The sequence below is a fragment of the Jaculus jaculus genome, chromosome 23, assembly GCF_020740685.1.
Source record: "Jaculus jaculus isolate mJacJac1 chromosome 23, mJacJac1.mat.Y.cur, whole genome shotgun sequence".
NCBI lineage: Eukaryota > Metazoa > Chordata > Mammalia > Rodentia > Dipodidae > Jaculus > Jaculus jaculus.
In genome coordinates, this window is record NC_059124.1 from 6370683 (window position 1) to 6513558 (window position 142876).

The 142876-nt window shown below is 50.0% G+C and overlaps 1 protein-coding gene and 1 long non-coding RNA gene across 2 annotated transcripts; both read right to left on the minus strand.

Moving 5' to 3' along the window:
- Window positions 1-2743: 2743 nt before the first annotated feature.
- Window positions 2744-88888, minus strand: Cracr2a (calcium release activated channel regulator 2A). Its single transcript, XM_045139799.1, has 17 exons — window positions 88673-88888; window positions 74204-74315; window positions 72785-72968; window positions 66704-66850; window positions 53548-53638; window positions 49083-49178; window positions 46140-46327; window positions 41247-41318; window positions 37247-37292; window positions 34563-34669; window positions 31188-31530; window positions 27335-27467; window positions 23102-23183; window positions 22914-23028; window positions 10497-10598; window positions 5989-6065; window positions 2744-3130 (listed from the first exon to the last, which is right to left on the minus strand). The coding sequence occupies exons 1-17, from the start codon at window positions 88886-88888 to the stop codon at window positions 3049-3051; spliced, it is 2193 nt and encodes a 730-aa protein (XP_044995734.1). The 3' UTR covers window positions 2744-3048.
- Window positions 78246-82642, minus strand: LOC123456456. Its single transcript, XR_006634553.1, has 2 exons — window positions 82460-82642; window positions 78246-78293 (listed from the first exon to the last, which is right to left on the minus strand). It is a non-coding gene; the product is annotated as an uncharacterized LOC123456456 (long non-coding RNA).
- Window positions 88889-142876: the final 53988 nt, after the last annotated feature.

Below are 142876 nucleotides of genomic sequence, written 5' to 3' on the forward strand. Positions count from 1 at the left end.
GAGGACAGAGGGGAGTGTAGGGTTGAGGAAAGGATTAAGAACAGACAGAGTGCAGGAGGGGAGAGGGACGGCCAGAGCATCACAGAAGAACAGAAAAGACCAAGGGATTCAAACGCAGCTCCTGCCAAGGCTGAGGGCAGTGGATGACCCGGAAGCACGTGGAGTTAGCAAGAGGAGCTAGGCTGTGAGGTAAATAGGACTGTCTTAGTCTGAAGCTACAGGCCCTGCTGGGGAATGGATCCTGGCGGGAATCCTGAGATTTCATAGGAATGGAGGGCATTATGGCCAAGAGCAAAACCATAGCTGAGATTGGAACTCAGCCAGTGGGCTGGGGAGGGAGATGCTCAGACGAGGCAGAGCTGGACCAGTGGGCCGGGGAGGGAGATGCTCAGACGAGGCAGAGCTGGACCAGTGGGCCGGGGAGGGAGATGCTCAGACGAGGCAGAGCTGGACCAGTGGGCCGGGGAGGGAGATGCTCAGACGAGGCAGAGCTGGACCAGTGGGCCGGGGAGAGAGATGCTCAAATAAGGTGATGCTGGAGAATGTGTCTGGTCCACAGGACGAAATTGGTTAGTAGGCTGGGCATGTTCCAATGATGAAAAACAAGCCCTGATTACCACCACCGGTGTGGTGCTGCGGGCTTCCTGTCCACTGCCTCTGAAACATCTGAACACCACACGAGGGAGACACTGAAACCTCCAGTCCAGCCTCCACAGTGAGATGAATGGGAATGCTGGGGAAATGTCAAGGGCAGCAAATGGGCTGGAGCCAGGACAAGAGACTTCTCAGGATTCTTCCAAAGCCCCCATCCGTGTCGTTTATGGTGGGCCTGGAGAGCGAGCCGGCAAGCAGGGGCCTCCCTACCTCTACCCATGCCTCTGAGGAGTCATGGGGTTTGGCACATGCCAGAAGGCATGGGCAGCATTGTCTCCCCTTCCTCTGACCCTCGGAGAGCACTTTTCCCGAATGAGGACTGTATAGCCCCCAGGAGGGCAAGCTACCGGGGAGGAAGTCCTCTGTGGCCCAGGAGACCCCAGTGGAGCTTGCTTGCTCCCACATGCCAGTCCCATCTCCATTTGGTCAGAATTAGGGGAGCTGCCCACTCTCCTCACAGCCACCCCTCCTTCTACCCGTACCCCTCCTTCACAGACACCACGCATCATTTCTAGGAGGCCCCAATGCAACCCCTCTGCCTTTACATGCGGAGCCGCCACCGTCACCCTTCCCCAAAGGGCGTTTCGTAGTTTTCTCTACTCATCAGATTGAGGTCTGGGCCACGCTCGGAGGGCAAATGTGTCTGTCATCAAAATCATGATATTCGGAACAGCAAGCAGCTCCTCTTCCTGAGAGGTGGAGGCCCGGCGCTGCCCAGTGAGATCACTAGTACATCCGGGCACTCAGGAAAGGATCTGGTTCAATACCTTCCATGGGCTCCAGTCCTGCAAGTGGTGAATCAGACAGATGCCCACAGAAAGCATGTGGGCACGTGCCTGGTGACCTGTGGGGCTCTCATTCTTTGGGAGGGGTCAGAGGAGGAGGCTACAGGAACCAGCTAGTGGCTTCCCATTGTCCATTCAGCTCTGTGGGGGCTCCCCTCTCAGTGGACCACCTCCCCTCCATGAAGCGGTGCCTGGCTCTGCAGCTGTAGACTTGGGCAGAAGTGGCGGTGGGCACTTGTAAAAGTGATCATTTCTATCCGGCCTCCCACCCACCTAGGGCAAGAATGCGCTTGCCAGTGCCCAGACCGCCAGACAGGGATGCCACGGCATGGCCAGCAATGGGGACTGGCTACTACAGGGCCTGCGTGGTCCCTTGAGGTCATGGAGCCTGGGCTGAGGCCAGCAGCCAGCCACGCATGCCCTGTTCGCTTCTCGGCTACCAGCAGAACGTCAACGTCATCAGCACGTTGAAACAGAGAGACCATGAGCCGGGCGTGGTGGCGCACGCCTTTAATCCCAGCACTCGGGAGGCAGAGGTAGGAGGATCGCCGCGAGTTCGAGGCCACCCTGAGAATACAGAGTGAATTCCAGGTCAGCCTGGGCTAGAGTGAAACCCTACTTCAAAAAAAAAAAAAGAAAGAAAGAAAAAAGAGAAAAAAATTTAAAAAGAAAAAAGAGACTATGATCTCTTGGCATAAAGAGAAAGGAAATCAAAGTCAGTAACTACGGACCTAGTGTTGAGCTTCTGCCAATTATCCAGTATGGTTTTCCGAAGACCTACTTGGAGAAATGTTCGGAAAATGGCTTATACACCGTGACAGCCACCTCAGTGAGACCCTGAGACAGTGGTCACTTGTCTTCAGCAGCAGATGGCTTTCTCCCTTGCTTTCCTTTCATAGCTCAGTCCAAGTACTAAGTCAGCCTGCTCTCTTGGCATGGCCTTGTCACCCGCTGTCCTTGCTCTGAAGCCTGGGTCGCGGGCTCTTTGTGAGTCTGTGGGCACAAACCCAGAAGACACGGTGGCTGCTGGGAGAGGCTCAGAAGTCCACACCGAGGAAGGACGGGAGCTCCGGGCAGCTGGGGGGCATCCGCTCGGGGATCTCAAGATCCATGACACATAGTCCAGAGGGCAGTTCTTCAGGCCTCAGATGAACAGGTGCCAAAGCAAGACAGGCCACCCTGGCGTCACCCAACTTGTACCATCTCGGGCCTGCAGGAAGCACCAAGCCATCTTGTGGTTGTCATAGCAACCGCAATACAGAGGCTGCTAAGGGGAAGGGAAGAGGAGAAAGGCACAAGGTGGCTTTTTTTTTTTTTTTTTTTTTTTTTTTTTTCTGGAGAGACCCATTTGCTTCTTCTCTTTAGGGAATAAAGCTGGAGGTGAAGGAAAAGAGAAGTGAGTATTTGGGTTGTAGGAGAGGAAAGGGAGGACCAGATTCCAAGCTCCTGGAAGACCATCCTTCCTGACTAAATGCTTCCTTCTGCTGGGGGGCGGGGGGGGGGTGTCGAGTCACCAACAAGGGGCCAGGTTGAGGGGGAGCTTGACCTCTTGAGCAGAATAATCCCGTGACCCTGGGTTTGGGCACAGCCAGTGGCTGAAGGTGTCCCGTCAGCCACAGCAGGACTTCTTGGAGGGGGGCGCAATCTGGACGGTGTCCACCCTTGCTGTGTCTTCCTGCTCCTTGAGGAACCTGGGGGAGGGAAGGGATGGTGATTGCGGTGGAGGAACTTTGTTTGTTTTGTCAAGGTAGGGTCTCACCGTAGCCCAGGCTGACCTGGAATTCACTATGGAGTCTCAGCGTGGCCTCGAACTCATGGTGATCCTCCCACCTCTGCCTCCCAAGTGCTGGGATTAAAGGCGTGCGCCACCACTCCTGGCTTGGAGAGGCTTCTAGGCTGGAGGCTGGAGGCCACGGATGAGCAGCCCTAACCCAAGCGTCCGTCAGTATCTAGTCTCTCCTCAGTTACGATGGACCTTTGCAGACGTCTCCACCCGAAAGCTGCCCCTGACCCTCTGGGGGTCACCAACGGCACTTTGCCTCCCTCTCTATTGCGACGCCCCCCCCCCCACATCACTTGGGGTCACATAAAGGTGGCCTTTATTTGGGGACTCTGCTGCTATCACAGTAAGTGGCGCACGCCTAAAGTCAGAAAAGAGACTCACCACTTGTTAGCTCTGCGGAGGGAAGGTGTCCAGCCGCCACAGCTCCGGGTTCAAAGCAGGAGGGGAAAGCTTAGAGGAACAGGAAGGACCTTGACCCTGCTCTACGCTCCCAGGGACCTTCACCTCGTGTGTCTCTTTTTGACACTCACAACAGCCTGTGAGTGGGCAGGGAAGGGTATGACTGATGTTCCCACACTCTCAGTGTGAGTCAGTGGCAGAGAAAGGTCTAGAACTCTAGTAAGTGTCCTATATAACCCCAAACCCTTCTAATATATAGAAGGCTTGTTCTGGATTCTTTTTTTAAATTTTTTTGGTTTATTTTTATTTATTTATTTGAGAGCGACAGACAGAGAGAGAAAGACGCAGAGAGAGAGAGAGAGAGAGAGAGAGAATGGGCATGCCAGGGCCTCCAGCCACTGCAAACGAACTCCAGACACGTGCGCCCCCTTGTGCATCTGGCTAACGTGGGTCCTGGGGAATCGAGCCTCGAACTGGGGTCCTTAGGCTTCACAGGCAAGCGCTTAACCACTAAGCCATCTCTCTGGCCCTTGTTCTGGATTCTTAATTACTCAGATTCACATGTTTTCAAACGCCCCAGTATGAGTGCTGAGCGGACAGGGATGTTATTCAGTGTTATTTAGTGTTTGTTCACTGGGTGGACGGATGGAAACCCTAGCAGAAAACAACTTCCAGTGTAGTTTTGCTGTCTTGGTTTTCGGTGTAGGCAGACTCTGTCTGTGTGAGCAGACCTTTCAGCCCTGCATGTTGCCTGGCAAACTCCTCTGCGATGGAAGCAGAACTGCTGACAGCTTTATCAAAAGCAGCTGTGACAACTCTTGACACTTGGCGAGACCGTGCCTGTTACCAGTCCCCTGTGGAAGGGGGGGCGTAGGGGGGCGGTCAGACCCCTACCTGGGATCTCAGGCACCCCTTGTGTCCGCTGTTAGCGATGACACATGAGGTCTTGTGGCCTCAGGGGGAAACTGAATAGATCCACAGCAAAAGATCAAGGGACAGGGCTGGAGGGATGGCTTAGCGGTTCAGGCACTTGCCTGCAAAGCCTAAGGACCGAGGTTCGATCCCCCAGGACCCGCGTAAGCCAGTTGCACAAGGGGGCACACACGTCCGGAGTTCATGTGCAGTGGCTGGAGGCCCTGGCGTGCCCATTCTCTCTCTCTCAAATAAATCTTAAAAATTTTTTTTTTTTAAAAGATCAAGGGACGGTGGCAGCCCCATTGAAACCGCTGCTCCGGGGGCTCCAGGCTCTGTAACTAAGGCCTCACCCGAAGGCTTTGGGAAGAGCATCCACAGGGGTCATCCCGACACAGTGGACTCCTTGGCATAGCCACGGGGAGGTTGCCAACTGTGCCATGATGAGACTTTTTGGTAGTAGGGCTGCTTTGGGGCCCCATGCTCTGAGTAAGCCCTCCGCCTTCAGTTCATTGGCTCACCAAACCTGATTCTGGTGTAAACTGCACTTTGGCTTGCTGTCTGTGTTTTCTGCGTGGTGACTAGACGTGGGTTCACGTCTCGTTGGGGTATGTGTGGGGATGGGGGGGGATAAACTTCCACAACATTGCATTACCGTGGGTTCTTCAACCCAGCCCTGCCTCTCTGTGCCCCCCCCCCACTATAGGAACCCACCGGAACCCACGCTAGCTGCCAAGTAATCCTGTAGAGTATCTGCGTTTACAAGGAACACCCGAGGCTGGATGGCTCAGTGGCCAAAGACACTTGCTTGCAAAGCCTGATGGCCCGGGTCAGAGCTCCCCAGTACCCGCATAAAGAAAGCTAAGTGTACAAACTGGCACATCCATCTGGAGTTCATCTGCAGTGGCTGGAAGCCCTGGCATATTCACATTCTTTCTGTCTCTTTCTCTCACTCTCTCTGTCTGTCTCCCCCCACCCCCGTCAGAAAAGTTTTAAAATATTTTATTTATTTGCAAGGAGAGAGAGAGAATGAGCATGCCAGGACCTCCAGCCACTGCAAACGAACTCCAAACACATGTGCCATCTTGTGCACCTGGATTACGTGGGTCCTGGGGAATCAAACCTGTGTCCTTTGGCTTTGCCAGCAAGCAGTTTAACTACTAAATCATGTCTTCAGCCCCATTTTTTTTTAATTTTAAAGAGGACTTGGGCTGAGGGCAGCCTCTATGGTTTGGAACAGGACTCTGGCAGGAGTGACACGCTGCTCCACCATTCTGTTGTCACTACCGTTTGAGAAGGCTGGCCCTCACCTCTGACCTCCTCCACGAAGGCCTGTGCTTCCGAGCCGGGGCAGGCATTAAAAGGGAGGCCTGGGTGGAGGGGAGCAGGGGATCCCACCCGGCCAAGTGCAACGGGGCTCAACGGTCTCCTTCACCCGCTCAGCGCTCCTCTTACCTGGCCAGGTGAAGGAGGGACTCTTTCGTGTTGTGACCGGAGTGAGCACTGCATTCATAGAAGATGAGACTGTTCTCCTGGAATCACAAAGCAGAGGGAATCTGTGGAGGTTTCCAGAATAGGTAGCTCTGGCTGGCTAGACAGCATGGCCCTTAGGGGAGAAATCTTAGGTCATGCCCTCGCCACATCTGCCCATCCCAGCTGGCACGGCCTATCTCCCCTTGCCCCACCTGCTTTCAGGCACGTGATTTAGCACTTGCCCATCTCACCCAGTTAGATCTCTTTTGAGCACACACCTTGCCCAGGTATGGGTGGCTTTCTCCTGCAAGCCCAGGCCGGTTGCCTGGGAAACCTGGGGCAGGTGTGCTCAGGTGTGCTGGCACGAATTTTAAAATAGATCTTCTCTAACCCACGGAGAGGTGAGGGCTCTCTCTCTCCAGAACTGCGGCAGCAATGCTCTTGGGCCTTTTTTTTTCTTTTTTCCTTAAATCCCTTTTTGTGTTTTCTTTTAACCTAAGATCCATGTTTGTTTTCGTGTGCTCTTGGACTCCACATGGCATGTCTCCCTTCTCCCCACTTTCCCTTCCCTGCCTCAGCCCTTTCCCTGTGATAGCTGAATAAACTATGGTGTTTTAAAAAATATTTTATTTTTATTTATTTATTTGACAGAGAAAGAGGGAAGGAAAGACAGAGAGAGATAATGGGCGCGCCAGGGCCCCCAACCTCTGCAAACGAACTCCATATGCGTGCGTCCCCTTGTGCATCTGGCTTTACGTGGGACCCGGAGACTCGAACCTGGGTCCTTTGGCTTTGCAGGTAAACGCCTTAACTGCTAAGCCATCCCCCCAGCCCAAGTGTGGTATTTTAAAAATCATTCCCTTGAATATGGAATTGCCAATTTGTTGGTTAGTCTGCAGAAATGAACTCAGGACTTAGGGTTCCAGGAATCACCCCAGAACCGCAGAGCTCCCCTTTACAAAAACCAGGAGGGCACTGAAGCAGCTCACCAAGGGAGGCGGGGGAGGGTGCCAGCTCACTGGCCCTTTGAACTCCTCGGGCACCCTCCTCAGTGTGGGACAAAGGGTCTCCTGGGGACCCTGACCGATGGTCACATGAGTGGGTGAGTTCCAGCAGAAGCGAAGCGACAGCCGCACGTTTCCTTGACTCTTTCTCGAAGCCCTGTGAAGAACTTGCTCGCCTGTTTCATTTTCGCACCAGCCTCCGCCGCAGACAGAAAGGCCGTGGCCGGGGACGATCCTCCCACTTCCCAGGCAGAGAAGCTGAGGCCAGAGAGGTTTCACGAATGACAGGGATCCCGGAAGCTGCTCTCAGCATCCTGGCCTTCTGCCGACCGGCCTTGTCGTGGGGCGCTCCAGGCTCATCGTCCCTCACACCAGTTAGATAGTGCCCGGCTGCCCGGCTGTCAGTGCTGGCACGCGGGAAAACTAACCCTCCCTCGTCAGATGGGCACCACGCCGCGCGCACATCAGCCTTGGCCAAGGTCCCCTGCAGTCCACGTGTCACTTCTGTCCGTAGGTTGCTTGAATCCTGGAAACAGTGGCATCATCACGGAGCTCTGGCTTGGAATGCTCTGCCCTTGAAGGCTGATATCCGTGGCCATGTGGAGCGGACCGAGTGAGGATGCTCGGAGGACTATAGCTCACGAGGGTTCGCCGTTTAGCTCTCTCCAGCCACACCAGTGGGTCCAGCAATAGCCTCCACCCTTGTCTTCCAGCTTTATCTCTCATTGTTCACTTTCTGTAAGACCCAACTGTGGGGCAGGCTGTCAGAGGAGCCCCTTCATGGGTGGAGGTGCAGGTAGAAAGATCTAGACGTGCAAGGCATGACTTCCAGCCTCAAATGCGGATCCCACGACTATGATACTTTGTGTGTTGCTTTTTGTTGTTGTTTTGATTTGATTTTTTTTGAGGTAGGGTCTCACTCTAGCCCAGGCTGACCTGGAATTCACTATGGAGTCTCAGGGCGGCCTTGAACTCACGGAGATACTCCTACCTCTGCCTCCTGAGTGCTGGGATTAAAGGCGTGCACCACCATGCTGGGCCACTATGATACTTTATTTATTTATTTATTTATTTGAGAGCGACAGACAGAGAGAAAGACAGATAGAGGGAGAGAGAGAGAATGGGCGCGCCAGTGCTTCGGGCCTCTGCAAACGAACTCCAGACGCGTGCGTCCCCTGGTGCATCTGGCTAACGTGGGACCTGGGGAACCGAGCCTCGAACCGGGGTCCTTAGGCTTCACAGGCAAGCGCTTAACCACTAAGCCATCACTCCAGCCCCACTATGATACTTTTAATGACTCACTCAACTCCTATCTCGATGGCTTTTCACCAATTGAAACAAGAAACAGGATAATAATAATTTAGGTCTACAATTCCTTAGCCAAAAACTCCTTTGATGTAGATGTGTTTTAGAATCCAGAATTTATTTTTTTTTTAATTTTAGAAAGTCAATGCATGCATATCTATCTACCCCTTACATAAGCCCCTCAACGGGCCTGGAACAACACTCTACAATCAGGTGTATTAATTCTTCAGTGAGACATTTGAATATTCATTCACAGAGATAAAGACCAGAAATAGGCTCATGTCAGTTCCGGTCAGATTTTTCTGCCAGATGGAATTGCAAAAGAAACTGTTGTTCAGAGCATTTGGACGTTAGAATCGCGGACATGTGACTGCCTGGTGGCCCTCCGCAACGACAGCAGACAGGCTTCCTCTTTGTCCTTCCCATCTGAATCTTCCTCCGCTTGTGCTTGTTTCCCAGGCTTGGAGCATTAGCCCCGCTCTGAGCAAGAGTCACTTCCTTCCCTCGGACGCACAGCCTCATGAAAACCCAGGCGAGAGAAGGAGCCATGGAGCACACCCAGGCCGGTTGCCTACTTTTCCCTTGGGCCCCGCTGGTCCCATTCACAGGCTCAAGGACCAGTGCTTTTTATTTTTACTTATTTATTTATTTATTTTGGATTTCCCAGGTAGGGTCTCACTCTATCCCAGGCTGACCTGGAATTCACTATGGAGTCTCAGGGCGGCCTCGAACTCATGGTGATCCTCCTACCTCTGCCTCCCGAGTGCTGGTATTACAGGCGTGCGCCACCATGCCCGGCCACTTTTTATTTTTTATAAACTTTTTTTTAGTAGATATGGACATATTTAGTATATAAACAACACATGTTGGTACCATCATTTCCCTCATCCCTGCCCCTTTTCTGAAGAGGCCTTCCTCATTGGGGATACGGGTCAACCCCATGGGGAATGTGGGTTGTGCATTGTGGGGGCAGCCGTCAGTTATGGGGGAGAGGCAATGTCTCTGTGCAAAATGTCCCAACTTGTGACTCTAACAATCTTTCCACCCCCCTCTGCCACAAAAGTCCCTGAGCCATGTTGGGTGCATTTTAAGTCTACTTCAGTGAGGGGCTCATAGGAGCCTCTGGATCTCTGATTTGGTAGGTGTTGAGTGTCCTCAGTGTCTGTCTCCTTCACCCCTGTGCTGATGTCAGATTCACTGAGAAAAGCAGCTCTCTTGCTCATTTTTCCCGTTCCTCTGTGGTTTCAGCTGGGGCTGCGCTGGGTCCTTTATCTCCTCAGGTCTGGGAGGTGGGAGGAGCCCGGAAATCCTGATACTTCTTTTGATGGCTGAAATCCCAGGGCCTCCCCTGAGTTAACCCTGAGCTTGGGCGGGGGCGGAGAGTGTGTGGTGGTTTGATTCAGGTGTCCCCCATAAACTTAGGTGTTGTGAATGCTAGATCCCCAGCTGCTGATGGATATTTGGGAATTAATGCCTCCTGGAGGGAGTGTATTGTTGGGGGTGGGCTTATGGGCTTTATAGCCAATTTCCCCATGTCAGTGTTGGGCACACCCTCCTGTTGCTGTGGTCCACCTTCTGTTGGCCAGGGGGTGATGCCCACCCTCTGCTCATGCCATTGTTTTCCCCTGCCATCGTGGAGCTTCCCCTTAAGCCTGTAAGCCAAAATAAATCTCTTTTTCCCAGAAGCTGCTCTTGGTTGGGTGATTTCTACCAGCAATGCGAACCGGACTGCAACGGGGGGGAGCTCCATCTTCCTAGAAAGGGTGCCCTTTAGCAGAGTGGCCCACGGGAGGGCAGCCTGCCTTGGCAGATGGTGGAGCCTTCATCCTTGGAGGTGACCAATGGAGATGTGCCTGGTGGGCTTCAAGGATCAGAGCAAGGCTTGGAAGGCGCCATCTCTTACTTGCTTAGAATCTGTAATTCTGTGCTTTAGGGAAGGGAGTTTAGGATAAGTCCCCATACCCAGGGTTTCCCCAGCCAACTCCATCTTGTGATCTCTACCTTTCTTAGGAGAGTTCTACGTGCTCAGAACCCAGACAGGCTGCGATGCCAAGGCACCCGTTTCCCTAACTGCTTCTTCCCCACGGGGTTTCCAGAACTCGCCTCCAAGGCCCCGGGCTCGTGACTGCACGTTAAGGATCCTCACCCTGTCCGGAGAAAGGCAAAATGCTGGCTTTGTACCTTGGCAAGCTGCTCCCCGAGACCCCGCGGGACTTCCCGCTCCTGCTCCTTGTCAAGTTTATTGCCCAGCAGAAGCACAGGAACGCGGTCTCCCACAGCTTCCTGCAAAACAGAACATCCCTCCGCTGAGAGAAGAAGCCTCTCTCGGGAGAAGCAGGCTCCAAACACTGGCTGGAAGCCCGCAGCCTGATGTGTGAGCCCCTCCGCTGTCTCAGACGCCCAACAGCTGAGAAGGACAGTCGCCTTGTCTGAGAGCAAGTCGCCTAGGCGCCCATTTGCTCCCACCCGGTGTCCATCTGTTCAATGACCGCTTCCCCTCTCACCCTCTATGGATCTCAGATGGAGCATGAAACCTGGCGATGTGTGCGGGGCAGGGGACAGAAGACAGTGGGTGCTGGGTGAGCAAGGACCCTTTCCTGTGGCTTACAGTGCCAGGGCGCTGCTAAGGGGCCAGGCCACGTCTAATGAACCACGGAAACAAGTCAGTGTGCCCTGCAGCTGTTCGGGCTTAGAAGAGGTATAGCTAGGGGATGGGGAGGTGGCTATAAACAGGAGTCTGGGGCTGGAGACATGGCTTAGCGGTTCAGGCACTTGCCTGCAAAGCCTGAGGAACTCGGTTTGATTCCCCAGGACCCACGTAAGCCAGATGCACAAGGGGGCACAAGTATCTGCAGTCTGTTTGCAGTGGCTGGAAGCCCTGCCATGCCTATTCTCTCTCTCTCTCTCTTCCTCTTTCCCTTTCTCAAATAAATAAATAAAAATATATGTAAACCAGGAGTCTATTTTCCCAGAACCCTAATGACTTAGCTAACGACTGAGTTTGGGCATCCAGAATCCAGGGCCAGCTAGCTTGACGAACACAGTAGGAAATTATGCGAGACCCTCCCTCGAACAAGGTGGGAAGCGAGGACTGCAGACATTGCCCGTCCTCTACCCTCACTCTGTGGCAAGGCACACCTGCACTTACAAGACGTTACGTGTGCGCGTGCGTGCACAAACAGTGCACACGAAATGACAGCTCTAAAGGCCTCCAGTTGGATCCTGAGGAATGGGTCCAAATATAGGTCATGTCACCGAGCCACTGGGTCACTGAGCACCAGAACTGGCAGACGCAGAGCTACACAGTGGGTAAATACATACAGCTCACATTTATAGTTGTTGTTTTATTTAAATTTTTTATTTATTTTATTTTATTTCAGAGAGAGACAGGGAGTGAGAAAGAATTGGCTCACCAGGGCCTCAGCCACTGCGATCAAACTCCTGGTGCTTGGCGCCACCTAGTGGGCATATGCCACCTTGCGCTTGCCTCACCTTGGTGGCATCTGGCCAACGTGGGCTCTGGAGAGTCAAACATGGGTCCTTAGGCTTCACAGGCAAGCGCCCTCACTGCTAAGCCATCTCCCCAGCCCTGTTACTTTATTTCGTAAAATAATTAGTGAGGGCCTTTTAATGCCTTTCGTTTGGTAACAAATACTTATTGTGGCTCCATGTTTTGCTGTGGTTAATAGAAGCTCGTAAGCCTACGTAACGGCTTTGCCAATGCTCTCACCGCTTGGCCTCAGCGTTCCATATAAATGGCTCAATTCCACATGATCGGAACACCTACTTTAAAGTTTAGATTCAATTACATCTGAAATTAAAGCCTGAATGTTTCCTTAAGCTGCACATTTGTTTGTCTTGCATGCAGTTCAGCAGCAAGAAGTTAAGTCTCGTTTACTAAATGAGCACACCAGGCCCAGAGAGCCACAGAACACTCCACAACAAAGTCAGTTATGAGGACCCCTTGTGCAAGGGTCCATAATTCTCTGGCCTTTCTGTCTAGATTCTTGAAACAATTTTTTAAAAATACTATTTTAAAGAAAGCGAGTAAGTGATGAGAGACAGTGACAGAGAGAAAAAGAGAATTGTTGTGCCAGGGCCTCAGCCACTGCAATTGCACTTTGGATGCCTGCGCCACCTAGTGGGCATGTGCAACCCTGAGCTTGCCTCACCTTTGTGCGTCTGGCTTATGTGGGATCTGGAGAGTCGAACACAGGTCCTTAGGCTTCACAGGCAAGCGCCTTAACCGCTAAGCCATCTCTCCAGCCCTCTGTCTAGATTCTTAATCCTACTGAATGGTCTGCTACTTAGTGTCTTACTAAACAGGACTCTGAACACAATACCCACTGGGAAGAGAGTAATTATTGCCCACAGCGACGACTCCTGTCATCTGACCTGTCAAGAGCAGCTAAATCACAGATGTCGCTGATGCGCTAGGTAAATCTTACAATTGTGTCCCTGTGAGAAAGCTAGTCATGGGCCTATAGAGACTGTTAAGGTTCCCCATCGAAGCCAAGTGTTGGTTAATGACAGTGTCCCCATTCTGTGGGACCACAGCGTGCCTCCAAATACACATGCAAACAGTTGCTGCAGATTAGGAAGAAAAGAGAGGATTCAGGGAACTGGGCCAAGAGACTTGCTGTTTAGAGCCCACGAGAAAGATACGTGTGTAGTTTATGCGTGAGGAACGAGTAAATTTTTCTGAGGTTTCTTGACGCAGGATGGGCCTGAGACCTGAAAGCTCAGGGGTGGATTCTAACCCTGGTTTTACTATTCCATAGAGCAGACAGTGGCTGTGGCTTCCTTCCTTAGCAAAGGAATGGTGACGAAGTACAATGAATGAATGAATGAATGATGAATGAATGAATGGAGAGGGTGGGGTGGGGCCTGAGCAGAAGCCTGACGTCGGGGTCCTGTGTAGTGCAAACACCACCCCTGCTCTGGGGTGGAGTGGGGGGAGGAGAAGAGGGCAGTTTTTCTTCTTAAAGCAATTCCTAGATGTAAAAGGCAAAGAAGGAACAGAAAGCAAGCCGAGCAGCCTGCCAGAGCTGCAGTTTCTGTCCCCCCCACAATTTTTCTCCTCCTTTCTTATGCCACCACTCTGGACCAACTCATTTTCCCTTGGTGGACCCCTGCCTGACCCTGATAGAGAGAATGAGGCGGGTCTTCGCAGTAAATGGGAATGCTCACAAGGCCAGAGAGTGTGTGCCAACGGTGGCAAGCAGTGTGTCGTCCCTGGCGCGGTCATGGGGGGTCAGGGCTTGGTATGGCTGTCTCACGGTACTCCCTAACCCTCGCCGCAACCCCCTCCCCCAGGGCTTGCCTTTCTTGTTCATAATTAGGTTTCAGCCTTGCCTGTCTATAGCTCTGGGCACAAGCAGGTACATCAGTATCCATTAGATGATGCAAAACTTTCCAGTCTGTCAGTGCCGGAACCCAGGTCCTTAAGCATACTAGGCAAATTCTCTACCACTCCCAAGCCTGATAGATACGTCCTTTAGAAAGTTCAAAGTGAATCTTGTTTTAGCCTTGACTTTGGTGAACAAACCTGTGCTGTCTACATTTTTCTAGACGTTGGTCAAATGCTGTATGTGCCACAGACCACGCCAAGAGCTTACCATCTTTCTTCTGACCTGCTCAGCTCCTTGGCCAACACACAATCTCTCCTTAGGAGACTGGGCACTGTCCCCTCTCTGTTGGTGACTCCTCAAATGGCTCCTTTCTCTCTCTCTCTCTCGAGTCTCTGATTTCTAAATCAGACTTTCAGGATGTATTTCTGTTTCAGAACTTTCAGACGCAGAAAGAAGGCCCTCTCTAATGCTGGCTGCCTTTCTCTGAACTCGCGATTATTAGAAGACAGATGTGTTGAGATTCAAGATCACTCATCTCTGACTTTAGAGAACAGGAGCTGTCAACCCAGAGCAGAAGACTGGCGTTCAGCTCACGGCGCGCAGCTGCTGGGTTGAGCCTGCAGGAGTGTGTGTGAGTGTGTGTGTGTGTGTGTGTGTGTGTGTGATCTATTTGCTGGGAGGCAGGAAAAAGCACTTAGATGGAAGAGTGCCGCTATTTCTCTGGAGCCAGAAAACAACAACAACAAAAATCTCAGCACATTAAGGCATACTGACTGTTATGCTAAGAAAAAAAAAAATGACTGCAAAATTATATCTTGGGGGTTTCCATATTTATCCACTCCCCTGGACTATGAGTCAAAACAAGATTTATTTGTGTAACTCGTTTTAGACTGCCAACACTTCACGCTCAACTTGGAATGTGGAGGGGAAAAAAGAAAAAAAAATCAAACTGCTATTTTTTGCTCCATGCTGTGTGCCTTGTCACCAAGACCAGAGATCACAGAATGAGGCTTGAGCTCGCGGCCCGGCACAGAGAGGGGAGTGGGCCGGAACCACTGGCTAAAGCCTGCTCTGTGTTGAGATGGAAAAACCTGAGCAGATATGAGCACCCGGGCTCTGGTAGCAGGGCATGGCATGGGCCCCGTGACCGGAGCAAAGCCCAGTCCCTTGGCAGAGCCTTGGGTCCCCCGACCTGGCCCTTCTACAGACAAGCCGTGGGCTCACTTCCTCTCTCACGCACAAACCATGCTTGCATTAAATCATGCTCCAAGGCATTTGCCTTGCTAACCCACAGCCACATTCTACTACCTTGACACATAGGTCTCACAATATGGTGCTATCAAAGTGAGAAAAGAAAAGACTTAAATGTGGGCTGGAGAGGTGGTCTCCTGGTTAAGACATTTGCCTGCAAAGCCTAAGGACCCGGTTTCGATTCCCCGCTCCCCACGGAAAGCCAGCCGCACAAGATGACACATGCGTCTGGAATTTGTTTGCAGTGGCTAAGAGGCCCTGGAGCCCCCACTCTTTCTTTCTCTCTGCCTCTTTATCTCTCATAAATAAATATCTTTTAAGAAGTCTAAATGAGAGACCCAGTACCCAGGGCAGCAGACACCACGGGTTAATAGTCTGAACTTGGGTAAATGCCAAAACACACAGGTTGTAAGCTATTCTGCTTCCTCGGCTGAATGCAGGCCCCAGTCTGAAGATGTCTAGTTGGCCTGTGGACTTAAATGTGCTCTTGAATTTTTAAATTTTTTAAATATTTTATTTATTTACTTGAGAGAGAGAGAGAGAGAGACAGATAGAGAGAGAAAATGGGCATGCCAGGGTCTTCATCCACTGCAAAAAAACTCCAGATACATGTGCCACCTTGTGCAGCTGGCTTACATGGGTCCTGAGGAATCAAACCTGGGTCCTTTGGCTTTGCAGGCAAGGGCCTTAATCACTAAACCGTCTCTCCAGCTCCTTACAAGTTCTCTCTAAGCTCAACTACTTTCCTCTCCAAATTGGGATGGTTGGAGCAGTTCTGCCAATGGAGATGAGAGGGCACAGGAGTGGACTGAGAATGCAGAGCTGGTGGGAAAAGACTCAGGGTTTTGACTTCCTATAAGGTTCACAGGAAAGTCAGCACGGGCTGTGGCCAGGCCCAGCTCTTGTGCCCAAGGCCTGCAGGGAAGGGAAGGCTGCTTAAAGGGAGGATGGGGCGGGGGGAGGCAGAGCAGGGAAGTTGCTGTGATACGGATGAGCTGAGCTGGTCTCTGTTCTCGGCGTGACTGTGTTAAGAAGTGGGTGGACCTAGTGGGGAGGTCGCTTAGGTCATTAGGGGTACCTCTCTTGTAGTTCTCATTAGGGGTACCTCTCTTGTAGTTCTCATTAGGGGTACCTCTCTTGTAGTTCTCATGGTCTCTGGTTAGCTCTTTTTTTTTTAATTTTTTGTTCATTTTTATTTATTTATTTGAGAGTGACAGAGAGAGAAAGAGGCAGAGAGAGAGAGAGAGAATGGGCGCACCAGGGCCTCCAGCCACTGCAAACGAACTCCAGACGCGTGCGCCCCCTTGTGCGTCTGGCTAACGTGGGTCCTGGAGAATTGTTATGAGCATGTAAGGACCAGCATATGGTCCAGGGACAGTTTAGATAAATAAGTTTTTTTTCTTTGTGTGTGAGAGTAAAAATGCAAAGTCAAACTTTGTAAGCAAAAACTAAGAGTAAGCTGAGTACAATGACATAGTAAGAGATTAGCAGAAGGTGTGTGTGGAACCCTAGATAAGTAGTGGAAAATACAAAAACCCCAGCTGCTCAGCAGCCGTTGTCCCAGTCCTCCCGACACTATGACTGACTGAACGGCTGCTCAGCAGTCCGGACTGAGACCTCCGCGAGACGCATCACGATCCGAATTCATCTGCCCGACACGCTGTCCGAACGACCGAGACTCGCCTTGAAACACCGCGAACCGAGAGAAAAGTCGGAGCACGGACCCGCGCCACCAGGTTGTAAAGCGTCAGAAATCTCGCAGACCGAGTCTCGCGGTGCGACCGAGTCTCGCGATACTGCGTCCCAAGTCTCGCGATATCAGGTTGTATACATGTTAGACTCGTTAGAAATATTCTTGTGTTAGTAGTGATGAATATAGTTTGGTTATATATTATATTAGCTATAATATTAGTTGTGATAGTTTGGACTTGCTTGTGTGTGACTTTCATCCCAGTAAACTCCTTTGCGAGTACACCAGTGTCTCCGTATCATTGACCTTCATGGGCGGAATCCTCTCAACCAATCATCTTTGAGAGTGCTCGCGACAAGAAGCAAGCCTCGAACCGCGGTCCTTAGGCCTCACAGGCAAGTGCTTAACCACTAAGCCATCTCTCCAGCCCTCTGGTTAGCTCTTATGTGAATGCTGTCGTAAACGGAGCAAGCCTGGCTCCTCCTCCTCTCTGTATCTTCCTTTTTGGTGATACGATCTCTCTCTCTCTCTCTCTCTCTCTCACACACACACACACACTGCCATGATGAGCTTTGACATGATGTGATACAGTCAATGGGGCCCATGCCAGTGCAAGCGTCATACCCTTGATCCCCCCCTAAACTGTGAGCTAAGTCAACCTCTGTTGTTTTTTTGTTTTTGTTTTTAAGTTATTTATTAGAGATGGAGACAGGGATAGAGGGAGAGTGGAAATGGGCACACCAGAGCTTCTCGCCCACTGTAAATGAACTCCAGACACATGCGCCACCATGTGCCTCTGGCTTCCGTGGGACCCAGAGAACCAAACCTGGGTCCTTAGGCTTCGCAGGCATGCGCCTTAGCCGCTAAGCCATCTCTCCAGCCCAACCTCTGCTTTTCCATATAACGTCTCTGAGGTATTTTGTCATGGTAGGAAAATAGACTAACCCTCTTACATGAAAGGCTTCTGGATGCCTGCAGGATGGAAGAACTCTGAACGTTCTTCCCATTCCCCCCCAACCCAGTCCCCACAACCAGTGGCTCCATGCCACATGGCGCAGAATTTGGGAGACTGACAGAGGAGTCTTTCAGGGGCCTTGATTTCCCCTCCCACTGAACGCTCAACCAAAATGTCAGGGCCAGGAAGTGGCTAAGTTGGGGTGATAAGATCTTCCTTTTCAGGGACCTGCACAGCTTCCCCAGGCAACTGCTCCCTTCCCACGCTACCTTGTCCTTCCCATGTGTGGCCCTTTACGGCCTCTTTGCTTGGGCTGCTCCTCAGGTGGAGGGAGGAAGGGGGACCTGACAGGGAACAGCTGGCCACCATTCAGTTCATAACAAGGCTTCAGCACCCCGAAGACAGTTATTACAGCTCCCCCTCCCCCTCCTTCTCCGGGGTGAGGGGGTTGGCAAAGTGCTCTGAGCTCTTTGAAAGAATAAGGTTCTCCACAAATATAAAGTACTTATTATTTTCAGTTCCCCTCAGATCAAATTAGATGTCAAGTTTTAATCTATCACCTGACATCTCTGATTGCTGGTTGCCAAGGCAGAATGACTTAGCTTTTGAAGAACCGGGAGAATAATTGCATTTATGATACTTCTGCTCCACACCTCAACACAGTCAACCATTCGGAACAGCCTCCTACACTCGCTCCGGAAACCCCGTGCCACCGAGTCCTCAAAAGTGTCCAGTGAGTGCTGGGCATGTGACCCACGTCCAGCGAATTCTTGGTGTGGGGTTGCAGGCGTCTTTGGACATGACTCAGAGACTTGCTACCGTGCACAGTTCCCGGGAGAGCAAAGACTGGCTTTCCATGCCAACTTGTTGGAAACGGGAAAGCTCGGTTCCCATTTCGGGTCTGTGGAGTCAAGTCTCCCAGGAGGCTCCCAGGGGGAGACTGAGGAGTGCTTGCTGGGGCAGACAACCACAGCCACCTGAGCAGCTGCTGCATTATTGTCTAATTTCCAAGCTCTGGATCATTCCATGAGGAGGGAAGGCCTTGCCGTCAGTGCTGTTCTAGAACTCCGCAGCTGGTTCTCATGGTCATCTAGGCCCAGAGTCATCCTTTACAAGTCTATCACCTGCCAAGCATGTTTAAAAAAGTAAAAGTCGGGGCTGGAGAGATGGCTGAGTGGTTAAGGTGCTTGCCTACAAAGCCTAAGGACCCAGGTTCGATTCCCCAGCACCCAAGTAAGCCAGATGCAGCGTGGCGCGTAAGTTTGGAATTCCTTTGCAGTGCTAAGAAGCCCTGGTGTGCCCATTCTCTCTCTCTCTCCCCACCTGACAATAAATAAATAAATAAATAAAATGAAATAAAAAATAATTTAAAACTTTTATTTTTTATTTATTTATTTATTTATTTACTTGAGAAAGAGAGAGAGAGAGAGAGAGAGAGAGGGAGGGAGAGAATGGGCATGCCCGGGCCTCTAGCCACTGCAAACAAACTCCAGATGCATGCACCCCCTGTGCATCTGGCTTATGTTGGCATTGTAGAAACAAACCTTGGTCCTTCAGCTTTGCAGACAAGTGCCTTGACAGCTAAGCCATCTCTTCCATCCCCAAATAAAGGATACCTTAAAAGAAAAAGCTCAAACTACAAATTATCTGCACTTAGATTATTCCAACTTGGTCATATATTGATATTTTTTTTAATATTTATTTATTTATTTGAGAGTGACAGACACAGAGAGAAAGACAGATAGAGGGAGAGAGAGAGATTGGGCGCGCCAGGGCTTCCAGCCTCTGCAAACGAACTCCAGACGCGTGCGCCCCCTTGTGCATCTGGCTAACGTGGGACCTGGGGAACCGAGCCTCGAACCGGGGTCCTTAGGCTTCACAGGCAAGCGCTTAACCGCTAAGCCATCTCTCCAGCCCATATATTGATATTTATAGGCGCAGTCTGGTATACAAGTGCATTGGTGCTCCAAGGCTTCCATGGGTACTTCAACAGGCTCCTGTTTGTGGTGCTGAGAAACCCCTTCCTCCTGGGAGCACTGAATTCACATTCCAGTCTGTCGGACATAGGCAGGGCCCTGGGTTAATGCAAACATAAACTGACAAAAAGCTCCAGGCTAGGGAGAGGAGAGGTCTCAGCAGCCTGGACCACTGCTGGGAATATCTGGATGGGCAGGGGAGCTCCTCCCTCCATCCTCAGGGGTTGCAGTGAGCCTGGACCCCCCAGACAAAATCTTGGACCCTGAGATCAGCAGGAAGTAAGGCCACTCCCTCTCCAAGCACGGGATACCTGGGCTGGAGGGATGGCTTAGTGGTGAAGGTGTTTGCCTGCAAAGCCAAAGGACCCAGGTTCGATTCCTCAGGACCCACGTTAGCCAGATGCACAACGGGGTGCATGCAGTGTTTGCAGTGGCTGGAAGCGCTTGTATGCTCATTCTCCCTCCCTCTCTCTCTTCCTCTCCCCCCATTTTTCTGTCAAATAAATAAAAATAAAATACTTTTAAAAAAAGACCTAGGCTTTGCCTACAACCCTGTGGCCTTTGGCCAGTTGCCTAGGAAACTCCATATCAGCCAGCAGCCTTCATACAGCCCTGCGACCCTCTGCAGATCACCTGACTCTCTCCCTATGTGCTGGAGTGAACGTTCCTAGGCACAAGCTAGCAACCTTTAAACCCACCGATCCCCTTAGGATCCTTGTCTCGCCTACAACTGCTTATAAACCCATGTCCCTGACAATAAACCGAGAGCTGCTCATGGAAACTGTCTCGGGAAAGTCTTTACTTTCACGCGCTCACCATCCCAGTTGCCTGGGTGCCTTTAGGGGGGACTGCGGCCGGCCCTGGAGGGAGACCCAGGAACCCGCACCAGTCAGCCATGACATCTTCTAAGATCACTTTTTCTTTTTAAACTTTATTTTTATTTATTTGAGAGCAACAGACAGAGAGAGGAAGAGGCAAAGAGAGAAAGAGAGAGAGAGAATGGGCGCGCCAGGGCTTTCAGCCACTGCAAATGAACTCCAGACGCGTGCGCCCCCTTGTGCATCTGGCTAACGTGGGTCCTGGGGAGTCGAGCCTTGAACCGGGGTCCTTAGGCTTCACAAACAAGCGCTTAACCGCTAAGCCATCTCTCCAGCCCCTTCTAAGATCACTTTTAACGGCCAGTCTTAACAAGTGCACGAACAAGCGAAGCTGCTGCTGGAGGAGGGGTTGGGATGCCCCTACATGACGATTTTGTGCCAGCAAAAAGCAGCTGGTCCACGCCATCTCTGTCCAGTCCTACGAGACCCTAGACATTTGGATTGCAGCTGCCTGGCTCATATCACACTTCAGATGTTGTGTGTGGGGGGCGGGGGGGAACAATTAAATGTTCATGGCTAGGCACAGAATGGGTGGTCTTAGAGAAGTTGTGGCCTCATTTTTTTTTTTCACCTCAGAATGAGGCAGTGATACCAGGTTATTCTACACGGACAATTCTCCAATGGAAGCCTTTTGTTTAACAGAACTGTATGTAGACCTACAATATATAGAACTGACAGAAGCCGAGTGGGTACGAATGAGCCGGGCACGTAGAGCCAAGATCTGGAGCCACTTAGCCTTTCTCTGGCCTGTCGCTCTTTCTGGAGAATGTCAGCTTGATTCCGAGACCCCAAGGACAACGATCTACCAACTACTGGATTAGATGATCCCTAATGTTTATCTTGGAGCTGCCAACAATAAAGCAGGAAGAGGAAGAGAAGAGAAAGAAGGAGGAGGGGAAAAGAAGAAGAAAAACCATAATTTTTTAAAAATTTTTTCAATATGTCATGTATGACCTTACAGCCAAACAGTCTTTCCTGTCAACCATTTACTGATCTCATTAGCTTGGTGAATAGACCGTCCATGACATTTCAAAACTTGCAATTTAATTTTTTTATGTTAGAGAGAGCGGAGGGGGGGGAGAGAGAATTGGTGGGCCAGTGCCTGAGCCACTGAAATCAAACTCCAGACACTTGCGCCACCTAGCGGGCATGTGCGACCTTGCACTTGCCTCACCTGTGTACATCTGGTATGCCTGGTCTGAGAGGTGAACATGAGTCCTTAGGCTTCACAAGCAAGCTCCTTAACCACGAAGCTATCTATCCAGCCTAAAACGTGTGATTTAAATATATATATATATGTAATTTATTTTTAGACAGAGAGAACAGGCATGCCAGGGTCTTCAGCTCTTCAGCTACTACAAACGGACTCCAGACGCGTGCGCCCCCTTGTGCACATGTGCACCATTGCATGCTTGTGTCACTGTGCGTCTGGCTTACAGGGGACCTGGAGATTCGAACATGAGTTCTTTAGGCTTTGCAGGCAAGTGCCTTGACCACTAAGCCATCTCTCCAGCCCTCAACTTGTGGTTTTTAAAAAATTCGTGTTCTAGGCACAGTGATTTTGATAAATGGTTTGTATCTTAAGCAACTTTCTCAGACGCCCTGGGATCTGTCTTGCATTCTGTTCCTTCATTTTCTCGGTAATGAGGAATGAAACTCAGCAGCAAACAGAGCGTGGGGTCCAGGCAGCGACGCCACCGGGGGAGTCAGGGTGTCAGGCCAGAGCCAAGGAAGAAACCAACCAGAGAGTGGCCATTCGTTCACCCAATGCCTGTTACACACCACTGACATGGGACCCCGCGCCAAGCACCTGGGTTACAAGGACAAGGATTTGGATCGGGTTTTCAGGAGGCATGGGGATGACAGGAGGCATGGATGAGTAAGCATGTCATTTGCAACACGGTAAGCCAGAGGCACAAAGGTGACGCAAGCGTGCAAGGTGGCACGCGTGCACTAGGTGGCACTCACGCCTGGGGTTCGATTCAGGGGCTGAGGCCCTGGTGTGCCAATTCTCTCTCTCCTTGTACAAAAAAAAAAAAAGATCTGGAAAACTTATCTGTTGGCAAGGGCGGGGGTGCAAATCTGCAGGACCTGGATGCTGAGACAGAGGTCAAGCTTATAAAGCCACAGTCTTGCCCTTTGGGCTTCGTTTAACCTGAAATACTACCTAAAGATGCCCACGTCCAATTAGTATCATCACATGAAGCTTCTATGGCCCACAGTTCCAACGTGAGCTTTGGCAGGGACACGCAGACCAAGGCAGGAGTGTGACCTGAAGTTCTCACGTCCCCTGTCCCCATGAAGGCAGGCACCATCTCTGCCCCGCCCACTTCTGAGCCCCAGTACATAACCCGGTGTGGCAACCTGAATGAACGGGTAACCAGTGCCCGGTAGGTAGGTGAGCTCAGGATGAGGCCGGGAACCAGCCAGGAGGAAAGGCAGGGAGGCAAGGGGAGCCTGTGTAAGTCTGGGGGCTCCCGGGAGGGTGGCTGCTCACCTCCACGCTGCTCAGCCACTGCCGGATTGACAGGAAAGACTGTTTGGCTGTAAGGTCGTACATGACGACCACACCGTCGGCCTTCCTGAAGAACTGCTGGGTGACACAGCGGTACCTGGGTGGGGGAAGCCGCCATCAGGTTGCAGGTCTTCCCGCAGAAGCCCCGGCCTGAGGGGGCAGCTCCTCACCTCTCCTGTCCAGCTGTGTCCCACAGCTGCAAGGCCACCCGGGAGCCATCCACGGTGATGGTCTTCACGCGGTAATCGATGCCTGCAAGGGGAATGGGCCTATGAGGGTGGCCCCCAGTCACAGGGGCCTTAAGTTCCAAGTTAGGAACTGACGCACCCGCGTCTGGCTTGGTGGCGTTCCCTGTTGCACAGCAACTGGGAGACGGTGTGGGGAAACGGACCAAGACAGGGAGGCCAAGAGACCTGAGTTCTGGTCCCACGTGAGACCGTAGGAGCATGAGAACCTCACGGAACATCTCTCAGCTTCACACTGCCTCCTCGATGCACTGTATGTAGTCCACGCCTCTTCCAAGGCAGAGCATGTAACCTGTCAGTCACATGTGCACACGCAACATGCCATGATTCAGGACTTTACTTCTTCACCAAGGAGGAGGAATGACTTTCTCCAAATTAGCTCCATCCTCCTCTCCTTCCTTATGTCCCTTCCTTTTTCTCTCTCCTTTGTCTAAAATCCTTTCAAAGTTTCTCCAATAGCCGGGCATGGTGGTGCACGCCTTTAATCCCAGCACTCTGGGAGGCAGAGGTGGGAGGATCGCCGTGAGTTCAAGGCTACCCTGAGACTCCACAGTGACCTCCAGGTCAGCCTGAGCTAGAGTGAGACCGTACCTCAAAAAAAAAAAAAAAAATCCTCTATTAAATTCAATTATCCTGGGAAGGTGAACTATCAGTCCTTGCAAAGGTGCGTGCGGGAGAGGAAGGGGATCGGGAGGAGGAGGGGAGGAGTTGGCAGGTGGAGACAAGAGGTGGGGAAGGGAAGCCAAAGGGTATCACTTGCCCTTGAAAAGGGCTTAGAACCCTCAACCCAACCCACCCCCAGGCCATGTGTGATCATCTCTCCTGGGTTGTTGCCCACCACTGTCAACCCAGAGCTTTCATTCTCAGTGCCCACTCTTGTCTACAGACAGTCCTGAGATCTGTGAGATTATGCACAAATATGCAAGGTACTCTAAAAAGTTGAACGTGGAAAACAACACTAAATCAGATCCCTATCTTACCCACCAAGGCTCAGGGAATACTGTGGAAGAGAGGGTGCAAAGACGGCAGGAGCCTCAGGGTGAGTGGGAAGAGCCTGAGGCACCGGGTCCCCCCCCCCTCCGCAGAGACGGACCGAGGCCTCTTGATGCCATAAGGAACACCAATAACCCTGCCAAAGAAGACCCTCAGCAGAATTGGGGTGGGCAATAGGAAGCCTAAGAGTATAACTTTTTAATAAAAGATCAATAACTAATATACATATATTTTAATTTTTTGTTCAGTTTTATTTATTTGAGAGCGACAGAGAAAGAGGCAGAGAGAGAGAGAAAAAGAAAGAGAAAAAGGGAATGGGAGTGCCAGGGCCTCCAGCCACTGCAAACAAGCTCCACACACATGCGCCCCCTTGTGCATCTGGCTAATGTGGGTCCTGGGGAATCGAGCCTCAAACCACGGTCCTTATGCTTCACAGGCAAGTGCCTAACCGCTAAGCCACCTCTCCAGCCCCCCTCCCCCAATAAATAATATATATTTCTGAATGCTGAACTTGAAGGCATCCTCTCCCACCTTCAAAAAGGTGCTTGAGGCTGGGTGTGGTGGCACACGCCTTTAATGCCAGCACTTGGGAGTGTGAGCTAGGAGGGTTGCTGTGACTTCGAGGCCATCCTGAGACTGCACAGTGAATTCCAGGTCAAAATGGGCCACAATGAGACCCTACCTTGAAAGGGGGGATCAAGGGGAGGTCCTTGGAGAGCTCAGGGGCAGGTAGGCAACAGCACCCTGGACAGAGAGCGACAGAAGAGATCCAGAAGCTCTGGGAGAGGTCAGCAATGGAAAAAAAGGTCACTCCAGGCCCTTTGCTGCACAGACATGGTCAGAGACAAGAATGGATGTGTCTGGGTTGAGAACAAAAAATAGAACACTTTATATTCCCAGCGCTTCCATTTATGTCCGTCTTTCACAGTGTTCCTGAGACATCCACATGAGAGTCATTCTCTGCAAGCCCACGTCCACACACAAACGCACGTGCCAGGGACAGGCGAAGTGGCCGAAATTCGGGCGCTCTGCCTTGCCTAGCCTGGTAGCGGCTGGGGTGCGCTATGGGCCCGGTGTGAGACTCCCCACTCTGCTTATGACACCCTCACCTGCCAGCACAGGCTGCCCAGAACTTCCTTCGCCTAGGCATCCCAGGGCCACGTGCTCCTAACCAAACAAATGCTGGCTGGTGCTGAATCCAAGGGTGAGTTTTGTCCTTGGTTAAAAGTGTGTGCGTGTGTGTGTGTGTGTTGGGGGATGCTCTCTACAGTCTGTGTGCTGAGGGGGTGATCTACATACAGTGTGTATGGGGGGAGGAGTTGACAGTCTCTGTGTTGGGTGGGGGAATCTAAAGTTGGTGCCACCCCAGAGAAGCCAGCCGTGGGCTCTGCACCTACAGGGCCAGGACCTGAACCCAAACAGCTGGGCGCAAAGTCCGAGAACCGAGCCGTCTGCTGGCGGCAAGGCACCCTGGGAAGGGCAGGTGCGTGCGGCCGCAGGCGGTTGTCCTCGACGCCAGCCAACGTGTCCGCGCTAGGCGGCTGGCTCTTTGCTTTGTGTTGCAGGGAAAGAGGAAGACAGAGGGTCGGACAGAGGCGTCCCCCGTGCCGCGGTCAACTCGGTAGGAGTCCCTGCTGGCCCCACAGTGCTTTTGCACCTCCCCGCAGCTAGCACCTCGCAGGAAAGCCAGCCTGCCTCCCCAGGGAGCGCCTCCCCCTGCTCAGTGCGTTTGGCTCCTCTCGAGGCCAGACTCCCCTGGCTGGGACTCCCACCTTGCCCTGGTAGCAGTCAGGTCCACTGCTTTGCCCTGGCATTTTCGCGGTCCCTGTGTAGAGTACAGCGGAGGACCAGAGACTGTTCCAGATGTGGAAACAGCATAGGAAACGGACCAGCCATCAGGAGACACTGAGGCACCCACAGCAAGGACACGCTGGTCAAAGAGGTGCTGGGAAAACCAGCTCAGGGTGCCAGGGAGAAACCACCTCTCCCTACGTGGGGTTCTAGGGCTCAGGAAGTTTGCCTCAAAGAACCAGCTAAAGGTGGAGGATAGTCTGGCCAGACACCTAGGGTTTATGGCAGTCTCGGGATGCCCAGATCAAGCCCCTCATTTGTTTTTTTCAGACGAAGAAAAGCAAAAGGCCAAAGGAAGGCTGTGTCCCTTTTGAGGTCACGGAACTAGTTGGCAAGTCGGTGGCAGAGCTGGAATGAGGTCCCAGGGTTTCTGATATCCCACTGGACCTCCACAGCCTTTCCTGCCCCCCAGTCACCACTCCGTTCCTGAGGGAGAAAGGAGTAGCTACCTAACTCACTGGGTGCTGCGGAAGGAGCTAGAAGGAGTGTTTGGGGTGCACGTGTTAGCGCTGATCAATGGGAATGTCACTAAGACCCTTAACCTCAGGGGGTCTCCGTTTCCAGGTCTATTCTTCAGGCTGATCACAATGTGAAGACAGATTGAAACGATGGGTGGATCAGCGCACGGTCAAGGCTCAGACTGCACAAATACTTCGTGAAGCAGGCGACTCATCGGCTCATTTTATAGGACACAACAGGCGTTTTTAACATACTTACCTTTCATTGAGTCGCTCAGCTGGTGGAAGGCCAAAGTCAATCTGCGCCCGGTCTCACCACAAGTTCGAATGCAATGTGGGATTTTTGGGTGAAGTAATTAAAAGCCTCTACTTAAGTCAAACATTCTCCAAGAATGGGAACATGTTCAGCCGCGACGGCGGCGCCCACTGCCCCGAACCTAATGAGTGGGTGTAGTGTTGGGTGCCCAAGTGCCACAGGCCTAGGGACAAGGCCAGCGGGCAGGCTCAGCAGAAAGGCAGGGGTGTGGGACTGGGCTCAGCTGCGATGGAGTCCCTGCCAGCTGGCGGAGTACTGAAGTTCAGGACCCTTTTGAACATACAGGTCAGGGGTACCAGAAGGGGGATGGGAGCTCGATTGGGGGGAATGAAAGGCCCCCAATCCATCTTTGTCAATGTTAACTCCCTAAATCCAAGGCTGCGTTATGAAGCGCTCGGACATTCCCCCCCCCCCACACACACACAGTAAGCTTAGTGGCCGATGGTGTCAGGGGAGACGGGTTTCTCCTTGACCCTGCCAGCCCAGGGCTGAACCCCAACCCCCGTGAACCCCACACCCTTGCCTAAGCCAAGAACTCACCCACAGTGGCTGCCATGCTTGTAGAGAAGCGATCCTCGCAGAGCCTCTGCAGAAAGGACGTCTTTCCCACCGCGGAGTCGCCCACAAACACAACCTTGAAGAGTCTGTCTGGGGTCGCCAGAGGGCTCTCCTCCTGCGTGCACACACACACAGTCCGGCCACCAGCCTGGCGTGGAGACATGCCTCTCCTGCTACCTTTTTTTTTTTCCTTTTCTTGGTGGTTTATTTTTAATTTATTTGACAGCGACAGAGAGAGAGAGCGACAGAGAGAGAGTGAGGGAGAGAGAGAGAGAGAATGGGCACGCCAGGGCTTCCAGCCACTGCAAACGAACCCCAGACGCATGCGCCCCCTTGTGCATCTGGCTAACGTGGGTCCTGGGGAATCGGACCTCAAACCGGGGTCCTTAGGCTTCATAGGCAAGCGCTTAACCGCTAAGCCATCTCTCCAGCCCTTCTGCTACCGTTTTTACCCTTTATTGTCGCTGCAGTGCGTTGGACATTGCTAAACACCACGTGCTGGGACCGTGAGAAAGCTGGCCTGGGCTGCTGGACATGGCTGGGGGAACCTTGGGCTGCGGGGGCTGCAGCCGGCCTTGGCGTCGGGAACCCACTCTGGCGCCAGAACTGCCCCCCACTTCTTGTGAGGTCGTAGTGTGCCTCGTCTTCACCCAGAGGAAACGGGACCCATGGCCCCCCATCCCAAAGCACCTGAGCATTCCATAGCCTGAGGTTCTGCCCCCCACAGTTCCTGACCTTGTGGCCAGCTGCCCAAGAGACCTTTGGTTGGCAGTAAACAGTCTTCCTGCTGCTGAAGCCATCCAATATGTGGCTGAAACCACGTCGCTTTTCTCCCTTGCAGCTTCTCCCTCACAACTTCTGCCTTCTAACACCAGCCGGTTAAATAGCAACCCATAAACCTACGTATGCAATCACCGTATAGCCTGCAGGTCCCTTCTCAGCCTTTCCCAAGTGTTCATAAACCCACTCCCCCTTTGAATAAACGAGACAAAGCAGACTGTCTGGTTCACTCCATCACACTCACCCTGCTCCTCCCAACTCCTCCTGCACCCGGGACGTCGGTGACCAATGGCCCCCAGGGACAGCGAGGACCCTCAGCAGTGGTCCACTGGGATCCCAGAACCAGAGTGTTCCAGTGTCCCAGAATGCATTTAGTCCTGGGCTGGGAACACACCCCTATAAGCACTAGCAAGAGGGAGGAAACCCAGATGCTACCAACAGCTGTTGCATGGTCAGCTGGGACCCCGGGCCGAGGGGGCACGTCCTGGTGGATGACGTGGTAGAGGCAGGCGGGAAAACATGTGTGGAGAGAGTTATGTCCTCAGTGCTATGGGAGCAAGATAGAGCAGGGATTGAGGGTCCAGAGAGAAGAGGCATATAAGGAAGGGAGAATTCTCTCTCTCTCTCTGTTTTTTTTTTTTTTTTCCTTTTGCTTTTTCAAGGTAGGGTCTCACTCTAGCTCAGGCTGACTCTGTAGTCTTAGGGTGGCCTTGAACTCACGGCACTCCTCCTACCTCTGCCTCGCAAGTGCTGGGATTAAAGGCGTGTGCCACCACCCCCAGAGAATTCTCATTTGTTTTTGTAACTTATTTTATTTTATTTTTGTTTGAGAGAGAGAGAGACAGAATGGGTGCACCAGGGCCTTCAGCCATTGAAACTGAAATCCAGACACATGTGCCACCATGTGCATCTGGCTTATGTGGGTCCTGGGGAACCGAGCCTGTGTCCCTTGGCTTTGCAGGCAAGCACCTTAACCACTAAGCCATCTCTCCCAGCCTAGAATTCTTATTTTTAAATTTTATTTATTTATTTTCTGATTCATTTATTTATTAGAGACAGCAAGAGGGACACACAGAGACAGAGAGAGAGAGAGAGAGAGAGAGAGAGAGACAGAGACAGAGACAGAGACAGAGACAGAGAGAGAATGGGAGCTTCGGGGCCTCTAGCCACTGCAAACAAACTCCAGATGCATGTGCCACCATGGGCATCCGGCACGTGGAGAATTGAACCTTAGTCTTTAGGCTTCGCAGACAAGTGCCTTAACTCCTAAGCCATGTCTCCAGCCCAATTCTCATTTTAAAAAGTATTTATTTATTTATTTGCAAGCAAAGCAGAAAATAAGAGAGAGAGAAACAAACAGAGAAAGTGGGAAGGGAGAGAGAGAGAGAGAGACAGAAAAACAGAGAGATGTCAGCATGCCAGGGCCTCCAGCCACTGCAAACGAACTACAGATGCATGCGCCACTTTGCGCATCTGGCTTTATGTGGGTCCTTGAGGAATGAAACCCAGGTCACTTGCCTTTGCAGACAAGCGCCTTAAGTGCTGAGCCATCTGTCTAGCCCAAGGAGTATAATTCTCTGTGGGGAAAGGACAAGATGGACGGTGGCAGAGAGAAGAGAGAATGAAGGCCCCTGTGGGGTTGTATACTGTTGGGAGAAGAGACGTTCACAAGGGCTGAGAAAACCGAGGCAGCTCAGGAAGCCCAGGAAGTTCCAAGATTCATGAGCGCCCTCTCTCTCCAAGGTTCCAAAAGCAGCGAGCAATTGGTAGAGGAAAGAGACTCTTCCCTGGAACTGCCTGCTACTTGAGCAGGGAGCTCCAGGGACATAGCTTCTGTGAGCCAGGGTAGGCTTTTCAGTAAGCCCAGTAAACTCACTGGTTCACCAGGCTACACTGGGCTGGAACAGTTTTTATTTTGGGTCTGTTCTTCCGTGCCCTATCTGGGATGAATAGATGTGTGTTCAAGTCTCCTCAGGAGAAAAGGCACACAAGCGTGCAGGCTCCGGTGAGACTGTCCCACGTCCTCCGCTCCCACCTAAGCTTTGCTATTTGCTTGGCCAGCCGGGTGGTAGAGCGCCACTCAGGAAGGTGAGAAGGTGCCCGGCGGTGACAGTCACTCCTTGCTCTGCTCGCCTAGCCACAGATGGCAGGGCCTCGGTGGCCTGTGGCTGCGAAGTCCAGAAGGGCTGACCTCACTTGAGGGCACAAAGGGAGCAGGAGATGGAAGGAGATGTCTCCTGCTGGCTGGGTGGGCAGCCATCCTTTCGGGGAGGGTTGCCAGCTTCAAGTCCCGCCTTCAGGCTCTGCTCAGTGAAGGTGGATTTGGAGGAATCGGATCCTCTTGAGAAGCAAATACCCTAATGAAGTGGCAGCTAATGGGAGCAGGGCTTGGCTTTCAGAATAAAGCCGTCCACAGCCTCTTTTGTGGGGAGAGATTAAGTCCCTGCAGTACTAAAGAGGGTCAACTACAGGAGTTTAAAATAAAATATAAACATTCAAGTGGCAGCGCATGCCTTTAATCCCGGGGAGAGAGAGAGAAAAAGAGAGAGGGAGAGGGGGAGAGAGAGAGAGGGAGGGAGAGAGAGAGCGAGCAGCGTGGGGAACAGAAGCAAGTAAGAATAATTTATGAAGACCACTGAGTTTTGTTTGTTTGTTTGTTTTTTAATTTGAGAGTGACAGACAGAGAGAAAGACAGATAGAGGGAGAGAGAGAGAATGGGCATGCCAGGGCTTCCAGCCTCTGCAAACGAACTCCAGACGCGTGCGCCCCCTTGTGCATCTGGCTAACGTGGGACCTGGGGAACCGAGCCTCGAACCGGGGTCCTTAGGCTTCACAGGCAAGTGCTTAACCACTAAGCCAACTCTCCAGCCCGACCACTGAGTTTTGACGGTGCTCAGCTACACAGAAGGTGGACTTTGGGAGTCACGGAGGTGGTGGATTCCCAAACTGCAGCTGACCTCTCAAGTGCCCCTTGGGTCTCCTAGGCTCAGAAACGAATAAGCAAGACGAGGTATGTGGACATCTACAAGCCAAACTGGCTTGGGCCTGACCTTACCTTACCAAAGGCTTCTTTGCCAACGGGCTGCCCCCGGGGAGACGTGGGGGTGACTTCCAAGGTGGCTGCGGCTTCTGGGCTTTGCCCTTGTGTCCCCCGGTCAGAGACCTCCTCCTCTTCTTCTTCTGGGCACCTGCTCAGCGGCTGGCCCGAGCTACTGTCCAGGAGCTGGGGGAGGGGGTCCTCCTCGATGGAGATGATTCTACGGAGCGCCCGCCGGGGTGGGCCCCCAGCCCCTGGCTCTACAGTGCCCAGTTCCTCTTCGCTCGGGGGATACCCGCTCAGGCCGAGGGAGCTTCTTCTCCTCTGGACACCAAACACATCTTCCTCCTCCTCTGACTGGCTGCTGGGATGGGGAGGGGGACACAGAAGGAGAGGATCCTGAGGTAGATCGATGTGGAACCGAACCTGAGAGTCACTTTGATGGCTTTGTGATGGGTGACTGAGGAGCACCGCACGTCTGGAGAACAGAGCTCCGAGGAAGGGAAGAAAGAGTGGCAGAACTGGCATTTGGCTCATGCGTTCAGTACCCACCACTCAAGCCTGCTGCGGCAGCCACCAATGATGGAGATGCCAATGGGGACTCTCACCGGGGATCGAGTAGAGATCAGCAATGACCAGCGTGTCTACATTGCAAACTGAAATCGTTCTATAAAGGAGAGGGTGGCGAAGAAAGGAATATATAGGCTTTGAAATACAGCCCCCCCTGGATGAATAATCATGTAGCCAAGCTCTGCTCTCAGCACCAGCTCTTACTAACATTCTTCTAAGAAATATCACCCCGTCAGGGCTGGAGAGATGGCTTAGCAGTTAGAGGCGTCTGCTTGCAAAGCCAAAGGACCCAGGTTTGAGTCCCCAGGACCCACCTAAGCCTGATGCACAAGGTGGCACATGCGTCAGGAGTTTGTTTGCAGAGGCTGAAGGCCCTGGCGCACACATCTCTCTCCCTCTCTGTCTCTCTTCCTCTCTCTCTCTCTCTCTCTCCCTTCATCCCTCTCTCTTAAGTAGATAAATAAATGAATAAAAAGATTTATAAAAAAGAACGTCAACTAGTCAAACATCAGTTCCTTTACCATCAAACGCCGCCCATCTGCATGGCCTCGGTACAGATGAGACAAAACATAAAAAAAAGAAAGTTGAACGGCAAACTAACTTACAGTTTGCTTACAACTGTGGCAGTGGTTTGGTTTGGCTCCTGATGGAAAACAAAAACACCTTTCCTCCCATGTACGACATCACAGTCCCAAACGAAAACCCAGCTAGCTTCTTCCCAACGCACTTCCTACCTAAGCTGCCCAAGCCCGTTATCTGGTTATCCGATTTAGAAACAATTAGCATTCCCGTCCATCCTCAATCCATGTTTATACACAGGGTGGACATTCCTGCGGACGTGGGAAGAAGAGGAAACACGCACACAATGTGTTTTTCAAAGGCTTTGCAAGCAGTGAAGAAACAGCCATTTAAGTCGATCCTAAAATGAAACATTTCTTGGGGGGGGGGGCAGGGAAGCTTCTTAGGAAGTTTTCAAGCACTGTTGACATTGTGTAATGGCTTCATCTTAGCATGTCTAAGTTCTTTTTTTTTTTTTGGTTTGGCCATCAAATGTTATCTGCCAGCTATAGACAGAGTAGCTACTTTTTTTGCCAAAATCTATATTGCAGCCGGGCATGGTGGCACATGCCTTTAATCCCAGCACCCGGGAGGCAGAGGTAGGAGGATTGCTGTGAGTTCGAGGCCACCCTGAGACTTCATAGTGAATTCCAGGTCAGCCTGGACTAGAGTGAGAACCTACCTCGAAAAACCAAAAAAAAAAAAAAAAAATCTATATTGGAATTTAGAGTACACAATTTGTCATTTAGTGGATCATCTCTGTTCCCTCTGTTTAGCCATAAGCCCGGGAGAGGTGTGCCTCAGCTGCACACCGCCCCACCTCCAGCACATGGCACGGTTGGCACCTCACACACCACCCACTCAGTAAGTATCTACTTGGTGAACATTCGGCAATGGATGTTTATGGTGGGGTCCATGTCGCATTTAGCTCTGGGCCCTTCACAGAACTGGAAAGAATGTCTCCTGCAGAGAAGGCAATCAGTACATGCCTGTTGGATCGATCAACCGATGAACCCATTGAGTTCCGAGAAACCAACAGGCCAAGTGTGATTGTGGAAATCTGGCTTCTAAACTACATCCCATTATTCAGCTACTTAGAAAATTCACGGTGATCAGACAAGGGCTTCCCCTGAAGAGCTGACTTACATCTTCTCCAAAGTCACTTTCCCTTTACATCTCTTTTTGTTGTGTTTGATTTTTTTTCAAGGTAGGGTCTCACGATAGCCCAGGCTGACCTGGAATTCACTACGTAGTCTCAAGGTGGCCCTGAACTCACGGCGACCCTCCTACCTCTGCCTCCCAAGTGCTGGGATTAAAGGTGTGCACTTTATGTATCTTTTTACTTCACGCTTGCGGCCTTTAAGGGTCTTCCATGTGTGCAAGTTTGCACACTTTCTACCCAGACCTGATCCTCATGGGTTTAGCTGCCTCTGTTGGTCTGCGGCCATCCATGTGCATGGAGTATCTACCCACAAGAGGAGTGAGGAGGGGAGCGGCTGGTCCATATGAGTGAGCAACAAAGTAACCCTGTGGGTACTTAGATCCATCATAACCCTCCACCAGCAGTAAGACATGCCGTCTTTGGGTCAGTTAAATATGGATCACTGGGGCAGCCTGACAAGCAAAAGCCTCAATGTGCTTTGTAAAAGTCTTAAACTAATGGAGACTTCATGGGACATTTAAAAAAATATTATTTATTTATTTATTTATTGGTGAGAGAGAGAATGGACGCACCAGGGCCTCCAGCCACCGTAAACAAACCCCAAATGCATGCGCCACCTTGGGCATCTGACTAACGTGGGTCCTGGGGAATCGAGCCACGAACCAGGGTCCTTAGGCTTCACAGGCAAGCACTTAACCGCCAAGCCATCTCTCCAGCCCTTCGTGGGACGTTTTAATTAAGCCTACAGTCAATATAATCATGTTCCAGGAAAACCAAGCACATCCTTTTAGCAGAAACAGCATACCATTGCAGCCCCGTCCTCGATGGCTGCCGCCTTTCCCTCTCCTCTCCCTCCCCTCCGTCCATCTACAGCGCCCCTTAGGGCTCCCCAGGCTCACAGCAGGGTGGGACAGCTGTAGAAGCTCTACTGAGTTTGCTCTCCATGGTGTCCCTCCAGCTCAGATGCCCCAAGCAAGAGTGTCACGACCTCCAAGATCCAAGGGGAGAAAATGTGGCTGACCTCAAGCTTCCCCAGTCAGTGTGTGGGGGCCCAGAGCGGGCTTCCCGAGGGCACTGGACGAGAGTGGAAGAGAATGACTCACCTTCCCAGAACCCCTCTGCCGTCCACGTATTTGCCGATCACCGAGCCAGATCTCTGCTTCCAGCTCGCCTTGGAGGCCGCTGTGCTTGCCTTGGCCGCTCTATCTTTCTGCAGAAACACAAAAGGCCCCGAGATCCATGCCTGTGCGTGCGTCTCAGTGTTTGAGCAGAAACAGGCTCCTCCATCCCGAGGTTTAGGCTCTAGGCGGACACTGAAGGGAGCAAACAGGTTCTGGTTTCCCTGGTAGTGGCCACCGCGCTCCCCTTCTGCCATCACCCCCAGCCAGAATTCCTCCATCTCTTTTTCCAACAGTCCAGTCGGGGGCTGGAGAGATGGCTTAGCGGTTAAGCCATTTGCCTGCGAAGGCAAAGGACCCAGGTTCGATTCCCCAGGACCCATGTAAGCCAGATGCACAAAGGGGCGCATGCATCTGCAGTTCGTTTGCAGTGGCAACAGGCCCTGGCATGCCTGTTCTCTCTCTGTCTCTCTCTCTCTCTTCTCTCTAACTGTCTCACTTTCTGCTTGCAAGTAAATAAATAAAAAATTTTAAAGAGATAGTCCAATCAGAGGAACAGACACGAGGCATCAGCTTGTGGCAAGGGGATAAACAAGAAGCCATGATGCTTGCTTGATGCAGAGGGAAGCATTTGTGGGCATGAAAAGCTGTGTGTGTGTGTGTGTGTGTGTGTGTGTGTGTGTGTGTGTGTGTGTGTGTGTGTAAATCATGCTTTCCTGTGGTTCTAATCCCCATATCTCCAAAGCCCCAGAGTTAACCATAGAGGGACAGGCTCAGGGGGTCAGTTAGTCCAGAGCAGTGTCCATCACCCCTTAAGACTTCTCAGACTATGTCTGGAAGCAGGTTGGGTATGACTAAATTGCTCAGACATCTGTAATACAGAGCCTGGGAGGAGCGGAGCTTAGAACCCGTTCCCCCAGGCTCTGGAGTTACAGATGTCTTCTAGGGGAAGGTGCATTACAGGGAGAGCGGCTCATTTTTCAGCCATCCCACGCTTCCTGATCCACGAGAAGAGGGGTAGCTGTCCCTGTGGACCCTTCCCCAAAGTATGGCTCTAATGATTCCAGATGAATCTTTAATTATTATTTAATTATTATGAACAAGACTTTCTCGCTCTCCTTTCAATTCCCCACCTGAGTTCTTCATTCTCCCACTTCAAAGCAGAATGGGTTTGTTAGGTGGCAGGAAACAATTTGATGGAATTAAAATTACATTTAGTTGGAAGTTTTTGTTTAAAGAAAAAAAAAACAACAGTGTTACAACTAAAACAATTATAACCATTACCCTCATCAAGCAAACATGCGTGGGCTTAAGTCTTGCTCTGAAAGTATACAGAGGCGGTGGCTGAGATGTTTGCTGTCAGCTGGCGGTATTGGAGAAATGGCAGTGCAACTCGCTAGGCTGGGCTTACATACACAGCATGCTAGCTGTCTGCGGCCGTGTGTAGGTTACTGTTCAGCCAAGAGTACAGCACACAAGATTTATATTTATATTTACTGCAAGGGTTTTTTTTTTTTTGCCTGTAATATGGAGGAGAAGGGACAAGTATTCCCTTTATCTCTAGTGACAACTGGGATCATGGTGGCTAATGTCTCTCTCATGGACACAAAATAATAACCCTAAGTCTCATCTGTCAATCCTGCCCCCCACTTTTTTTTTTTCTTTCCTTCAGAAAATCTTCCTGCTCCTGTCTAACAGAGAATCCTAGAATTCTAGACTTTCTCTAGTGTGCCCCACAGCAAAGCCCTGCTATTTAGAAAGTCCACAGCATGGCTCTCAGGTGTGGGCGGAGGGACCCCCCCTATAGAGTAGGAAAATATGTTCATAACATCAACTATGCTAATAGCATCGTGCATGCTTCTGAAAATTCATTCTCTGACAGTGTAAAGATGTGAACTCTTCACCCAGAGACAAAAAGTGAAATGAAAGAAGAAGAAAAAAAAAAAAAAACAACCCTGAACATTTTGACTCGAAATGGCAATGGCATTTCCACTGCACCATCACATGGGTAGAACTATCACTCCTGGATGCAAAAGGAAAACATGTCCAGCCCTCCAAAATATTTTCACGGGGCTGTGGCAAGAGGAAAGTGTCTTACTTCATTAAAAATCCTTACGGCAGCTGGAGAGATGGCTTAGAGGTGAAGGTCCTTGTCCACAAAGCCTAACAACACACGTTTGAATCTCCAGGTCCCATGTAAACCAGACGCACAAGGACACAAGCACTGGAGTTCGTTTGCAGTGGCTGAAGGCCCTGGCTTGCCCATTCTCTCTCTCTCTCTTTCTCTCTCTCTCTCTCTGTCGCAAAAATAAAACAATTTAAAAAATCCTGCAGTGACAAGTGGAACGTAGAGATCCGCACTGCAAAGGACACGGAATTCTGCTAATGTCTTCAGCCTCTCTCCCTCCTTCCCATCTAATAAAATGGCTTGACTGCCAAAAATAAAAATAAAATAAAAATCTATACGCTATTACCTAAGAGGCCACGTTTGTTTGTTTTGTCTTAATTATTTGCAAAAAGTCTGACATCCTGCCCATGCAGAAAGGACCCGAACCCTCCTCAAGCACGAGGAAAACCTTGCTCAGTCCAGGTCATGCCTGGACCTCCAGGTTGTCTCCATTTGCAACCCCCCCCCCCCACAGCCCCAAAGGGGAGCACTGGACCATTACCTGAAAACTTATGTCTCGTTCGTCCCGAAGGTGTTTGTTCCTTTCCCTGCGGGTAGGAAGGAGAGGCTATTCAAATGCGGTCTATGGTGGACAGCTAGATCCCCGTGGGAGCCAAATGACCTGCCAGATGGCAAAGTTCTTACCTTAGGGATATGGTCAGTGACAGAAGAGAGTGCATTATGAAGAATCACTTCAGAGGCAGGGAACACTGCACAGAATGGCTTCTCTTAGCCTTTCCCCTGTGGCTTGCTACCGGGGGCCCCTTCTCTGTATTCGAGTCCTCAATCCATTCACATACCAACAAGGGCGTGATCAGTCACACAATTCCAGCCTCAGGGGCCTTGCATGTTAGTTGGGGGGGGGGGGCGGGCGGGGGGAGGGGGTAAGCGCCACTAAGAAAATCAAGCAGGAAGGTGGCCAATGGTGAGCCAGAGGAGGACAGGCATTTCCACTCGGGAGGTCGGGGAAGGCCTGGCTAAGGAGGCAGCAATTGAGATTTGTAAGGAGGAGGAGAGCTGCGATGGCGCCTGGTGGCCAGCAACAGCTCAAAGGCTTGAGAGGAATCAGCCTGTGGGGGAGGGGAAGGAAACTGAAGGGTGTGCTGAAAGATGAGGCCAGAGGAAATGGTTAAGAACCTCTGTTTTCATTTCAAATGAGATTCAAGATGACCGACTGGCTGGCGGGGTGGGGTGGAGTGGGGTGGATGGCAGAGGGCGTTATGACCTCATTCGGCTTTGAAAGGAGCCCTCTAGGGGCCATCGCTAAAAAAAACAATCACCAGGCCGGGCGCCTTTAATCCCAGCACTCGGGAGGCAGAGGTAGGAGGATCGCCGCGAGTTCAAGGCCACCCTGAGACTACAGAGTTAATCCCAGGTCCGCCTGGACCAGAGAGAGACCCTACCTCAAACAACCCAAAAAATAAAAATAAAAATAAAAATAATAATCGCCAGAATGGGCCAGTATTTTTCTCGAGGTGGAGCCTGGGCAAAAGGTGTTTTAGTGGAACGGCCAGAGCTCTTGGGAGCGTGAAGACGATGGAGGGGTGGGAAAGCCAAGGACGCTCCTAGAACTTTGGTTGAAAGTAGCTGGGGTGGGGGGAGTAAAGATAAGAGAAGTCAGGGAAGACAAAGAAGCAGCAGTGTGAGGAAAATGAGAACAGACGCTAGACTACTCCTAAAGGAGGGAAGAGGGGCAGTCATCAGCTCAAGAGAGCTGGACGGGAACAGGGGTGACTTGATGGTGGCCTTTTTTTTAAAAAAAAAAATAAAAGTTTATTTTACTTATTTACTTTTAGAGAGAGCGCAAGAAAGAGACAGAGAAGAGACGGAGAATTGACGCGCCAGGGCCGCAGCCACTGCCGTCTAACTCCAGACGCTTGTGCCACCTAGTGGGCCTGTGCGACCTTGCGCTTGCCTCACCTTGCTGCGTCTGGCTTACGTGGGATCTGCAGAGTGGAACACGGGCCCTTGGGCTTCCCAGGCAAGTGTCTTAACCGCTAAGGCCATCTCTCCAGCCCGATGGCGGCCTTCTCTAGGGGCCTGGGAGCTCGCCCACATGACAGCGGAGCCACAGCAGCCCAGAGCAAGTGTCCTGGGTGTCTGTCTCTGGGAAAGGGGAGCTGGCCGTGGAGTGAAGTGGAGAAACGGCACACTCAGGGTGTGGCATGACTGCCAGTGCACTGGAGGCTAATGGCTGGGCATTTCTCGCATTAACACCAGAGGGTGGGAAGGGGTGGTGCTTTGGGCTACTGGCCTCTGGAAGGGGCTGGGCAGGCTCCAGAGCTCTAATTTTCACAATGCAGCTTTTTTACTGGGGTGTGTGTTGGGGGGGGGGGACACTGTAAACAGAGCTGACTGCTAAGGGCCCTGTAGGATCCAACGTCAAGCAGGCTTGAGGATCCACAACCAGTGCCCCTGACCTGCCACGCCCTGCCTTGTAGAAAACACTAGCAAAACATGCCTTGTGTGCAGTGACTCACAGGCAGCCACCGAGCTGAGCTGCAGGGCAAGCCTGAGAATGGCTTCCCCATGTCAGAAAGTCCCTCACACGGTAAGGTTATCAAGCGGGCAAGCGCTGTGCCCGGGCAAGGACTTTGAGGGGCCCAGGAGGTCACTTCATGCTGCGCCATCGCTGCAGTGGCAGCGATGAGTGAAGACCATGTGACGTCCTCCGTGGACTCACGTTCAGCCGCGTCACTCCCTGCTGTGACTTCCCCGTACGTATATGTCAGCCTGGGAGTTAGGCGTGACAAAACCATGACCCCAGTAGCATGAGTGGCGCCTATCCAAGATCACCCAAACCAATGCAGGCCAGTGCTGAGGCCGAGCCTCGCTCCAAGCCACAGGTTCCTAAGCGAGCGCTCTGACGTTGTTTCCACTTGTGTCCGTTTGGGGGAGAAGACAGCCTGCCTCCCTCATTGGTCCCATCCCAGCCATGGTCCTGGTCCCACGACCACCCCTACCTCCACATTTGGATGCCCCCTCCTCTCCCCAGGCACTCTGCCTGTCCTGGGTTCCTGGTGAGCTCACTACGATGGGAAGAATGACTGTACCTCCGCCATCACCAGCTTAAGCACCCGTGCTGTGGCGCCAAAGGGCTTCCTGCCTGGCATTCTGCGCAAACACGTTTCCTTGAAAAAGACATACATTCTTGCCTGCAAAGCCAAAGGACCCAGGTTCGATTCTCCAGGACCCACGTAAGCCAGATGCACAAGGTGGTGCACACATCTGGAGTCCATTTTTAACGGCTGGAGGCCACACCCATTGCCTCTCTCTTTCTCTCTCAAATAAACAAACGTAGGATTAAAAACAAAAAGAGGGCTGGAGAGACGGCTTAGCAGTTAAGGTGCTTGCCTGCAAAGCCTGAGGAACCAGGTTCAATTCTCCAGGTCCCACATAAGCCAGACGCATTTGTTTGCAGTGGCTGGAGGCCATGACGCGCCCATTCTCTTTCTATCTCTCTCTCCCTCCTTCTCTCTGTCTCTAATAAATAAATAAATAAATATTTTTTTAAAAGACATGCATTTGTAAAGTGTGGCATTGCCATTCTCTCCTGCTCTTTGGATATGCCCTTCTATTTTCTTTTTCTAAGTATGATAGAAAACAAAGAAACAAAAATAAGCCAAAACCCTGTCCTTATATACCTTGTTTAGTTCCTAAAGCCTTCCTCAGAACGAAAGCTCCAGTAGAGTAGATTAGGCCACATACCAGCCTCTTCCGTGCCCCTCTGTGGGGGCCTGGTCGCTTGTCATTCCAAGCGTACAGCACACCTCAAACACGTCCAGAAGGCGGCTCCCTCCCATTGGTGACAGACCCAGGGAATCTCAAGCTGTCCCTGGAGGTGACTGAAGATCTCACACACTTTCAAGTTCACACTCCGAGACCTCATGCCCTCCCTGTTGCCCACGAGGCCATCAGCAGGGAGCGGGCACCGCCCCGTGGAAAGTCCACAGGGCCATCTTTCCCCTTGTGAGCTTGTTTTGCTTGGTATGTTCCAGAGCAGTGAACTCGGAATTTTGTTTTTTACCCCCCCCCCCCCCAGTGGGTTTTGGAAGGCTGGCAAACTCCTCCCTTGGCCCCTGTTTGTGAGTCCTTTAGTCACTCCATGGCTCAGGAAGCAGAGCCAACCAAAGGAGGATTTCAATCATGGAAAATTCATGGAAAATGATGTCCTTCCTCTAATGCCAACCTCCTCTCAGGTGAATGTCTATGACTCAACATGGGCCTGCAGGGCCAACAGCTCTGTTGCAGGTGAGACTTTACACGTTGCCTACGGCAACGCCCTTCCATGGGGTTTCACTCTGACCTGAGCCAGGATCCTGAACCACACCACGGGGCACACCAAGAACAAGGCCTAATGCGAGGAGGAGGAACGAGCTGGACAGGGAGGTGGGCACATGTGTCAAAGGACCTAACAGCCCACACGCTGGCTATCAGGGTAGCAGGAGGAAGTTCCAGGCTGGTTCTCTCAACCCAAGGCATCTGGGCAACATCTGACCCACCTCAGGAAATCCAGCTGCTTCAACAGGCCGCACTTCTCTCGCTGCAGGCTCTCTGTCACCCGGTACACTTCCCTGAGGAAAAGACACACACAGCCAGGTGAGCAGCAGCCGTGGGGAGCAAACAGGGGAGGAGGCTTCGCAGCTCGGTCATGCCAGGGTTTCAGACGTATTATGAAAGGGAGGGAACGAGAGAGAAGGAGGGAGGAAAAGAAAGGGAGGGAGAAGAAAGGGAAGAGTTAGGCGATCACTTTGGCAAGAAAGGAAAAGAAAAATAGGGGCAGACTTGGGAGGCTCTGACAAACAGTCTTGCTTCACGGCACTGCTTCACCTTTGCCTTTGTGCCCTGAGCCATGGCATGGAATTTAAATAAATAAATATGTGTGTGTGTGTGTGTGTGTGTGTGTGTGTGTGTGTAATTTATTTATTTATTGGAGAGAGAAAAAAAATGTGTGCACCGGGTCTTTAGGCTCTGCAAATGAACTCCAAACGCATGCGCCACCTAGTGCATCTGTCTTATGTGGGTTCTAGGGAGCCAAACCTGGGTCCTAAGGCTTCGCAGGCAAGAGCCTTAACCACTAAGCGATCTGTCCAGACCTTATATGTAATTTTTTTTTGAGCTAAGCCCAACATACTGCTTTTTTTAATGCGTGAGAGTGAGAGAGAGAGAACTGGTGTGCCAGGGCCTCTAACCACTGCAATTGAACTCCAGACATGCGCGCCTCCATGCGTGCATGTGTGGCCTTGTGAGTTTGCGTGACTGTGCGTCTGGCTTACGTGGGACCTGGAGAGTCGAACACGATTCTTTAGACTTCTCAGGCAAGCACCTTAACCGCTAAGCCATCTCTCTCCAGCCCCCGGTGCGGAATTATTTTTTAATTTTATTTTTGTTGTTTATTTATTTGAGAGCGACAGACAGAGAGAGAAAGAGGCAGATAGAGAACGGGAGCCCCAGGGCCTCCAGCCACTGCCAACGAACTCCCGACGCGTGTGCCCCCCTTGTGCATCTGGCTAACGAGGGTCCTGGGGAACCGAGATCCTTAGGCTTCACAGGCAAGCGCTTAACCGCTGAGCCATCTCTCCAGCCCTCCCCCCTGGCGTGGAATTTTTAAGTGGCTCTCCACTTAGGGTCCAGAGTCCCTGCTCCCACGGCTCGGCGTGGCCATCCTATGAGAAGCATTCCACAGCCTCACACTCATGTCACTTCCCGTCCTACTGTGCTCAGTGGGCTGCTAGGACAGTCACCCCTTTGCTACGGCTCAGTGTCATTACTGAGCAGGTGACAACAGCGCCAGCCAGGAGGCCTCCCCACCAAGCACCTAATAAGCTCATTCCTTAAGTGGCGTGTTCTTTCTTCTCTTTCACGGAGGGATTACGAAGCCACTTGATGACCATGACAGACTCAAAAGTCTGAGTTCACCTCAGACGATCCTAATTAAGCAACCTGCCTGGCTCCCGCAGAGCCGTGAATTCCTCACATTTTATTACCAATTATATTTAATTTCAACTTAAGGGAAGGCAATGCATTTCCCAGCATCCAAACGGCGTCCCAGGAGTCCCTGTCCAGGACTCTGCTCAGATTTGCCGTGTGACTCCCTGCTCCTCATTTTTGCCCTGGCTGGCTGCCAAGGCCGGTGCCTGGCTAGATGGCTCTCCTGCCCAGAGTCCGTGCTCCTGCCTACCAGGGACAGCTTGAGCAGAAGATGTCCCCTGCTGAGGACAAACCACCCACGGCGGAGAACAGTCCCCAGGGTTTAACTAAATCACAAGGCATCCGTTGTATTCTCTGGCCCGGTTACAGCCGCGGGAGGCGGATGGGATAGTCCCAAATACAGACGTACATATGTGTAGGGCATACGTATGCAAATCCGTGTGCATCTACTGGTGTAGTGAATCTATCCATGGGGATGTGTGCAGTGCACACGCATGCTCAGGTATACTCGGCTGTTTCGTGTGTGTTCACAGAAAGAAAAGAAAGGCGTCTGTGAAAACAATGGCACTTACTTAGCTGAATTTTCAGGTCCCTCTGATCTAGAGGACCTGTCTCTCTGGGAGACATGAATCTCAGGGGAAAGGGAGACTGCTGGTTTTGCTGTCGCTGTTGGTGGAGGGTTTATTGTTCTCCACGGGGAACCTGTTGGTTTTGGCTGAGCTCTGGAACACTCTACAAAATTCGCTGGCCAGGAAAAAAGGAAATGCCAACAGCAAACGGAAACAGCATGGCTGGCTGGCGGAGCAGTGTTGTGAGGTGTATGTTTCTGCCTGTCTGTGTGTGTTCATGCACGCATGATCGCAAACACAGAGCAGACTCTGGAAGGATCCACAGTGGCCTCTGGGTGACAGGAGACAGGGTCACGGGAGGAAGTCGGCCTTTTATTTATTTTTTTTTAATTTTTTAAAGAGCACATCTTCTTACACCTGTCATAAGCTATGCACTCGAAATGAAAGTTAATTAAAAAGGAAGCAAGGATCTGTCGCTTTGCAGCTGACCTTCATTTTTATTATTACCTCGCTGCTCGGGAGTTTTTTCTCTATCTCATTTTTAAATCTAGTTCTCCTACTTCCAGTGTCCTCAGAGGATGGGGAAAATTAATTTTGCCTGCTCAAAATTCTTGCTGATAAATGACTGAGTCTGTTTACTTTGGATCTCCGCTCTCTCTCCCCCCCTAGCTGCTCTGAAGTGGCATCGTGCGGTAAGTAAGTCAACAAGGGAAGCTCATGAAAAGCCAGTGGAACCAGGCACTGGCTCTCTGTTTTGGTCCTTGTGCGGTTTTGGCTCGGTGACGCCACCTCTCTGAGCCTTGGTTTCTTCCTGCATGAAATGAGGGCGGTGGATCGGAGCCTGACGGCGCTCACGGCAGGCAGCGTTGACCTGGAGAGCAAGCCAGGCCTCTGGCTGCTCATCTCCCTCGGGTCTTACTGGGTGGGAGACCCCTCCCAGGCCTCGCAGAGCTTTCAGACACCCAAGATGCTGCAAGCCCTCCGTGAAGGCTGCGGAAAGCTATGTGTCTCCTCCTCGTGGTCCCCTTCCCCTCGGGCTTTCCAGAAATTGCCTCTCTGGCTTGGTTCATTAAGATAAGGCTTCTGATCTTCAGGCTGAGCTGGGGCAGGGTACCACCGACGGGGAGTTTTGCTCCTGCCCGTCTCTGAGCGCTTCTGCCTGCAGACATCTGCCGCTTGGCTTGGAGAGCGCCGCTGGATTTGAAGAGCCTGTAAACTTAGAGGAGGGGTGTCCTGGCCTGCTTATAATGAAATTCACGGTGGGTGCCTTTCCCCTAGCCAGTCATTCACACGCTTGCGTGAAGGCAACTCTCTGGGAGTTACATCTAGAGAGACCCTAGGAGGGTGGAATGCCCAGGCCAAACACATGTCTTCCTTCTCATCGACTCAGTCCACCCCAAGTTGCATGGGCTCCACATGGGAGTGGGTCTATTGCAACAATGTAACTTAATTGACTGACACTCAGGCAGAGCGAGGGCTTTTGTCCCAAAGCAGGGGACAGGACGCGCAGAGCCATGAGCAGCAGGCAGCTCTCCTGTCCTGTAGCTTCGGGGCTCCGTGGGGTTTTCTAGGCCCAGGCACGCAGTGCCCCGTGCCCGAAGACATGCGGGCCTAAGGGAGGGGGACAGTCTTACGTGTGTGTCAGTGTTTTCTTTCGACTGGCTTATCGTTTTCTGAGCGTGTCAACGAGGTATGTAGAGCTAGCACTTAGCACGTGGGGATATCACTTAAAATCTTGGAACCTCAGCTTCCTCGCCCGTCCATGAGAGTTGACAGTGACAGCCACGTCAAGATTCCGTGTGGCTGAGCGAGGAGATGGGAAAACTTTTACCTAAGTGGGACATGCTGAAGGACTAAGATCTAGCTAACAAACGTCTGTCAACTGAGAAAGGCCATGGGCATGTGGATAAACAGCAAGTGAGGCCCTCTGCCCTGGGCCTCCGAGCCCTTGGCCCTAATGCTCCCAAAGGTGAAAGGAAGCTTCAGTGGTGGTCCTTCTGACTGCAAGTACAGACTCACCCCAGTTTCCCTCCGGCCATGCTTCTTCTGCCTCTGCCAAACTGGCTGAGCCCGGTGGCCGGGCATCAGGAGCAAGTGCATGGGCCTGAGGGATGTGGGGTTCTCCATTCCCACTCACTTTGCTCAGAGGAACTCTGCTGGATAAAAGGGCTGTGGAGCTGGGCGTTGGTGGCGCAGGCCTTTAATCCCAGCACTCGGGAGGTGGAGGTAGGAGGATCGCCGTGAGTTCGAGGCCACCCTGAGACTCCATAGTGAATTCCGGGTCAGCCTGGACCAGAGTGAGACCCTACCTCGAAAAGCCAAAAAATGGGGGGGGGGCTGTGGAGCTAGAGTGATGATACCAGGGTACTGCCACACTCCTATCCCATTATCTGCTGACCCCAGAAGCCTGCCTGCTGTGCTCTGGTCCACCTGAGGCCCCAGGTCTCTAGCCTGCAACGGGCACGAGAAGCCTGTCCACTCAGCCTCTGCACAAGCTGCCTCCTGTGTGTGGGCAGAATGGTGTGCCCACCTGCATAATATAATTCCTGTACCCAGGGTTATTTTCTTGTGACTCCCAGGCAGGACTTGGCATAGCATTAGCCTGTTTAGTAGTCTCAGAATAGCCAAAGAGAGTTAGGCGTCTCAGGGAGCATCAGGCGGGACGGACCTGCAGTCACAGCACTTGGGAGGCCGGGGCAGGAGGGCGTGGAGGATGCAAGGCCAGCCTGGACTACATCGTGAGATCCCGTCAAAGACAGGGAGGGAACCGGGGGGAGGAGGGGTGCCGCGAGCTCCCACTGATTCCTGTTCCACAGGCCAGTCGGGGGGGCGAGTGGCTAAGCAGGGAGAGCCCCGGGCCGCAGCGCGCCGTGGAGGGTCTGGGCAGAGACTCACAGCTCCTTCTCCTGTTGCAACTCGCAGGCCTCCCGCTGCAGACTCTCCAGCTGCCGCTGCGCCTCCTGGAGCTCGCCGCAGGTGCGCTCCAGCTCCCGGGCCAGCTCCTGGTTGGTGACTCGCAGCTTGCTGTTCTCAGCCTTGGTCTCATGCTTGTCGCTGTGCAGGGCTGCGCACTGGCCCTCCAGCTGCAAAAGGGACCGGAGGACGGAAGAGGAAGGGTGAGCGGGACGACGGACACCCGCGCTGCCCCGAAGAAGCCCGAGTCATCCCTGCCCTCCCTCCCGCGCGGACGCTTCTGGAAGCAGGAGGGACTTCCGTTCTGCCCCTGCTGTTCCCTCTCAGGAGCGCTGGACAGGCCAAGAGTGGCCGCATTCGACAGGACCACTAACGATGGGAGCTCCACAGTCCATCTGGTGTCCCGCCTCCTAAATGGATTTGAGATCTCATCTCAAGTGTCTGTACTCCAAGCCAATTTCGTTGTCCTGAGTCATGATGGGGATGGAAAACAGCCACGTGGCCTTCTGCATAAAGCCCCTCTTCCCTATGGCAAATGCTGATAGGAAATTTATTTATTCCCGTTTTCTTCCCTCAGCTATAGAAGCCCAATTCCCTTCTTCTAAATGAAAACTTATTTGGCTACCAGAGGCCTTGGAAATGCTGAGGGAATAGCTAAACCAGGTCAAACAGACCCCTATCTCTTCTTACTTAAAGTACCCAAAGCGACTTAAAGACATACATTTTGATAACTTCAGCTTTTTTTTTTTTTTGGCTGGTAACTATGCTTTGTAGAGCTTGCGGCCCTCACCAGCGACAGAATCACACCGCAGCAAACAGATCATAATAAATTTAGTTTAATGAATGTGGCCAGCGAGGCGAGAAAGAAGCCACAAGGACCGTTGCGAGTCTCTCAAGAGGCTCCGGTGTAATCAGGCAAGCATGCAGTAATTAAATCGAGTGGCAATCATTCAGCGGAGGCATAAATCTAATTGCTAAGAATGTGATGTGGAGCAGCGGGGGCAGCAAAGGAGTGGTGAGGTGATATGCCTGTGGACGGGGAACGGGAGGGCGACGGGCAGTTCCTGAGCTTCCGTCCCCATTCTGTGGAGAGAAAGCGCTTATGGCCCAGACAGGGGCGTCTTCCAGCTTGTTTTCATGTGTTGCTGAAAATAGCTCACTCTGGGGCTGGAGAGATGGCTTAGTGGTTAAGCGCTTCCCTGTGAAGCCTAAGGACCCCAGTTCGAGGCTTGGTTCCCCAGGTCCCACGTTAGCCAGATGCACAAGGGGGTGCATGCGTCTGGAGTTCGTTTGCAGTGGCTGGTAGCCCTGGCACGCCCATTCTCTCTCTATATATGTCTGCATCTTTCTCTCTCTGTCTATCACTCTCAAATAAATAAATAAAAATTAACAAAAGGGCTGGAGAGATGGCTTAGCGGTTAAGCGCTTGCCTGTGAAGCCTAAGGACCCCGGTTCGAGGCTCGGTTCCCCAGGTCCCACGTTAGCCAGATGCACAAGGGGGCGCACGCGTCTGGAGTTCGTTTGCAGAGGCTGGAAGCCCTGGAGCGCCCATTCTCTCTCTCTCCCTCTGTCTGTCGCTCTCAAATAAATAAATAAATAATTTTTAAAAAATTAACAAAAAAAATTTAAAAAAAAGAAAATAGCTCATTCTGGAATAATGAAGACGTGGTACATTTGTATAGTGGAATTCTACTCGGCAATAGAGTAAAAAGAAATGATGAAATTTGCAGGGAAATGGATGGACCTGGCAAGGATTATACTTAGTGAGGTAACCCAGGCCCCACAAGCCAAATGTCACATGTTCTCTCTCATCTCTAGATCCTAGCTACCAATGATTGGACTTCCATGTGAATTGGAATAAAATTCAGTAGCAGAGTCCAGTAAGCTAGGAAGGTGACATAGAGTGAAGAGAAAGGGAGGGAGGGGGGACTTAATAGGATGCTATTGTATATATGTAAGTAAAAGAACAGCTTAATGGGGGTAAAAAGGCCCAAGTGAGGTCAGGGGAAGAGACTGAGTAAAGGAAAGTGGAGGGAGGGCTAATCAAAATCCAAGAGGATATAAATAAATCATATGGAAACCTGCTTTTTTGGACAATGGCCCACCCAGAAGACATAGATTGTTACTAGAATTTTTTCAGTGCCAGGGATGGGATACCTTCCAATGAGTTGCTGGCTAGGGAGGTCCCTGATGTCCCCAGAACATTACAGGCCATTGCCAAGGCTCTTGGTTTCCCACCAGGAATAGATGGTAAGACCCTATTGCTAAAGACTCCACATACTTGGGCTGCAATGTCACTGAGAAATCCTGCCGCAGCTGAGCTGAAAACCTCCTCCCTGTAGACCAGCTGACAGAAAAGCTGGAAAAAGCTACACTGCATGCGGCTCCATGGGACAGAGAGAAGTCATCAGTGGAGAGAAACAACAGTGGACACTGCAAGCCTTATATAGGCCAGCCAGGCCAAATGAGCCAACAGTTGCAATAGGAGCATGTCTATTATGGGGGGAAACCAACTGCTTTTTAATTGGACTGGAGGCCACCTCCACAGGAGGGAACACATGCCTGATACTGAAAACCTATGATGGGGGAAGTCATGAGCCCTAGGGGTGTCTGCTGGTGTCTGGCTAAATGTATACATTATGATCACCAAACTGCCCAGTAAGCACTTCTCTTAATGTTCACACCCACGAAGTAAGAATGAGGATTTATGGAGACGTCTCCAGTGAACACCTGCTGTGGGGCCTCCGTCTCTCCAATGCTCACTACATCCAACTCAGCTAGAACTTTAAATGTGCCGCCACGTGGTTCTTCTCAGGCTAAATTTAAAAGGCCATGAGTGAAAGGAAAGGAGTCAGACAGGAGGCAGGGGTGCGGGGGGGGGGAGGGGAGAACAGCAGAGGCTCTGAGGGCTCTGCCTTGACTGACCCTCCTCTGCTTCTGGTTGAGCCGCTCCAGCTCTTGCTCCTTGGCCATCAGCTTGCTTTCCAGCTCCTGACTGCGGGCCTGGAATCTCTCTGTGTCCTGCCAGAAAAGCAAGGAGGGAGGACAGTGATGCCAATAATGGAATACCTGCCTGGTCCTTTGGTACTTCAAGGCTTTCCCCCCAACACTCAGGCTTTGGTGAGTTTCCTGCCCAGTCAGATAAAGAGACAAAGACAGCGCAAGGCATCAACAAGGTGCCAGCAAATTCCTGCCCCCCCCCCCCACCGCCGCCACCAGACCCATCGTATTCCCTTCATTTAAAAAAAAAAAAAAACACCAAAACCTGACACAGGATCAGTCAATGTTGGAGACAAGCAGGAAGTTCACAGAGGAGGGACCTGGGTTTGACTTGTAGGCTGTAAACTGGGGTGTAAGACCTCTAAGACTGTTTCAAACTCGGAGATCCTGGTGCGCATTGGGCACCGGTATTTGACCCTTTATGCCGTCTGCAAACACGGGGCCTTACTCTGACCTTCTGGTGGTCTGAACGTTCGCTATCTTCCCACCTCAATTGAAGGCTCCCAGGCCGTGTTCCTTGGGATGTCTCTGCCCTGTGCTTAGCACCCCTTTATCTCTCGTCCCAGATTTGACTCCACACAGTGCTGCCAGAGCTGACGGTGCGGGGCCGAGGGGCCTGGCTGTGGGCAAAGAGAGGTGGGGGCTGTCAGAGGCCTGGCATGTCCAACAAAGAGAGGAAGATCTCCGAGCTGGGCGGTAGGGGGGTTGGAGTTGAGCCTCTGCCCATCCAACTAACTTGCTCCCTTCTCGTGGATCATCATCTCTTTGTCCACAAAACAGGGACCCAAAATTATTCATGCCCCCTGCGGCGACCCCACCCGTGAAGAGGCAGATCAGAGGCACAAACTGTGCGAGAAAGACTAACCCACTGTGCCCTTTGGGTGTCTTGCTAGGGGCACCTCTGGGACTCCCCACGGCAGGGAGGCACCTCCCCCCGGGGGGCAGCCGTGGATGCCCAGTGGCATCCTAGCAGCTGTGCATGGGAGCCAACAGGAGGCAAGTGGCAGAGCCTGGCTGTTCTCAGCTGCCAGGCCTTTGGACTTCTCCCCCCGGGGCGAAGGGCACTGCCTTTGATCCTCGTCTGTCAAACCTACTGAATCCTCGTCTGGCCACGTGCAACGGGGCATGCAGCGTCCGATCAGATCGCTCCTGCTGCACCTTGTGTGAAGAGAATTGGCTGCAAGGATCTGTTTTTATTTTAATATTTTTATTTATTTATTTGAGAGAGGGAAAGAGGCAGAGTGAAAGAGAGAGAGAGAGAGAGAGAGAAAATGGGCCCCGCCAGAGCTTCCTGCCACCGCAAATGAACTCCAGATGAGTGCGCCCCCTCGTGCATCTGGCTAACGTGGGTCCTGGGGAATCGAACTGAGGTCCTTTAAGCTTTGCAGGCAAGCGCCTTAACCGCCAAGCCATCTCTCTGCAGCCCAGGGATCTGTTTTGCTCACTAGACTGCTGCATGAATCACAGAGCGGCTGCCTCGTGAAACATGCCGGGGTCAGCGAGCGATGTCCTGCCTGCCCCTGCCATCTCCCCAGGACTTGGTGTGTATGCACTGACCCTGTCCTGACAGAGCTGAGTGCACCTCGCAGCCCGGAGTTGGAGGGCGGAAGCCATCTTGCGCTTTCCAAAGCTTTCCACATGATATCAGAGACTGTTAGCATCCTTACCCCATTCAGCGGCCAGGCAAAACGCTGTGTACGTAAAGCCTTAAGGCATTCTTAAGAGTCTCCATGTTCATAAAAAAAAAAAAAAAAAAAAGCAAACAAACCAAAGCCGAGCTTTCAGGGAATTTGGTATTGACAAAAGAGAAGGACGGAGCAGAAGTGGGGCATGCCATGGTATCTTAGGTGGTATTAATTTGCCCACAACTGTGTTTCTATGACCTCTGCACACTCCCAGCTTCACATCTGGGTCCAATTTTGGCTGCTGCCATCGTGTCTTTGACCTGTGGAGTCACAGGCCAGGCCGAAGGGGCAAAATGCTCCCCAGAGCTTGTCTCCACCGGGCACCATGTCACTTAGGAGGAAGGGGGTGGCTGTCCTATTGCGCGGCTGGGGAAACGGCCATCGCCGGAGGTTGTTTTAGGTCTGCTGGTGCGTGTGTCTGAGTCCCAGTTTCCCTGAACATTGAGACAGCCAGAATGGTTTAAACTCTAAAGGACAATAGGCGTGGTCTGGACATACTGACAAGCCTGCACGGGCTCTGGCTGAAGACCACGGCTACACGTTTCTAAAACGCATTCTGATTCTCTCCTAGTTGAATGGTTTCTGTGGTCATCCATGGAGCAGGGGTGAGTATAGTCGAAGGCAGCATGGAATCAAAATCCGGATCCGGAGAAGAGCCGGAGACAATAGCCCGGCTCAGCTCTGAGAGGCAGCAGCAGAAGCTACCATCTAAGATCAGTAGATTTTGTTTTTTCATTATTTTGATTTTTTTTTTTTTTTACATTGGTTCTGGGGAATCCAACCCAGGTCATTAGGCATTGCAGGCAAGCGCCTTACCCACTGAGCCATCTCTCCAGCCCCTGGTTTTAAAATTTTTTATTTATTTATTTGAGAGCGACAGACACAGAGAGAAAGACAGATAGAGGGAGAGAGAGAGAATGGGCGCGCCAGGGCTTCCAGCCTCTGCAAACGAACTCCAGACGCGTGCGCCCCCTTGTGCATCTGGCTAATGTGGGTCCTGGGGAATCGAGCCTCGAACCAGGGTCCTTAGGCTTCACAGGCAAGTGTTTATCCGTTAAGCCATCTCTCCAGCCCCTGTTTTCTTTTCTTTTTTTTTAAAGTAAAGATATTTCACAATGGACCCTAGCACGGTCGATGAGAGGCTTCAGTAGTTCCGAGCTCTCAAACACAGAGCAGGGGGTGGAAAGAGGTGGAGTGAACGGCCGACTGAGATACAAAGGTGTGGTAAGCTTTCCATTTTTCTCCCGTGGTCCTGAGGATGGCGATCCCCATTTCTGCTTAGTGGTTATATGTTTGAGGTGTTTAGGGGAAAGGTGGGCAGCCTCAGTCTATGATGACTATTCACTTTGGGGGCTGCTGCTTAAGGAGCGAAGCGGTCTGGCATGTTTCTATAGGCCTGCAATATGGGTCTAGAGGTCAAACTCAATGTCCAGGTTGCTTTGGTGAAAAAGTAAAATTTCACTGGAGAGGGATGAGATATAGCCGAATGGCAGAGTGCTTGACCAGCATGTGTAAGACCGTAGGTTCAAGCCCCAGAACACCCCTCTCCTACACACGCACACACGCACACACACACACACACACGCATGCACACACACACGGGACTGTAACCCATCCATCTTCTTCCTTCTCCCCACCTCTCCCTCCTTTGTTTCCTTTTTCCTTCCTTCCGTCCATGCTGGCATCCATCATTCTGCTTTCTACATTCCTCTTCTCTCTCTCCCATCGCCAGTCCTTTCCTTTCATCCACATTTCTCTCCTTCTCTCCCTGCATCTATCTACCACCTCCCTCCTTCCCTCCCTTCCCCCTTAATTCTTCCTCTCCTATGTCCCTTCCTCCCTTCTTTCTACCCACTCATCCATCCACCCACGTACCCACCCCACTCATCCATCCATTGACCCACCTATCTATCCATCCATCTGTTTGTGGTCTAGGAAATTGTCGGGCACTGCCAGGCACGGGCTGGAGCCTTCAGGAGAGGGGCCTGAGCTTCCAGGCATGGCTATGGACCCCCGGGCTACAGGAGGCCACCCCCTCTCCGATCCCAGCACACCTGAACTTAGGCTCTGCCCATAGCCCTGTGACCTTTGGCCAGTTGCCTAGGAAACTCCTTACTAGCCCTCACACAGCCCATCCTCCTGAGACCCTAGATCACTTGACCCGTCTCCCCATTGGCCATTGCCTACGTGCTACAATGAATGTCCCCATATGCTAATTAGGCATCAGAAATGAACCTGATACGTCCAATCCCCTTAGGACCCTTGCCCCCACCCTCAGATGCTTATAAACCCATTTCACTGACAATAAACAGGGAGAGCTGTTCAACTTTCTCCCAGGAGCGTTTCTCTCCTCATGTGCTCAGCCACCCCTGGTTGCCTGGATGCCTTTGGGGGGGGGTGCGGGGGGAAGCGTGGCTGGTCCCGGAGCAAGAATCCAGGAGCCCACAGGAAAGGAGGACATGGTCGTAAGCAAAGCAGCTTACATGTCAGTAGGAGACAGACAATAATGAGTGAAATAAAAAGTGCATTATATATTACAAGAAGGTGACAAATGCCTAGAAAAAAGTAAAGAGTGGGGGACAATGAGATCACACACTTGAGTGACATGTGTAAGAGTCGATGGGTCAACCCAGGTACCCCTCTGAGCCAAGCCCAGGGCGGGGGGCCGGGGGGGGGGCCATGGGGGGGTGTGGGGGGAAACTCACTTTCAGAAGAAACTGCTCTCTCTCATTTTTCATTTGCTGTTCCATCTCCTCATAGAGATGCTGGATCTCTTCATCGTAAGCAGCGATTTTCCTAGAGGCAGGAAACGACAAGCCAGTGCGGGTCTGAGCTCGGGCTGCGGGGCAGTGCACAGCTCAGGTCAGCCAACACGGCAGGACCAGGTCCTCGGGGTTGACTAACCGCGCGTGGAGAAAGAGCAAAGAGGCCCCGCTGTTTCTGATGGTGGCTGCTGGAAGGTGCTGTGGGACCTCTCTTGCCACTTTTCACCCATTACTACCACCATCCCCGCGCCTCCAAACCACACACACACACACAAGCCACCCACACTTAATCTTCCTTGACTCCGCCTTATTGTAACACCAAGCCCTGGCCCCTAGCGACTCAATTCCCTGCTCCCGTGGGTGCCTCTTCTGGCCGACAGGTAGAAATCGCATCTTGTGGCTTTTCTTGCTGCTCGGTAATTTGGGTCACCTCTTTCCCAGTTTGGATGCATTCCCCCCACCTCCCTACATCAGTTCTACCCGACACGGCACCTTGGGAGGCTCTCCCTGAAACTGCAAGCTTAGGTCTTGAGATCCAGGTTTTGCGTAAGATTCCCAAAAGACTCACAGTGACAACAAAGGAAGGGTCCATGCCATCTCAGCCACAGGATGACAGTGGACAGTATGAGGCCAGGGAGGCCATTTGAAGGCTAGAGATGGGCTGGAGAGATGGCTTAGTGGTTAAGGTGCTTGCCTGTGAAGTCTAGGGACCCAGGTTCAATTCTCAAGTTCCCATGTTAGCCAGATGCACATCGTGGTGCATGCATCTGGAATTCGTTTGCAATGGCTGGAGGCCCTGCTGCGCCCTCTTTCTCTCCCTCCCCCTGTATCAAACAACAGCAACGCTAATAATAATAAATGATAAAGGCTAGAGATAACACTGAGATGCCCCCGAGGCTGCTCTGGACCTCAGCAACCTCCCCCTATAATGAAAAGCCCTTGGCCAGGAATGAATATCTGGAATACAGAAAGTTATGGGATGAACGTCCATAGGTCTTCCTCACAGATGATCCTTTTGTTTGTTTGTTTTTGTTTCTCCTTCTGTCCCACTCAAAGGTCCTCCTTCGGCTCCTCCAATCTCAAACAGGAAGGACCTCATGCATCTGACCTGAACCTGGAAGTCACCATAGTAACCATTAACCTTCCCAGGTACTGATTTTTTATATCTTTTCTCTGACCATGCAGGGAGACCTCCTCTCTGCCTTCCTCTTCCTGACCCCTCCTCCTCCAGGAATGAGAATTACAGTTCCTACAAGGTCCAAGTTGACGTTTGTGGGTGTTGTGCAGAGAACTGTTTGAAATGTGTAATGTACACAGATACACCCCAAATTTGTTGTCTGACATTCTTAACACCCTCTCTTTTATTAAAGTGACTCCATGAATTGGGGGGGGGAGCCCTCATTCTCATTTCTAAGAGGCACTGGGGACAGTTCTGAACAAAATTTAAAGGATGTGAATGTAGCTCTTCAGCCCCATCGTTTGACCTCTCCTGTGCATGCCGGGTCTTCAAGCCAGGGCCAGACCTCCGCTACTGTCCCAGTTACTACCTGAGGGTGGGATTGGCCACATGGGCAGACTGAGCAGAGAAGAACTACCCCTGTGGACTACTATGCTCCTAGATCTTCAGAAACCACAAATCAGTGCCAGCCCAAAGAACCCGAGTGAGACTCCACAGTCAGGGTCATTCATCCTGGACCGCCAGCCTCTGAGTTCTGGTTCTTGGCTGTACTCTGAAGGTCAGACCCTCGAAGCAATCACATGACAATGGCTTTGGAATGTGCTCAGCAAAAGGTGACAGTCCTCCAGGATGTGGCGAGCCAGGGCTTATCAATGGGTTCTACAGCTGGGGTGGTAAGCGTCCTTTTGGCTCAGGGTAAGATGTCTCTTCTTGAGAAATAACAGCTATTTGAGCTTGTTACTCCCACTCTCAGCTAACCTAGAAGAATTAGAAGAAGTAAGAAGAAAGCAGCCATGCTGTGGCATTGGGACACCATGGTCAGAAACAGACACCGTTCAGAGGAACTTTTAGGAAGCAAGATGGTTTTCACTGTCTTGGAGTTATCTTCCAGTGCTGGGAGAAACTCAAGATGCTGGTTGGCAAATGGCATCTAGGGGGAAGTTTAGGTAGCAATTCCAACTATATAAATACTGGAGAACTAATAAAGTAAGATGAGAACGGCTCAAAAAATTGATTTGGCTCTGCAAAAGCAATTCTAATTGCAGTCATTTATATAAAATGTTTACCATCTAAGCCTAATAATCATGCAAGGCATTGATTCTATGATATCATTAACCATGCTATATTAATTTTGCTCTAAGTTTTACTTGATTAAATTAATATTCTTATTTTTTTACTTTTAAAATTTATTTGAGAGAGGAAGAGGCAGAGAGAGAAAAAGACAGACAGAGAGAGAGAGAGAGAGAGAGAGAGAGAGCGCATCAGGGCTTCCAGCCACTGCAAATGAACTCCAACATCATGTGCCACCTTGTGCAACTGGCTTTTGTGGGTCCTAGGAACTGATCCTGGGTCCTTAGGTTTTGTAGACAAGTGTGTTAACCACTAAGCAACTCTCCAGCCTGAGAGCTGATTATTTTGTTTGTTTCATAAAAAAAAAAACAACAACAATATGAGCCTCAAAGCCCTAAATGCGAATAAGGAATCATTTCTTCTGAGTCAAGATGCAGAACTGTGGGGGTCCAGGAGCAAAGCTCCCTGAGAGAAAGAAGTGCTTGTTTTCAAGGAAGAAAGGGCTCTGGGTTTGAAAGAGCTCCGAGGTGATCAGGAGGTGAAGTAAAAGCTTAGTCACTAAAAGCTCCTGTCAAAGGGATCAATCAGAGGCTCAGGCAAGATGTGAGCTGAAACTGCACAGCCCAGCCTGTGTCTGCGGGAACCCCACAGGGGCCCTGGGGGCAGGGATGGAGAAAGACCCTCCAAGCGGACCTGCGGGACTCCACAGGGCCATGGGAGCAGGGATGGATTAGGGTATGCAGCATTCCAGCTATATTCTGCCTCAAAGGGAAGAGATGACCATGATTCCAAATCTACTCTTATTGTATAATGGCCACAAACAGACTTTGACGTCTTCTCTGGGAGGACTCTCTCCTATTTTTTTCCTTTAAGCAAGAGACTGAGAGCAAGAGAGGTGATGCACCGGGGCATCCAGCCACCGCAGCTGAACCCCAGATACGTGCGACCCTGTGCGCACGTGTAACCTTGCGTGCTCCTGTCACTGTGCGTCTGGCTTACGTGGGACCTGGAGAGTTGAACGTGAGTTTCTAGCCTTTGTAGGCAAGTGCCTTAACCACTAAGCCATCTCCCCAGCCCTCTCCACTATTTAAAAAAAATTCTTTTATTTATTTATTTGCAAGCGCACAAACAGAGAGAGAATGAGAGAGAGAGAAGGGGTGCATCAGGACCTCCTGCCCCTGCAAACAAACTCTGGACACATGCACCCCACCACGTTTGTGCATCTGGATTTACAAGGGCACTGGGGAATTGAACCTGGGTTGTAAAGCTTTGCAGGAAAGGACCTTAACTGCTGAGCTGTCTCCCCAGCCCTCCCCTGTCTTTTCAACCCTCACTGACCTTTATGAGCTCTGAGGACTCCCTGCACCCTCACTGAACAACGGTACATGGAGCATAAATAGTCCTGACCTGTTGCGGTTTCATTTGGGCACAGGTGGTCTCCACTGGGTTATGGACACTCGAGACTGTTAGCTTACCCCCAAGTCCTAGGCTAAAAATGTTAAGGGTGAAGAAACTCAGTTTACAACTTTGAGGACCAAATCCAGAACCGTATGGGACACAGTGAAGGGATGTCACCACTCCAAAGGAATTGAAACTCATGTTTGGGAAGTTTGTCGGATCCAAACGTCTTTTTCCCAGTGCTAAAATCCTTGCTGCTATTTACTCAAACCAGGTTAGAACAGCTCCCATGACAGGACATCACTCCATACAGTTCCTTTTATCTGGAATATTCTGGCTCTAGGAAATATGCCTTCCTATGACCTTGTCCTTCTGCTGCATAAACACTTTCCATAAATTTGAAAACAGCTTCAAGTTCAAGGAGAGGCCTTCGGTTTAGACAAGGCCTTTCTCCTTCCCACAAACGAGTTTCACACAGATTTTCTTCTGTAAGTCTCTGCACCATTCCTTATGCTCTTCTCTGATTATCTTTCTGAAGCCACCAGAGCCCCCAAGCCCCAATGACAGGTGACTACCACCTCACTGATTCTAGGTGTGTGTATGTATTCACATAGTCTAAAATCACATTAGCAGTCACACCACAGTTGGTGAATAAGGAACCCAACCCACTTATCAGCTAAAATCTTTGTCTGTATGAGTCTTTTTATTTTATTTTAAAGATGGAACTATTGAGTTACATCTCCCTGGTCTACACTCCTGGCCTGTGGACACTGGAGAACGATCTCAAATGCCATTCTGCTAAATTTCATGTCTGTTTGCAGCTGCCCATCTTCCCAACCTATTCCTATGTTAATGGTTCCCACTTGGCCACCTAATGTATTCAATGACCTTCCAAGTTTTATTGATATTTCAAATTTAGCTTATGCTCAGAATGAAGCTAAATAACCTATCACGTTAGATTTAATAAGTTATCTCAGAGTTATCGAAGGCAGTACTTTTATTTGGTGGTTCCAGGGATTGAACCCAGAGCCCTGCACATGCGAGGTTAAGTGATCCGTCATTGAGCAACACCTCCTAGTCCCAGAGGAATGGCTTCTTTGGTTGTTTGTTTGCATGCATATGCGTATGTGAATATTCATTTACGTGCGGGACACACATCTGGGCATATGCTTGTAGGTATGTGGAGGCCAGAGAGCAGCCTCTGCTATGATCCTCAAGCAAGCCATCCACTTCTTTTTAAAATTGTGTGCGGGGCTGGAGAGATGGCTTAGTGGCTAAGCGCTTGCCTGTGAAGCCTGAGGACCCCAGTTCGAGGCTCGATTCCCCAGGACCCACGTTAGCCAGATGCACAAGGGGGCGCACGCGTCTGGAGTTCGTTTGCAGAGGCTGGAGGCCCTGGCGCGCCCATTCTCTCTCTCTCTGTCTATTTGCCTCTCTCTCTCTCTCTCTCTCTCTCTCTCTCTCTGTCACTCTCAAATAAATAAATAAGAATGAACAAAAAAATTAAAATTGTGTGAGTGTACACACATGTACGCATGTGCACGTATGTGAGAAGGAGGTGTGAGCATGTGCGTGTGTGTGGAGGGAGGTGGATGGGGTGTGGATGTGTGGAGGAAGGCGCCCACATGTGTGTGGATGTATAGCGGCTTACATACGTGTATGCGGGAGAGGGGTATGCATGTGTGGGGACGTGTGCGTGCGTGCACTCCTGAACACGTGTGCAGAGGACAGAGGAGGGCGCTGAGTCTTTTCCTCTACAGTTCTTCGCCTGTGTCTTTTGAGACAAGGTCTTCAGTTGAGCCTGGAGCTCACCGTTTTGGTTTTTATTGTTGTTTTGGCTTTGCCTACACGGACTGACCAGGGAGCCAGGCCATTTGGGCTTTGCCTTGCCCGGTTCTGGGGTCACAGGTGCACATAGCCATGCCTGGCTGGATTACTTGGGGAACCCACTCAGGCCTTTATGCTTAAGCATAACTGCACTTAACCCTGAGTTGTCTCCCCACCCCTGAGAAGATTTCACAAAATTTCAAGACTTACTGTATTATGCAAAGTGAATATATATATTGGTGCGGCATTTACTATTTCGGATCTACTAACTTGTCTTCCCTAGCTAAAAACATCAACTTTTCATAATGTATGTGGGAATGCATATTCTCTTTGCAAGGAATTCTACTACATTCATCTCTTGCTATTTGATGGGTTGCCTAGTCTTTGTGTCTTTAATGTACTTCTGCCTGCAGAATCTGAGATGTTCATCAATCTTCCAAAATCAATGTTATCGATGTCTCCTTGATTTTCTAAGTTCCTGCCTATGCACATTGCTGTGACCATGTTTGGGGCTTAAAGGTTACATGTTGTGTCTTCTAATTTTTTGGCTAGTTATTTTTAGACAGAATCTTGCTCTGTAGTCCAGACTGGCCTCAAACATACCATGTAGCCCAGGTTGGCCTTCAACTTGGAGCGATTCTTTTACCTCAACCTCCCACTGTGTCTTCTTAAAGGAGGGGATGTTTTTCCACTACAAGTTCTTCCCTTTATCTCCCTTTGCTCCTGCCGTTGGTAAGAATGTCAGCTAAGACCAGGACAGTAACTTGCAGCCGAACCCTGGGCCATTAGCGCTGTGTGACCATAACTATTCAAGCCCCCTTCTCCAGATGTTCTCCAAACGCTTCCTCTGATTCCACTCCCTGCGTGTCCTTTCTCTCATCCAATTCCCCACTTTTGCCTCTCATCACTCTGAGCTACGTGAGGAATGGGAGGCAGGGCAAAGGTAAATGGAGAAGGAGGGAAGCAGGAGATCCAGTTTCTCCATGAGACAGGGAGACAGGGGCGTGGTGAAGGGCCATCCAGAGTCAGTGACGGGGTGTGGTGGGCACGCAGGGGGGAGTCCTTAGGGCTCACCGGGTGCCAACTCTAGCCGAATTTTACTGTGTGTGAAAAAGTAAGGCAGAGAGCGACAGAGCAAGACAGACGCCTAACACCAAGTCTCAACCTCTGGCCTTCACGCGCAGCCACACACACTCAAAGTAAACTGAAATACATTAGTTCATATTAAACACCAACAAAAAAAAAAGTCAACATCAGAGGCTAACAGGTCACCTGGGCTGTCTGTGGTAAATGTTCTCTCTCTGTAGGTTGACTGCTTGTTGTGTGTGTGTGTGCTGTGGTGGTGGTGGGGGGCTGTTGTGGGGGAACTGAGGCACTAAGGATGGGGTCTGGGGCAAGGAAGAAGATGTGAGGATACCATGAGTCTAAGGTAAACTCCAGGCCTAGGGATGGCAGGCCTTTCCAGATCATCTGCAGAAGCCCGAAGGCTGAGATGCAGTTAGCAATAACCTACCCTGCCAGGCTCCCACGGGGACTGTGAAAGCCAGCTAACCTCCACAACGTGCTGGGCACACGGAGGAGGAGGAGGGTACTGTATGGCACACAGCATTACCGCTCAGCCACGCTGGGGCTCCAGCCGGCACGCTCAGGACCCCGCTCTGCACTGTGGGACTCTGCCTGTTCAAGACGGGTCAAAACATTTTGTTCCATTTCTCTCTCTCCTCTCCCCTTACCGAAGAATAAAAACCAGTGAGGTCTCAAAAGGTTTCCACTGTTGGGCTGGAGAGATGGCTTAGCGGTTAAGTGCTTGCCTGTGAAGCCTAAGGACCTCTGTTCAAGGCTCGATTTCCCAGGACCCACGTTAGCCAGATGCACAAGGGGGCACTCGCATCTGGAGTTCGTTTGCAGTGGCTGGAGGCCCTGGCGTGCCCATTCTCTCTCTCTCTATCTGCCTCTTTCTCTCTCTGTCACTCTCAAATAAATAAATAAAAATAAAAAATATTTTTAAAAAAAGGTTTCCAATGTCATCCAGCCCATCTTCCAGGTTCTTTCTAAGACAAGGGTATGCTAAAGTTATTCCAAGACAGAATAACTTCTCCCTCTCTCTCCCTCTCTCTCCTCTATTTCTCTCTCTCTCTCTCTTTTCTAAATGCAGACATGTCCTTGACCTTGGAAGAAAAGGTGGTATTTCTGTACACCTCTGAGCATGTCTCAGGCGCATGCGCTCAAGGTAGTGGTTCAGAAGTGGCCGCTGGTAAGGATGGTTTTCAGTCTCATGTCATGTCTTTGCTTGGGAGTGGGCAGTGCTTCGATGACATGACCCTTGTTGGTCAAATAGCAAAGATAGAGCCTGGCCTGCCGGGAAGGGCCGAGAGCAGATCAAGCTCCCACAAACCAAGCTGGTTGTAACCGTTAATACTGTCTGCCAACCTGACAGGTTCTAGAATCACCTAGGAGACAACAAGAAATCAGTGGGCATGTCTGGGCATCGGGGCTTTCTAGATCAGGTCAGTTGTGCTGGGAAGACTTTCCAAGTAGGGGGTAGCGCCGTTCCACAGAATGCGGTCCCGGAATGAATAAAAGAGAAACTGAGTTAAGCAGCTCTCTGCTTCCTGAGCATGGACACCACGTGACCAGCTGTGACCAGCTGCCTTTCCATGCCATGACAGACTGTACTTCCCAACTGTGAACCCAAATCAACCCTTCTCTCTGTCAGCTGCTTGGTCAGGAGTTTTGTTACAGCAACAAGCAAACTATTATTCTGTATTTCTAATGCATGTCTGTGTGTCCCAGCATACGTGTGCGGAGGCACGCATGCTCGTGTGGGCAGAGGTCGGCCTTGGCTGTTGTTTCTCAGGAATGCCATCCACATTTTTTTTTTGAAACAGGGTCTCTGAAAGCTTAAAACAGAGGTAGTCATGAGCCTTAGGGGTATAACATCTGCTGCTGTCTGGCTAAATGTATATATTATGCTTCTCAAACTGCCCAGTAAGCATTTCTCTTAATGTTCATACCCTTATATTAATGCTACTCTCCCTTTAGGTAGAAAAATCTTCTCTTTTCAGATGGCAGTGACCTTGGGATGACTCCAAAAGCATCATGGTGCTGGAAAGAAGTGACAGGAGTGCTCAGTACTGCAATATCTCTATCACACCTTCCAAGGCTCAGGGTCTATTGCAGAAGAGGTGGCAGAAAGAATGTAGGAGTCAAAGGCAGGGTAGGACTCCTTACAATGTGCTCCTCCAAACACAAAATGGCCTGGATATCCATGACCTCACAGTGCCTGACACTACCTACACAAGACCATCATAAGAGGAGGAAAAGATCATGACATCAAAATAAAAGAGAGACTGATTGAGATGGGGAGGGGATACAATGGAGAGTGGAGTTTCAAAGGGGAAAGTGGAGGGAGGGAGGGCATTACCATGGGATATTGTTTATAATCATGGAAGTTGTTAATAAAAAATTGGAAAAAGAAAAACAGGGTCTCTCATTAGACTGGAACTTGCCAGCTAGTCAACACCAGCTGGCCAGTGAGCCCCAGTGATCTGCCTCTCTCCCCCTGCCCAGGGCTGGGATTACAAGCAGATGCCACCACATTCGACATCTTTGTGAGGCTCCTCAAGCTTGAACTCAGCTCCTCGGGCTTGCAAGGCAAGCATTTTACCCACTGACCCATCTCCCAGCCGCCAAGACGCCGGTCTTGCGTGGTGTGAAGAAAATGAGAGTCAAACGGTAAGGGCTGGAGAGATGGCTTAGTGGTTAAGCGCTTGCCTGTGAAGCCTGAGGACCTCGGTTCGAGGCTCGATTCCCCGGGACCCACGTTAGCCAGATGCACAAAGGGGTGCACACATCTGGAGTTCCTTTGCAGTGGCTGGAGGCCCTGGCGTGCCCATTCTCTCTCTGTCTCTCTCTCTCTGTTTGTCACTCTCAAATAAATAAAAATAAACAAGAAATAAGCAACAGAGCTGGAGAGATGGCATAGTGGTTGAGTGCTTGCCTGTGAAGCCTGAGGACCCCAGTTCAAGGCTCGATTCCCCAGGACCCACGTTAGCCAGATGCACAAGGGGGAGCATGCGTCTGGAGTTTGTTTGCAGTGGCTGGAGGCCCTGGCGCGCCCATTCTCTCTCTATCTGACTCTCTTGTCTGTCACTCTCAAATAAATAAATTAAAATAAACAAAAAAATTTTGAAAAATCCGTAATGGAATCAGGCGACCTAGGGTCAGAGAAGAAAGGGAAGCCCGGCTTCCAGACACCACCACCCTGCAGTGCCCTCACCCGCAGCCTCAGCTATAAGACTGACGACCCCGTAGGTTCGTATTTAGTACTGAAGTGGGTCTCTGTCTCTGTAATGCACGGTTTATCCGTCTCTCTGCCTCTCTCTGTTTCATACACACGCACGCACGCTGGTCCAGGGACGAAAGGAAAACGTCAGTGCATTGAAAATTCTGTGAAGGTGTGAATCGCCGATTGGATATTCAGGATGGATGTTTTTTTTCTTCATGCAATTCTGCTGCCTCTGCATAAACCCCCGCTGTGGTGTTTTTCCCACCATTTGCCCTGAGCGAGGCTTACCAGTGATGCCCATGGCGCGCACAGAGCACAGACTGTCCTCCCCTCTCATTCCGCTCACAGGGCCACGGGAACAGTGGGCCTGTGCCTCGGAAAACAACATGCTCACGAAATCCGTGCATCTGATTAAGCCTGGTCTCACCAAGAGCCTCCTCTGCTCGCCCTACGCACAGGACTGAAATTGCAGGTTACAAGGGCACCCTGGGGTGCAGCTTGCACAGGCTGAAACCTTCTGAAAGAACACGCTAAGAGCAGCGTGGCTCAAGACGCGGTCTGCAGCCTTCCTGCCTCGGAGCCACATGGGGGTGTTCTGCGCTGCCCATTCCCAGGCTGCCCATTCCTGACGTGTCCAGACTTGGTTGGAGGATCGCTGTGAGTTCGAGGACACCCTGAGACTCCATAGTGAATTCCAGGTCAGCCTGGGCTAGAGTGAGACCTTACCTCGAGAAACCAAAAATAAAAAAAAGAGAGAGAGACAAAAGACCACCTCTCGTGTTTGCAAGGGATTTATCTAGCTTTGCTGTGACTCTCATGATCACTGATGGCGGCGGGGGAGGGGGGCTCAGAGGGGAGACTGAGTCCAATTCGTCACCTGTCCGATAGGAAAACAGAGGCTCTGAGAGGCCAAGACACTGGAGCGAAATCACAGCGCCTTCTGGTTGTCAAGGTGCGCGGGACTGAACTGCGTGGTCCTGGTTCCCAGCCCCGTGATTCATGAGTGGGGTGCTGTACTAAGACATAGCCTCAGTGGGGTTTGAGGCCTAGCACAGGCCTGGGTTGTGTGTCCCTGAGCCATGCACCGTATTTTCACACCTCTTAATGTTTAACGAATGAGTTTTTCTTTTAAAGTTTTATTTGAGAGTGACTGAACAGAGAAACAGGGAGAGAGAGAGAGAGAGAGAAAGAGAGAGAGAAAGGGTGCGCCAGGGCCTCCAGCCACTGCAAACAAACTCCAGATGTGTGCGCCCCCTTGTGCATCTGACTAATGTGGGTCCTGGGGAATCGAGCCTCGAACCGGGGTCCTCAGGCTTCACAGGCAAGCGCTTAACCACTAAGCCATCTCTCCAGCCTGGGTTTTTAAAAAAAATTTCATCTTGGGGGTGCCTAGGCCATGGCTCAGTCAATAAAAAAAGCCTGTTGTGTGAGTGTAAATCTGTATCCCCAGAACTGGCCTATGACGTTGCACACCTACAATCAACACCTGTAATCACGGAGCTCGGGGCACGGTGGCCAGCTGGACTAGCTGAATTGGCAAACTCTGGGTTGAGTAAGAGATCCTGTCTTGGTTTAAAAAAAAATGTGGAGAGTGATTAAAGAAGACAACCAAAATTGGTCTCTGGTCTCCACAGATATGCCCACACATGGAAACACGCAAACACACACGCATGCCACACATACATACATATGCAATAACAAAAAAAAAAAACAAACTTCACTTCTGCTCAGAGAAGGGCTCAAACTGTGCTTTAGCCAGACAAATCTTTCAAAACGGACAAAGACACAATTATCATTCTTGTGACATACATGGACTGTTTGTATGCAAACGGTATTCCACATACGTATATGTATAATCCCAGGGGAAGATCACAACTCTGTGAGCCAGACACCAGTTCCCACATCTCCCTTACTGAGAGACAGGCAGGTTGAACGACCTGGCCCAGGTAGCAGAGCCAGCGTATGGCAAAACCGAGACTCACGCTGAGTTCTGTCCGGTTCCATGGCTTAATCACCTAAAGATCAAAGGCAGGTGTCCTCCTGAACCCTTCCTTTGTCTGGCCTTTGGGCACCTTTCCCTGGAAAGCTGGTCACATGCCTTCGTCCTCCAGGTGGCCTCAACATGACTCAACTTCCAACTTTTCGGGACCGCAGACTGCTGGAGTCTTTCCCCCAGACCTACATCTACCCACAGCAGGTGATCCCCATAAATAATGGGGTGAAACACGAATTGGAAGGCATGGGGCTCAGAGCTGTGGGGACGGAGGATCTACCCAACAGGACACAACCCCTCTAGGACATGGCAGCGCAGCCTTGGCCGCTCTACGAGGGAACAAACATCTGCAGGGGAACAGGACTCCACTTAGTGTGTCCCAGCTCTCTTCATCCAGCCCTGTGTTTTAGCCTCTTTTGGGGGGCTACTAAGCGCCCATGCTTTTAGAAGTAAATGCAAGCTCGCTGCAGAAATGCAGGTGACATGACCATGAGCCAGCACGGTCTCAGGAAGGGCCTGGGGTTGCCCCAGTTGGTCCCCAGTTTGGAAGCAGTTTCTTAGAGGGGTGTCTGGCCGAGGAAGCAAAGGATCGACCGAGGGGAAGCGGGGGGCTACAATGAGAGAGGATAGAGAGGCAGGACCAACTCAAAAGGCTGGTCACCCTCTTACAGATGAGCTACTGCTGGCACTTTGGGGAATCTCAGAATGCTGGTGCCTTACTGCCCAAGGCCGGGCAGGGTGCTTTGACGTCCCGTCCTGGGCAGGAGTCCATCTGACTCTGAAAGTTAAAAACCGTGCATTCTGGGCTGGAGAGATGGCTTAGCGGTTAAGCGCTTGCCTGTGAAGCCTAAGGACCCCGGTTCGAGGCTCGGTTCCCCAGGTCCCACGTTAGCCAGATGCACAAGGGGGCGCACGCGTCTGGAGTTCGTTTGCAGAGGCTGGAAGCCCTGGCGCGCCCATTCTCTCTCTCTCCCTTTATCTGTCTTTCTCTCTGTGTCTGTCGCTCTCAAATAAATAAATAATTAATTCAAACAAACAAACAAACAAACAAAAACCCGTGCATTCTGCGGCGTGTCGCTTAACCTTCCTGTGTCTCTGTTTCCTCGCGCGGACGTGTTGGTAATAGTAGATTGTCCCTACATCACCACAGTCTATTTAGAGAGCGCCTAGTATTCGGTGAGCACGTACGAATGTGGGTGAGGGCTGCAAGGCTGGCCACAGCATCCCGACTCTCTTGGGCATGCAGGGGCAAGGAGGCATCACACGATTTCCCACGGAAAAATATAAGAGCAAGTGCGCCCCGCTTTCTGATTTCGGCACATTGACAGAGACAGGTACCTACTTTTTAAGGGCGTACTCCAGTTCCTTCTTCTCCTCGTGGGCTTCTTGGAGCCGAGAAAAGATGGTGGTGAGGAGGTCTTCGAAGTGGGACAGTAAGTGAGGCTCATCCTCCTTCAGCTGTAACCAGAGCCGCCTGACGTCGCTTTCACTGGGAGAGAAGAGGGGGGGCATTAGTGGGGAGGGGTGAGTGCGGCTCTGCAGGAAAACACAGGGGGGTCCCAGACAAGAAGCGGACATCCAGAAACAACATCAGCCCATAACAGTCGTAAAAAATAACAGTAGCTGGGCTGGAGAGATGGCTTAATGGTTAAACACTTGCCTGTGAAGCCTAAGGACCCCAGTTCGAGGCTCGATTCCCCAGGACCCACATTAGTCAGATGCATAAGGGGGCGCACACGTCTGCAGTTTGTTTGCAGTGGCTGGAGGCCCTGGCGCGCCTTCTCCCTCTCTCTTTGTCTGTCTCCCTCTTTCCCTCTCTGTCTGTCAATCTCAAATAAATAAGTAAAAATTAAAAATTAAAAAAACAAAACAAAAAGACAGTTGCTGGCATTTACTGAGTGCTTGCTGTGTGGGAGGGACTTGGTGATAACTGCTCCCTCTAACTTCGCAGCGACCTGGGAAGCAGGGATAGTGTGTAAAGAAGCCTCCCTGGTATGTGGTGGAGCCCAGAGCCATGTCTGGGTGGCCTGACTCCTATGCTGACCACTGACCACTGACCGCTGGCCTGCCTTCTCTGCTGCTTCCCTTCTCAGTGCCTGTCACGACAGACCAGCCACACTGACCATGCACAGCAATGTGCTCTCTGGCATCTCAAAATACCAGGGAGGGCTGGAGAGATGGCTTAGCAGTTAAGCGCTTGCCTGTGAAGCCTAAGGACCCCGGTTTGAGGCTCGATTCCCCAGGACCCACATTAGCCAGATGCACAAGGGGGCGCATGCCCTGGCACACCCATTCTCTTTCTCTCTCTCTGCCTCTTTCTCTTTCTGTCTGTCACTCTCAAATAAATAAAAACAGGGAGAGGGGGCCAGAGGCAGTGCAGGCATTGTGAAGACAACCCTGCAAGCTGGAGAGAGATTGCTGTCCCCAGGAAGGATGTCCTCACTGCTGAGAGATACCCACACGCCATCTGATGGGTGCAAGAATGCAATTGTTGCTGTAAGGGAAGGGAATGTGCAGGGCCCCCCCCGGGGGGGTGGGGTAGTGGTACCAGGAGTGAACGAAAGAGTGGACCGAGTCTGAGGACAGGAAGGTGAGTGGAGAGCCAGGGACTAGGGGGCAGCAGAGAGAGGTGCAGAGTGACAGGGCACCACGGGCATCAACCAGAGGCAGGCACACGGGGGCACACGTCCACAGCAGAGAGAAAGGGGGATGCCGACCCACGACCAAGGAGGGACATAGAGGAGACACACATGTGGACCCTGCTCTCCCATTCTGCACTCAGAAGTCTACAGCCAGTCCTGGAGAGATGGCTTAGTGGCTAAGGTGCTTGCCTACAAAGCCAAAGGACGCAGGTTCGATTCCCCAGACCCCACATGAGCTAGGTACACAAGGCGGTACGTGCATCTGGAGTACAGAGTACGTTTGCAGTGGCTGGAGGCCCTGGTGTGCCCATTCTCTCTATCTGCCTCGTTCTCTCTCTCTCTCTCTCAAATAAATAAATATATATGTTTTTTAAAATATACAGGGCTGGAGAGATGGCTTAGTTGTTGAGGTACCTGCCTGCAAGGCCAAAGGACTCAAGTTTGATTCCCCAGTGGCCACATAAACCAGATGCACGAGGCGGTGCGTGCGTATGGTATTCCTTTGCAGTGGTGGAAGGAAGCCCTGGCATGCCCATTCCCTCTTTCTCTATCTGCCTCTTTCCTTCCCTTTCTCCTTTCTCTTTCTCTCAAATAAATAAAAAATAAGTATTTACAAACAAATAAAGAGATTTTCATTAACAACTAAAAAAAATTCTACAGCCATGGGTGGAAGCCCATGAAGCACAAATCTGATTCGTCTGCCATTAAATCCAAAATCCAACATGAGCAAACAGTCGCTGGAGCTATGAGCCATCAGAGGACACCATCCCTCAACCTCGGGAACTCTCACAGTCAAGGGATCAAAAAATTCTCTCCGACCTGGTGCTCAATCTCCCATCAGACAACGCCATCCCTCAGACCCATGCAACAAGCAGTACATTCCACATCCTTTCCTCGGGAGGGCCGTTTGTGGGGATCAGCATGCTACGTGTTACTCTGCACACAGCGGAGGTGCCGAGTAGAGTCCTCAGTGAAATCAACCCACCGCCTCCCTTCCACCCTCTTCTCTCCTTTCTTTCCTTCCTCCTTCATTTCCACTCTTCCTTGCTTCCGTCTAATGCAAACATCCACTTATGTGTTGAGAACATCCAACCATACACTCACCTCTCCACATCTGTCTATCCTTCATGCATTCATCATCCATCTTTCTTTCTTTCTTTTTTGTTTTTGGTTTTGTGAGGTAGGGTCTCCCTCTGGTCCAGGCTGACCTGGAATTAACTCTGTCATCTGAGGATGGCCTTGAACTCATGGCAATCCTCCTACCTCTGCCTCCCGAGTGCCGGGATTAAAGGTGTGCGCCACCACGCCCAGCTCATCATCCATCTTTCATCTATCAATTACGCATCCATCATTATCCATCCCATCTGCCAAGCAACTATGCACCCACCTCTCTACATAACCACCCATCCATCTATCTACCCAACAAGTATGTCCCATGTGTTATAAACCTAGCACTGCACTGGATGAGAGGAAAGCTTCTGGGAGAAAGAAAATAGGGAGGTGAGACACTTCACTATTTCCCAGCAGGAATTCATTTTTCCCTACACATACCATTTCACGATTGCCTACTTCATTGTAGGGGGAGCTGATATAAAGTGTTCAGAGATTAAAGGGTCTCCGAAAGATACCATAAGGACCTCCTATCCCCTTATGCTTCATACTGGAGACTAAATGCTTATACCTCCCTGCTAAATCATATTGAAACCTGCACCCACGGGGATATTATTAACATGTGAGGACTTTAGAAAGGCAGAATCTGCACAAATGGGTTTAATAGCCTTATAAAAGAAGCCTTTCCACCATGGTTGGAGGTAGGTGGAAGATGGCCGTCTGTGAATCAGGAAAAGCAAACAGTCACCAAATCTCCAAGCACTGCCCCACCCCCAGAACTATGAGAAATAGATTTCTGATATTTGTGAGATTCGCAATCTGTGGTAGCATACGGAAACAGCCTGGATGGATTGGTAGCCAGGAATTACCTGCATTATAAAAACAAAATCCACCTTGCTTGCCCTGGTCATCTGTCAGATTCCTATGGAGTCTGTCCAGGCACTCAATTGGGCTAGCACCCCTCTTCTCCCCCACCCCCCAGTGAGATGTGCAGACACAACTGACCCTCTTCCGGCGTTCTCTGAACCACTTGTTCGTGGCTCTGCCGCCCATGCTGGAGGTCCGCAGGAGGGCCGCGCTGTGCTCTGAATCCAGCATGGCCCCGCACTGGCACGTGTTCTGAGTGGCTGGCCCCCAGCTGGTGGTGCTATTTCGGGAGGCCCTGGGAAGCCCAGCAGGTGGGGTCTAGCCAGCAGAAGGTCACTAGATGAGGACGTTTGAAGGTTTCTGCCTTGCTCTCTGCTTCCTGATCCATGATGACACAAACAGCCTCTACCGCCTGTTTCTGCCACCATGGAGCCAGCTGCCCCTCCAGGGTCTCCCCACCACGAAGCACCAAAACCCTCTGCTATGAGCCCAAAATGAATGTCTCCTCCCTTCAGTTGTGGTCACAGCGACATAAAAGTCACTCGACTTGTGATGAAAAACAAGTCAGATCATACTAACGAGCCACAGTGGCTCCATTAGACCTCCAAGAAAAGTTAAGGGGACCGGCTATCCAGCAAACCACTTCCAGAGGCCATCTGCTCATGAACAGATACAACAGAATAAGCTACAGGGAATCCAAGAAGGCCAATCAATAACAACAAGGGGCTGGAGAGATGGCTTAGCGGTTAAGTGCTTGCCTGTGAAGCCTAAGGACCCCGGTTCGAGACTCGAGTCCCCAGGACCCACGTAAGCCACATGCACAAGGTGGCGCACACGTCTGGAGTTCATTTGCAGTGGCTGGAGGCCCTGGCATGCCCATTCTCTCTCTCTGTCTGCCTCTTTCTCTCTCTGTCACTCTCAAATAAATAAATAAATTTTTTTTTTTTTTTTTTTTTTTTGGTTTTTCGAGGTAGGGTCTCACTCTAGCCCAGGCTGACCTGGAATTCACTATGGAGTCTCAGGGTGGCCTCGAACTCACGGCAATCCTCCTACCTCTGCCTCCCGAGTGCTGGGATTAAAGGCGTGCGCCACCACGCCCGGCTCTAAATAAATAAATTTTTAAAGAAGTAATACACAGCCCAGTGCTGATGAACTCTTTAGCCACTGAGCCACCTCGGTAATCCTCACAACCTATGCCTTTTTTATTGTTGTTTTTGTTTTTTGTTTGTTTTTCTCTTTACAGAAGGCCCCATAGTTACAAACACGTCCCTCACACTGTTGCTGAGTCCACTCGGTGAGGATGGGAATTTCCACCATCTTCTGGGTCAGCTTTTTCGTAAGACAGTAGAGACCATCTCTGCATATCTCATTTTGGCTTGGTGACACACAGGCCTTTGACACAGCTCCTTAATAGTGTCACCTAGCGAACTTGGACTCGAGAGCCCTTCGTTCAGAAAGGTGGCTGTCATGGGAGACAGGGGAGGAGGGAGAACCTCTGACATTCTCTTCTGATTATTTCCCACCCCTGCTATTCTCTTCCCAAGCTCGGGAAATATCAGCCCCAATCTAGAGGCTATTTTCACCCTGTGTGAAACACATTCCCAAACCCTCACTGCAGACCCAAGAAGAGAGGGAGAGCGAGGGTGGGAAGGCCACTTGTTTGGTTTCGACCATCTACCACATCTTTTTTTTTTTTTTTAATTTTATGTTTGCTTTATTCGATCTTAGCTTGCTTTGTATTATTGAACTTTAAATGTCAGGGTAAATCAACGTATGTCTTCTTTTTTTCTGTTTCTTTTTCTTTTACTTTTGTAGTGTTGGGGATGGAACTCACCCACACAGTTACATCCCCCTCCAGCCCCAGTGCACATCTGTCCATTCCAAATCACATTCTGGAGACCTACAATGGGGTTAGCGCTTTAGCTGAAGTTCCAGCGCCGGAAATGTCCAGCAGTGCCGCCAGTGAACAAGTGATGGACTGGAGAAAACTGGCTACTTCCCTGCCTGGTCTTTCCACATGCAGTGTGTTTGCTCGGTAGGGTGGTGTGCAAAGGCAAGGTGCCTTCATGGGCGCCCCGCCTCATCAGGCCACTGGTACGCTCTCCCAGACCTGGGTGTACTCGTGAGCCGATGGTGGCCCGAAGCCTTGGGGAAGGAAAATACTCTGTAACTCTGGGCTGGGGAGATGGCTAAGTGGTTAAGCGCTTGACTGTGAAGCCTAAGGACGCCGGTTCGAGGCTCGATTCCCCAGGACCCATGTTAGCCAGATGCACAAGGGGACACAAGCATCTGGAGTTCATATGCAGTGGCTGGAAGCCCTGGTGTGCCCATTCTCTCTCTCTCTCAAATAAATAAGTAAATAGAAAGTATTTACTGGGCATGGCGGCACATGCCTTTAATCCCAGCACTTGGGAGGCAGATGTAGGAGGATTGCCGTGAGTTCAAGGCCACCCTGAAACTACATAGTTAATTCCAGAGTGAGACCCTACCTCATAAAAAAAAGAGAAAGTATTTGTTAAAGCTTGCATGAATTCAGATAAGGAACACCCCTTGGATGGCAAGGTAGACCCACAGGGAGTGAGAACAGCGGAGAGCGTAGGAGGGAGAAGAGGAATGTGTGCAAAGGGAAAAACTATGAAAGGCAGAGACCGAGCCTGGCAAAGGGCCGACTACGGGGAACCAAGGTCCCTGCCGGCAGTACCACGCACGGGCACTGGCACGCAGACGGGACAAACACGAAGCATCCGAGGGGCAGACGAGCATCTCCTGGCCAGCTCCATCCCTGACCCGGGGCCCCCACTTACTCTTCCAAAACCTTCTGGGCTCCCAGTTTGTCCATGAGCATCTGGAACTGGGCTTCCTCGTCGGGGTCGGGGTCTCGCGGGTCCTCGCCCGCTCTGGACTGGTACACCTCCTCCTCCTGGAGCCGCGCCACCTGCTCCCCTGCGTCTTTGGAACCCAGGTTACTCTGGCTGAAGAAGAAGTGGCCTGCGGGCGCGGGGGACAGGAACTGGAATCAGATGCGGCTCACCCGGGGAGGACTCGCTTCCTCCGTCGCCAGGGCTCGCTCGAGGTTTACGTGGGAGAAGCTAAAGGAGACCCCTCCACGGCAGACGCTGTCAGAATTCGTGCCCTCTGAGCTGCCCTTGGCATCCCTCCCAGGAGCAGCGGCCCCTTTGTGATTCTTGGTCTTCCACAGTCAAGTGAGGAATGCATCCCTACCAGGGATGTAGTTCAGACCATCTGCCCAGCACACCCAAGGCCCCCGGGCTCAACGCCTACCATCGCGGAAATAAATAAATAAAATAAAATGCATCTCCGCGGCCCCCTGGCCCCGACTTCTTCCTTCAGCAATGAGGTCGTCACCTCCGTCACTTTCAGCAGTCTGCCTGTCTGTTCTCATCCCTGAGTATGTGACTGTCTTCTCTACTGCCTGAGGCGACAGCAATCTGTCTCAGCCTCTCAAGTCAATTACGAGCTCCTGGAGGTCAGAAAAGGCATTGGATGCTTCTAAGAAAATTACCCAGCCCCTCGCAGGAGGCAGAGGAATGGGAAAATCGGTTCATGGGTTCATCTCATCTGAGGGTAATACATCTGAGGGTCTACAGATCTTATCCCTCCTTCCCGCCAATAACTTGGCTCTTTAGGCATCGCAGAAATTTATTAGACTATTCCCCAAGCCAAGGGACTCAGCTTGACTCTTTATTTATAGTTTTTAAAGTGAGACAGATGGAGGGAGAGAGAGCTGGCGTGCCAGGGCCTCAGCCACTGCAATCAAACGCCAGATGCTTGCGCCCCCTAGTGGGCATGTGGGACCTTGCGCTTGCCTCACCTTTGTGCATCTGACTTACGTGGGATCTGGAGATTAAAACGTGGGTCTGCAGACAAGCGCCTTAACCACTAAGCCATCACTTCAGCCCTTCTACTACTGCTCTGTGCAGGAAAAAAGGGTCTGGAAATCTCACCGTGGAGCCCGCCTGAGCTGCCTGTGCCTGCCATTGTCAGGTGACATGGGGGGCTCAGAGGTATGAATGGTCAAGGCGGGCATACGAGAAGAGGCCTGGATCACCCATGCCCCCAGAGCATCCATCTCTGCAGTCCTGAAGGGAGGGCACAAAAGACCCTGAGACCCAGTTTCCAGAGGTGGAGGGGACAGGAATACACGCTACACAGCTGTAAGAGAGACTCACATTCCTGGGTCCCCCAGTACCACCAGAACTTACTAAATCCAACGGTGAACTCGTGCGGGGTCAGGAAACCATTGCCGTCAGCGTCCAGGGCATCGAACACGTCTTCCAGGTCCTCCAGGCTGAGGGACAGCTCCTTCCGCAGCCTCTGAAAGCAAGGCACACCTCATTGCTCAACGCACCGCCAGCCAAGCTCAGTCCTACGTAAGCCAGGAACGCACTTCCAGCAAGGGCCTCCATCCTTCTTCTTGTAAATTTGTTATTTGTTTAAGAGAGAGAGAGGAAGGAAGGGTGTGCCCGGGCCTCTAGCCACTGCAAACAAACTCCAGTCACATGTGCCACTTGTGTATCTGGCTTTACATGGGTACTACTGGGGAATCAAACCTGGGTCCTTTGGCTTTTCAGGCAAGTGCCTTAACCACTAAGCAATCTCTCCAGCACCCTCCGTCCCCCATCTTTCTTCTCAGCATTTTAGAGCAGCGACCATCGGTTGGGTGCTCACTTAAGTGGTCAACACGTGCTAAATGACTTGTAAATAAGCATACATAAATACGTAGGCATGTCCTATCTGCCCTTAATTCTCACAACCTCCTCCTGAGGTAGGCACTGTCTTCCCATCTTCCAGATAAAGTGAGCTGCCATTCTGCTGGAGGTTGAAGTGCTTACCCCAAAGTCACAGAGCCGGGAGTCATATCCAGGTCTGACTTCAAAGCTGCCATTCCTTTTTGGGAACAGGGAGAGTATCTCACATATTTCAGGCTGGCCTCCAACTTACTATATAGCCAAGGATGACCTTGAGCTCCTGATCCTCCTACTGCTGTGGTGACAAGGCAGTGCGCCTGTTCTGAGGCCATGAGGGGCTGGGGAACTTCAGGACCTTATGCACGCCAGGCAAGCACTACTGCCAACGGAGCTATATCTCCAGCCCCCCACCCCAGTTTTTCCTCATAACACTATCAAAGACTATTGCTGGGGCTGAAGAGATGGCTTAGCGGTTAAGCGCTTGCCTGTGAAGCCTAAGGACCCCAGTTCGAGGCTTAATTCCCCAGGACCCACGTAAGCCAGCTGCACAAGGGGGCGCACGCATCTGGAGTTTGTTTGCAGTGGCTGGAGGCCTCAGCGTGCCCATTCTCTCTCTCTCTCTCTCTCTCTCTCTCTCTCTCTCTCTCTCTCTCAAATAAATAAATAAAATTAAAAGCTCAGGCCTGTAATTCAAGCTACTTGGGAGTCAAAGCATGAGGATAGCAAGCTCAAGGTCAGCCGAGGTAACTTGAGCTCTTGTCTCAAAAAATAAAACCAGGGCTGACCTGCAGCTGAATGGCAGAGCACTTACCTAGCACGCTTAAGGTCCTAGGTTTGATCTCCAACGTGGAAAGGAAAGGAAAGGCAGTGCGGAGGACAGAGAAAAGTAGGAGAGGCGGAGAAACAGGCTGAGCTACCACCACGGCAGGCTGGGTTTCATGGCTTTGCACCCCGCCTTTCTCCTGTGCCACCCCATTCCCTGAGCTTTGCCGCCGCCTCTGCTGGCGTGGGTCTCCCCAGTGGAGGCTCTCCTATTGCAGAGCCCCAAGGCCACTGCTCCTGTTGTAAGATTCCCGGGGGAGGGGGAATCTTCCGTGGTGGGAGACCCGCGCCCAAGAACCAAGACCGAGCCACTGGATGCAAAGGCAAGAGGCAGCTTTATTGTTTACACAGGCGCCTGCGGGCACTCCAGTCCTTCGAGAGGCTGAGTGCGCCGGGCAAGGGGAAGGGTCTCTTTTTATAGAGTTAGGGAGAGCAGAAGCAGGTTTACAGAAGCAGAAGCATGATTTCAGTCCCAGCACTGGTTACTGGTTACTTATTAGTAGACTTGGAGTCGGTGGGGATCCTCTTTTTTTTTTTTTCTTCTCGGAAGCATCCTGACAGGGTTATCTATAGTACATTAGGCGGAGTTTGTGGTCATGCCTGTCTGCATCTGGGGGTCACAAGGCTGTCTGCATCTGGGGGTCACAAGGCTGTCTGCATCTGGGGCTGTTTTTGGCTCCTGGTATTTTTCCATGGGTTTTACATTCCCCCATTTCTCTTGGAACTGAGTAAAATCTTTTACTTATAATCTTATGTCATTTTGGCTTGATGGCTGATACTGACTAGTGAGGACGAACGCCTGGATAACTGAGAGCTTGTCCCGTATAAACTGTACCAGCCTATTGAGAATACATGGACCAAAGGTTAATAGGAGCACAAGAATGAGCAAAGGACCCAGGAGAGTGGATAAGAGGGTGGTGAACCAGGGGGATTTATGAAACCAACTTTCGAACCAGCCCTGTCGTGACTCTAGCAATCTCTGCCTCTGGGCTAGTCTCTCCCTGAGCATTTCCATAGATTCCTGGACTATGCCCGTATGGTCAGCATAAAAACAGCATTCTTTCTTAAGGGCAGCACAGAGGCCTCCTTCTTTTAGAAACAACAAGTCTAGGCCTCTTCTATTTTGCAATACTACCTCTGAAAGGGAAGTAAGGGAAGTTTCTAGAGCAGAAATAGATTTTTCTATGGCCTGTAAGTCTGTGGTTATCGCTTCTTGTAGGGCTCGGGTCTGCTCAGAGTGTACCAGGGCAGTTGTTCCAGTTCCTATCCCCGCTAAGATTCCTCCTGCTCCCAAAAGGAGGGCGATGGTAAGGGTTATGGGCTCCCGCCTAGGTCTGTTTTCAAATACCTGAAGAATGAATTCTGATCTATGGTAGGTAGTGCGTGGCCATAACTGGACTAGGACACAGTAATCAGCAGTAGAATTAAGGACAGTAGCAGAAACGCAAGGAGTCAGTCCTGTATTACAGGCCCAATAGGTTCCATTTGGAGATTCTAAGTAGTAAGCTCCAGGGGACACAGGAGTGGTTTTGTTACATAAATGTTGAAGAGTAGTGGGTATGGTCCCAATACAGGAGCCCTGGCCAGTTACTTCTGCAAGAGTTAATTTATGAGACGCAACAGCAAGACATCGAGTAGGAATGTTAGTGGAGTTGGTAAAGTTTCCTGGTAAGGCTATGCCTTCATAGTAAGGAGGGTCAGCAGTTAAACAGAGCCAGCAGTCTTGGGTATAGTTACTGTCAGAGGCATTTAGGGAGAGATAAGCCCCCTGTATTAGACTAAAGAGTCGATTACCTGTTCCCTGGGGTTTATAGAGATGAGTGGTTGGTCTTTTAGGAGGGGGAATTATAACATTGGTAGGTTTAGAAGGCGGGGCCAAGGAAAGTGGGAGTCGGGGGATAGGTTTTTGATCTGGTAGAACTGGGTTGGGGCCTATTGGACTTATGTCAGTCGATAATTGGAGCTTAATAGTAAGGAGGAAACCTGGGTCTGGCCCATCTATGTAAAGACGGACCCCCCAAGTATGGCCTTTGAGCCATGTCCTATCTGCCTTGCCGGGAGAAGTGAAAGTAATGTTTAGAAGCATCTTGTTACCCTGATTTAGGCGAGTTACAGTAATAAAATCCCAGGAGGATTTGGGTTGCCAGTATACATTTCTAGTGGTTTCATATCCCCAGTTTTTACAATAATAGTCCACTCTAGTTCCACAGTTTGATGCCTGGGCATGTTGGGGGCAAACATATAGAGTGGAGTTTAACAACTGTCTGGCAGGTTTGGAGTAACATCCTGGGCTAACAGGAGGGTTGTGTCTCTTCTGGTGAGTCTTTTTTAAAGTCTCTTTAAAAAGGTTTTCTATGGGCAGTCAAGGCGCACAGATTGGGGGTTAAGGAGGGCCACCATGTCCATAACGGGGCAGGGGAGGTATTAGACCAAATAATTTGTCCTCCCTCAGAAATGACTAGCCAAGTCAAAGATAAGGGAAGGTGAGGACTAGCAGAGACGTTACTCACAAAACTGAAAGTTAAGAAGAGGTATGTTAAGATCGAGAGAGTCTTATCTTTAGGGGATTTGGAGTGCGATGTGCTTTCCATGGTGCGAGGTTTGGTGGTGTGCTGTCTGGGTACTCTGTCAGGGCAGCCTTGACGTGGGAGGCGTGGATCCAAGTGGCGATTCCGTCTACTTTTAAGGCCGTGGGAGTTGTCAGGAGCACGGTGTAAGGTCCTTTCCAGCGAGGTTTCAGATTCTTGGTCTGATGTCGACGGACCCAAACTGAGTCCCCTATCTGGAATGAATGGGGGATTAGCGGTTTATTAGTTGCCTCTTTATAGGCAGCTGCTAGAGGTTTCCAAACTTCCTGGTGTACCAACTGTAGGGCCTTCAAGTGAGCCTGTAGGGTGGGGGTATCAGTAAAATTAGAAATTTCTGTAAGCATGAAAGTGACAGCTGGCAGGGGACTGCCATAGAGGATTTCAAAGGGGGTTAGGCCATGAGGGCCTGGGGTGTTTCGGGCCTTGTAAAGGGTCAGGGGTAGGAGTTGTACCCAATCCTTTGAGCCAGTTGCAAGCGTTAATTTAGATAAAGCCTCTTTAATTGTTTTATTTATCCTTTCTACCTGACCTGAACTCTGGGGTCTGTATGCACAATGTAACTTCCAATTGATCCCCAGTGTCTTGGCCACTGACTGACTTACCTGGGAGACAAAGGCAGGCCCATTGTCTGACCCGAGTGCCTGTGGCATTCCATACTGAGGAAAGATATCATCTAGCAATTTCTTGGTTACCACTCTGGCGGTTTCATGCTTGGTGGGAAATGCTTCTACCCATCCTGAAAAAGTGTCTACAAAAACTAGGAGATATTTGTAACCATACATACCCGGTTTTACCTCAGTGAAGTCGAGCTCCCAACAAGCCCCGGGTTGGTGTCCCCTCAGGCGAGACCCAAGGGCCATCTGGGCTCGTCCAGCATTTACCTGAGCACACACTTTGCAAGTGTTTGCAACTTCTTTTAGGATTGAACCTTTGTTTAGAAAAAGATGTCCTGTTTCCTTTTGTTCTAGTAGAGTATTTATCTTTTGAGCACTCATGTGGGTTAGCCTGTGAAGTTGCTTAATGAGGAGGGCTGTAATCTTTTGAGGTACAATAGTCTTTTCTAGGTAAGTCCATTTGCCGTGGGCAGCATCATATGATGCCCCCAGTTTCTGAATCAAGTCCAAGTCCTCATTCGTGTATTCCCATCCCGGAGTTGGAGATGCTGCTTTAGGAGTCCCCTCCTCAGTGGCCATCAGAATCAAGAGTTGGGGTCCCAGAGCTGCCTCACGGGTGGCTTTATCAGCGAACCTGTTCCCTATGGCCTCGGGGCTGTTTCCTTTCTGATGACCTGGACAGTGTATAATGCTGAGCTTCTGGGGTAGGTACAGAGCCTTGAGGAGGGCCAATATCTCAGTCTTATTTTTGATTTCCCTCTGAAGTCAGCAGGCCCCTTCTTTTGTAAATTTCCCCATGTATGTGGGCGGTGGCGAATGCATACCGGCTATCAGTGTACACATTGAGTTTTTTACCTTTAGCCTGCTGGAGGGCTTGAGTCAAGGCAATGAGTTCCGCTTTTTGTGCTGAGGTCCCTCCGGGCAGGGCGCTAGCCCAGACTACCTGGTCTCTGGTGGTCACTGCGGCCCCGGCTCGTCTCTCACCATTCAGTAGGAAGCTGCTACCGTCCGTGTACCAGGTGAAATCTGCATCCTGCAGCGGCTGGTCAGTGAGATCCTTTCTGGTTCCGTGTACCTCTGCAAGAATCTGCTGGCAGTTATGGGTCTCTGGCCCCTCAGGGAGGGGCAACAGGGTGGCCGGGTTTAGGGCCACTACCGGACCAAATTGCACACGGTCTTTGTCGAGAAGCAAGGATTGGTAACGAGTCATACGTATATTAGACAGCCAGCGATCTGGGGGCTGTCTCACGATAGACTCAATGGCATGTGGCGTTAGCACAGTCAGAGGTTGCCCCAGGGTTAGTTTACTTGCATCCTTGGTCAAGACTGCAACTGCAGCGATTATTTTTAGACATGGTGGCCAGCCTGAGGCCACTGGATCTAACTTTTTTGAGAGATATGCAACCGGGCGCCTCCATGGTCCAAGCTGCTGAGTTAGCACTCCCTTCGCAAACCCCTGTCTTTCATCTATGAATAGCTCGAAGGGCTTGGTGATGTCAGGCAAGCCCAAAGCCGGAGGAGAGAGGAGAGAGTGTTTAATTTTGTCAAAAGCCTCTTGCTGTGGCTTAGTCCAATTGAAGGGGGTTCCTTGTTTAGTCAAGGGGTAAAGAGGGGCTGCCATTTCAGCAAACCCTGGTATCCATAGGCAACAGAACCCAGCGGTCCCCAAGAACTCTCTGAGTTGTCTATGGTTCTGGGGGACAGGAATGTGAGCTACAGTGTCTATGCGGGCCGGTGTTAACCAGCGTTGGCCATTTCTTAATTTATATCCCAAGTAGGTGACCTCTTGTTGACAGATTTGGGCCTTCTTAGCAGAAGCTCTATAGCCCAAGCGTCCCAGAGTCTCAAGCAGGGCCCCGGTACCTGTATGACAGTCCTGATATGAGGAGGCCGCAAGCAGGAGGTCATCCACATATTGGAGCAGAATTAAAGATGGGTGCTGGACTCGAAAGTCAGCCAGGTCCCGGTGTAAGGCTTCATCAAAGAGGGTGGGACTGTTTTTAAATCCCTGGGGAAGTCTTGTCCATGTTAATTGCCCTGAGATTCCACAGTCAGGGTCCTTCCATTCGAATGCAAACAGTGGCTGACTCTGGGAAGCCAGTCTCAGGCAGAAAAAAGCATCCTTTAAATTCAAGATTGAATACCACTGATGAGAGGGAGGTAAAGAACTCAGCAGGTTATAAGGATTAGGCACAGTGGGGTGGATATCTTCCACCCTTTTGTTAACTTCCCTAAGGTTTTGGTCAGGGCGATAGTCCCCGGTCCACTCTGGGTCTGGGTCTCCTTTGGTCTCCCAACCTATTAGTCCTATCATTGTTCTGTACTATAGTGGCCAAGAGGCGGCTCAATTCTCTGCTTCTCGTGTGTTTCCTAGCATTTTTCTTTTGTTTTTGTTTCTTTTTTTATGCTTGTCTTCTCTATTCTCTGCCTCCCTGTGTAGGTGGTCCTCTCTCTTTTCTGCTGTCTCTCATTTATTAAAAATCCTCTCTGCTTCCTTAATTCTCTCTAGAAAGGCAGCAGGGGATTTATCTGGTTTTTGTATTACTTGCTTTACCTTGGCCAAATTAGTAGGGTGGCGCCCAGCACCACGGAGGCCCGCTATGAGCAACTGGCGATAAAGGCGTAGGTGTCCCCTACCGTCTGCTGAGGTGTGGTCCCAGTCGGGGCGGGTCAAAGGAAAAGCATCATCAATCTCATCTAGTATCTGGGTGGGTCTCCCGTTATCGCCTGGAACATTCTTTCTGGCTTCCAGAAAGACTCTGCTTTTCTTCTGTCCTGAGAAGAGCCTCAAGGGAAAGGCTTGTGAAGTCTCCCCCTGTGGTGGCTGCTCTCGGTGGCTCCGTAGGCGTCCAGCCACTGGGGAAGGGAGTGCAAGGGGGGGGGGGCGCGGCGGCGCGGCTGGTGCCTGGGTTTGGGATCCATAGGTAGGGGGTCCTTCCGAGAGGAGATCTATAAGGGGGGGGGTATTGAGGTCCGGGGGAAGTACCGGTTTCAGGGGCTGCTTCTTGGTATCAACCGGACAACAAGAGGAGGAAGTAGGGGCAGGGAGAGGCAGTGGCGGGGCAGGTTGGGGGGGGGATAAAAGGGGCGACCCATAGCGGTGGGCCAACTGCTAGACACTCCCAGGTGACTATATAGGGGACTTGGTCTGGTTGTCCATGTGGACCGTGATCGAACACCTTTGCTTTCACCTGTAAAATAGTAGAGAGGTTAAAGGTCCCATCCCTTGGCCAGCCCACATTAAAGGTGGGCCATTCCATGGAACAGAAAGTTTGCCATTTTTTTCTTTTTGACATCTACTGACTGGTTGGAAGCAATATTTCGAACGTCTTTTCAATGATCTAGGGTTAAACTCAGGGGGGGTCACCATTTTTTTTTTTTGACCCATTTTGTCAAGAGACAACACTAAACAAACACCAAGGACTAAGACAACAGAGAGACAGCCGGCACAGAGACGCGCAGCGCGGCTTCAGTAACAGACTGAAAATGCAGATTCAGACGGGGAGACCATTTGTCCACCCAACAGACTAACGTATCCCTCGGATACTTGTTGAGCTCCGAAAAATCGGGCTCCCAAATTCCCTGAAGCGTCCTCCAGGGTGGCGGGGGAGAAGTCCGAGCCCGTCAGCTCCTTCTCAAGCCGCCCAGATACAGAACGACACGGATCCGAGCCGATTTTCTAACGCAGCGCAAAAAACGGAACTAGACGTAGACAGACAGAATGGTGCACCAAATTAAATGCTTACCTCCCGGTGGGCAGTAATTGGGTTGGGCGGGGGTCCCCAATCCCGGGCGAGCCCCCAGCTGTAAGATTCCCGGGGGAGGGGGAATCTTCCGTGGTGGGAGACCCGCGCCCAAGAACCAAGACCGAGCCACTGGATGCAAAGGCAAGAGGCAGCTTTATTGTTTACACAGGCGCCTGCGGGCACTCCAGTCCTTCGAGAGGCTGAGTGCGCCGGGCAAGGGGAAGGGTCTCTTTTTATAGAGTTAGGGAGAGCAGAAGCAGGTTTACAGAAGCAGAAGCATGATTTCAGTCCCAGCACTGGTTACTGGTTACTTATTAGTAGACTTGGAGTCGGTGGGGATCCTCTTTTTTTTTTTTTCTTCTCGGAAGCATCCTGACAGGGTTATCTATAGTACATTAGGCGGAGTTTGTGGTCATGCCTGTCTGCATCTGGGGGTCACAAGGCTGTCTGCATCTGGGGGTCACAAGGCTGTCTGCATCTGGGGCTGTTTTTGGCTCCTGGTATTTTTCCATGGGTTTTACACTGTAAGTAGCTATAGACCCACTGTGGTGCTTAGCTCTGGGGATACTGGGCCCACACTGAGTGACCTGCACCATGACCATATCCCATCTCCTTTTCCTGATTTAAATATGAAGCGTCTCCCGCCTGTTTAAGCATTTGGTTCCCAGCTGGGAATACGTTTTTGGGAGCTTAGAGACCACGGAAGGTGGACCACTGGAGCGGGCTTTTGGGGGTGACAGCGTGGACCCACTGACAGCATGAGGCGCACCAGGGCTGAGCTGTTGGCACTTTCCTCTGGCATCTGCCTGTCACGCAATGGCCCCGGGCCAAGGCAAGAGTCCCCTAGGGCCCTAACGACCTGTCTCCAAGTGAGGACCCCAGGGGACTTCATTACCTCTTGGTAACCCAAAGGGCAGCTGTACACAATGCTCCTGTGGCGGTGACAGGTGGCTGGGGACAGTTAGCACAGTGGAAGGCTGGACAGGACATCCATCTGAGCAGTCCAAACAGCCAGCAGGTGTGACAGCCCAGTCACAACTGGAGAGAGATCACTTGGCTCTCAGCTTCCTGGCTCATTAGCCGCAAAGCAGAATTTGGCAGGGCCGTGCATTAGGGGCGTCAAGGACACATTACTAAGTGGGAAACGAGGCTGGTGGGCAAGCAATGAATTAAGTGTGAATGGGCTTTTCATGAAAGGAAGGCGAGGGAGAGCGTGTGCAAAGTCTCTAGAAGCCTGTCTGCTCGGCGGACAGCCGCCTGTCTGGCTTACGAACAGTTCGTAAACCAACCGTCTCGGAGCGGCTGCAAGAGAATGCAGGGGAGATGGAGTGGATCTTACGAGCTGGAAGCAAAGGTCATTCATTCCCCAGAAAGAAGGTTAAAAACCTCCCCGGCTCTGATCGCAGACAGATGCCAGTCCTTTGTTTCCGACGAGCCTTTTCCTTTCGCCACCCTGAGCCTCAGGTTGACGGAGCTGGAAAATCTCTGATAGTTCACACCTTGCTAGAGCAAGAAAGGAGCAGAATGGACACTCCAAAATCAGTGTGATCTTCAACCTACCTTTTGCCCCCACATACATGCACACACACACACACACACACACACACACACACACACACACACAGCCTTATCTCTTGCTAGTGTGCACCAAGGCAGTAGGCTCTTCCTATCCCATTTCAGTGCTCCTAACACAAGTTTCTCTGTGTTGCCAAATCCCGATCTCTCTTGTCTGTTCCGCCAGCCAGTTTCATCCTTCTTTCCTCAGAGAACAACAAAGAAGCAAGTTTTTTTTTATTTATTTTATTTTTTTATTTTTTTTAAATTTATTTATTTGAGAGTGACAGACACAGAGAGAAAGACAGATAGAGGGAGAGAGAGAGAATGGGCGTGCCAGGGCTTCCAGCCTCTGCAAACGAACTCCAGATGCGTGCGCCCCCTTGTGCATCTGGCTAACGTGGGACCTGGGGAACCGAGCCTCGAACCGGGGTCCTTAGGCTTCACAGGCAAGCGCTTAACTGCTAAGCCATCTCTCCAGCCCCAAAGAAGCAAGTTTTACAGCCAGGCCTTTGTTACTACTCCAGCTTGCCATCCTGTACTGCGAACTACATTCTACCACGTTATTCCTTCTCTTTATTTTTTACTTTATTATTATTATTTCTTTGAGAGAGAGAGAGAAAAAGAGGCAAGAAGAGAGAAAGAGAGAATATGGGCATGCCAGGGCCTTTAGCTGCTGCAAACTCCAGATGTGTGCGCCCCCTTGTGCACATGGGCAACATTGCATGCTTGCATCACTGTGTGTCTGGCTTCCGTGGGATCTGGAGATTCAAACAGGAGTTCTTAGGCTTCGCAGGCAAGCACTAAGCAACCTCTCCAGCCCCTTCCTCCTCTTTTTGTTGGTGCTGCTTGGGAAGGTCTTTTGGTCCCAATAACTATAATCACCTTTTGTCTCTCTATCTCTCTCCTCAGGGCCCACGGAGCCATGTGAGGTCAGTTCACTGTGCTCCGGTCCCTGGTGTGGTCTATATTTTTAGCAAAGTTGAACAGAAGAGGACATGGTTACTGACTCCACTGTGTCACAGGCCTGTGACATCACAGGTGCCAGAGAGGACGAGGTCTGGGGTGAGGAACCCATTTCCCATCCAGGCTGAATGCGCAGGGCAGCAGTTTTCCAGCGTGTTCCTTCTCTAATCTCCTAACCAGCCCTGCCTCCCCACATCCACCCACCATCACTGCCGCTGACAGAACTGTCACGGTCCAACCTGGGCAATGGCGCCCCTGACTAGCTAGGCTCAGGTCTGCATCCTCAATAGGTACATTAAAAAAAAACAAAACAGTAAGGGTTGGATAAATGGCTTAGCGGTTAAGCACTTGCCTGTGAAGCCTAAGGACCCTGTTTGAGGCTCGATTCCCCAGGACCCACGTTAGCCAGATGCACAAGGGGGCGCACGCGTCTGGAGTTCGTTTGCAGTGGCTGGAAGCCCTGGCACGCCCATTCACTCTCTCTCTCTCTCTCTCTCTCTCTGCCTCTTTATCTCTTGTCTGTTACTCTCAAATAAATAAATAAAAGTAAACCAAAAAAATTTAAAAAAACAAATAATAATTGGGGCTGGAGGGATGGCTTAGCAGTTAAGGTGTTTGTCTGTGGAGTCAAAGGACCCAGGTTTGATTCCTCAGGACCCATGTAATTCAGATGCACAAGGTGGCACATGCATCTGGAGTTCATTTGCAGTGGCTGGAGGTCCTGGAACACCCATTCTCACTATCTGCCTCTTTCTCTTCCTCTCTCTCTCTCTCTCTCTCAAATAAAATAATAAAATTTTAAAAAGAAACAAGTAATGAAAATAGTGAAAGAGAAGAGATTATGCAATGTGGCCTCATGGCCACAGCCCAGCTACTGATGCTCAGAGGAGCTCACCACCCGGACTTGCCGGGCCTGGAGCAGCCACACTGTAGTTCTGAGGGTTCAGGCCCCAGCCGATGCACGACCCAAGTCTTTTGTTGTTTATGAGCCAGACTACTGACCTTCCTGGTCACTGATCCCCTAACAGGCCTCATGCAGTTAAAGCCCAGCCTCTGTGGAAAACACAGCTTCGCACAGCCTGAGGAGATCCACCTTTGTGGCAGGAAATGCCCCTTCCCTCCTCAGAACACCCACGCACCCTGCACCCCACTCCCCTTCCCTGCACATGGCTCAGCTGCAGTGAGAATTCTGGGAGATCTGGGGCTCTGCCCTGCACTGAGCCACGAGACCCTGGGCTGTGGCTGGTCTCTTGGCACAGGCCAGGGTTTCTCAGACTCTGGGAATAGACAATTTCTTGCTGGGGGCAGTGGGGAAGGGGACCAGGATGGGTGGCCTATATGTCCCTGGCTGTTACCTACCAATAGCCACTCCTATCCAGCTGTTGAACAATTTCCCTCTATGGGATGAGTCACGGCCACTCGTGCATACCGGGCACAAACATGAAACAAGGCAGCTGGATGGAACTTGAAGGTGCCCTTTGGCAGAAATGCCCTTGCTTCTCTTGAAGGTGGGCAGGTGATGCACTTAAAACCCCACTGCACCGTCACACATCGTGTGGCGTTCCTTCAAAAATAGTGCAAAGCAGAATTGCCACGGAACCCAGAATTTCACCTCTGGGTATGTATCCAAGAGAATCAAAAGGGGTCTGAGCAGATACCTCGATATCTGTATTCAGAGAAACATCTTTCACAAACAGCTGACAAGCAGAGTAACCCCAATGTCTTTCAGCAGGTATTTAAGGAAAACATAGTAGGACCCACAATGGAAAACACAGCCTTCAATGGGAAAGGAGTTCTACTGCCACATGGACACATTTTGATGACTTTAGGCTAAGTAGAACAACCCACACTGGGCTGGAGGGATGGCTTAGCTGTTAAGGCATTTGCCTGCAAAGCCAAAGGACCCGGGTCCGATTCCCCAGGACCCACGTTAGCCAGATGCACAAGGGGACGCACGCGTCTGGAGTTCATTTGCAGTGGCTGGGGCTCCTGGCGTGCCCATTCTCTCTCTCTCTCCCCACCTCTTTCTCTGTGAAGTAAATAAATATATATTCTTTTTTTTTTTTTAAAGGAAAAGTGCAAGTTCACCATGCCATTGAAGCCACCCCCAACAACAGCCACTGTACGGGACAATCAGGAGACCCATAGAGTTCATCAGAGGACAAAGCCACCCCACACTGGATTGAGTTTCCACAGCAGAACCACGCCGGGGAGTCAGGCGGGTGAGCTACGCACAGGCTGGAGGGGACAGCTTAAGCACCGTCAGGACCGATGGAGGACAAGCCGCCTCATGCCACCTGGGTCATAAAGCTGCCTTTGGCCTCTGTGCCACGCAGTGCCCATACAGGGGCGTGAACAGCCACAATCGCTGTTCATCTTCCATGTGTTCTGAAGAGAAATAAAACTTGACCCCACCAGCCCTTCTCCGGCTGCCGGGACAGGCACGCCCCCTCCAGAGGTGCTCACGGCTGAGCCTGGGGTAGAGAGGCGGGGGGCCCACGTGGCTTCATGAAACTTGACTAACCCTGCCTTTTACTCACTCGCATTTAGTTGTACAACGATTGTGCCACAAGACACTTCAGTGAGAGCCCAAGGACGTAGACGCTGACTGTGTGAGTCACTAAGCTGGGAACAAACAACACCCCTTAAACGTGCCCCACTGCCCAGTTCCACGCAGCCAATGAGCTGAAAATGATTTTTACACATTTAAATGGCTGACAAAAAAAAAAACAAAACAAGAAATTAAAGGAAGAGTCCTATTTGGTGATAAACATGAAATTATATAAAATTTAAAAGTCACTTCATAAATGAAATATTCCTAAGTGCTAGGAGTTGAATCCAGAATCTTACAGATGAAAGTGCTCTGACACTGAGCTATACCTATCATCCTATCTTTTTAAAAATTTTTTATTTTATTTAGTTATTTATTTTGATTTTTCGAGGTAAGGTCTCACTCTAGCCCAGGCTGACCCGGAATTCACTCTGTATTCTCAGGGTGGCCTCGAACTCATGGTGATCCTCCTACCTCTGCCTCCCGAGTGCTGGGATTAAAGGTGTGGCCACCACGCCTGGCCCATAACCCTATTTTGATGTCTTCTTGAAGTCGGAGCTTGCTCAGTTACCCTGGACGGCCTTGAGTTCGTGATCCTTATGTCTCAGATGAGTGCCACCATGCCTGGCTTATAAATGACATTTCGTTGAGACACACGGGCTTAATCTGTTTCTACATCGCCTCTGGCTGCTTTCAACTGTTGACAGTTTATTTAAGGGGCTGTGATGGAGACTGCTGCCTCTCTAGAACCAAAACCATTCCTTCTCTGGGCCTTTCTAGGGGGTCTGCAGAGCTGTGCTGGGCAGTGGTTTTAATGGAAATCCTACTGCTGTCATCTCTCCCCTGGACTGGCTTTGGGGTGGTGGGCAGATAAAACAGCCCCCGGGAATGCTTTCTGCCCAGATCACTGCACCCGACCCTGTGGCCATGCCCACCACACGGTGGCAGAAATGATGTCGCACAGCTCCGAGCGTGGCCGCCACACCACGAGCTGGTATCTTTCTGCCTCAACTTCAGAGCTGCTTCTCCATTGCAGGGTGAGTGTTTCCGTTTTGGAGGGGCATCACTTCCACCCAGAAACCCCTGCCCGTGACAAGGGGTTCCACGCCAAGTGGGAGTGCAGGCAAGGGACCCCGTCTCACCTGCATGTCTGTCCTAGCAATGAAGCCCTTGCCCTCAGTGTCACAGGTCTGGAAAAACTCCTGGGCCTTCCTCCACACGGCTTGCTGGTCTGGAGCCTGCTCCTCCACCTCCATGGGCTCTGGGCCATCCAGCGGCCCCAGGGGGGCTCCGCTGCCCTCTGGCTGCTGGCCTGGCTTCGTCAAGCTGGAGTCTTCCGTTGCACCATGCACAGCCATCAGGCTTGTAGACTTCTGCATTATTATTATTATTTTTTTTTGAGCCTAAGAATGAGAGATGGAGAGAGAGAGATGTGTGTGACAAGTCAGAGCAAGGCTGAAAATGGGCACAAAGGGAGGACAGTGAGGCCAGAACCAAGTCACTGAGTGTCCTGGTGTCTCCAACAAACCACCTCTTAGCTGAGGGCTCAGGACGAGCCGGATACGCCGTGGGTGTTAATAGACGCCAGCCCGTCAGATGGGGTGATGGCCGGGGGGGGGGGGGGGTAGCTGAGAGTGAGGAGGAAAGTGAGACTGAGATTGAAAGGAGCTATGCCAGAGGACGCCGGGAAAACAGCGTCTCCCCCATTTCATTTCAACTGCCACGTGGCAGCTGAGACAGATCTTGGCGGGCAGCTGCTGTCCTTATTTACATAGAGGCAGGCGCTGTGCCATGGTGGGTACGGACTTTTTTTTTTTTCATAGAATTCTCATATCTCTCTGACACAGATATTATCATCTCTCGTTTAGGATGGAACAGATCCATTTTTGCTCATGAAAACACTGAGGTTGAATGACTTGACCAACAGCCTACAGCAAGCTAGCTAGTGCGAAAACTGAAGATTTAAAACCAGCTAGGCATGACGGCGCACGGATTTAATCCCAGCACTCAGGAGGCAAGAGGTGGGGGTATTGCCATGAGTTCAAGGCCACCCTGAGACTGCACAGTGAATTCCAAGTCAGCCTGGGCTCGAACGAGATCCTACCTCAAGAACGTAAAAATAAAAAACATTTAAAATCAAGCTCCTCTAACATGCACATATAATATGTGGTTTTCATCTCATACTGTCTTAATTTCTTGGCATGACCAAGTTGGAGTACTGAGTGCTGTGCTCACTTAGAGGCACTCATTAGGACATCACTCCAGCACCACGGGCCAGTGCTTGTCCAACACCGCAGTCTTCCACCAGGGCCACGGGCTTTATAGTTTGTGTAAGAGAAAGTGCACTTCGGGGCTGGAGAGATGGCTTAGCGGTTAAGCGCTTGCCTGTGAAGCCTAAGGTCCCCAGTTCGAGGCTCGATTCCCCAGGATCCATGTTAGCCAGGTGCACAAGGGGGCACACGCGGCTGGAGTTCGTTTGCAGCGGCTGGAGGCCCTGGCGCGCCCATTCTCTTTCTCTCTCTGCCTCTTTCTCTCTCTGTTGCTCTCAAATAAATAAAAATTAAAAGTTTAAAAAATTTTCAAAAAAAAAAAAGAGAAAGCGCACTTTATCTTCAAGGAGTGGTGGGCTATTCTATACTTTCTGTGACACTCAGAGCTGTATTCAGGCAAGGAAGATCCGTCCATCACACACCTGGACCTGGAAGCCCCTTGGGGTGGGGACGTTCTGAGAGTGCCTTGTAATGTGGTGTGGAAGAAGGTGCAGGCCGGACCCCACCCTGAGTACGTGAACTTCAGCAAACCAGCTCCTGTCTGGGCCTTAGTAGCCTCGTGTGCCCAGCGGGAAGAGTAGACCCATTTGTCTTCAAGGCCCCTTCCAGCTCTGACAATCTATGAGCTTATAAATTCCAAAATGCTGGGCTGGAGAGATGGCTTAGCCATTAAGGCGCTTGCCTGAAAAGCCAAAGGACCCAAGTTAGACTCCCCAGATCCCACGTAAGCCGGATGCACACTGTGGCGCATGTGACTGGAGTTTGTTTACAATGGCTGGGGGCCCTTGTGCACCCACTTTCTCTCTCTCTCATAAATAAACAAATAAAACATTTTAAAAAGCGAATTTCCAAAGTGGGTGAATGTGACAAAAGAAAAATTATAATGCAGTTGAATTTTTTTCCCATTTAAAGACGTTTTAGAAGTAGAGTAGGCGCAGGTTTTAGATACATGATAACTTATATTGAACTGTACATGCGCCAGGACACATTTTTGTGGGGATCCAAGGACATGACGAGTTGGCATGTTTTCTGCGCCTGTGTGGGTACAAAGGGGACACACAGTAACCTGGCCTCTGGCTCAGCCACACCAGGACACAGAGCAATAGTGATTTCAGCAAACGCTTTCAGCTGGTGGATTCCCAAGGATTTTGGGCCAGAACTGCTAGACCACCTCCCCTGGCCTCAGGAATGAACTCCGCACGCACCACAGAGCTGACCACACCGGTCACTCCAACAGGACTAGCAGTGTGTGGTTCCCACGTGTGTCCAGACTTCCCCGGCCAGGCCCCACGCTCGGAATCGCTGTCCTTGCTAACGTGAGTGCGTGTGACCCGTCTCCTAATCGTGTGCCAGCTAACACGCGCACGGTCTGCGGAGGGAGCTTGCCAGGGCAGTGCCAGGTCTTGCCCCAGCGGCCCGCCTGGAGCCCTGCGCCCGGCTTGGATGATGGTGGTGGGAACGGGAGCCGCTGCTGCCACTCGGCCTTGGTCCCCTCACCACCGTGCCGCTGTGCCTGCAGGTGTCCGTGCCCAGGAGGCTCCACCCCACTCCCACAGCTGCCCCCGGGACAGCAAATCCTGACCGGGAACCTGGTGCTCCTTCCCAGGCCTCCAGCAAACACCGTGTCTGTCGTTGGAACCGACATCCCTCTGCTAGGAGCGGAACGTGACTTGGAACCACATTCAGGTCTTGGAGGGGTTAGGCGACTTGGGTCAAGGCCCAGCACCGCTGGAAACCCCTTCTGCTACACCATTGTCCTTCCGCCATTGTCGTGAGGGGCTGCCCCCAACTGGCTACTGTCCCCATCACATAGCAACGGAAGTCACCTCTCAAAGGCTATGTGTCCTTTTAATGCACTCCTATTTCACTCATCCACTTTCATCTACTAACTGGAGCCTGCTCTGAGCTAAGACTGAGAAGGTCAAGCATGCATAGCACTTGGCCCCTGCCCTTCTTTTTTTTTTTAAATTTATTTTTGTTTATTATTTATTTATTTGAGAGTGACAGACAGAGAAAGAGGGAGAGAGAGAGAGAGAGAGAGAGAGAATGGGCGCGCCAGGGCCTCCAGCCACTGCAAACTAACTCCAGACGCATGCGCCCCCTTGTGCATCTGGCTAACGTGGGTCCTGGGGAATCGAGCCTCGAACCGGGGTCCTTAGGCTTCACAGGCAAGCGATTAACCACTAAGCCACCTCTCCAGCCCAAGAAATGCTTTAAACATAAGGGCATAAACAGGTTAAGAGTAAAATCTTTTTTTTTTTTTTTTTTTTTTTGAGGTATGGTCTAACTTTAGCTCAGGCTGATCTGGAATTCACTCTGTAGTCTCAGGGTGGCCTCGAACTCTCAGAGATCCTTCTATCTCTGCCTCCCAAGTGCTGGGATTAAGGCGTGCACACACGCTGGGCTTTTTTTTGTTGTTGTTTTTAATTCATTTATTATTATTTTCTTTGTTTGTTTTTGGTTTTTCAAGGTAGGGTCTCACTCTAGCCCAGACTGACCTGGAATTCACTATGGAGTCTCAGGGTGGCCTCAAACTCATGGTGATCCTCCCACTTCTGCCTCCCGAATGCTGGGATTAAAGGCGTGTGCCACCATGCCCGGGCAAGAGTAAAATCTTAAAAGACATGAACCTGAGCTAAGAGAACAGTGCATATCTGTGTCAGGCAAGTAGACGTGGAACGAAGAACCATCGTGGCATTGAAGAAAGGCCACTTCCTCATAGAAAGGCCAGTTCCAGAATGGGAAGTGACAGTCCAGAATGCTCATATACCCTGTTGGTAGCTTTTGAATCTGTGACAGGAACAGCTTAAAGAAGGGATGGTTTATTTTGGCTCACAGACTCAGAGGGTTTCAGTCCGTCACGGCGGGAAAGGCTCGGATGGGTAGCTCATGGCAGCAGGAAGGGGTGGCAGAAGCTATTCACAGTCTGGTGGACCAGGAAGCAGAAGGCAAAACCACAATGAGGGGATGGGTTACGCCGTTCAGAGGCCCTCTCCCAGTGACCTGCTTCTGCCAGCCAGGCCCTACCTCCAAAACCTTGCATCACCCCAACACATAACCCCTTGCTGGGGAACCAGCAGGTAGAACACCTCGCATCTCAGTCAAGGCCCTGGCGAAACCACGGAGGAAGTGGGAAGACGAGCAAGGGTGCTGCTCCCACGGTGGGCCCGGCAATCAGAGCCGGGGTGAAGGAGACGGACGCTGAGGACACCCAACACCCACCAAAGCAGAGATCCGGAGGCTGCTAAGGGCTCCCCAGGGAAGCAGACGTAAAACACACCCCACCAAGGCTCAGGGAATTTTGCAGAAGAGGGGCAGAAAGATGGTAGAGAGCCACAGGGCTGGGATGTCATGCCCAGAGGCACTGCCTGCCCCCAATAACTGACTGTAGCTCCCACGACACATAACCCACAACCCCCTTGGGAAGAGCAGCAACCCCGCCGAGGAGGGTCCCCTGTGGAACGGGGGCAGGGAGGAGGGGAAAGATGGTAGCAATACACGACATATCTACACAAAGTATGTTCTTCTTTCTTTCTTTTTTAAAAATTTTACTTATTTATTTGCAAGCAGAGAGAGAAAGGGAGGAGAAAAACAGACAGAGAATGGGCGCAGCGGGGCCTCCAGCCACTGCAAATGAACTCCAGACGCGCATGGCCCTTGTACATCTGGTTTATGTTAGTCCTGGGGAATCCAACCTGGATCCTTTGGCTTTGCAGGCAAACACCTTAACCGCTAAGCCATCTTTCCAGCCCACAAAGAATGTTCTTAATATAAATGAATGAATAAATAAATAAATAAATAAATAAATAAATAAGTAAATAAACAAGAATTTTTTTAAAAAAATACATGAGTTTGTCAGGGGCATTCCTGATTCACCCTATATCATGCACCTAATCCGAGACCCTCAAGATGCACTAAGGGGAAATGCAATGAACTACAAAGAGAAAGAGAGGTTCACAATTACAGCCAAAGACTGCAACAACCTTCTCTCAATGGCTGACAAAACAACAGAAAGAAAGTAGTCAGGAGGCAGAAGATTTGAGCCAGCCCTAGAAACCGTCTTGACGCAGACGATGTTTCAGAACGCTCCACCCAACCCCAGCTGCATATACTTTCATGTCAGGCACACATTCAATATTTACCAAGGCAGTCCACAGCCTAGGTAATGTGATAAGTGCTCATGAACTTGAAAGGATTCAGTTTGTTTCAAAGTATGTGCTGTGACCACAATGCAGTTATATCAGAAACAAATAACAGAGAGGTTTTTGGAAAACTCCCAAGTATGTGGAAATAAAATAATACACTTTTAAATAACACATGAGTCAAAGAAGAAATGTAAAGGGATGCACCAAAGGATTTTTGGATTAAATGAAAACAAAGGCAAAATATTACAAAATCTATGGGCTACTGCTCAAAGAACACTCATGGGGGAAAACACTATAATACGAATCACGCAGATCAGGAAAGCAAGAAGCTCTCAGTCAATGACTTCAGTTTCCATCTTAAGAACCTAGGAAAAGATGAGTAAATTAAACTCACAATGAGCAGGAGAAAAGAAACAACAATGACTAGAGCAGAAATCAATAAAAATAGAAAACAGAAAAGCAATGAGAAAAATCTGCAAAGCTAAAAGCTGATTCTTTAAGAAGATCAATGAAGAGAGACGACATGCATTACAATATCGGGAAAATAAGAGACCACACCTCTGATAATCGAATAAGCATTAGAAAACTAATAGGGAAACATCACAAATAATGTTATGCCAATAAAATTGACAATTTTAGCTCATACATGCAAACTCCTTCAAAAACACTAGATGTCACAGCTCCCTCGAGGAAAAAAAGAGACATTAATGACTCTATCAAAGTAATTGAATTAATAGTTAATACTCTTCCCACAAGAAAACTGTTAGGCCCAATAGCTAAATTGACAAATTTTGCCAAATACTTAAAGTACATCTAAAAGTACATCTAATACTCACAGTGCACAAACTCTTCAAAATTAAATAGTAGCGAATAACTCCCCAACATATTAAGTGAAGATAATATTACCTCAGCACCCAAACTTGACAAACACATTACAAAAGAAAATGAAAGCATAGTTTAATTTCCCCTGTGAATACAGATACAAAAATTCTTTAGGAGATTTTAGCAGAATGACTTCAGCATCATATACAATAAATATAATACATCCAAAACAGATAATTCACCCTGACCAAGCAGGGCTTAAGGATGGCCTAATGCTTGGAAATCCATAATGTGATTCATCATGGGTACAAATTTCAAAAGATAAACCATATAGCCATGTCAGCAAAGTAGAAAAAGTAATTAATGGAACCCACTCTGATGGATTCATTTATTAAAAGAAGAAACAGGGATTAGGACTGTGGCTCAGAAATTAAAGGCACTTGCTTGCAAAGCCTGCCAGCCTCAATTCAATCCCCAAGCTACCCACATATGCCCCACACAAAAAGAGACACAGGTCTCTGGTGTTCATTTGCAGTGGCAAGAGGCCCTGGCATACACACCCCCTCACATACAAATGAATAAAATATTTTTTAAGGGCTAGAGAGATGGCTTGGAGGTTAAGTGCTTGCCTGTGAAGCCTAAGGACCCCGGTTCAAGGCTTAATTCCCCAGGACCCACATTATCCAGATGCACAAGGGGGCGCACGCATCTAGAGTTCATTTGCAGTGGCTGGAGGCCCTGGCGCACCCATTCATTCTCTCTCTCTCTTCCCCTATCTGCTTTTTTCTCTGTCTGTCACTCTCAAATAAATAAATGAGCAAAATAAATTTTTTTAATACTTTTTAAAAAGAACCTTCTCAGGGAATGAACATCAAGAGTTTTCCCAACCTGAAAAAGAATATCTATTGAAAAAAAAAAAAAAAAAGAAGGCTACAAAGATGGCTTAGCAGTTAAGTTGGTTGCCTGTGAAGCCTAAGGACCCAGGTTCAATTTCTCAGGACCCATATAAGCCAGATGCACAAGGTGGCACATGCATCTGGAGTTTGTTTGCAGCACCTGAATGCCTTAGAATACCCATTCTCTCATTCTATCTCTCTCTCTCTCACACACACACACACACTCTCTCTCTCTCTCTCTCTCTCAAATAAATAAGTAAAATTTAAAAAAAAAAAGTTTGAAGGGGGAGGGGGGACAGTCTGGACAGAAGAAGGAAAAAGCTTAACTTTAAAATAATGGACTCTGGCTGGTAGATCCCAGGCCCAGAACTGAGTTGCCTGCCCCTCCTACAGTAAGCTATGGTCCAGGGAGCCCCCATGAGGTCCTTAAAACCACGTACGCTGCTGCCAAAACATTCGATTACCTGCCAGAGCTAAAAAGGTAAGACCTTATTGCTGAACTGCTGAAAACGACACAGGCTGCAGTGGCAGGACATCGGAACGCCGCGCTGGATCCAAAAAGGAAACAGGCTCCCTCCTGGCCAGCCCACGTTGTGCTGCGGAGTCCTGTGGGAGTGTCTAAGGACAAGGGCCACCAAGAGCTTGAATAAGCAGGGGACCCTGCAGGCTACAATATCACTACACGGCTCTTACCACTCGCCTGACAACTGGTTCCGGGGTGACGGTGACAGACAAGGTGACTAATCAAAACCTATCAAAATAGAGATCCAGAGGCTGCAGAGAGCTGAACACTAAATCACAGAGTGAGCAGAAATACTCTAAGGCACAGTCCCGCTGCTATCCCATAGGGACTGACTGGGGCCTCCATGACTCCACAGTGAGCATCAAAAACACACTGAGGAGGGCTCCCACGGCCACAGGAGCAAGGGCAAGGGGACAAAAGAGTATAGCCTCTTCATATAATATCGTACTGGATGATGCAAGACAAAATGCCCTCAGCTGTAGCCAAGTAAAAGGCAAGAATGTCTGTTCTTCGAGATCATGCTAAAGATTCTACCCAGCTCAAAGAAAGGAAATAAGACATTCATATTGGTGAAAAGGAAGATTTCTAGTAAATTATCTTTATTTTTATACAGCACCACTGTCTAGGTAAAAAGCCTGGTGCTTTGTCTAACACTACCAAGTGAACTTGACATGGCTGCAGAGTACAATCTCTAAATACCAAAATCAACTGCATTTTTATTTATTTATTTATTTGAGAGCAACAGACAGATAGAGGAAGAGAGAGAGAATGGGCGCGCCAGGGCTTCCAGCCTCTGCAAACGAACTCCAGACGCGTGCGCCCCCTTGTGCATCTGGCTAACGTGGGTCCTGGGGAACCGAGCCTCGAACCAGGGTCCTTAGGCTTCACAGGCAAGCGCTGAACCACTAAGCCATCTCTCCAGCCCTCAACTGCATTTTTATATGCCAGAAATTAAAACTGAAGTAGCATTAAAAATTAATTATTTAGGAGCATAATGACAAAGGAAGTATAATATTTAAAAGATATAAAATACTGACGAGGGAAGTTAAAGGGAATCTAAACATAACAAGTAGGTATACCATGTTAATGGATCGAAAGACTCAGTATTAACATGTCATATCTTCCTAAATTCAATAGAGTCGTGTCAGTCCCACTCGTGAATTTCACTTGTTTTTGTATAAATTGACATATTGATCTAAAGTTCACACAGGTTATCAAAGAAGCTAGGGGCCAAAGCAATTTTGAAACAGAACAAGAAAATAGAAAGACTAAACCAGACTTATAACGGTCCAGTAGCCAAGACTATGTGGTATTAAATATATCAGTAGGGAAGAAATGTGTCAAGAATGCCAAGGAAACTCAAAAGAAAAAAGACAACATTTTTCAACAATGATACTGGAGCAACTGAGTATGCATTTGCAAGAAGAATTCCCACCCACACTTTGTTCCATACACAGAAATTAACTCAAAGTGTATCACAAACCTAAACATAAAACCTAAAATACAAAGCTTCAAGAATGAAGTATCTTTATTGTCTTAGCTTAGAATAGCAAAAATAGTTCAGGTACAATAAATATCCATAACGTAATCTATATTTTAAAACTCTATAAATCAAATTTCATCAAAATTTAAAGCTCAGGCTCTTTTAAAGCAAACCACAGAGTAGAGCAAAGTATTAAAATACACATTGCTGGTAATGGATTTTGATCAGAATATGTAAAGAACCTTTAAGATTCATTAATAAGAAAATAACTACTACTCCATTATAAAAATAGACAAAATATTTGAATGGGCACCTCATCAAATGACCTACACGGTGTTGTAGTCAGATTCGCATTGCTGGAAAAAAATCAGCTGACCAGGGCTGGAGAGATGGCTTAGCGGTTAAGTGTTTGCCTGTGAAGCCTAAGGACCCCGGTTCGAGGCTCGATTCCCCAGGACCCACGTTAGCCAGATGCACAAGGGGATACACGCATCTGGAGTTCATATGCAGTGGCTGGAAGCCATGGTGCGCCCATTCACTCTCTCTCTCAAATAAATAAGAATAAACAAAAAATTTTAAAAATTAAAAAAAAATCACCGACTAAGAGCAGCTTGTGGGAAAATGGGCTTATTTTGGCCTACAGACTTGAGGGGAAGGTCCAGGGGGAAATGATGGCATGAGCAGAGGGTGGACATCACCTCCTGAGCAACATCAGATGGACAACAGCAACAGGAGACTGTGCCCAACACTGGCATGGGGAAACTGCCATAACACCCATAAGCCCGCCTCCAACAATACTCTGCCTCCAGGAGGCGTTAATCCCCAAATCTCCATCAGCTGGGAACCTAGCATTATGAGGGACATCTGAATCAAGCCACTACATATGGGTATTAAATAATTACACGAAAAGATGTTTAGCAGCATTGGTCATAAGGAAAATACAACTGAAACCCACAACAGAATGCCACAGACACTTGTTATTAACATCTAACAATTGACATTAACTCAGTCTTGGAAAGGATGCTCCACATACTGCTGTCGGGAGCTTAAAACAGAGCCGCCCTTCTGGAAAAAACTGGCAGCTCCCTAGAAGCTCAAACGGAATTTTATCATGGGATCCAGCCATCCCACGTGTGAATGTTTGCCCACGATAATAAAAGTGTGGGTCCATGCATGTTCACGTCAGCCTATTTGTAATAGTGAACAAGACAGGCTGGGAATGTGGCTCAGTGGGGGAGTGCTCCCCTAGCAAGGTAGGGCCATGCACACCCCAAAAAAAAACCAACAGGCATATGACTAAACTCCAAACACTCATCAACAGATGAATAGATTAAAAAACTGTAGTACATAAATCAATGGAATACATAAAAAGGAATGACTATTGATCTTAAGTCATGAAATGGATACATATTAAAATAACCTCAAGAGTAAAAGAAGTCAAAGAAAAGTACATTTTAGATGATTCCATTCATCTACAACTGTACAAATAACCTTTTACTATGTTATTTTTATTTATTTGAAGGGGGGCAAAGAAAGGGAAAGAGAGAGAGAGAGGATGGGCACGCCAGGACCTCCAGCCACTGCAAACGAACTCCAGATGCATGCGCCGCCATGTGCTTCTGGCTGATGTGGGGCCTGGGGAATCAAACCGGGGTCCTTAGGCTGCGCAGGCAGACACCTTGACCACTAGGCAGTCTCTCCAGCCCTCACGTTCAACTCAAAAACATGAAAACCATCGTGACAGGGTGGAGGGGACTGTGGAGGGGCAAAAGGACATTTGGGATATGGGTGGGTATAATCACTATTTTAATTTCGTGAATGTGACATGGAAATTACAACAGTCTGCTAGATTTGCTTATTTGCCTATTCGTTGATCTGCCCTGGACCCTCGGCATCCTTGAGGGACTGGTTCCAGAGTCCCCGTGGGTACCATACATGCCCAAGTCCCTTATGTAAGATGGGGCAGCATTTGTAGTTATTTCATTAGCTAATTAATTTATGGTCAGTCTCACGGTGTCAGCCAGGCTGGCCTTGAACATTTCAACTCTGCCTCTGGCCACGTGCCAGGATTACAGGTGTGCGTCAACACACCAACCTCCTGCCATATACCTTGATCCTCTCTAGATTATTTATGGCACGTAGCACATGTAAATGGCATGTAAATGACTGTGACGCTGCTCTGTCTGGGGAATAACAATGAGAAAAATGCTTGCACATATCCAGTACAGACACTTTTTTTCTGGATACTTTTTATTATTTATTTGACAAAGAAAGAGGGAGGAGAGAGAGAATAGGTACTCCAGGGCCTCCAGACACTGCAAAACGAACTCCAGATGTGTGTGCCCCCTTGTGCATCTGGCTAACGCGGGTCCTGGGGAATCGAACCTAGGTCCTTTGGCTTTGCAGGCACATGCCATAACCGCTAAGCCATCCCTCCAGCCCTTTCCTGGATACTTTTAATCCATGATGAGTTGGATGCAGAAGCCACACACAGAGCGCCATCTGCAGTCAGCTATACGCACTCACATATCGATGTCAAAGCTCACCAAGACCCAGACTTCAAGTAGATGTAGTTTACACGAAGTCAATATCTCAGTTGACATGTGAAGAGGAGGAGGAGGAGAGGGAGAAGGAAGAAAGTCATTGTTGTCTTCTAGGCCAGAATCTTCTTCTTCTATCTCCCCAGGCCTCAAAAAGTGAAGCCCACTTGGGCTGGAGAGATGGCTGAGCAGTTAAGGCACTTGCCTGCAAAGCCAAAGGACCTCGGTTCGGTTCCCCAGGACCCACGTAAGCCAGATACACAAGGGGGCACATGTGTCGAGTCGTTCGCAGAGTAGCTAGAAGCCCTGGCGGGCCTATTCTCTCTCCCTCTCCCCCTCTCTCACATAAATAAATAAAAATAAGATAAAATAAATGAAGCCCACTCTACTGTATTCATCCCAGAACCTGATTCTTCCTCTGACATTCAACTCAGCCCAGGAGGACATGGCTGAAAACCAAGCGATTTCCCTGTGAAAACTTTCAGTCTGTGCAGGGAGCTGAGAAAACCATTAAATCTGAGAAGTCACGCTGAGGCCCTGCAGACCACTTCAGCTGCCTGCGTCTAGCCTCCTCTCTCTTAACCTTCACACGGTATCTATAGATTGTCCAAAAAAACCAAAGAATCGTTGTTACTCCACTTCAAAATAAGGGAGAAGCTTTGTTATAAGCTCAGCCACGTCCCACTTGGCTGGATCCCAAGGAAACCTTAATCTTGGGGCTAGACAGGTCTTATATCTCAAAGATTTCCTACTAGCTCTGTTACGCCCAGATCACGGAGTCCCCATATACCACCAAGAGAGTTGGACACGTATGCAACAGCAAAGAGCTTTATTTCGGGCTTAAGCTCGGGCTCCAGACTTCACCAACACAGTGGGTCCATCCAAGAGGCCCCGAAGGGCGGTTGGGAGAGGCTTTTATTGGGGTTCAAACAGGGAAAAGGGAATTTCCAGCTTGCCAGTTACATGATTGGTTGACATTTAGCAACAGCGTACGTGGTACAAACTGATTGGTCACATAGCACTTGGGGAGCTTTAGGCAAGCTTACCTGTGACCACAGGAATGTATAACACCTACTTGGTCCTTTCTGACTGGCCCGTTACAGGGGAGGACGCGGGCGCTGGGCAGTCGGTGGTCTTTCCAGTAACTGCTAAACCCTTATCAGGAAACAGATAGTTAGACCTAGTAATGACTCTGAAGTCTGTCATGGTGCTACTCTGGTATGGCATTTTAGCTCAGGAGATGAATACAGTCACAAAGGGTCAGGGTAGCAGATTCCAAAGACAAAGGAAGACAAGGTAAGGGGACAGAAGAAAATACCTACCTTACCTCTCTCTCTCCCTCCCGCCCTCCCTCCCTTCCTCTTCCCTCCTTTCCTTCCTTCTTCGGTTAGTGATCAAACCCAGGACTCTGTTCTTGCTAAGCACGCTCTATTAACAAACTCTGTTCTCCCAGAAGAAAATAGTTCCTTTTTGCCTACTGCTGTAAGAGTTTCCCAGACTTTTCCCCACAGAATAGTTGCACAAGAACTTTACAGGCAGATGGAAATTATCCAGTCCTTCGCCATTTCTAGCAAGATTTCCCAGTGATACAGAGTAATTCTAGTAGCTTAGTAAGTGTGCAGTCAGAAAGTGCTCAGAGCAATCCTACCTCCCTCCTGAGGGTTTAGAACAAACGTCTCTCTTAATCTGGGCTCCGTGGAGATTAGAACGAACGTCTCTCTTAATCTGGGCTCCATGGAGATGAAGAACGGGTGTTGCCTCTCTCCTTACCACACCTGTTGCCAACTTGAAGGCAGCCACTAAGTCACCCTAATGTCCCTGAATCCCTCCTGCAGCAGCGAGCTAGGAGATCAAAGGCCCAGAGCATCTGTGGGAATCCCTCAAATCTCTTTAGCTGCCCAGGCTCAGGGAAGGCAAGTCTGGCCAAACTGCACAGGGGCAGAAAGATTGCTGAGCAAAGGGTTTCCGAGAGGCATGGATTCGGGGTGCTCACCACAGAATGGGATGTAATGAGTCCCCTGGCAAGGAATAGTCAAGGGTTTAGATGGCAGGTGGACGACGTTCCCAGGGCCACAGCCTGGGTGGCTTGTAACAACGGAAACGCATTTTCTATCACTGAAATAGAGGGACAGTAGGACCACCATCCCTCAAGACTGTGGGTGGAAGGAAGCCTTCGCTCCTTGTCCTAGCCTGGGCTGGGGGTCACCCACCCTTTGCATTCTCTAGTCTCAGCAGCACTGCTCCTTGTCACGTCCCTGTGTGTCTGTCCACCCATTATCCTCTTCTCTAAAAAGCCACAGTGGACCAAAGGCCACAGGAGTGACCGCATCACAGCACAGTTCACCCGGCTGCCTCTCCGCCCAGATTTACTTGGCAATCCTCGCTGTCTGCCGAGCGGACGGGACGTAGAATCACCTGTGAGATTAGCAGAGAATGCCTCTGGGTTTTCTTTGAGAGATTTCCAGAGATGTTTAGCTGTGAAGAAAGAGCCACTGTGAATTTGGCAGGGCAGGGGGGAACTCCATCTCATGGGTTGTCACCACAATGAAGAAAAGGGAAATAAGCCGGGCGTGGTGGCGCATGTCTTTGATCCCAGCACTCGGGAGGCAGAGGTAGGAGGGTCACCGTGAGTTCAAGGCCACCCTGAGACTACAGAGTGAATTCCAGGTCAGCCTGGACCAGAGTGAGACCCTACCTCGAAAAAACAAAAAAAAGAAAAGAAAAGGGAAATAAATGGAGACCAGTAGCAGAGCTTCCTGTCATTATTATCATTATTCCCAATGATAAAACAAACAGCTCCTTGGCCCTGTCACACGGTTTGTTTCTGCCATGGTGGACTGACCTCTCTGAAGCCAGGAGCGAGAATAAATTCTTCCTCACTTGAATTGTTTCTGTCAACTATTTTGGTACGCAGTGTCAAAAAAAAAAAAAAAAAAAGTAACTAATACACCACATGGTGTCGCAGAACACACCGGGACAAATATCTGAGCAATACGGATTTGTTTAGAAGGGACCTAAACCCTCGTTCAGCGAGTGCGAGGTGGAACAGAGACGCAAGTGTCTTCACAGACAGCTGGCTACCACAGCAGCAGCCAGGCACGGCAGCTCCGTGCCAGTGCGGCCCAAGAGACCCAGACGTGGTAGCCTGATATGCAATCCCCACCAGTCATGAGCTGCCTGGGAGAAGTGCTGGCAACAGGGCATTTCACAAGGGCAGTGGCTCTGGAGAAACCCTGGGTGGTACAGACATTGATGCTGGAAGCTGCTAGAGGCATGGACCTGGCCAGGATCCAGTGATGTGGGACCGGGCATTCACAGCACCGTTTTCAGGGATCTCACAGTGGAAGGACAGGGTGGTGGTTGCAACGCAAATGACCCCCATAGCCTCGAGTATTTGTGCTTAAGCTTCCTACTCTGGTCCCCAGCAGGTAGGGCCCTGCTGGAGCTGGGGTGACTGGGAGCAGATCTTGAGTCTAGACTACTATGCGCTCAGTGTGTGGTGAAGTGAGCCTACTATGCGCTCAGTGTGTGGTGAAGTGAGCCTACTATGCGCTCAGTGTGTGGTGAAGTGAGCCTACTATGCGCTCAGTGTGTGGTGAAGTGAGCCTACTATGCGCTCAGTGTGTGGTGAAGTGAGCCTACTATGCGCTCAGTGTGTGGTGAAGTGAGCCTACTATGCGCTCAGTGTGTGCTGAAGTGAGCCTACTATGCGCTCAGTGTGTGCTGAAGTGAGCCAGCTTCCTCTTGACAAGGGAAATACACCTTTTCCTCCCATAAGTTGCTTCTGGTCAGGTGTTTTGTCCCAGCAACAAGAAGGTAACTGCTATAGAGATTCTACCACCCCTGTGACACACTAGATAAGGGCTCACCCTGCGTTTTTTGTTTTTTTTTTTTTTTTTTTTTTTTTGTTTGTTTTTTTGCCAGGGAGAAAACATGAAGGATGAGGTAGAGGAAGGCCAAGAAAGGAAGCTAATAGAATTCCCTGTTTCATCTTCCTCCCCTTGGAAAACAGGAAGCCATCCCCCGTGAGTTGCGTGAAGGCACCACAGCAGAATGGTGAAAGCCAAGTTGCCCCAGGTCCAAACGCCCCCACCCTCTACGCCCCTAGCCGGGTGACACTGCTGGGCGATTTGGGTAACTTCTCCAGGCTTCTACGAAATTCAGAAGACGAAGCTATGCCGGGGACCATGCAACTTAAAAACACACAAGCACTCAGGAGACATGCCTGACCCACCATGAGTACCTGGTCAATGACTGATTACCTGGTAAATGATTAGCTCGTATGCTGATTTGATTGCTAAGGCATTTTTAGAATTGCCCTGTTCAGTTCGCAGAGCTGATAGCAGGAGGTGATGCAATACCGAAAGCCGCAAGCTAATATCTATACCAGTCACACTTTGCAGTTAAAAATAAATTAACCTTAACTGACATTGGGAGTGAGGGCTGGTAGTGCCTTCATGAAAAACAAAAACAACAACAACAAAAAAAAAAAAACAGCAATATATATTGAATCTTTGCTTCTGGTTCCTGGCACAGAGCCCCGAATATCCACGGAGTGATGGAAGGACCTCTGTGGTTCACAAAGAGCCAGTGACATTATGCAAATGAAGAGACTTCCGGTGGGGATCCTGTACGGTGTCAGGAGAAGGCTGGGAAGGTTACTAGGGAAGCAATCACCTGGTTAGGCTGGGCCTTTTGGAGGCTTCCAGACCTCTGGGGAGGGAGGGGGTGTGGTAGTTTGAATGTAAAATGTGACCCAATAGGCTCATGGACCTGAATACTTCATCTCTACCTTATGGAGCTGTTCAGAAGGCTGTGGGACCTTCAGGAGGCAGGGTCTTACTGGAAGAAGTGGTTCACTGGGGGAGGGGTGGGGGGCTGGCCTTGAGGTTTGAGAGCCCAGCCCCACTTTTACCATCCTCTGCTCCCTGGCATGCAAAGGGATCCCAGCTCCCCGGTCCCGCTGTGACGGACTCTTCCGTCGGGGACTGTAAGCCGAGAGCAAACCCAGGTCCTTGCTCAAGTTGCATCTGGTCAGATCCTCGTTCTCTGCAAGGTGGAGGTAACTGACAGGAAGGGATTGGGGCTTGTGTGCAGCCAGTCACCGTGGGTGGTGAGTGATGTGAGTCCCTGAATAGGGCTGATGTTCAAAGAAGGACATGGAAAACTCCACCGCACACCACTTTCCCATGCTGCCCTGTCTCTTCCCTGGGCGGTTTCTCCTTCTCCATAAACCAGGAGCCGTGAGCAAACCACTTTTCTTAGTTCTGAAAGTCTTCCTAGAAGCTATGGAGTATTGCGGGGTGGGGGGGGGGTGGTTGTGGGAGGTGTCACATTTACAGTAGGTTGGTCCACAGGATGGTGGAAACCTGGACTCAGGACTTCCAGGTAGTGTGGTACAGTGTTATGGGTGTTCAACCCCTCATCTTTGGAATCTGCACTAACTTCAGACAGCATCAGGATTGAGTGGAATCTAGGACACACTCTTGGTATCGGTTAAAAAAAACAAAACACTTCAGTTTAATAAGCAATTGTCCAACATGGGTGGGAGAAAGCCCTGATTTGTCATATCTGCCTATTTCTATACAGTCAATATTTCCACTAGGGCCAATATCAATCAACCCACCAACCATCATCGATTGGTTCACCAAGAAAGAAACAAAAAATGATGTTTGTGCTCAAGGTCTCTATCCCCAGGACTATTTATTTGCAGAGACAGCTCACACCTCCTTATCTGTGTCCCTCACACCCAAACTCACAAGGCAAGAACCATTATTAAATATTACAATAGGGCTGGAGGGATGGCTTAGTGGTTAAGGCATTTGCCTGCAAAGCCAAAGGGCCCGGGTTCGATTCTCCAGGACCCACGTTAGCCAGATGCACAAGGGGGCGCACACGTCTAGAGTTTGTTTGCAGTAACTGGAGGCCCTGGCACGCCCATTCTCTCACTAGCTCTCCCTCTTTCTCTGTCAACTAAATAAATAAGTAAATAAAAATTTTAAAAAAATCTGACCCGGGTGTGGTGGCGCACGCCTTTAATCCCAGCACGCGGGAGGCAGAGATAGGGGGATCACCGTGAGTTCGAGGCCACTCTGGGACTACATAGTGAATTCCAGGTCAGCCTGGGCTACAGAGTGAGACCCTACCTCAAAAATAAGTAAATAAATAAATTAATAAAAATAAAAAAAAAATCTTAGAATACAGAAGAACATGATTTATTACAATCCCAGGCCTTCACGGGTGGCCCACGACATCTTTGCCTCTCTTATTCACCTCCCCGACCCCAAGAGGCCTGGTCAGACCCTCCGGTGGGCACGGCAGTCTTTTCAGTGTGAGTGGATGCTGTGCTGTTTCTTCCCAGGAATCCTTGGCTCTCCTACTGCTCAAGACTGAAGTCCGTGGCCATTACAGTTGCCTTGCGCTGCTGGGACAAAACACCTGACCGAAAGTAGCTGATGGATGGGAAGGTTCTACTTAGGGTGACAGTGTTGAGGGGCAGTTTTGGCATGGTCAGAAAAAGGACAGTGGGGCAGAGACTGGGCATCACGTCTTGCCACAACAGCTGGTATAAAGCCGTAACACAGTGAGCTGAGCTCTGGCAAAGAATGGAGCTCAGCACCACACCCCAAGACCCACGTAAGCTAGATGTACAAGGTGGCGCACGCATCTGAGAGTTTATTTGCAGTGGCTGGAGGCCCTGGCATGCCCATTCTCTCCCTCCCTCTTTCTCTTTCTCTCTGCCTCTTTCTTTCTCTCTCTCTCTCTCTCTCTCTGTATGTTGCTCTCAAATAAATAAATAAAAATAAACAAAAAAATTAAAATAAATAAAAACATACTGTATGAAGGGATATGATCAAAGGAATCTACCATGGACTCCCCAGCGGGACAGAACTTTCCGAACTGACCCAGGCTGGGCCATCAGGAAAGCGAATGCCCCACCAGCCCATAGGAAGGGGCAGGTGCACGCAGGCCCCTTTGACAAGGATTATCTTTTTCCCTCTGCAGTTAACTGTAATGTACACAACGCTCCAACCAGCATCTTTCCTCCTCGAATTAGGTCCGATCGCCTTGTGGTAGCCTCCAGGGAAAACAGAGAACAGCTGTCTTACCACTATAAAATAATTCATCCAGGTTTGGACAAGTATTATAAAATGTTCCTTTCATACTCCCCTGCTCTGTTATAAGATACATTAAGGGCCCCTGCTAATGGTTTCTGGTCTTCCTGAGATGGCGGCTGTTCACCCTAATTCTTCTAATAATTAGTGGTCGTAAACCACTTTGAAGATAAAAAGGCATTTTTTCAGAGCCAAGTCCCACTGTGATTAACTTCCCAATACTTCCCTGCCGTCGCTGCGCACATCAAAGGCCGACGCAACGCACGCGGCCGCGGCACGCTGGCTGGCGCTTAATGAGATGTGTTTCAAGGCAGCTGGTGTATATTAAAGAAACTGCTGCAAAAGTTATCAGCATCACAAGAGTGCCGGCTTTCTTCCTAACGGGAACAAGCTCTTTTCAAAAGGCTGTCGGGCGCTGATGCCTTGCAAGACAGTTGCCCCAAGAGGCCCAAATGCTAATATAGACTCTGGGCCTACAAGGGAGGCGTGTGATCATAGCAGCCGGTGGTGTGTAACATCCCGTCCTTTCTACGGGCTTCTACACGCCCCGCCTCTCTCTGGGTGTCTTCTGGGGTTTGTTTTGCAAGCATACTGTGATGTAAGCAAGTAAAGGTAAACAGACACCGTCCCAGCTTTGTAAATGAGTCTGTGGCACTTGACCATGGGTTCGAAGGCACAGCATGGTGTAACCGGATACAGTTAAGGTCACAGGTCTGTTGTTACGAAGGTGACGTGTCTGATGTCCCAACCAGAGACTGTGAAATATCAGTACATTTCCCCTAGCTTCTGGGTGCCCCCCCTTCTCTTTCACACACACACACACACACACACACACACACACACACACACACACACCTTCCGGCTGAAGCCACCTTGTGTGCTTTTGGTAGAGCCAAACATTCCCGAAGCTCCTTGTCCAAAGCTCTTAGCCAGTGACAGACGTACGCAGAAGCAGGAAAGGCCACTCTGACTCTTTAGCCTCCCTCCCCACTGTTCCCCTGCCCCTCTCCTTGGCCAGGCTCTCCTGAGAGCATGTGACTCTTCCTTCCCCTCAAGGCTCAGCTTCTGGGAGCCCATGCCGCACGACTGTCTTGACTCTGCACCCATGGGCACATTTTACTTCTTTTCTTTTTTTAAATTTTTTTTTAAATTTATTTAAGAGTGACAGACAGAAGAGAGAAAGAGGTAGATAGATAAACAGAGAGAGAAAGAGAATGAGGGTGCCAGGGCCTCCAGCCACTTCAAATGAACTCCAGACACGTGCGCCCCCTTGTGCAACTGGCTTATGTGGGTCCTGGGGAATCGAGCCTCAAGCCAGAGTCCTTAGGCTTCACAGGCAAGCGTTTAACCGCTAAGCCATCTCTCCAGCCCACATTTTACTTATCTTCTGCAGAGCCCATTCTCCCCGGGGAGCCCTGCGCTCAAATCTTCCCGCCCAAGTCCGCAACATCATGCACGGCATCTCTTTTCTGTGCCTTGACTCGTAGCCTTGATTTTAAGGACCATGCTCTCAAAGACCTTCTTTTCTCTAGGATCGTGTCCCAACTGCTTTGGGGAGGATGGATGGGTCATTCCACCATTTCCAGCCACCCAGAAGGCATGGAACCCAGGCAGCTGCTGTGGAGATGGAGAGGGAGAGAGGGGCTTCTTTGGTGAACTGACGACGTAGCCAGGGAATATGAAATATAAATAAAGAGGCTGAGGATGTGATAGGAACCACATGTGTACAACAAAACCTTCTGAAGCAAACAGTTCTCAGAATAGTACCCCAAAATGAAATTGCCCCCTCCCCCCAGTAATTCTCCATATAGCTCAACTTTGGCTCATTTATTTATTTATTTTAATCCGAAGGCACTCTCAAATGCTTGAGAAAATAAAGATCAGCCAGCCATGGTGGAGATCAACCAAATGGACAGATAATCCAGTAAAGAGTTTTTATTTAAATTTGGGTTTCATTGTTAGTATAATTAGCACCTTAGGACACTGCTTCAGAAAAGTTAAGTGATTTGGGGCTGGAGAGATGGCTGAATGGTAAAGCGCTTGCCTGTGAAGCCTAAGGACCCCAGTTCGAGGCTTGATTCCCCAGGACCCACGTTAGCCAGATGCACAAGGGGGCTCATGTATCTGGAGTTCATTTGCAGTGGCTGGAAGCCCTGGTGCACCCATTCTCTCTCTTTCTCTCTCTGTCACTCTCAAATAAATAAAATAAAACAAAAAAAAAGTTAAGCAATTTGGGGATTTTTGTTGTTTTTTTTTTTTTCAGTGGTGGTGGGATTCAAAGTAGGGTCTCACTCTAGCCCAGGCTGATCTAGAATTCACTATGTAGTCTCAGGCTGGCCTTGAACTCACCGCAATCCTCTTACATCCGTCTCTCAAGTTCTGGGGTTAAAGCTTGGTGGCCCATGTGGCCCAGGTTCAATTCCCCAGCACCCACACAATGCTGGACAAAAAGCAGCAGATACATTTGGTGGTTGTTTGTGACAGCAAGAGACTCTGGCATGCACACACACACGTGCACACATGCATGCACACACACGCACACACACAAAATTATAAAAAACACAAACACCTAATTAGCCGGGTGCGATGGTGCACGCCTTTAATCCCAGCACTCGGGAGGCAGAGGTAGGAGGATCACCGTGAGTTCGAGGCCACCCTGAGACTACATAGTGAATTCCAGGCCAGCCTGGGCTAGAGTAAGACCCTACTTCGAATAAAAAATTTTAAAACAGCATCTAATTAATGATAGAATGTGAACTCAGTCTTAAGGTTTGCCTCTTTGAAAGCTCAGCTTCCTTACCTGTAAAAACAGGGCTCCTGAGACCAATTGTGTAAAGTTATTGCAAAGACTAAGCAAAAATCATGTGTATGGCTGCATCACAAGCGCAGCATAGGCCAGCAGGCGATTGTTACGTGATTCCCAGGTGGAGACTTGAGCCAAAGGGTATTCCTGCAGCTTAGAGTGTAATTTATTGTCCTCCAAGGTCACATGCTGCTAGTTTAGTCTCTGATGAAGGAGGTGGGGCCTCAAGAGGCCAGGCTGAGAGAAAGTGCGGGATTTGGATGCATGCTGGCCTCTTGGACTTGGTTTGGACTCATGGGAGCGGATCCGTTCCCAAGCATGGGCTGTTCTGAGAGGGAGGCTGGGCTTTTTGAAGTCTCTTGCTTTTTCTCCTATCTGCGACCTCCTCTGTCTCCTGCATGTCCCTGCCGTGGAATGTCCTCACCCAAAGCTGACCCTGGAACCAGGCTCTTGGTCCTGAGCTGTGAACTAAATAGCCCTTTCCTTTATAAAGAATCCATCTTAACAAAAAGAAAAGAAAAAGAAGGAAGAGGAGGAGGAAAGGAAAGAAAGAGCTGAAAAAGCCGGGTACAGTGGCATACACATACAATCCCAGCATTTGGGAGGCTAGGGTAGGAGGCTGTCTCTCAATTTAAGGCCAATCTGGGTTACAGGGTGAGTTGCAGGTCAGCCTGGGCTAGAGTGAGATCCTACTTCAATAATAATAATTTTTTAAAACAGGGGGCTGGAGTGGTTAAAGGCATTTGCTTGCAAAGCTTGGTGGCCTGGGTTCAATTCCCCAGTACCCACATAAAGCCAGATGCACAAAGAGGTGCACGTGTCTGAGGTTCATCTGCAGTGGAAGGAGGCCCTGGTGTGCCCATACCAACACACTTTCTGTGTCTGTTTCCTCTCTGTCTCTAAGAAAGAAAGAAAGAAAGAGAGAGAGAGAGAGAGAGGGAGGGAGGGAGGGAGGGAGGGAGGGAGGGAGGGAGGAAGGAAGGAAGGAAGGAAGGGGAGAGAGAAAGAAAGAAAGGCAGAGAGAAAGAAAGATAAGAAGGAGGGAAGGAAGGGAGAAAGAAAGAAAACAAGACCTCACCTTGGAATACTTTATTCCAGCAACACAAAATAAAAAGGTGCTTCTGTGTAGAGTTAGCTGATCTTCACACATATTCCAAACAGATATACAGAAAAGAGTTAAATGAAGCCATGACTACATTGCCACGGGGAGCCATCTAAACTGCAGTCCTCACCATTGCTTCAGGATACATGTTAAACACACAGGGCCACTAACATCACGTAGTGTCAACGCCCCCACTTCCCTTCACATCCTCTGCCTCCCACAGCGTTTCCCCTTTTCCCCACTTGCCTGCACCCTGGCATCTCCAAACACATCACTCCCCTCACCTGGCATTCCCTTCCCCTCCCCATGCTAAGTTCTACGGGGATCTAGTGCCTTCATCCCGTAATGGTGACACCACAAAACTATCATGGGCCTAGTGGCCATAGAAATCCCTTCCTCTCCTTCATTCCTTGGATCTGAAGGTTCAGGAGCAGGTTTCAGCATGGCTGGGTCCTGTTGGGAGCTCTCTTCCCCATGGCAGGTTGCTGACATCACGCAGTGCCCTCACATGGCACATGGGGTAGGGATTGTCCTGGGCCTCTTTTATTTATTTATTTTATTTTTATTTTTATTTTTTTAGAGAGAGAGAGAGAGAGAGACAGACAGAGGGAGAGATAGAGAATGGGCGCACCAGCACCTCAGCCAGGGCAATCGAACTCCAGACACTTGCGCCACCTAGTGGCCATGTGCGTCCTTGCGTGTGCCTCACCTTTGTGTGTTTGGCTTACATGGGACCTGGAGCGTCAAACATGGGTCCTACGCAAGCAAGCACCTTACCCCCCTAAGCCATCTCTCCAGCCTCTTGGCCACCTTTTATGAGGGCACCAATCCCATTTGTGAGTGCAGGCCCAGATGCCTCTCAAAAGCCCTGTTTTTTATTACCATCGACATATGGACCTAGACGTGTTTCAGAAGATAAAATTATGATTCAGTCCACAGCATTCTGCCCCTGGTCCTTCATGTCCTATCACACCCAAGATAGCTCGTTCCACGCCAATGGTCTCAGAAGTCTTGACTCATCCAGCAACCACACAGTCTGATGCATTACGCTTCTCAAATCTAAGAGTTCACTGCTGACTCCTGGAAATGGAACCATCCCTCCATGTTTGTACATTATGCCTCAGCTGATCCAGCCAGCCAAATATCAAATTAGATTTTTTTTTTTTTTAGTCGGGCATGGTGGTGCACGCCTTTAATCCCAGCACTCAGGAGGCAGAGGTGTGAGAATCACCATGAGTTCGAGGCCACCCTGAGACTACATAGTGAATTTCAGGTCAGCCTGAGCTAGAGTGAGACCCTACCCTGAAAAAAAAAAAAACAAAAAAACACCAAAATTGTTTTTTTTTTTTAAAAAAAAAAAAAAACAAAACCAAAAACTAATAATAAAAATATGCTTATACCAAATCTATGTGGATGCTTTGTCACTGAAAGGCAGGATGGAAAATTTTAAAGTAAACTTAGTGAAGAAACAGCTGGGGGACAGCCTGAACTGTATATTCAGGAATAAGTAAATCAAAAATAGGCTAAAAGATAGTCTGTGGGTGGCCCAAGATATGGGTTGGTCGGGTCAACCTAAACTTTATGTCCCGGGAAGAGGGAAAACAAAAATACAGTTTTGAGAAAAACCAAAATAATAAAATAGTTTCCCAAGACAGCCTGACCAAGGACTCTGGTTATGCACAAATAAGATATGTAGACATAACTGTACAAGCTTGGCAAATACCCTTGTGAAACCCCCTCCCCTTTCCCTTCCTTGCTAAAAACCCTATAAAAAGAAACACCCAATAGGGCTCAGGGTCGACTCCTCTGTCTCCTGCATGAGATACGTGTCGACCCCAGAGCTCTGGTTTCCCGAATAAAGCCTCATGCTTTTGCAGCAAGTTTGGTCTCCCGTGTGTCTTTTGGTGTGTGCTATCTCGAGACTTGAGTGAAGGTCTCCCTCTGGGGGTCTTTCAGTCACTATTCCTTGAACAATGCAATGTGACAACCATTTACATAGCGCTTAATTGTATTATGTCATCTAGACATGTACCAAATCTTCTGAAGCCATGACGCAAAATAAAATCCTTTCTCCCTTCAGTTGTTTCCGGCAGACATTTTGATCACAGTTATGCAAGGGTAACTCAATACTAGCACCCCAGGTTTTAACTCCCACTCTTTCACTCCTGCCCTCTGCTCTAGTGGCCAAGAAGATTCGTTCATACTTGCATTTATTTTATTTATTTATTTTGGTCTTTCAGGGTAGGATCTCGCTCTAGCCCAGGCTGACCTGGAATTCACTATGTAGTCTCAGGGTGGCCTCGAACTCACAACGATCCTCCTACCTCTGCCTCCAGAGTGCTGGGGTTAAAGGCGTGCGCCCCCGCACCCGGCTTAGACTTGTATTTATTGAACCAATCTTTACCAAGCGCCCACCAACTCCCAAAGATTGTACTGGGTCCCTGGAGTAACTGCAGTAAAACAGAAAGTACCAGGGAGTCGACAAGTGACCGACATCGGCAAAAGCTGGAGTAACCCTCGCCACTCACTGTCCCTGGCTGCAAATTTGAGAGGTCAGGCAGACACTGGAAGGTGGAGCCTTAGGTGACCAGGGACTAAGGCCTGATTCTCCAAGGATACATGTTCCAGGTGTAGAGACAGCAGGCAAAGCCAAATGAAAGTTAATTAAGAACTTGGGGAGCACGCGTGTGCAATAACGATGCGGCTCCCCTAGGTCCTTTTTGGAACAAGGTGGGGGGGGACGGGTGGCTACCCACTGGATGACTAGAGATGCTGTTGTCTCTGGGAAGGCCACAGAAGGCTGCAGACGTGGAAGAAAAACAGGAAGCCAGGAATACAAGGCAAGAACTTCGGTGGCTAAATGTGTGGCTCAGAGCTCAATCCCGCAGGACAACATGGGTGGCAGGATGGGAACCGGCGGCTGGCATGCCCGCCAGCTTCCAGAGAGGAGTGCGGGCTCAGAGTGGACCTCAGGGAGCGAGCGGTGTGGATTTGAGTGTTTGAACTGGGGTGAGGAGCAGTGCCTGGGGGGCCTGCCTTAGGAACGAGCCCTTTCTCTCCCAGAGACTCCGGCCTCTTGGCTGTCCTGGGTGTCTACCTGATGGTTTCTAGCTCTCTCTCTAGTGCGCAATGAGGAGCTAGAAATAAGCAAGCTGCCCGATGCTGGAGGCGGCTGGCTAGCCGGGTCACTCACGCATTGAGTTTTACTGCGGCATCTCCGTCACACAGTTCAAACTTTCCAGGAGCCCAGACTCAGTGGGGACAAACATTTGGTTCATGGCGTGTGCTCAGCTAACATTTAACTCCCAGGGTCAGTCTCTGCACCTTGGCTCTAGGGAGTTCCCTGGACACACTGTCAAATGAATAATGCCAGTGGTGATAGGCACATAATAATGACATTTCTTCCTTTCTTTCATTCTTTCCTTTCCCTTCCTTTCTTCCTTTTTTTCCTTCCTTCCTTTCTTCTTTTCTTTATTTCTTTCTTACATAAGGTCACATTGAAGTCACAGCAATCCTCCTGCCTCCCAAGCACTGAGATTATAGATACAAGCCAACACACCTGAAAAAAAAAACACAAAAATACTTCCATACAATACTTTATATTCCACAACAGGCCTGTTGTCTGCACCTGTCACTAATGATGCACTATATTATTTGTAATGCACTAACATTATTATCTGGCTTTCAAAGCTTGTGCTCTCTTATCTATGACCAAAAAAACAGGCCAGCAGCTATAGATCCTGGCTGACAGCTGGTAAGAGTGAGGCCCGAGGATGCTGGCCAGCGTACACACAGTCCTTTGTGACACGTAGTCACCCACAGTGACACATTTGATCTCCAACGGGTTTCAACCTGGCAGGGAGACCTCCAGCTGTGCGAGGAGAGCCTTCCGGGAAGCTTGAGGAGACTGCCAACTGCCCTAGGAACACGAGGGTCTGGCTTTAAACAGCCTTGAATTCAAGTTCCAGGCCTGTCGCCTGCCACCTATGTGACCTTCAGCAAGCTCTGAGGCAGTCTCCTCCACTCCAGAACGTGGATGGACCGAGCTCTGCTCTTGAAAAGTCGCTGTGAAGATAGCAAAACCCTCGCAGGAAGCACTTAGTGCAGGGCATGGGCCTTACTTGGTGCCACGTGCCAATAATTGTTATCATACAGAGAGCAGCCTAGGGCACCTGTCAAGTGTGTGGCAGCATGGGCAAGCTCTGTCTTCTGCCCAACTCAGCCAGCCCCAGAAGGTGGGAGTGAGGACCCTCCAGTCTACTTTGGTGGGAATAGCAGTATTGTCCCCCAGACAACAGACATGATGGCAGAATCTTGCTCCCAGGCTTAGAATTTCATTGTCCGACACAGAAACGCACTACTGAGTGCTGACATTGAGCCAGTCCATGATGAGAGGCAAGAGTAAAACACTGGCTGGAGAGACGGCTTAGTGGTTAAGCGCTTGCCTATGAAGCCTAAGGACCCCGGTTCGAGGCTCGATTCCCCAGGACCCACGTTAAGCCAGATGCATAAGGCGGGCGCACGCATCTGGAGTTCGTTTGCAGAGGCTAGAAGCCCTGGAGTGCCCATTCTCTCTCTCTCTATCTGTCTATCTATCTGTCTGTCTCTTTCTCTGCGTCTGTCACTCTCAAATAAATAAAATAAAAATAAACAAAAAATATTAAAAATAAAGCCGGGTGTGGTGGTGCACGCCTTTAATCCCAGCACTCGGGAGGCAGAAGTAGGGGGATTGCCATGAGTTCAAGGCCACCCTAAGAATATATAGTGGATTCCTCCAGGTCAGCCTGAGCTAGAGTGAGACCCTACCTCGAAAAACCAAATAAATAAATAAATAAAGAGAGTAAAACACACATCAGGTTGCCAGAACTGGGTTCCCAAGAAAAGAACGGGATATATAGTCTCATAATTTTTTTAATGACGAAATTATCATGCTTTAGTCAGAGCGTGATGTATCATGGTAAAATGAAAACACGTACGGTATGTTACATTAAATTAGATGCTTTCAAAGTTAATTCTGACAGTTTTGTTTTGTTTTCTTTCATGTGGCAACTATAAATTGGAAACTTACACACGTGCTCGGGTGTGTTCCTACTGTGTGGCACTGGTCAGAAAGAAACTTTCCATGGATGGAGACAAGACGTTTTCCCTCAGTCTCTGCTGTATGCCCCAGCATTGGGGGACAGCATCTGAATGTGAGCCTGTGAGAGTGTGAGGTCCAGGCAAGTGGCCAGAGGTCACGTCTGAGCAGATGGGGACAAGTCCTGGGAAGTTTGTGTTATTTGAGGAAATGGGGGCTAAAAAGATACCACTAACCTCCACGGGTAATAGACCTGAAGAAAGGAAACTAGCTTGGAGGGGTTTTTGCTGGTGTGTTAATTAATTTATTTATTTATTTATGAGAGAGTGAGAGAAAAAGAGATAAAACTGGCATGCCAGGGCCTCTAGCCACTGCAGTCAAACTCCAGACAAATGTGCCACCTTCTGTGTCTGGCTTACGTGGGTTCTGGGGGATTGAACCTGGATCCTTAGGCTTCATGGGAAAGCACATTATCTGCTAAGCCATCTCTTCAGCCCTCTTGTGCTATTTTCATTTATTTATTTATTCTTTATTTTTAGCGAGAGAGAGAAAGAGACAGAGAGAATTGGCGCACCAGGGCCTCAGCTACTGACATCGAATTCCAGACACCTGCGCCACCTAGTGGGCACACGCAAACTTGCACTTGCCTCGCCTTTGTGCGTCTGGCTTCCGTGGGATCTGGAAAGTAGAACATGGGTCCTTAGGCTTCACAGGAAGCGCCTTAACCGCCAAGCCATCTCTCCAGCCCCACGGGTTGCTTTTAAGTCAAACAATTACCACTTAGGTCCAAGTCTTGAGCATATTACTTGGCCTCTCTGGACCTTGGGGTCATGGTGTCATTAGTATGAGCAATGAAGTCACTGGCTTCCACCATTTTTCTTCTTTCCAGGGATATACAGTGGCAGGAAAGCCTGTCCCAGAATGCAATCTCAAAGGCAGAGCCCTACTTACAACCTCTCCCATCCTTTCCTCCCTTCTCCTCCTCAAGGAGGCTTCTTTGCATCACCCGAATTGATGATTTGTTCCCTTAAGGGCTCTCTTTGATTTAACTTGATTTTAGATGCTTTTCATGAGAAGTCAAAATCGGACAGGATTTTTCCTTGATCTTGTAATGAGCTTCCCTGGGAGACATTGAATTCTAGAAACAAGTCTCCACAAGGCCACATTCCCTTGCAAGAAAAAAAAAAAAAAAAAAAAAGACATCTAAACGACAAACAGCCTGTCACACCCGAATTACAGTCTCAGATGGCAAGTGGGCCTGTCACCCTCACGCCCTGCACGTCCACTTTCCGCTGTCGGATCTCCAACATTTTGTCCTAAGGCTGGAAGACCCGTGAGACACTCGCAGGTGACTCAAAGGGATCACTGTGTTCGTTGGCGGCCAGCATCTCCCACTCTTGAGCCCCCCCCCCAAAAAAAATTCCTCCATGGTCTCTCGCGCCCTCTGTTTCCCCTTACCCTGTGGTGATTTCTGTGCGTGAGTTCTGCTCTTGACCTGATTCCCTACACTGAGCTTTCTGGCAAACAGTCTGTTGTTTGCACTTCAAGCCCAAGCTCAAGAGCCTCTTGAATTTAATCCAAGCCAAGAGCGTGGAAGGGACACAAGAGGCTCCTCCTCCAGGCAGGAAGATCTCACTTCCCTCGGGGTGAAATGCCTCAGCTACCTCTGATCACAAGGGACAGAGAAAGGCTGGCCGAGGTCCAGCATGTCAGCACTGTGAGGCAACACCAAGCAGGACGGCGGTGGCGGACGGAGTGCTTCCCACAGCTCTTTTCTGCCCTTACAGAAACATGTTTTAGGCACACAACACAAAAACTTAATATTTTCCTTCCATCGTTCTTTAGCATGGTAAGTATCAAAGTAGTGCATTTTTGGATTGTACTAAAAATGTTGGATTTTAAAACCTGATGTCTCACTGCTTTCAAAATCTTCATGTAGTCAAGCCGGGAGGAGTGGCGCACGCCTTTAATCCCACCACTCTGGAGGCAGAGGTAGGAGGATCACCGAGAGTTCGAGGCCACCCTGAGACTCCATAGTGAATTCCAGGTCAGCCTGAGCTACAGTGAAACCCTACATCTAAAAACAAAAACAACAAAAAAAAAAAAAAAACTTCATGTAGGCCAGGCATGGTGGTGCACATCTTTAATCCCAGCACCCGGGAGGCAGAGGTAGGAGGATCACCATGAGTTCAAGCCTGAGTTCCAGATCAGCCTGGGCTAGACCAAGACTCTACCTCGAAAAAATTTCTTTAAAAAAAAAAAATCATGTTTAAGCTGGGCGTGGTGGCACACACCTTTAATCCCAGTACTCGGGAGGCAGAGGCAGGAGGACCACCGTGAGTTCGAGGCTACCCTGAGACTACATAGTTAATTCCAGGTCAGCCTGGACCACAGTGAGACCCTACCTTGAAAAACAAAAACAACAACAACAACAACAAAATCACGTTTATACCCATAGATTAGTGCTTCTCTCAGCCTAATCAGAAAAGCTTCTTTTTACAGTGGGCTGCGGTTAATGCAGAGATGTGTATCTGATCAGAGGACTGATAATAAGTGCCTACTGTTTGCTCAGCCTAAACACAACAAGACTCAGGGAAGACTTAGGAGAAGGAGGGCGGGGAGAAGTGCTGTCTCCTGGGCACACTGTGACCGTTACACTCAAGAACTCACAACAAGCTGCAGTTCCCCACAGCTGACGGAGATTTGGGAATTAACGCCTCCAGGAGGCGGTGTATTATTGGGGGCAGGCTTATGGGTGTTAGAGCCAGTGTCCCCTTGCCAGTGTTTGGCACACTCTCCTGTTGCTATGGTCCACCTTCTGTTGGCCAGGGGGTGATGCCCACCCTCTGCTTATGCTAACATTTTCCCCTGTAAGCCAAAATAAACCTCTTTTTTTTTTTTCCCCACAAGCTGCTCTTGGTTGAGTGATCTCTACCAGCAATGCGAACCTGACTGCAACATCACCCATGTTTAGGCCAACAACCCCAGTTAAACTCAGTGGGACACACAACCACACGCAGACGCGCATCAGAGAGTAGGAAGGGACTACCTGGAAAGAAGAACTGGGGTTAGCTGGAGTGGGAAGAAGATAAGAGAGGGGAAAGAGAGACATATGTGACCAAAATGCCTCATATATATGTGTTAAGGTATCAAAAAGAAAATGCAACTGAAACTTGAAAAAAAAAAATTTCTGGGGCTGAGAGATAGCTCAATGGTTAAAGACACTTGCCTGCAAAGCCTGATGGCCTGGGTTCGGTTTCTCAGTACCCACAGAAATCCAGTTGCACAAAGCGGCACGTGCATCTGATGTTTGTTTGCCCTGGTGCACCCATAGTCTGTCTGTCTGTCTGTCTGACTCGCCCCCCCTTCCTCACTTCCTCCCTCTTTTACTCTCAAATAAATAAATAAAAATTTTAAAGTTGGCCCAAGAGGTCTATTAGTGTTACCTTAATCCTTCACGCCAGCCACTCAGAGGAAACCTCTTAGGCTTTCTACCAAGAAGGAGGAGGTCAGAGTGGAAGTGTTGAAATGCTGTGCTTGCCTTCAGAATACACTACCGCTCACCCCAACGCACATTCACAGGGCCTGTGCCCCTGGGGACAAGGGAAAGTGTCCTAGTGACACTTAGCAACAGTGACGGTGGTCCTTTGTCCTCATCTCAGTTTTACATGACAGGCTCTTTCTCTTACCATCCATAATGGGCACGGATGGATTCTACCAGGGCCTCCTATCCAAATGATACCAAAAATTGTCCTTGGGGTCAAAAACTCCATTCTGATCTATGTCCAGGATCTCCCTCAACATTAAGATATTAGCCATGTTGGGGCTAGAGAGATGGCTTAGCGGTGAAGTGTTTGCCTGTGAAGCCTAAGGACCCCGGTTCAAGGCTCGAATCCCCAGGACCCACATAAGCCAGATGTATAAGGTGGGCGCATGCGTCTGGACTTCATTTGCAGTGGCTGGAGGCCTGGTGTACCCATTCTCTCTCTCTCTCTCTCTCTCCCTTTTTCTCTTTCTGTCTGTTGCTCTCAAATCAATAAAAGTAAACAAAAGATATTAGCCCTGCACTAAAAGAATGACCAAATCACCCCTGAGTACCCCAAAAGATTATAAGTCAGGATCACACAGAGATCTGGGTGCATGCATGTTTACTGTAGTACTGGTCCCAATTGCCAAGACATGAAGTCAGCCCGGATGCTCATCAACAGATGAATGGCTGGAGGACACGTAGTGCATACACAGCGGAGTTTCCTTCAGCCACAGGAAGAATGGATTTATGCCATTTGAGGGACAGCGGATGGAACCGGAGATCATCACGTTAAGTGAAATAAGCCAGGTTCAGAGAGAGAAATACCGCATGACGTTCTCTCACATGCAGAATCTAAATTTAGATGTGAATAGACATACTCTATGCACATGCAGATGTATATATGAGATAGGAGAATAGGAAGTGGAGCCGGGCGTGGTGGCGCGTGCCTCTAATCCCAGCACTCGGGAGGCGGAGGTAGGAGGATCGTCGCGAGTTCGAGGCCACCCTGAGACGACATAGTGAATTCCAGGTCAGCCTGAGCCAGAGTGAGACCATAGCTCGAAAAACCAAAAAAAAAAAAAGAAAAGAAAAAGAAAATAGGAAGTGGATGATGCGGGGAGAGGAAGAAATCTAAAGAGAGGCGGGAGTACAAGGATAAAAAGGGCAGGGGAAAAAAGAAAGAGAAGTATCACATGTTTTCTGTTATATGAAGAACCAAGATTTAAACACACGCGCATGCACACGCACACACACTCAACATGAAAGCAAAAAGAAAACTACCGAGGGAGAGGAAGGGAGAATAAAAGACTCAGAAGTCACCCACCCAAGAGGTCCATGAAAGGAATAAACCTTCTCTCTGTAAAGACACTGATTCCCAGAAAACAAAGCAGCGGTGTCCTAAACCCTAGAAAAACGGGTGACATCAAATCCCAGCAAAGATAAAAGCTGGGCCGTGAATAATGCATCTGGTCCTCCCCTGTCTCCTCTTCCCCCTCCTTTCTATCAGGCCCCATCTCCCCCAGCTCAGGGCGTTGCAATCCTTAGATATCTCTCTTTTTGTTTTTAAAGACTTCTGCTTCTCCTGTTCAAAAAAATACTTATTTATTTATTTATTTGACAGAGCAAGAGAGGGGGAGAGGGAGAGAGAGAGAATGGGCGCGCCAGGGCTTCCAGCCACTGCAAACGAACTCCAGACGCGTGCGCCCCCTTGTGCATCTGGCTAACGTGGGACCTGGGGAACTGAGCCTCGAACCGGGGTCCTTAGGCTTCACAGGCAAGCGCTTAACCGCTAAGCCATCTCTCCAGCCCAAGAGAGAAGATATTTTAAAGAGAGACCTTTCTTTTGGCCTCTAAGGAAGCAAAATGACCCCCAGGAACCTCATTCTGCAGGATGGGGAAGGCTAGTACCAGCCAGAGAGAAGGACCTGTCTCCCAGGAAGAGACGTCACCCGGCTCTGACATCTTTGTCTGAACACCTTGCAAAGCAGACGGGAGCTGAGACAAGGACGGATCGACGATGGGCTGGGCCATAGCTTGACCACGGCTTCTCAGTTTTGCCTTCTCTTTAAGCCTGAATGTCAGGACCCTCGGGTGGGCCTGGGCATCGGTGGATCTCTTTATTTATTCTCCGTCGCAAATGGCTACATCGAGTAAGTCGTCTTTCTCTGCTCTTCTCTATTACTGTTTGTTTTGTTAAATGTGTGTGTGTGTACGCGTAGTGTGTGCATGTGCAGTGTTTGTGTCCGTGTGCCAGTGGAGGCCTGAGGTCAACGTCGGGGAGTCCTCCTCTCTCAACCCCTTGTCGCGAGGCAGAGACCTCCCACTGAACCTAGAGATCACCAACGCCTCCGGGCTCGCTTAGCCAGCCCGCCCCGGGGACTCTGCCTGCCTCCGCCTCCCCAGTGCTGGCGACAGAGATGCGCAATGCTTTGCACCCTGAGCTAGCCCCCACCCCTGCTTGTTTCTGTCATTGGCATCTTGGGCACAGATGGCTGATCCTGGGTGGTTGGCTCTGCCAACGCCTAGGCTTTGACCCCCCAGCAACTCTGGTGGTGTGGCCGCTCTGCTTCTGAAAACCTGTGAGTGGTTTTGCCTTCGCTTTTGCAATAACCGCACAGTAACTGCTCTGTGAATAACGTTGGGAAGGGCTTGAATCTGGACTGAATGCGTGGGGTGGGGAAACTGTCCCATCATCTCAACACTTTCTTTCCTTCCTTCCTTCCTTCCTTCCTTCCTTCCTTCCTTCCTTCCTTCCTTCCTTCCTTCCTTCCTTCCTTCCTTCCTTTCTTCCTTTCTTTTTTCCAGGCTGACCTGGAATTCACTCTGTATTCTCAGGGTGGCCTCGAACTCATGGTGATCCTCCTACCTCTGCCTCCCAAGTGCTGGGATTAATGGCGTGTGCCACCACGCCAGGCTCAAGACTTTCTTTACTCCATTTAGATTTCTCTTTCCCAAACCAATCATTTCCTCAACTACTGGGCTTCTAGCAAAAAAATAAATAAATAAATAAAATAAAATAAAAATACTTCTTTGAAAATTCTTGACGCCAGCCCCTAGGGGGCAATACCGACCTTAATCCCGACTCAATAAATGGTGGGTGGTACATTGTGCCTCCTTTATTGTCATTAGTTCCGGGAGGACAAGAAGGAGACGGGACTGCATCTGCTGTGGAGAAGCAAATTCCTGAGGCTCTAGAAACACCTGTTGTCTGGAGCCCCCCTGCCCCCCCCCCAGGCTGCTCCATTGTCCCTTGGAACCCTTGGAGCAAGGACTTTCTCACTTGGGGCCATCCCCAACACCTTCCCTTCCAACAATGCCGGGGTTCACACCTGTGCAGCTGAAAACCAGAGCTCTGGGTGGGGGTCCCTGGGCTGCCCCCGCCCCCCACCCGCAGGGTGCTGTGGCTTTGTCACACTCAGAAAGAACACACCGCGGGGACGGGCGATGATGCCCTTCTATGCAAGCTTTGGGAGACGGGGTGGGGGGTTTGGGGGGGAAACAGGAGCAATGAGCAGAGAGGTGGGCAGGGAAGTCAAACAAGACCAAACCAGGCCTGAAGATCCCTCCGATCCTTTTGCTTGGTGGATCGAAAGGATGCCGCGACCCGTGAACACCACCTCCCTGGTCCTGCCCCTCCGCTCCTCTGTCCCGCCGCCACCCAGTGAGCTCTGTTTCCTTCATCGGGACCGGGCGTGTGTCCCACGGGGAGGCCACCCAGCTGACAGCTTGAAGAAATGAGCAGGAGTGGGAAACTGAGACTCTGTTCAGCCAAGGCAAGGCTGATCGTGCGGGGCCACCATTCAGCCGTGGCTGGGCAAAGCCTCCCAATAGCTCACGGCTTTCAGAGCGGCAGCTGTTGTCACCATCAATCGCCCCTGGGGCTGTGGGCAGGATGGCTCAATACTTCAGCTCACAGGCTCCACTTCCTGGCCCTTACTTCCTTCCTTCACCCACTATTATAAAATGGTACAGAGGCAAGACAGCCGGGCGTGGTGGCTCACGCCTTTCATCCTAGCACTTGGGAGGCAGAGGTAGAAAGATCACTGTGAGTTCAAGGCCACCCTGAGGCTACAGAGTTAATTTCATGTCAGCCTGGGCCAGAGTGAGACCCCACCTCAAAATAACAAAACAAAACAAACAACAACAACAACAAAAAACATTGAAGACCCCAAACAGCCCCGGATGCTCACCCACTTGCACCCCACAGTGAATTTATCTCTTCCATTGTACTTAGGACCCAGCTTGACAACATCCATGTCACTCCGATGCCACATGCACCTGGTGGCACTGCAGCTTTCTGTGCCGCATTTATCTGGTGGCAACGTTACGTTTCCCTGTCCCAACAGGGCTCCAGGATGTGGCTCGTTCGTGTTACCGAACCCCCCACACGAAGGCTTCTGCTCACACGTTTCTCAATACAAGTTTAGGGGCTGAAAGAGCAAAGGGGGCGGTGGGGGGAGACCCAAATGTGAACTGTAAACGTGAAAGACCACAGCAACCTTTGTGGGGCAGGGCACCCCTTTTCAGGGATGCTGCTACACTGGTGGAGGCCATCGTTGCCATGGCATCGGCAATGATGCCCTTAGAAGGTGAGAGGTCTGTCTTTAAACCATGTTTTTCTTTTTCTTTTCTTTTTTTCCTTTTTTCATTTTCTTTTCTTTTCTTTCTTTTTTTTTTTTTTAGCTTAAACATCAGGCTCTAGAACCAGAACATGCATGGTTTCTCTCCTGAGCCCAGGTCTGATTTATGGACTGTGGTGAAATATCTTCCTTACCGCTGTTTCCTTGTCTGAGTTGAGGGGAGTAACGCCATCTCTTCAAGGGATGGTTTGGATCATCTGTCTACGTTCAAATGTAAAATGGGCTCTTGTGGGGCTGGAGAGATGGCTTAGCGGTTAAGCGCTTGCCTGTGAAGCCTAAGGACCCCGGTTCAAGGCTCGGTTCCCCAGGTCCCACGTTAGCCAGATGCACAAGGGGGCGCACGCGTCTGTAGTTCATTTGCAGTGGCTGGAGGCCCTGGCGTGCCCATTCTCTCTCTCTCTCTCTCTCTCTCTCTCTCTCTATCTATCTGCCTCTTTCTCTCTCTGTCTGTCGCTCTCAAATAAATAAATAAAAATGACCAAAAAAAAATTGTTTAAAATGGGCTCTCGTGTTGGTCCCCAGCTGATGGCATCGTTTTGGGAGGATGTGGAACTTTTTAAATATGGAGCTTACACTCACAGACAAAGGCCTATAGAGTCGGGGCTCACGGGTTATAGATGGGTTCAGCCCAAAGCTCTCTGGTTCCTTCTCCAATGAGATGCGGTCTGTGACCATGCCATAAGCTCCCACCGCCACTGAGAGGGGCTGCCCTGCCACCAGACCTTCCCCACCAGGAAAACGAGAGCCAAACTCAACCCGTCCTCCTTCTTGTTAGGCCACTTTGCCGTGGTGATGAGAAAAGTTACCTGACCGTGGTCCTATCCGTTTTCACTGCTGGCCTCCAAGCCATGACTCGGGCTTCCTAAAGTAGGACGAGAGACCAGTTCTTTCTCGGCTGCCTTTGAGATGCGCGCATGTTCACACAACGCAGGTCACGCTCAACGTGTCGCCCGAGGAAAGGAGCAGTCCAGGGAGCCAGGCGCAAATGAGTCAAGTTGTGTTCACAGAGAAACAGCTCGCCCCCTTCTGGGCTGCACCCATCAGCGCCCCCCCCCCCCGCCCCCAGCTCTCACTTTCCACAAGAGACATGGGTATAAAGGCAATTTTCTTTCTTAATCTCCTATAGGAAAAACAGCATCATGGTGTTGCCAACTGTCAGCCAGCACTTGGGTTCAAGTGGGGTGGCATGGAGAGACGTGGCAGGGAAGATGTCAGACAGAAGCAGGCTGGTCCTACCTAAAGGGGCAGTTACTATGAGTCCCACCAGCTCTTTCCACAATATTGCCTCGAGTCCAATTCAGTGACAATTTCAATTTTTTATATTTTATTTATTTATTTGAGGGGGGGGGGGAGAGAGAAAGAATGGGCACACAAGGGCCTCCAGCCACTGCAAACGAATTCCAGATGCATGCGCCCGCTCGTGCCTCTGGCTTACATGGGTCCAGTCTCCTTTGGCTTCGCGGGCAAATGCCTTAACCGCTAAGCCATCTTCTCCAGCCCAACGGCTTAAAGCTTTTAAATGTCATTCACGTCCAGGTGCAATACAAACAGGTGGATGAATTCGTGGTAGCGCCGCTTGTTGTTAACAATAATGACTGAAAAATCACCTATGTCCAGTAGGGGATGGTTTAAGTTGGTGATGGTGCACCCCCACAATGGAATACTAGATCTCTGTTAGGAAGAATGAGGGAACTCCCAACAGGGAAGAGAGCAGCAAGGTAAGTTAAGTGGAAAAAAGAGTAAAGGTTAAAAGAAGTGTGCATAGTATGATGTAAAAAGGAAAAAGATGAAGCCAGGCATGGTGACACTTGAGAGGCTGAGGCAGGGGGATCGTGAGTTTGAAGCGAGCCTGAGCTACATAGTGAGATCCCCGAAAGAAAGAAGAAAAGAAATGGGCAAAGGGAGAGAGGAAGAGAGAAAGAAAAAGGAAAAGGATGCAGGTAGATGTATTCGAATGAGCTTGTATGAAGAAATACTAGAAGGATGCATAGGGAAGTAATTAAAGGAGATGTCAGGGGCTGGAGACATGGCTTAGTTGTTTAAGCGCTTTCCTGAGAAACCTAAGGACTCAGGTTCAATCCTCAATACCCACACAAGCCAGATGCACAAGGGGGCGCACGCATCTGGAGTTCCTTTGTAGTGGCTGGATGCCCTGATGTGCCCATTCTCTCTCTCTATCTCTCTCTCTCTCCCTATCTATCTTTCTCTCTCAAAATAGAGAAAAAAAATTAATTTAAAAAAGGAGTCAGCAGAAGGCATCATGGTGCTGGAAAGAAATGACAGGAGTGCTCAGCACTGCAATATCTCTATCACGTCTTCCAAGGCTCAGGGTCTATTGAGAAAGAGGTGGTAGAAAGAATGTAAGAGCCAAAGGAAGGGTAGGACTCCTTACAATGTGCTCCCCCTAGACACAAAATGGCCTGGATATCCATGACCTCACAGTGCCTGACACTACCTACACAAGACCATCACAATAGGAGGAAAAGATCAAGACATCAAAATAAAAGAGAGACTGATTGAGAGGGGGAGGGGATATGGCGGAGAATGGAGTTTCAAAGGGGAAAGTGGGGGGAGGGAGGGCATTACCATGGGATATTTTTTATAATCACGGAAGTTGTTAATAAAAATTTGAAAAGAAATAAAAAAAAGGGAGTCAGGATAGATAGCCGGAGGCAGAAACAAGCTTTCACTAAACACCTTTCTGCGGTCAAGCCATGCGTCTGTGGACGGCCACAGGGAGGAGAACCCACACATGGCCTGGTGTGCACTCGGCCTGCGGGTCTACCAGGCGGGGAGGCGGGGAGATGGTCGGCACTGGGTCCAGGCTGCGCTAGGTTCGGAGACGGGCAGGTGGCTCAGCCCTGGGCATCTGCAGCCCCTCGGGACTGCCTTGGCAGGGAGCTCACTGGGTCCCCTCGCTGTCCACCTCCCTGCCTGCTACCCGCGAGGATGTCTGCCACTCAGCTTCCAGTGAGACTGGGGAGCTCCAAGGACTGGGCAGGTGCAGTTTCCTCACATTCCTCAGCAGTTCGGGTTCCTCAGAACCCAGGGTCCCGTTTGTTCCCTGCGACCAGGGTCTCTGATCACACAGAGAGTGACAGGACGGTGCAGTTCCTCCACTGGTGGTGGTGCCGCGGCGTCCCCGTTCCGGACCTCAACCGTACTACCCCTCTCTAGAGAGTGTCGGGAAGCCGGGCACGGTGGTGGCGCATGCCTTTAATCCCAGCACTCGGGAGGCAGAGGTAGGAGGATCGCCGTAAGTTCGAGGCCACCCTGAGACTACATAGTGAATTCCAGGTCAGCCTGGGCCAGGGTGAGACCCTACCTCAAAAAGAAAGAGAGAGAGAGAGAGAGGGAGGAGGCAGGAGAGGAGAGGGAGGAGAGGAGGGAGGAAGGAAGGAAGGAAGGAAGGAAGGAAGGAAGGAAGGAAGGAAGGAAGGAAGGAAGGAAAAGAAAGAAAAGAAAAAAAAAGAGAATGTCGGGAACAGAGGCCATGAACCCCCACTTCTGACCCTCTCCCCCCACCCCGACACTTCCAGGCAGTCCAACTCTGAACGCCCATTATCTTATCGTGAATGAGCTACCCAGCATTATGCATTGACTTGTGACATTTTCCCCCAAAAAAGTTGTATTGAAGACCTGACCGTTATCCCGGTATCTCAGAGCGTGACCTTTGAAGGAAGTTATCTTTCTGGGGGTGAGGGGCGGGGGGTAACCTGTTACTGGAATAGAGTGAACCCCTAACCCAACACAGCGGTTCTCACAAGATGCAAACTCACATGGGGATTCTGGAGTAAGACATGACGACAGAGACAGACTCGGAGTGATGTGGCTGTGAGCTAAGGGACACCTTGGAGGGCTGCAGGTGGCCAGTCGGGAGAGGCAGGAAGGAGCCTCACACACCACAGAGAAAAGAAGACTTGATTCCTACTTCTGCCCTCCACAACTAAGGACAATGCATTTCTGTTGCTGGAAATCACACATGTTTGTGGTGTTTTAAAATATTGTATTTATTTATCTATTTGTGAGACACAGAGAGAGAATGTGCACACCAGGGCCTCCAGCCACTGCAAATGAACTCTCTAGATGCATGTGCTACCTTGTGCATCTGGCTTACATGAGTTCTGGAGAACTGAACCTGGGTCCTTGGGCTTTGCAAGCAAACACCTTAACTGCTAAGCCATCTCTCCAGCCCATGCTTTTTTTTTTTTTTTTTTTTTTTAATGATAGCTCTAAGGAACCCATACACACAGCGACCTCAGGAGTGCTGAGGTTGTGACACTATTGCATCTAGTGTGTGCTGAAGAGAACAATGGCAACTCTGCAAAAATGAATGAAAATGAAAAATGAAGGATTGGGCTGGAGAGATGGGTTATCCGTTAGGCGCTTGCCTATGGACCTAAAGACCCAGGTTCGATTCCCCAGGACCCACGTAAGCCAGATGCACAAGGTGACGCATGCATCTGGAGTTCGTTTGCAGTGGCTAAAGGCCTTGGTATGCCGATTCTCTCTCTATCTATCTACCTTTTGTTCTCTCTCTCTCCCTTTTCAAATAAATAAATAAATAAAAATTTTAATGCCAGGACCTTGACTCATCACATCTTATTTTATAGGAGTGCCTCAAAATAAAAAAAATTAAAGAAAAACAGAATTGAGTACTGCCATTGTGAAGAGTAAACGAGAAATAAAATATTCTATTATGCCCCAAAGGAGCCGACGGTCTCATTAAAGATCCTAGAAAGACACATAAAATACAACAACGCATATCGAAAGAGACAGCTGAACGTCAGCTCACACACTCCTGCCCTGCCAGCGAAGGCCACGGAAACTGCCTGCCCAGCACAGGACCTCACTCTTCCCCGAGTGCCTCTCGGTTCAGCCTCTGCTGACTTGTCTGTCTGCAGAAACAGCTTCCCAGTTCCTAGAATAACAGCCTGCTATGAAATTTCTAGAAGCTGTCAGTCACCACTGCTGCTGCTGTAGCGCCCAAGCTTCCTGTACCCTGGGGGTTCCCTGTCCCCGGTCACTGTCAGCTTCCCTTTGGTTCATGTCTCCCCATCAGCTCTCTTCCTGGTGATGGAGGCAGAGTGTGGACAGGCAACGACCCATTCTGCAGCTCCCTCCAGAATTTCACACAAGAAATGGAAAAGACCCAGGAGGCTGAGAGAGTTGATAGGTTTTTGTTGTTGTTTATTTTTTTATTTTTATGGGCTTTTTTTTTTCCTTTGGCCAGAACTGGGGGGGGGGGGGTGCTACAGAAAGCAAACAACCAAAAGTCCTGCCTTGCAGAGATTGTGCCATGCTTATCATAGTTCAGAACATTCGTTGGGCCTAGCCCTTCCTGCAGGTCGATGCCCCCCCTCCCTGGATACCCCACATCCAGCCATTCCTGTGTGTAGCCAACACAAGCCTGAAGTCCAAAGGAGAGGAGGTACGCACTTACCTAGATGCTGCTGGAGCTCCCTGCAAATCCGAGAGCTTGGGCCCCTCCTGAGACTCTCTTCTGAGGCAGACGTGGCAGCGCCCAGTGCGTGCCAGAGACTCAGGCCCGGCTCATGGAGGAAGAGTGGCACCTTGCTGGTGCCCCGCCCTCCACAAGCAGCCTGGGGCTCGGTGCCAGCCTCCCAACAGGTGGCTGAGGTCAGTGCGTGGCCTGCGGGCAGAACAAAGGAAAGGGATCTTTACTTTGACTTTTGACAAATTCTTTGTTGACTGTCAGGGTGGAAAAGACCTTGGAGTTACTTAACCTTCACCCTGGGGGCTGCGTTGGGCTTTCAGATTGTGCAATTCCAAGTATCCTTCTTTATTTATTTTTATTTTATTTTACTTTAAGAGAGCAAGAGAGGGAGGAGAGACAAAAAACTGGCGCACCAAGGGTCTCAGCCAACTGCAGTTGAACTCCAGGTGCTTGCGCCACCTAGTGGGCACGTGAGACCTTGCACCTGCCTCACCTTTGTGTGTCTGGCTTATGTGGGATCTGGAGAGTTGAAGCCTGGGCCCTTAGGCTTTGCAGGCAAGCATCTTAAGCGCTAAGCCACGTCTCCAGCCCTGTCCTTCTTTCTAACACAGCTCCGACTCCCCACTCGGGGTGACGACCTCAGCTCTCATCCTGGGGCCTCAGCCTGTGAGAACAAGGGTAAGTCTCTGGCTGTGTACACGATGCAAGTGCACTCCTGACCTCTTCCCCTCCCAGTGTGAGGCATCAGCGGGCTGTGTTGTGCATCTGTCCTCAGCTGGACTGTGGGTGGTCTCTGACCCTGAGCACAGCTTCCGTGAGAGGGGGAAGCCTGAGAAAGAACCCTTGAGAGGTAATTACCGAGGTATTGATTGGACACCCCTGTCCACCCTTCCTCCAGACGTCTTACTGTCTACGTAATAAATGTCCTCCTTTAACATCCACTGAGTTGGTACCTGACACTGAGACCATCCGAAGTGATGTGTAACTCAGATGCTCCTGAGACCTCAGGACAATATACTGAATCGCAAACCCATGATCTTGACTACAGCATCTCCAAGCCTCCATGCCACATCTCCTCTCTCTTTCTCTCCCATTCTTTTTGGGATACTTAGCCCTTTCCCCCAAACTGTTCTTTTTTCAATACTTTTATTTATTTGAGAGACACACACACATGCACGCATAGAGAGGTAGAGGGAAAGAGAGAGAGAGAGAAAACAACAAGAGTAAGAAAATGGGCATCCCAGGGCCTCTTGCCCTTCAAATGAACTGCAGGCACATGTACCACTTTTTACATCTGTCATTAGATAGATACACTGAGAATTGGGTAAAAGAAGACTGAGAAGGATTAAATATTAAATTATTATATTTATTAAAATAGTTTTTTATTTTTATTTATTTATTTGAGAGTGACAAGATAGAGAGAGAGAAAGAGAGAGAAAGTGGGCACACCAGAGCCTCCAGCCACTGCAAACGAACTCCAGACGCGTGCGCCCCCTTGTGCATCTGGCTAACGTGGGTCCTGGGGAATCGAGCCTCAAACCGGGGTCCTTGGGCTTCACAGGCAAGCGCTTAACTGCTAAGCCATCTCGCCAGCCCCCAAATTATTATATTTATTGAGGAATGCACAGAACCAAAGGAAAGAAAATGAATATACCCATGTGGTCTGAAAGCCCATGGGGTGATCCCAGAGGAAAAATAAAATAAAAACATACAAAGGTAGAAAGAAAAGGAAAAAAAAAAAAACAAACTACAAAGAGCTCCTGTTGTGTGGAGGGCAGGAGGGGCTCAAGAGCCCAAGTGGGAAGTAGGGATTTAGGGGGTTGTCCCATCATCTCAGAGATGAGGGGAAACTCAGCAAAAGCCAGAGCCCACAGAGAGATTGCCCTCCCCTAGTAACATGTATTTATAACCCCGTGGTGACGGATTTCACCTCCTGGCTGTGGTGAACCCAGAGAGACAGCTGATTGGTTTGGGCTAGAGGCTGGCTCAGGAAGAGGCCAGCCATAATGCCAAATTCTGGGGCCTAAGCTTGACGGACCACAAAATGTTAGGATCAGCCTTGAATTCTAGAGAAAGACCTCCCTCCCAGGGAGGGGCTCAGGTATGGAAAAAACAGGTCTAGGGAACTAGGAAAGAGATAAGAAGTCAGATCACCCTTTGATTTCTAGCAAGTGGAGCCTTTCCTTCCTTTTGACTTTCAGGGGCCACCCTAACGGCCTGACAAGGCCACCTGACGGCCCCCCTGCCCCGCGCCGTTAACATTAGCTATTCCCCAAAGCTCTTCGTCCTCTGATCTTGAGACCTGAGCTGAGGGCTTTGCTCGGGCACACATGCCACCCACCCATGATGCTCTTCCTCACCACAGACCCAAAGGCCAAGGGGCCACGTAACCCTGAGTCACAACACACTATGAAAACTGATTGTCTTGGGCATTTGTCACAGCAACAGAAAACCGAGAGATACGGATGGGTTCCATTCAAAGATGAAAGCGATCTTTCATAGATTTCCCATACCTTTACTTCTAGCCCTGGTCTAACCAAGCAGGGCAACTAGGGTTGGGAATAATGCAGATTTTGAAACAGTAAGGAGAGAGCAATTTGAAAGCTCCTTGCCCCCTCTGTCCACCTCCACCCCCAAATCAGCAGACATGCTTGTTGTGGTTTCAGTGTGAGCTGTCCTCCATGTTTGGACATTTGGTTACCAGATCGTGGGGGGTAGGGGGCACTGTTTTGGCAGGGTGTGTAACTTTAAGGAGGTGGAGACTCTCTACAAGAAGCAAATTGCTGCTGGGGGGTGGGGGCTTTGAGGTCTTACAGTCTAGTCCTAATTCCTGTCTACTCTGTGCTTCCTGCTCCATCAAGAGGTGAGGGTCCCGGCAACACACCTGCCAGCAAGGGACGTCCGCCACGCTGCTTCCCCTCCTTCCGTCGCTTTGTATCAGCTGCTGTGTCCACAGCAAGGGGAAAAGTAACTAATACAGAAACTGCGCTGATTGGTACCCTCCGTGTAAGGGCACAGGAATGTCACACTGCATCCCATAAATACGTGCAACTACAATCTGCCCATTAAAAATGCAACTCTAAAGCCGGGCGCGGTGGCGCACGCCTTGAATCCCAGCACTCGGGAGGCAGAGGCAGGAGGATCGCTGTGAGTTCGAGGCCACCCTGAGATGACAGAGTGAGTTCCAGGTCAGCCTGTGCTAGAGTGAGACCCTATCTCGAAAAACCAAAATAAAATAAATAAAGCAAAGTAAAATAAAATAAAATAAAACTCTACTCAAAAAGTAGAGGTGGAGGAGGAGGGGGAGAGAGGGATCATTTAAACAGGCATGAATTTTCCAAAAGTGGTGGAAGATACCAACAGAAGAAAAAAGAGATCTGCAACGAGAGACCTTTCAGTGAAACTGCAAAGCACCAAGGACACCAAACACCAAGGAGGAAGCCTTCAAGAAGGCTTGAAACGCAGCACAAAGAGACCATTCATTACCTAGTAGGTGGCTAACATTTAGGCAACTTCCTTCTCATTGGCAACAAAGTTGCCTCAAGCCAATGGTAAAATACCTCCAACACACTGACCTGGAGCTATTGTACCAGAAGCATTATCTATGAACAGCATACTGCGTTCTTTCCAAAGTAGGAGAAATGATGCCACCTAGAACCACCGCGAGGAAACAGTCTGCCACACGCAGACCTCACGATGGGGAAGATTTTTATTATTATTATTATTATTATTATTATTATTTACTTATTTGACAGTGACAGACAGAAAGAGAAAGAGGAAGATAGAGAGAGAATGGACGCGCCAGGGCCTCCAGCCTCTGCAAACGAACTCCAGACGCGTGCGCCCCCTTGTGCATCTGGCTAACGTGGGACCTGGGGAACCGAGCCTCACACCGGGGTCCTCAGGCTTCACAGGCAAGCGCTTAACCGCTAAGCCATCTCTCCAGCCCACGATGGGGAAGACTTAAAAGACATGACAGGGATCGTTTCAAAGACATCTCTGAGACAGGAAGAGGGAGGGTCCAGATGGAAAGGCAGAGGTGAGAAGGACAGAGAAAATGAGAACGTCCTCAGTGTGTTGCTGAGACGCGACACAGATGTGCGCTAAGCTGCACTCACATCTCGCTGCTGTCTCCTAGCTCGTGGGAAACCGAGCTGGAGTCGGTTAAGGTCTCAAGCGCTCCTCTCATCTGAAAGGTGCGTCCAGTCATGCTACCCGGGCAAAGTTCAGTGAAGATGAATGAGCAAGTACGAAGAAGCGCTCCCGACCCAGCTTCTGGCATGGAAGGTGTAAAATGCATGCCGATTCCTCTTCCCTTTGAAGCCAGTGAACCAACCAGATACTGTTGGCAACACAGCCCGGCTCCCACTGCTTCCGGTCAGAGATAAGTCTTGCCATTTCACAGCGGATGAGTCTGCACTCTGGAACGGCCACCGGGGTCCCCATCTCCGCTCCGCCTTCCCAGGCTCGCCCCTCAGACCTCATAAACGAACGCTTTGTGGCTTGCTTATTTAAGGGATATTGTATACGGAGCTGGAGGGATGGCTTAGCAGTTAAGGCATTGTTTGCCTGCAAAGCCAAAGGACCCAGGTTCGATTCCCCAGGACCCACGTAAGCCAGATGTACAAGGTGGCACACGCATCTGGAGCTCGTTTGCAGTGGCTGGAGGCCCTGGCACGCCCATTCTCTCTCTCTCTCTCTTTCTCTCTCCCTCTCTCTGTGTCAAATAAATAAATAAAATATTTTTAAAAAGTCAGGAGTGGTGGCGCACACCTTTCATTCCAGCACTTGGGAGGCAGAGGTAGAAGGATCACCATGAGTTTGAGGCCACCCTGAGACTACGAAGTGAATTCCAGGTCAGCCTGAGCTAGAGTGAGACCCTACCTCAGAAAATGAAAAAGAATTCCCCCCCCCAAAAAAGAAAGAAAGATTGTTTATGTTCGCATACACCCTGGGGAATATACTCTGGATTCCAGTTTAATTTACATTTTTTAAAAATAATCTGTTGTCTCAGTTTTTTTTTTTAATTTATTTATTTCAGAGTGACAGAGAAAGAGGGAGAGAGAGAGAGAGGGAGAGCGCCAGGGCCTCCAGCCACTGCAGACAAACTCCAGACGCATGCACCCCCTTGTGCATCTGGCTAACGTGGGTCCTGGGGAATCAAGCCTTGAACCGGGGTCCTTAGGCTTCACAGGCAAGCACTTAACCGCTAAGCCATCTCTCCAGCCCCTGTTGTCTCAGTTTTTTTGGGATCATAAAACACATGCTGGCCTGCCCATCACACAGGAGAGTCTCTCCTGCCAATCCTCCTTCCAGGGCTCCTCCTCCAGCTAGGACACATGATCTCTCACAGTGTCTGCCAAGCCTGCCCCATCCCGGGCGGCCCTCACCCACCCCACGGATGACGTGACTCTCAGATTCAGTAAGGACTGAAAAGGAAGAGAAGGGCTCAACAGCAGAAGGCAGGCAGGGACGTCGGAGACGCCTCGGTGGACGCCCAGACCCCACGTGAAAGCCGGAAGCCACGATGGGCTTCTGTCTCCCCAGCATTCTGACTGCAAGAGAGGAGGCAGGGAGGGCAGAAGTTCCCAGAAGCCCGTGGCCCAGCCAGACTGACGAACCGAGCAAGAAGCAGAGACCGTGCCACAGCAAGGTGGAAAGGCCAGGACAGGCACCCAGAGGTTGTCCTCGAACCTGCCCACATACGCTACCTCTGCGTCAGCATGTGTGGCCTACACTCACACGTGAAACACACACACGCGTGCACACACACACACCAAACCGAAAACAATGAGCCAGCAGAGCTGCGTTTGCCCAACCACCAATTTGGTAATAATGGGGAAGGAGCAGATCTTTGATTCTGTAAAGAAACAGAAAAACACCAGGGCTGGAGGAGGGATGGCTTAGCCGTTAAGGTGCTTGCCTGCAAACCCAAAGGACCTTGGTTCGATTCCCCTGGACCCATGTAAGCCAGATGCATAAAGTGGCACACGCATCTGGAGTTCGTTTGCAGTGGCCAGAGGCCCTGGCATGCCAACTCATTCTCTCTCTCTGTCTCTCTGCCTCTTTCCCTCTCTCAAATAAATTAATAAAAATAAAATTTAAAAAAAAAAGAAACAGAAAAACACTATTCCTGAAGTCTTAAGACCTTGGCTGGCATCTTGATTGTGCCATATGCTGCCCCGTGAGCCCCCGAGCAAGCAACTCGACGTCTCTGATCTTATGTCCCTTGCTGTAAACTAAGGATAATAACTAGATCTACTTCCGGAGCAGCTGATGCTTTTGCTGTGTGTTTCTACGTCCACGGATTCCTTTGCAAGTGCACAACGCGCACCCGGGAAGGTCCGGCCCGTGTGGCAGGAGGGATCACCGGAGCAGCGGGAGACGCGCCCTGTCAGGAGGGGGCGCCCCGGAGCACACACGTCTGGCCTTCAGTTCTCAACTCCAGTGGCTGTGACCTGGAGCAAGTGGCTCTGTGACTGCGAGCCTCAGTTTTGTCCCTCTGTATTTAGTAAGATGATAATAGCACCATATCACAGCACCAAGTGGTGGACCCCCACCCAGTGAGGCGGACAGGTGTCTAACGCGTGCTTGTCTCCCGGACACCATTGCTTTCTTCCGCGTGCTGACCTCCACCCTCCACACCCACAGCAAATATTTGCAAAGGGAGGGCAGAATCCCTGCATATCAGAACACACTGTGGGTTATATGTATGTATATACACATACATATATTATGACAAAGCTGCATTTTTTTCTAAACTCTGGGGCTTAAATTGCCTCTCTGGTTCAAAGGGGTCTCTGAGTTATTTTTAACCAGCCTCGCTCACTTCCTCCTTCCTCCTGAGAGTCGTGCTTTGACAGACTGAGTAACTCTGGACAGTGGGACAGTGACCCTGCCTCACTACCCTATCTGGCCTGCGCAGGTCACCCTAGTGTGCAAAGCCACCGAGGATTGAGCTGCCACTTGTCGGGAGCCATAGAGCAAAAGCCTCTCCATTTTGCCTGGGCCTGCTCATAAGCTGAATCATTACTCAGAAAGCTGGTCCATCCAGCTTTCTGTTAGGTACTTCTGGAATGTTGGTCAGCAGACTGCTTACAGAATCTTATCTTTTGCAAAAGGCCAGTTTATGGTCAGGATGTGAAGCCTGGTGCAGTCAGGATGTTAAGCCAGTTGGGCAAGATTAGATGAACACCTAATTACATCCCCTCTAGGTTTCCTGACAACTCCTTGCCCTGGCCACGTCCCCTTCCCCCTACAACACTATATAAACCTTCATGTAAGAATAAACTCTCGAGGCCGTGACAAATGTCTAGCAGGGTCTCCTTCTTGTGTCTGTTTGCCTTCTTTCAATCAGGTTAATTTTCCCCTCGTTTCCTTGTTCGACTCCCCCCTGGCTGGGGCAGACACTCAGTGGTCTGTTCTAAGAAATGAACCAACTGGGCTAGAGAGATGGCTTGGCGGTTAAGCACTTGCCTGTGAAGCCTAAGGACCCCAGTTCAAGGCTCAATTCCCCAGGACCCACATGAGCCAGATGCACAAGGGGGCGCACACATCTGGAATTTGTTTGCAGTGGCTAGAGGCCCTGGCGCACCCATTTTCTCTCTCTCTTTCTCTGCCTCTTTCTCTGTCTGTCGCTCTCAAATAAATAAAAGTAAACAAAAATATTTTAAAAAAAGAAATGAACCTTTAATGTAGCCCAAACATGAGAAGCGGACAGACGCCACCTAACTGCAAAACAATATAAATAATCCTTATTTAAAAGACTTTATAGACACGTGGTGGCAACATCACTGTAATCTCAAAGTCTGGGAGACCAAGGCAGGAGGATCATGAGTCCTAGCCCAGCCTGGACTACATACTTAGAACTTGTGTAGTGACTTGTTGGCCAGGGAGTTCCCTGATGCCACCAAAACATTACAGGTCATTGCTGAGGCCCTAAGGAATAGATGGTAAGACCCTATTGCTGAAGACTCCACATACTTGGGCTACAAGATCACTGAGAAACCCTGCTGGAACTGAGCTGATAACCTCCTCCATGTAGACCAGCTGACAGAAAGCTGGAAGAAGCCATTCTGCATGCAGTTCATTGGGAGAGGGAGCAATCACCAGTGAAGATAGTCAACAGTGGACACTGCAAGCCTTATATTTTGCCAGCCTGGCCAAATGAGTCAACAGGTGCAATAATGGCACATCTGCCCTCTAATTGGACTGGAGACCATGGGAGGGAATACATCCCTGATACTGAAAACCAACAACAGGGGTAGTCATATGCCCTAGGGGTATAACAACTGCTATTGTTTGGCTAAATGTATATACTGTGCTCATCAAACTGGCCAGGAAGCACTTATCTTAATGTTCATACCCATATATTAATGCTACTCTCACTTTTGGTAGAGAACCTTCTCTTTTCAGAGGCAGGGACCTTGGGATGACTCAGAAGACATCATGGTGCTGGAAAGAATTGACAGGAGTACTTAGCACTGCAATATCTCTATCACACCTTCCAAGGCTCAGGGTCCATTGCAGAAGAGGTGGCAGAAAGAATGTAAGAGCCAAAGGAAGGGTAGGACTCCTTACAACGTGCTTCCCCCAGACACAAAATGGCTTGGATATCCATGACCTCACAGTGCGCACAAGACCATTATAATAGGAGGAAAAGATCATGACATCAAAATAAAAGAGAGACTGATTGAGATGGGGAGGGGGGTATGCTGTAGAATGGAGTTTCAAAGGGGAAAATGGGGGGAGGGAGGGTATTACCATGGGATATTGTTTACAATCATGGAAGTTGCTAATAAAAATAAATAAATAAATATAATGAAAATAAATTTAAAAAGGCTTCTATATGACATCATAGTTGGAAATAAAATAACTATCACACAACCAATGATAGCTTGAATTAGTACCATAGAAACCTTCCAAAAGATAATAACCTTTAAAAGGCAGGTGGAGTGGATCTCACAAGCAGAAGGGCCCTGTAAAAAGTGGAGAAAGCTTAACCCTAAAACCATAGGAACTGGCTGGTAAATTCCAGGGCCAGAACTGGGTTACACCCCATAGAGCTCTGTTGGTCAGGCCCATGAGGTCCCTAGAAGGACGCAGGCCATTCATTGCCTAACCACTTGGTTACCCGCCAGAGCTAAGTGGTAAGGATCAGGACCCTAGTGCTGAAATTACCACACAGGTTGTCAAGAGATCAACCCAAAACTTAGGAAGAAGCCAGCTCCTCACGCGCTATTCGAGCTGCTGGGGACAAGCAGTGGATCCTGCAGGCCACAAAGTCAAACACCTAGAAAAACAAACGTACACATCTGTGCCATAGTGGCACACGGCCGATGTGTGTAATAAATGACTCTCTGATTGGATATGAGGCCCGCTAAGTGGAAGACAAGAAGAGAATCTACACCGAGAACCAAGTCAAAATCCTACAGACAGGAAAGTCATACACTCCAGAGTTAACTTCCTATTGTTCTTCGGCTAATGGAGAGATGGCTTAACCATTAAAGTGCTTACCTGTTAAGTCTAAAGACACAGAGTTGACTCCTCAGGACCTGCGTAAGCCAGATGCATTAGTAGCATACGCACCTGGAGTTGTTTGCAGCAGCTGGAGGCTCTGGCATGCCCCTTCTAGGCCCTTTCTCTCTCTCTCTCTCAAATAAATAAAAAAAGTTATTTAAAAATCTCTTAATTAACCTTGTCCCCTTTAATTTATGCTGCTCTCACTCACTCTTGATTGAAGAATCTGAGCTTTTTGTTTGTTTGTTGTGTTTTTACGGAGGGCAGTAAAAACCAGGGAGAACAAAGATTGATCAATGCAACAAGAAAAGATAGCAACTAGCCGGGCGAGGTAGCACACGCCTTTAATCCCAGCACTCGGGAGGCAGAGGTAGGAGGATCGCCATGAGTTCGAGGCCACCCTGAGACTGCATAGAGAATTCCAGGTCAGCCTGAGCTAAAGTGAGACCCTACCTTGTAAAGCCAAAAAAAAAAAGAAAGAAAGAAAGAAAAGATAGCAACTGCCTAGCACCAAATGAGCCACTTGTATCACATCTGCCAGGGCCCAGGAGACATCACAGAGGAAGTGGCAATTTAAACACGAGTGCTGCTCTCACTGCCAGCCTGACAACCAGCTCTGAGGAGATGACGGTAGACACTGAGGACACTCACAACTCACCAAAGCGGAGCTTCAGGGGTCACAGAGAGCTCAACACAGAAGTAGATTTATGATACACGGGCCAAGGCTCAGGGAACATTGCAGAAGAGGGGGTGGAAATACTGCAGGAGCCACAGGCTGGGAAGGAGTGTCCTGTGGCACTGTCCCCATACAGAGACTTTTTTTTTTAAAAAATATCACTTATTTATTTATTTGACAGGGAGAAAGAGAGGGAGAGAGAGAGAGAATGGGTACTCTGGGGCTCCAGCCACTACAAAGGAGCTCCAGATGTGTGGGCCCCCTTATGTATCTGGCTTACATGGGTCCTGGGGAATCGAACCTGGGTCCCTTGGCTTTGCAGGCAAGAGCGTTAACTCCAGCCCTGCTTTTGTATTTCTAACACTTCCATAAAAGCAAATACAGATGGGAATCCAAGGCATGTGCCAGGTTTTCTGGGTTCAAATCCCAACTGTGACCCTTTCCAGGTTATTACCTCTCCTGGGGACACATGGGTAATCTTGTCTTCACGGTCGTCAGAATAATACTGAAGACAGACCAAGCCACAGTGATGCCATCTAAGTCCAATTTATTGATCTAATGAGTTTTGGGGCTTATTTACAGGAGTGTGGGTGTCCCATACACGGGACCTGGGTGTTTGCAAAATACTTGCAGTGTGCAATGTGTGATGACGTGACGGGAACCCAACCATAGTTCAACTTTTGCTAATAATCATTTTACTTTCCGGTTCATTTTGGTGTGTTGGTTTCTGATTCAAGCTATGGTTCAATTTGCTGAAAATCATTTTCCCTTAAAAGTCATTCTAGGGCTGGAGAGATGGCTTAGCGGTTAAACACTTGCCTGTGAAGCCTAAGGACCCCGGTTCGAGGCTCCATTCCCCAGGACCTACATAAGCCAGATGCACAAGGGGGCGCACACATCTGGAGTTTGTTTGCAGTGGCTGGAGGCCCTGATGCACCCATTCATTCTCTCTCTCTCTCCCTCTCTCCCTCTCTGTCTCTCTGTCTCTCTCTCTCTCTCTCTCTGTGTGTGTGTGTGTGTGTGTGTGTGTGTGTGTGTGTGTGCCTCTTTCTCCCTCTGTCTGTCTCTCATAAATAAATACAAATAAACAAAAAAATGATATTCCTTTAACAGTCATTCTAAGTCAGACTTTTTCCACTGGTATTTTCCCCATGTTTCAGGGTGGCCCAACCCTGGAGCCTGCAGGGAGGTTGGTGTCAGGAGATTGCCGCTCCTCCTCAGCAGGAATCTTAGCAGAGTCCTGGCAATCAAGGCCCCACAATCCAAGGGTCCAGCATTTTGTGGGGAGCCAGTCTACTGCAGAGGGAACCAATAGGTTCCAATAGGGCATAGGTGAGATGCCCACAGTGTGGGCTGCTCTGCCAGCAGTGGGTATAGGAATCCAGAAGACACGTTGTTTGATGGCTCTGAGCCTTGCTCACCCCATCTGTGAAATGGGGATGCTAAGTCATGGGTAAACAGGGTGTGGGCTAGGCACAGGACTCTGAGAGCCTGGAAGAATGCTCATCTTTTCCACAGAGGGCTTCAACCACAACTACAAAAGTCAGAACTCTTAAGCAAATTTGAACCCTGAAGCTAAGAGACACAGACAGGGTAGTGGCCCACGGACAGGGTAAGCAATAGGAAATACGTACGAGGACTTGTCATCGAAGACAGATACGCTAGAAAAAAAACACCTGCCAGGGAAGCGGAAACTACACTTGGCAACCTCTGTGCCCAGGATGCTCCTTGAGAATAAACTGCTTCTACCTGAGTAAACGGAGACTGCCAAGCACCAGACCACGAGGGAGACAGGAAACTGGGACCAGACCAGTCACATGCAAGATGCTCACCTAACCCCAACATAGCAACGAAGACTCAAGTCTCTGCCTGGTGAGGGACCACGGGCAAGGCACGGTACGCGGGTGGTTAGATGGCGTCAAAGCTTCGTTTAGCAGTTTGCCAAATTCCATTAACAATTTACTTACAGCATGTAGCCAAGCAGTTTTTAAAAGCAAAATCCTGTATGGCTCAAGGCTCCAGTTGAGAATCCTAATAGAACACAGTTCACCTGATACACCCCAGTCCATCAGATCACAGAACGTTCTGGAGGAGGTGGTGAGGTGCCCGGGTAGGGTAGCCACACTGCTGGTTTTATACAATGACACTCCTTTCTAGACCAAAGAGGATGATCGGAGAGCCCTGAGGATATTTTACAGGGAGGGACTTGAGGGCACAGTGCCCCATCACCTGGGGACTTCCACTTGCTTGGGAAGATGCAAAGATTCCTTCCCAGGGTGAACATGCAGTGCGATCACCAGGCTGTCCCCTTACAATGGTTAAGACGCTAAATTTTATGTCACATACCAACTTTATAAAGAAAGATGCAAACACAAATTTAAAAAAAAGAAAAACCCTCTGGGCTGGAGAGATGGCTTAGCGGTTAAGCACTTGCCTGTGAAGCCTAAGGACTCAGGTTCGAGGCTCTATTCCCCAGGACCCACATTAGCCAGATGCACAGGGGGGTGCATGCGCCTGGAGTTCGTTTGCAGTGGCTGGAGGCCCTGGCGCACCCATTCTCTCTCTCTCTCTCTCTCTCCCTCCCTGCCTCTTTCTCTCTGTCACTCTCAAATAAATAAATAAAAGTAAACAAACAAAAACCCTCAGCTAATTGGACAAATAAAAACAAAAATAGCGTAAGGCAGGGTTGGAGTGGGTATGTGGGGAAGTGTTTCTACATTGGGATACCACTCCAGAGGCATCATGGTC

Excerpts from the sequence above, each read along its gene's own strand:
- Cracr2a (XM_045139799.1), bottom strand. The coding sequence starts at position 88,888 with ATGGCTGTGCATGGTGCAACGGAAGACTCCAGCTTGACGAAGCCAGGC. Across the intron at positions 23,029-23,101 it reads GACACAGCTGGACAGGAGAG|GTACCGCTGTGTCACCCAGC; the intron begins GTGAGGAGCTGC and ends TCCCCCACCCAG. Across the intron at positions 3,131-5,988 it reads TCCCTCCTTCACCTGGCCAG|GTTCCTCAAGGAGCAGGAAG; the intron begins GTAAGAGGAGCG and ends TCCCTCCCCCAG.